Genomic DNA, 120,240 nt, shown 5'->3' with positions numbered 1-120,240 from the left:
CGGCAGGAGGGGAAGATGTGGGGTGGATATGGTCTTAGGACAAGAGCTGTTTCCACCACTGGATGGTTTTCTTTGACTTTAGAAGAAGCTGTGCAATTAAGGGAAACCAGGATGTCTCCTTTGCCTTAAAAACACCACCACAAAATCTAATGGAAAGATCAAACCCCAAAACATGCCAACCCTGCCTTAGTACATGTGGTCATGTTTCCATCCAGAGGCAGCACCCAGAAAGGACAATGCCGAGCAGTAGCTAGCAGCTGGTCCTTTAGATAATGGATTGGGAGCTTGTAGGTCTACAGGGCTGGGCAGGACCTCCAGCCAAGGCCTTTGCTTTGGAGGGCAAGCAGACTGTGGTATTCCCAAGCAGGGCAGGGGGGGATCCTGGCTCTCAGCCATCATGTCTGCAGTCACCACAGCTTTTCCCCTTCCATGTAACCTGGTTTTAGGCCAGAGGAGCAGCCCAGATGTGTACGCTGATGCCAAAGGGTGTGCGGGTCTCTCTTCTCAAAGTCCAACCTGTGATGCATTTCTCATTTCACTTTCCAGTGAAACACTTTCAACCCACCTTGCTTTAGCGCACATACCTCTGTGATACGGAGAGAAAGCAACTCCTTTTGGTGTCAGCCATCCCCGGCCTTTTTCTCTCCCCTTCTTGCTCTTTTTTACTTGCTGTCTCTCTCAAACAACACGTAATAAAGATGTATCCTAGGGGCTTCGCTCAGGTCCATACTCAACCTGCGCTGTGGCTCAGGAAAGGTGGGATGGTTGAGTTTGGGGCCCGTTTCTACTACCCATAGAATCAAAGCTAAACCGGAGCTGACGTGCAGATGGAGCTCCCTCGTGTAGATGCATCTTCTCCCCAGCCAGGGTCACGCTCATGACTTTTCTCCCAAGTGGCTTCCCACATGCCTGATACATCAAAGCCTTTGGTGGCTATCAACAATTGCCCTTGGTTATGTCCGCTAGCATGGTAAAGCAATGTTGATAAAGGAGTTTTTTGCTCTTCTCACAGCCCCAGAGTGTGAGCTCCCCTCAGGAGGGCACCATGGTCTCCTCTGAGGACCGCAGGGAGGTTGGAGCCATGTCAGGCCCACCTCAGCCAGGCTCACACACCCTGTGCTTTGCAACTCGGAAAAATGGTTGCCCAAACTCTGCTTGGCCATGTATTTCAGGCACTGGTTTTATCTAATTTCAGACAGGCAATGAGCCACAAAGAGACATCATTAGATTAATCTGTGGGCAGAGGCACGAGACACGTAGGCGATGGAGGCAAAGTCTGGATCTGAGGTGCAGTGTCTCAAGCCAGGTGAGTAAAGAACAGGAACATGAAGTCAAGGGGTGGAGACAAGACACTGAACGTGTCCTGGATGCAAACTCATGCACATCAGCACTGTCTCCCAAACCCATTAGGAGTCTTTCATGAATGTACCTACAGCACATCTAGCTAATCCTCTTAAGGGTGGCTATCGAAGGAGATGAAAGAGCATAGCAAAGAGAATGTCACCTTTCTTTCTGCTGTTCATTTGCTTTAATGGAAATTGAAACAGAGGAGAAGTTGGACTTTTTTTATTTTTTACTATTTTGTACAGTGCATACTGGGACATGATATTTGGAGCTGGCCCTGTCTCAACACCCTTAACACCCTTCTGCCCTTTACTCAATGCAAGACTCCGAACTGGACAAATTACTGCACAAAAACCTGCAGATTTTGTTCAAATATTTTCCTCCCAGCAGCAAATCCCACCAAGGCACATGGGCACTATCGCACTTACACTGAACCCAAACTCATTACTGCCTGCATGTTTGCCAGCGTCTGCAAAACCAGCCAGAAGTTGCCAGCTTGAGAGGTTCAACCCTACCAAAGCAAAGGCCCAAAACCCCATGGGAACCTCTCTGGGGAAATGCATCTTTTTTTTCCCTGTTTCTTTGGCCTTCAAGGGAAGTAAGACCCTACAGTGATGATGAGGTGACACAGAAAGTCATTTTGCAGTGTAAGGACTGCAGCTGCCACTGGTTTCCTGCGTGTGTTTGGCATCCTGGTAGGAGGTAGCAGAGAAGGCACCAGGGAGAAGGCAGTTGCTGAAGAGCAGAGATGCCTGGAAGGTCAAGGCGAAAGCATTACTCCTCCTGCCTTCCACCCACCTCTTGGGATGCATGTGCACACATGCCACTGCTGGAGGGAGTAAATGCACCCAGACCTGCATTTTTGGCCCCTGGTGACACTGTTTTGCAGGTCTAACACATGCAAGTGCATAATGTAAGCAATTTGGGGGCACAGTTTAGGACGAGCTGATACACATATCATCAGAAGTGAAAGTCTAGTCAAGGGGGAAGACGGACATTTGCCATTAAATGCTCCCTGATGCTCAGGAGCAGATTTTTCTGGTGTGTCTCCACAGCCAGACACTCATAGCACATGGTAACGTGTGAATCCATGACCATAGAATCATAGAATCATTTAGGTTGAAAAAGACCTTTAAAATCATCAAGTCCAACCGTTAACCTAGCACCGCCCAGTCCACCACTAAACCATGTCCCTGAGCACCACATCTACACGTCTTTTAAATACCTCTAGGGATGGTGACTCCACCACTTCCCTGGGCAGCCTCTTCCAATACTTGACAACCCTTTCGCTGAAGATTTTTTCCTAATGTCCAATCTAAACCTCCCCTGGCGCAACTTGAGACCATTTCCTCTTGTATCATACAGATACACATACACACTTTACTACATTTCTATATATAAATGTCATCTCCAGAATGGCAGACATTCTCCTATAAATGGAGACTTTGCAGGGGCTTTTAGCAATTGCTGGCAAGCAGTTCATTCTCAAGAATGAGTTGAAATTATTGCTTACACTTCTCTCTGATCTTTTAAATATACTTCTTTCTTTTTTTTTCCAATTTTGAAATATTTACATTTACAACCTCCAGTCTCTTGAAAGCATCCAGAAGAGAAAGAAAAGTTAGTCTGGGGGTTTACTGCCTCTGCATCCCAATTCTTTACAGACCTACAAGGGAGAAAATGAGGATAAAGTCTGTTTAAGTACATATATGCATACACAGACATAAATACCCAAACTCTGGCTCATTTACTTTCCTCCATTGCAGCTGTGCCTGCGTTTGATCAGGCCCTGAGAGATACCCTAGAAGGTGCTGTAGGAAAGTCTTGAGCTCTGCTGTGCTGCATTCAGGCAAAATACTTGTTTCTCACCTGAGCCAGGGTCCCCCATTTCATTTAGCAGCTTGCATCAGAAGAGGCAATGCCAGGACTGGACTCTGAGGCTCTACATGTAGAGCTTCGTTTAAAGTAGACAGGGCTGCCGTTGCTGGCAGGGGAGGAAGGACAATGTTGTATGAAATACGACCTGAGTGTCTATAATTATGCATTTCTCTTTGATTCCCTTAATCTCCAAGCTCTCCCAAGTTTGGAAAAATGGCCTTCAGGAGGTAAATTTGGTCTGATCCCACTGACTTCTCTGGACCCACAAGGGTGTGACCAGCTGAGGGTATGGTCCCGTTTCTCCAGATTTGCCAAGCAGGCCATTTCCCAAAGCACCCGTACCTTGGTTATCCAGCAGTTCTCACCTCATCGCACTGGCTTCGTGTCACTATTGCATCATCAGCCCTTGCTGCTTCGACAAACCAAGCGTGCAGGATGGTGAACAGCAGCTTTTACATCAGTAGGCTCTCACGAGTCCTATTTAAGGGGGAAGGAAGGTTCCCGTCAGCCTGAGCTGGACTGCAGTTGGGTTGCGTTACTATTGTTTACAATGTGTATATAAGTGTACATTTTCTTTAGCAGACATTGGAATTTTTTATGTATAGATTTTTATTTTTCATCCCCAGATGTATTTATTAGCCAGAGTATTCCTGTTTTGTGATTCAAGTTCTGTCAGATTGATGTAAGCTCTATGAAACAGAATGCACATATTTTTGTTTGTTTGTACCAAATACATGCACAAACCTGTCTAAAACGTTGCTGTGAATTGTTGCTGTGTCTGTTTTTTAAAACAGGGGTTGTAGGAGATGAGGGAGGGAGGAAGAAAAACCTGCAAATTATCCGCCATTGTTCTTTTCTCAAAGACTTTTTTTGTCATTTCACAAGGATAATTGCTGCCACATGCAAGAATTTATGATAAAAACAAGTTAGAAGAGGACTCCCTCAGCTTTGTGCCAGGCAGGGATGAAGGGGTCACACCAGCCACGTCTTCTCGGAGATGCTCCCTGCAGCAGGAGGAGTCTGGATGCAACCATGTCCCATGGGAGTGGAGGAGCGCAGGAGGAGGGAAGACTGTTGTGCAGTTGGTGGTCAGGAACAAGCTCTGGTGAAAGAATTTCCATCAGAGTAGGGTTTTTTAATGAAAACTGAAATTTCAGCTCATTGAAGATTTCTCTGGAAAATTTTCATTTTTCTTCTAAAGTTAAAATTCCAGCATCACTCACAAAACCACTACCTGTGGTGAAATGGAAATAGCATTTCTTATGCTCCCGTCTCACTCTAGGTACTCCGTTTCACAAAATGCAACCTGATGGCACCTCTAGATACTGGGCAGTGGTGTCTCAGGGCTGGGTATCATGGGAAGGACTCTGAGCTGGAAAGCCCAATGGGGAGAACGGCAAAAGAAGACAAAACACCTGTCTCAACTGTAGAACGCTAGAGCAATATCATATAGCAGAGTCTGAAATGCTGTGAGGGGAGAAACAGAGCCCTGAAAACATCCAACAACAAGTATCCCAGAAATATTTCGTTGCAAAACAAGTGATCAAACACGGCCCAAAGCTGGCTGCCCTTCAGGGATGGCTCCAGGCGGAGGCAAAGCGAGCAGCCACCAAATGCAACTCAACAGCTCCAGGGAAAGATTGTCATGACTTCGCCGTGCATTTTGCTAATGCTCGGGTGTGGTTGAGTCAGGCTGATGCTGGGGAAGGGGGGTGGGTGCTGCGTTCCCTGGCGAGCCCGCAGCAAAGGATGCTCTTGACTGATGCTGCTCACGTTTTTTAAAAGGATTTCTTTCCCTTCTGTATGACTGTCAAGCCAGGCTGATGCCCTGCTTGGATGCCAGGGAGAAAGTATTAGGTGCTTTGCTGTTGACTTCCCCAAGGGTATGATAAGAAAGACTCATGCCATGGCCACGAGGGCTGAATGAGCCTTCGGAGCCACAGGCTGGGCTGGGCATGTTGCTTTCGGCATCCTTCCTCGCCCCAAGTTTAATCCACTGAGAACATTGTGTGGCCTGAGCTACACAGACAAGGTCAGGGGCCAGGGCTATGCAGTCCTGCTGTCTGTCAGAGCCTGGGCTGGTGCTCGTCTGGCTCATCTCACAGCAGCCCATAGAAGACCATGCATCTATTAATGCAGCCTCGCAGGGATCGTAGGTGACCCGTGCAACTACCAGTGCCTCCTTCTCTTCCTTGACCCATGCATCCCCAAATCTGTTCCTCATGCCCACGAAAATCCACACTATGACTTCTCACACGTTCCATGTGCTGGCTGGACATTGCCCAGGCAGAGGAGCAGGTCCACTCAGAGGGGGAAGAGTGCTGGGGCATCTTGATCCTGGGAGGAGTTTGGTTTCCTTGTCTCACCCGAGGCCTTGGGGTCCCTTACCCATGGCATGGCCCTTACAGACAACCTCTAGTGGCAGAAGAGGCTTTCTTCTGCTCTGGTGGGCAACCAGTGGGTGGGTGATTTGCAAAGCACCTTCCTACTGCTGGCCATGACCCAAAGCGCAGTCAGTTATGAGGAGCATGTGCTCTTTGATTGCCAGTGAGATAAGGTGCACTCCTAAAAGCCTGGTGGTAACTGTCTGACTAAGTTCATTACTATTTTTTTCTTTTTTTTCATTTTTATTCAGGTTTGAGGGAAGTCACCACTTGGTATTTCAGTTGCTCTTGGCTCCATGATGGACTTGTCAGCATTTGAGACTCAGCATTCGCTGAGCTGCTGTATTTGGGTCCCAGCGCGCTGGAGCTAAACCTGGGCAGAGCCTGCACACTGCCTTGGGGATGGGAGCACCAGCATACTTTTGGGGATGGCTCCTTCATTTAGCACCCTTTTTGAAGCCAGAGAAGGCAATCGAGCACTGTGCCTGGCCACCCAGGTTGCCCAAAAAGTTAAGTATACTTTCTTCAGGATCCCACTCCAGGCTAACGAATAGCCCGGGTTTTGCCTTGCCAGTGACACACGGTAGCTAAAGAAGATACTGCAAAAGCCAATCACTCCTTTAGAAAACAAAGGACATTGGTAGCACTTGGATGTATTTGGCTATTCTGTTTCTGCATCCCCATTTTGGGGGATGTCTGGACACCCCTAGGCAGCTTCTGCTTTCTCATCTCACCTTATCTTATTCTCTCTTTGCTTCCTCCAGTAGTTGTCTTTGGACCTGGCTAGCCTCACAGTCAACATGTCATCTCACCCTACAAAGTCTGCCCTTCCTTTCCTCTATCTGCCCAGCTGTTTTGCCTATTTAAGTCCCACAGATCTGTTCCCCTGACCCCATCTAGAAAGCTTTTACCCCAGGGTTGCCACATTGCTGGTCAAATTCAGGTGATCCTGCCCCAATACCCTCCTATGGGGTTTTCTGCAAACCCTGAGCCTGGCACATCACAAGATGGGAACTTCACCAGGAAAACCTGCCAGGGACAGCACAGCACTTGCAAGAACTTACCAAAAATGCTGCCGAGGCTTTGTGGAGGATCACCTGTTCAGATATATGAGACATAAATATAAATATATATATATGTTGTATATCTGAGACAGGAAATGGAAGGGCAAAAGGGAAAATGAAAAGGGGATATAATATGAAAACATTGGATCAAAATTTGGCAGCAGTCTTGGGGAAAACTACATGTTAGAGAATTTTGGGAAGAGATGGAGAATGAAAAGATGGAGAATAATCTTGAAAATATGTTTGCATCTCTGAATAAATCTATGATGTACCTGTAATTTGACTACTGTTTCTTTTCTGATTAGCCCAGCTCAAAAAGGATAGAATGGACTTAGAAAGGGTTCAGAAAAGGCTGACAAAGATGACCAAAGTTACGGGATAGTTTCCATCCAAAGAAAAATTAAATCAAAGGGCACTTTCCTGGAAAACAAAGATGACCGAGTAGGAATGCAATGGAGGTCTATAAAATCAGGAATGTCAGGGGGAAGATGAATAGTGGATGATTGTTCACTCTTTCTCATAATACAAGAACTAAATGACATCAAACCTAATTATCAAAATGAACAAAGCGAGGTAATTCTTCACATGGCGCATACTTAAATGGTGGAACTCATCACTATGAGATATTGCATCTGCCAAAAGTCTGTAGGGTTTAGAAAAGCAATTAGGTGCCTTCATGACAGAAAAGTCCATCAAGGACTGTTGGAAACATGTATATAATCTGTGAGCTGAGAAGTCCCTGAGGCAGCGATTGTTGGCAGCTGGGAGAATATTTCAAGGGATATTTCACTGTAGGCTTTTTCTTTCTCTCTATCCCTCCCAAAGTTTCCGTTGTCAGAGGGCAGGGACGCAGCTAGAAGGACCTAAGCTCCAAACCGGTACAGCCGTTTGTATGTCCCCTTCATCTGATTATTAGGTAGCCCATCAGTGCCACAGTTACATCGTTCATTCCTCTGCTCATAGGCTTAAATGATTATATTTATATATATATAAAAGTCAAGGTTAGTCTGCAACGCACATTAGATGAACAAGGTCATACCATTTTGCCATCGTTGTGTCCCAATTCCCACCAGGAAATTTCTGCTACTGAACACCACTCAGAAATTGAAAACCATCTCCTGACTTTTAAGATCTTTCCACAGAGGACAGGCTTGTAGCTGGGGCCGGGAGTTTCCCCGAGATTTCCCAAGAAACTTCAGCCATCTTGTGCAAAGGTTTCAATTTCTTTTCCATGTTCAGACCTCTGAATATCCCTCCATACACAGATCATGCATGGTGGCATTAAGGCCACTGACAAGTAGGTTTGCTTTTCCTGGGTACCTTCAGTGGGATTCAGCTGACAGATTAAGACATCTCCACTCCAACAAGGTGCCCACATATGAGCCAGATGTTTAAACACCATTATGGAGATATAGGCCAAAAAAAATGTTGCCTGAATATAGGTGTTTCATGCCATTTGAGCCATCCTAGGCTATCCAAGACATCTGTACATGGCCAAGAAATAGGACATAAAACCTGTTGTGCAAAATTGACTCAGGAACATGGCAGAAGGACCTGATCTGTAAGCTGGGAGAAGAAGTAAATGTTGGGCAAAGAACAGGCAGAAATTGAAGTTCTGATCCCCACTTTTTCCCCAGGGAAATAGAATATTTACTGTGGTTTAACATATCATGAAAAGTCAGTTCGATGCTTGACTTGCAGGATGGACCACACCACCCAGTCCCTGCGGCATCCTGGGAGACAAAGTCCTGCCAAGAGGGTGGGAAGGACAAGTCAGACATAGTAACCTATCTTGAAGTCCCATGAGGTCAGAAAAAAAGGGTTTAGAGCAAAATGTTCGGTTCTGTTCAGTTCAATAAACCAAACTTATCTAACTTTAAAGACTTCCTGTGTGCAATGCTGGTGGATAATAGATGTCTTGGGGTTTGGAGAGTAGGGTGTAGACATCAAAAATAATTTTTATGCATTTTCTGGAAACATTATCTTCCATTTATTATGCCCAGCTCTCCAATTTCATTTTCACAACACAGCCTCAAGCAGGACATTTCACAGAGTCTGGAAATTCTGCACTTCTTTGCCTTACCTTCAAAAAGACTGAAGTAAGGCAGGGACTTTGCCCATGATAGGTCCAGCTGATCAATGCTAAAAAATCTCACTAAGACCTTAAAGAAAACATTTGGGTATTAAAAAAAAAAAAAAAATCAAGGCCCAAGCCAGCTCCAGGGATGAATATGTACTATTCCTTCCTCCACAGCTGCTACCTTCTAGATGGAAAAAAAAAATTCCTAAGAGCCACGGTTGATTCTGAAATCTCATTGAAATCTGAGTGTAATTAAGTAGCAGCATCACTGCTCAGAAACACAGCATTGCCTGTTCAAACCCCACTGCTGCCTCCTAGAAGATCTGTGGTTGCTGTAAAGCCTGATAGAGTAACACGTGGATCAGAAATTTGAGTTCTGTGGTGGCAGGAAGGTGTTTTTGGAAAGAGAAGGTTGCAAAGCCTAGCCCTGTCCATGGCCAGGAGGCTTCAGGTGGCACGGTCGGAAGAGGAATACCATTGCAAGAGCCTTTCTCCTTGTGAAATGGAGAGTTTCCATTCCCAGAGTTTCGCAGAAGGTGTTTGAAATACAGAAACCTGACAGGAACACGAGACAAGACCCCAAAAAGCCCAAAGCCCAGCATGCATGGATTAGAACATGCAAGGCAAAACTATACTTACATTGAGTTATCCCAAAAGCTCTTTGTTATTTACCAGTTGCCTCGACACAGATTGGAATTTCTCAACAAATTGTGGGAAAAAGGGAATGCCCTTGGGTAATCCTGTTTTTATCACAGCAAGATAGTTTTATGGGTTTAAAAGGCTTGCTACCTTGCCAGCACTAATGTTAATCTGTGAGTAAAGTGCCATTGTTTTATGTACGTTTATTACTACAGTCTTCAACAGATGACTCACAGTACAAATCCAATTTAACTTCGATTGCTGTGGCACTTTCATTTCTCACCTCTTTTAGGCTTGGAAGTTTAAATGTTACTTCTCAAAGCTTTTGACAGTGTATAAACACGTTTTTATATAGGGATATATTCATATATGTGTATAAATAGATATGTCTACATAGATATACAGGGATACACATACAAATATGTATAGATTTGATCCTTCAAATACTTTCTTGTGCTTTCTTGGCAAAAGCACTCTTCTGAATGTGGCTAACTTCAAACCCAGGCTGTGCCCCATGTCCTCCTACTACCCAAAAGTCAGCACGTAGAGTGTAGCTGCTGAATCACCATGTGGGTGACGCAGAAATCAATAATGAGTTTTCTAATATTCCATTACTGACATCAGTTGCCCAGAAAGGATGTGGATTCTCCATCACTGGAGCTCAGGCAAATATTTGTCTTAGGTAGCATTTTAGATAGGACGGATCCTGCTGCAGGTGATGGGGTAATTTAAGCCTTCTGAGGTTCCTATGAGCCATATCATTCCATATTCTATACTGTTCCATAAGTTCTCCTCCCTACCCTACCCCTGAGGAATCAGAAGAAGTTTTTTTTCATGTTTTGTGAATTGGCCACCTATAGCTGATTGCACTACAGGTATTACCCCCACCTCCAGCTTTTAAAAGTGAGCAAGGATGAATGACTGTGCTAACAAACTGCCTGTAAACAGGAATAAACATTCCCCCACTGATTAATTTACTAGTAGACATGGCTTAGCTTTCCTTTCCAGTCTCCACTTTCTCCTGTTAGCCTCTGAATGATCATCCTTCCTCCGGCACAGTCCTGTTCCTGAGAGTCATACGTGCTTCAGCCGAGCTCCTCTTGCTGCGGACCACATCTAGAGCAGTGACCTCTTGGGATCTGGGTAAGCAGGATGCTTTCATTTGACAGGCAAAGGATTAGTAAATCCACTGGCAGGCAGCTGAGGTTAGGCAAATTAAAATTAAAAACAAAGTGATCACGGGGAGTAATTAACAACCGGAGCATATTTTCTCAAAAATGTGAGGGGTTCTTGAAATGCAAAGCTTAGGAGAGAAGAAAAGAGAGAATTATTTTATAGTGCATGCTCTGGCTCAGGGAGAAGTAATGGGCTTGATGTAAAAATTTGCTCTCCTGCCCTGCTTATACAGGAGGTCAGGTTAAATTATCAAAATATGCTGTCTGGCCTTAAAAATAAATGTTTTTCTGCCTGACTTGGCAAGTCCTGCTGAGCTCAAAATATTGCCCAAAGATTGCACCTGTTTTGCTGAAGGGAGAAAATACACCGTGCTGAGGCATCTGCCGCTGACCCAAAGGAACCTGGATGGAGAGGTCTCCTCCCCTCCCCTTCCTTCTCCTTCCCTCCCCTCCCCTCCCCTCTTCTCTCTTCTCCTCCTCTCCCCTCTCCTCTCCTCCCTTCCCCTCCCCTCTCCTCCCCTCTCCTCCCCTCTCCTCTTTTCTGGCTGAATAATTTGTTTATTTCTTACTTTATTTTTAGCATCCATTTTCTTTGCATTACATTTTTCTATCAAGGGCCCCTGCAGCTATTTTTAGCTGGTGGAAATTGGCCAGACAAGTTATTTTTTTACTCTTTTCATTTAGGTATTTATTTTGGAGGGATTTATTAGCAGAGGAAGGAACCTGACTGACAGCCTGAGAGATCTCTCTCTCTCTGTCCTCTCTTTAAGCCAAGGAATTGGATTTTGGCACTCAGGGCATGTAAAGAGTTGGTCATTGGGCCTCAGATCAGCGAATTTTTCTAATCCCCTTTTTATCCCACCTCTACGTTCAGTGTCCAAGTTACCCTCTGGCAATAACTTCTCTCCATTGTAGATGAGCTGCCCAGCGTTTCCCCTTTTTGAACTCTGACATGAGACGAATAACTGATCCCTACCTGCTCTCTGTAGATGGGTGTAATTAATTCATGGTTTATAGACCATCATGCCCATCCTCATCATCTCTTTTCCAATGAAGGAGTCTTATTCTAGTTAACGTATCTGAATATGAAGTTTTTCCAGACTTCTTAATGCTTCCCTTGACCTTTTCTGGGTCTATTATATCCTTTTTCAGAGTGTGTGGCCAAAGTTAACCTGACTATTTCAGTTGTAGTTCCACCAGGGATATCATTAAGTTCATAACATCATCATGTGCATGGCATAATGATATTTTTCTTTATTCTCAATTCTTTTCCTAGTAATTCCTAACATTTTATTGGCCTTTTTGACCACTGGTGAGCACAGAGCTGACGTTCCCATTTCAGCTATTCACAAAGATTCAGCATCTCTTTCCTGAATGATAATGACTACTTTGGAGTGCATGACATGCATAGATCTTTCCTCATCTACATTATTTTGCATTCATCAGTATTAAATTCACCACCTGCTAATCCAATATCATGACATCTCTTCCACAAATATTCACATTTAGCATTAGCTTTGACTACCCTGAATAATGAAGGATTGTCAGCAAACTGTCACCAACCTATCTACACCTTTCCCCAGATCTTTTTGGAATGCAGTGACTGTTACGGGACCCAGCACTACCTTAAGAAAATTTCTAATAGCCTTCCTCCACTGCGAGAAATGACTGTTTAGTCATACTTTTTTTTGCTGCTTCTCTGTTTATTCCACCAGTTCTTAAACCAGAAGACCTTTTACCTTATCCCATGACAGCTTAGAGAGACAGGAAGTTTTTCAGGATAGACTGAATATTAGGTACAAGATTGTAAACGCTACGAAACCTTCATAAAAGAAGGCAATATTGACTACACGGGAAAGAGAAGAGGAAGACTAATGGATGATATCACTGGAGAGGAATTTGCAAAGGCCATTAGTGTATGGATACTGTGTACAGTACGCGTCACATGCCAACTTCGCTAGATCAAATACTTTTTTCCATGGGAGCAATGGACAGTCTAATAACAAAAGTCAATGTGACAGGCAACTGCAAAGTAAAATAAATGTATTTATTTTAAACAAGAAAATGGCGCTTGTGCCAATGTATTCCTAAAAATACTGTTAGCAGCACAGAAAAAAGAAGTCATGGGCAGTGAACAGATACAACTGAGGCTTTGCATTAATTAGCTTATTCCTATTAATAATTCAGATAAATACAAAAAACAAAATCCATAACTGCACTAGGTTAGAAATACCTAATGTAGCTTAAAAATATTCCAACCCCTAGGTCTCTTCAAGAGGTAATATCTAATGGAGGGATCAGGTACCAAAATAACTGAAAAAAGGATTTGGAAATATCTTCAAATGAAATTGGAATGTCTCAGCTGAATGCAGAACAAAGGAGAAAAATGCTTCCTGCTCTGCAGCTCACTGTGAGAGAGGTTGAAAGGGGAGCTGGATGAACCTCTTGTTTTGAGAGTCCTAGATCAAACACAGCAGCCAGAATATCATCACTAGTTGAAAAGAAAAGGGAAAAAAAAACAAAAAGAAAAAAAAATTTATCTTTGCATTTGCATAGGCCATAAATAATTAATCAAGGAAAAGAAAAGCTAAACAAGTATTCTGCTTCCCCATCCAGGGCAGACATCTGGGCATTGATCCTGATGCATCAGCAGATCTCTAGGAGATGTGCCTGGGATCCACCAGTTTGGGGGGGGTGGTCAATTCACTGGAAGGGTGGACTGCCGTGCAAAGGGACCTGGACAAGCGAGTCCAGAGGAGGCCATGGTGGTCAGGAGTTTGGAGCATGCACACAAGGAGATGCTGAAGGAGCTGGCTTCATCCAGCCTAGAGAAAAGAAGGTTTTAGGTGGGCATCTGGTTGCACTGTTCTAATGGGGTTGCAAAGAAGACAGATCCAGGATCCAGGCTCCCCTCGGAGGTGATGGGCTCAACGTTCAGCAAGGGAAATTCCCATCAGATACAAAGAAAAAAATATTTCCTCTGAGTACAGTGCAGTCCTGGACCAGGGGTCCAGAAAGGTTGTGCAGCCTCCATCCTTGGAGATACTTGAAACTAGACTGAACAAGACCCTGAGCAACCTTGAGGTTGGCCCAATGTTGAGCAAGGGGCTGAAATAAGACCTCCAACCTCGTTTATTCCTCAAGCCTATGATTCCGTGGAAAATAGATCACATATGTGTAAGGTTTCCAGCTCTCCCCTTTAGGAGATGCTTTTATTGTAGGCTACCATTTGTGTTAGGCTAAATTCCTCTGAGGCTCCAGTGAGAAATGTCATCCTTTTCTCCATGACATGCAGAGCGCAGAGCTTTCCAGCAGTCATTTTGTTCTGGAGAGAAGCAACAGGAGGGCGTGATTAGAGGCTCTGAATGGCCTTAGAAGAAACAGCTCTTATCAGGCTGCAGAGCAGCCGTATGTACACCCCTCAAACAGCCTCAGAGTTGGCTGGGCACATTTTTTAAAGACACTTCATTGAGAAACATTGGCCGTTGTCCAGAACATTAAAAACATAATAGAAAAGTAAAAATACTCATCTTCCCTGCTGGTTTTGATTTGTTTCTATCAAGGGGAAAACACAGTCCCTGTTGTTTCATTTCAGATGTGCTCTTAAGGTCGGCACACCCTGCACCCCGACGTTGCTTATAAATCATTAATGACCTAAGTTTTCATCACTCGACTTTGTTCTGACCGGTTATAGCTCTTCATTACATCTGTCCGGTCGTCAGAAGAGCCAGCGAAAAAAAGGGCACCGAGGTCAAGCAACTTCCAAGGGAAAGACCTTCCCACCCAGACACCCCAGTATTTACCGTCGGAGTCTCATCAAGGCAGGAACCAGGAGAGAAGAGAGGAGTCAGCGGTGCACAGCAGGAGCTGGTTGCCACCCGTTTCTCCAGTTCACCCCATATGGCTGACAGCCAACATCTCCCAGAGCTCGTGTTTCTGAGCTCAGTAGGGTCTGGGAGTCATTTGGGGGCACAAAGAGCATTTGCCCAGGTAACGGAAAAAGTTAACCAAAAATGCCAGTCTCGTTTGGGTTTTTTTCAACTCACTCCAAAACAAAAGTTATGTAAATATCATCAGCTAGAAAAAAATTGCTGATAACTGAAAGTGAAATTTGTCATTAAAAGTGGAAAATAAATGGGGTGTACTCAGAAGAATCTAGACTCAAGACTGAGTCACTTTTATGCTAATACATCTTCTCCAGACCTCCCCAGTGAATACGTAAAACAGCCTTATTTATTGTAATTGAAGTTTATGACAAAAGCGCTTTCATATTCTCTACGTATGTACAGAGCTATTCAGAAAAACTTATTTTTCTCTCCCTTTTTGTTCTCCATAACGTCTCCCCGTTCTTTTCTCGTTGGAAAGTCTTGCTTTCAAGCAAAGCAAGCAGAGATATCTGCTCAGCTGTATAAAGGCAGAGGTTGGCTCACGTGGGTACCGCATCTCCATCTTCTTTGTCCCTGTGACTGGTGTGACACGGATTGCCTCTCGCTGCTGAGGCGCACAGCTTCATTTCTCATGGCCTTCTCCTTCTCTTTATCCTCCTCCTTAATGACTCTGAGCTAAGAAGAAAATTGATGGAATTACTGAAGGGCTGTTGCTCTGATCTAAAATAGTTGTAGTTCAATAAAGGCCCAGAATGCAGCACTTAACTGCAAAGCTCCCTGATCTAGGGTGGTAAAATCAGCTCCGAAGGAAATAAATATAAATCTTACAGTTGTTCTCATCTGCCGGGAGGGTTGCCCGTGAGCATTGCCATATTAAAGTCCACTGATCCTGCCGCTGATCTCTCCTGCTGCTCTGCATGTCTCAGTTGTGTCTGGCTCAGATCTCTTTCTAACCAGGAGTGTTATGAACCACATCAGCATCTCTCCTCCTCTCTCTGCCCCTTTAAAAATCTTGGTTGTGGTCAGAATACCTTCATTCATATAGGGATTGGGAAAACCTCCCCACTCCCAAACCCCCTTCCCCAGCATGCAATTTAACCCTCACCTCCACCATAGCAAGGACGTCTGCTCTAGGCCACCATCCCTCCACCATACCCACACTAATGACCTGGAATTCATTAACCTTTACAAGATTTACACCATAGCCTTGCACCATAGCCTTGCACCATAGCCTTGCACCATAGCCCAGGTAACCCACAGGCACCTAGGGTGAGCAACCATGGAGACAACCACCTTACCAAATCCCAAGAAGGATGTGTGACCCCCTGACAGGGGTGATCACACTGGGACTAGTAGGGCCAGTGAGCCCTCCTGCCTAATCGGGGCCTTTCATAACATGGGCATTGCCCTTGGTGATGCACTCCCCAGCCCTTCCTCCCCATCATCTCCCATGCTACGCATCTCTCCAGCTCAAGAGCAAAGGTGACAGAGCACCTCTGGCCTTGCCCTGGCACAGAGATGGGATGAGGCCAGAAGATACAGCAGTGCCAGGATCTGGAAAGCTGTCTTGTGTCTTTACTGGGCAGACATGGCACTCAAGGACCTGCTGAAGACCTAATGTGACATGGACATCACAAAAGCCTACCAGATTAAGCCAGAGACATCCCAGTGGGTTGAGTTCCCTGCCGAGTACATGAGAGGGATTTCAACATTTTGATCGTATCCCTATAGAATCATAGAATCATAGAATCATTTAGGTTGGAAAGGACCTTTAAGACCAGCGAGTCCAACCGTTAACCTAGCACTGCCAAGTCCACCACTAAACCATGTCCCTAAGCACCACTTCTACATGTCTTTTAAATACCTCCAGGGATGGTGACTCCACCACTTCCCTGGGCAGCCTGTTCCAATGCTTGACAACCCTTTCGGTGAAGACATTTTTCCCGATAACCAATCTAAACCTCCCCTGGTGCAACTTGAGGCCATTTCCTTTCATCCTATCACTTGTTACCTGGGAGAAGAGACCAACCCCCACCTGAAACCACCGACAACCTCCTTTCAGGTAGTTGTAGAGCGCGATGAGGTCTCCCCTCAGCCTCCTCTTCTCCAATCTAAACACCCCCAGTTCCCTCAGCCGCTCCTCATCAGACTTGTGCTCCAGACCCTTCACCAGCTTCGCTGCCCTTCTCTGGACACGCTCCAGCACCTCCATGTCCTTCTTGTAGTGAGGGGCCCAAAACTGAACACAGGATTCGAGGTGCGGCCTCACCAGTGCCGAGTACAGGGGCACGATCACCTCCCTGCTCCTGCTGGCCACACCATTTCTGATACAGGCCAGGATGCCGTTGGCCTTCTTGGCCACCTGGGCACACTGCCGGCTCACGTTCAGCCGGCTGTTGACCAGCACCCCAGGTCCTTTTCCTCTGGGCAGCTTTCCAGCCACTCTTCCCCAAGCCTGTAGCGTTGCCTGGGGTTGTTGTGACCCAAGTGCAGGACCCGGCACTTGGCCTTGTTGAACCTCATACAGTTGGCCTCAGCCCATCGATCCAGCCTGTCCAGGTCCCTCTGCAGAGCCTTCCCACCCTCCAGCAGATCAACACTCCTGCCCAGCTTGGTGTCGTCTGCAAACTTACTGAGGGAGCACTCGATCCCCTCGTCCAGATCGTTGATAAAGATATTGAACAGGACTGGCCCCAGTACTGAGCCCTGGGGAACACCGCTCGTGACCGGCTGCCAACTGGATTTAACTCCGTTCACCACAACTCTCTGGGCTCGGCCGTCCAGGCAGTTTTTACCCAGCAAAGAGTACGCCCATCCAAGCCATGAGCAGCTGGTTTCATAGAATCATAGAATCATAGAATATCTCAAGTTGGAAGGGACCCACTCCCTGCCCAAACTCATCAGTGAAGCAAGTTAAATAATCATACATGAAGGGACAAAACTGAGAGCAGATCCACCAGTAAGTGCCTACATCAGAAAAAAGAAAGAGCCAGCAAAGTGTATCTTTGCCCCTCTGTGAATGACTCAAAATATGCAGAGACGCTGTCAAGTTTTTCATACGGCTGTTGCTACCAGAGGTTTTGACTTTCTGGAAAAGGGCCAGTGCTTATGAACAAGCATCTAAAAATTGCATTTGGTCAGAGCAGCAGCACTTCTATGGCTTTGCGGCTCTCAGAAGCAAACAGCCTGTACCAGGGAGATGCAGGACTCCAGAGGGATTGCCACCGTCAATGTCCATCTGATGTTTTTAGATGACAAGCACTGAGAGGAAGGGATCTGTGATAAAAAAAACCCACCTCTTCTTGACAGTGGAAGGAGAGCTGGCCAGATCACCTAATCCCAGGAGTTGTTTTCATTTTGAATCTGCAGGAGAGTAAGACCCAGCACACCCATGGTCTTCTGCATCCTGTGACATCAAACAGTCTATATTATTTCATATGTTTTTGCAAAATATCCCCCTTATTTGTGTTGTAAATAAGGCAAATGTTTTTTAGTCTCTCCCAGTAAACTCAGCTGTCTCTAGGTCCTGGATCCCAGTTACCACCATATGAGTGACTTTGCCAATATTTTTTTGAGGACTACACATTGATTTTTATGTGAAGGCACTATCAGTATTAGTCAGCATCCCAGTATTTATAAACATACTGTTGTGTTTGCTTTCTTGACTGCAATTATAAAGTGAAAAGAGGTTTGTATTGAACTGTCTGTCCTGATACAGAGATGTCACTGTCAACCAGGCATGGGTTATCTGAGAATCCTCTCCAGCTCAGGATTTGCTTAATTTCTTCTCTCTTCTGTGTTAGTTTACATTTTATCAGTGCTTAATTTCCTCTGCTATGGTGATGCTAATTCCTTCGCTTGTTTAGGTGTCTCTGAAGTTCCTCCTTGCTTTTGACTACCTAAATTAGTTCTGTGTCATCAGCGGATTCATCTGCCTCTATTTCCAAGCCACATATCAGGACTTCAACCAGCACGGCATGCCTGGGACTAAGCACAGAGCTGTGACCTTCTGCTGTAATTGACCATTTAATCCTTCTCTTTGCTTTCTCCTCGGACAGCTATAGAACCACAACGACAGTTTCCCACTCATCCTGTGACCCCTTAGCTCTTTACTCTGACCTTGTTAAAGACCTTCTGGGTATCCGAATGCGCCGTGTCTACCAAGTCTTCTTCATCCATTGTTTTCCTGGCACGGTCATTGAGTCGCAATCCCTCTGTGAGACCTTTCTTCTTCGCAAGCTGCTGGGTCCATGCTCTCCTGTTGTGAGCTATCTCCCTGAAACTTTATTATCCGGCTTTTAAATATAATTTGAAACTAATTTCCTCAGGACACATGTAAAGAGGGATGACCTGTAATTTCCCCAATCTCACCTTAAGGCTTTTTGAATATAAATGTAACCTTCCCCATATCCCAGTCCTTGCTTCTTTTCCTTAGTAAGTCAATCAAGTCCTATTTAAATTGCTTAAAAATGCCTGCCCAGACGATCCGGACCCCTGGGAAAGACCTCCTGAGACAAGCTGCGAATGCGGTTCATGGCTGGGTTTTCTCTGACAGTCTGCAGGCAGGTCTACATGGCAGATACCTGACATGCCCACCCCATCCACATTTAACCCCAAAAGTAAAACTGCAAGGTCTATCAAGCAGAGAGACCCAACTGTGAGCCAGCTCATCTCTGGAAACCATGCTGAAATATTAGGATGGGGTGATGCTTCAGCTAATAATGCCTCAAGAGGGGAGACCAAAATGGGACTGCAAGCACCATTTTGAGAGTTGTCTTCCTTCTCAGCCTCCTTCCTTTACATTAAAGCCCAAGAAGGGTCAGAGGAGTCACAGTTTTATACCCCTTCCACCTCCAGCACACACCCCGCTCACACATTTATTTGGATTTAAGACATACATGTTCTCCAGTTATTCTTCTCAGTTTCCACAGAGGGACTCCCAGCATCAGAGGAACCTCTCAGTTTATATATGGTCCATGTGTTCCACCTTCCATATGGAAACAGGATCAGGTGCTTTACTGTGAGCTTCTGTAATGAACCAATTCCTGTATCTGGGGCTTTACAGCACTCAGGTTTGATAGTTCTATTTAAAAAAAAAAAAAAAAAAAAAAAAAGAAAAGATAAGCAGGAAAAACTTGATATTTTACACTGGGATTGTCATAGTTTAACTCCAGCCAGCAACTAAGCCCCACCCAGCCACTCGCTCGCTCCCCCCTGGTGGGATGGGTGAGACAATCGGAAGGGTAAAAGTGCTGTGCCACCAGGTCCTGATCCCAAAGGAAAAATCCTTGAATCCAGATACTGTTTCAATATATTTAGCAACCCTAATGGGTTTCTCTCTTCCTTGTGACTGCCACACTTGTAGACTTGGTATTTTCCTGCTCAGATAAATATTCCTGTGCATTTCGAGTACGGTTAGGCTCTGCCTTAGTCACAGCCCAGGAGACAAAAGCCACATGGATATTCATTCACAGTAGCTCCATGCCATCCCCTGCTCCTCGGAGGTCTGCCTGATACTCAGGTCAGCTCTGCTCTCAGGTCCCTGATAGAAAGAGAAGACGGGACTGAAGGCAATGAAGGCATCCTACCTGCACAGCCCTGCCCCCAGCGTGCAGCCCTCCACAGCATTTGCCTGATCCAGTTCCCCTTCAGATGACTGGAAGCCGTCAAGGTACATCGGGATGCAGCAGCAGGACAAAGATGGACACGCACACGTATTTTTTTAGCAAAATCGCAAGGCAGCTTTGGGTACCTCCCACCATCCCACTTTTTGATAAACAACTGCCTCCACGGGCTGATCTTTCTAAGCTAAAGGGCTAATCTGCATCCAGCGCGGGGTCAGGAACATGCCACAAAAGACAAATTTTCAGAAGACATGGCCATCTACCTTCAGGTCAAAGGAAGAGGTTGAAAATTTCTCACTGAAATGCAGTGCCAAACCATCTGCCCTTGTAGCAAACACTTTCAGAGTGATGAAACATTGCATTTCTTCCTGGTGTTATTTACATCCAGCAACTAGCGTGTTTGGGATTGTCTTCAGAGCACCTGTCTCTTGGAGATCTCTCTTCCAAAATCACATCCTTTCCCCTTTCTCTCTACATTATCTTGTTACTTGCTCTCTCTTTCTCGTAACCCACAGAGGAACTCCTTTCCGTGTCCCCTGGAAGGACTGGTCAGTGGATCGGCTGCATCCATCCTGACCCAAATCCTCCAGCAAAAGTAAACCTACCCCAACCCAGGATTAATTGAGGTGGGTCGCTTTATGTCGAGAAGAATGAGTCTCAGCTGTCCTCAGAGCAGGGATGAGCGGCGATGAGCCTCGCTTGGCTCAGCAAAGCTCCTTCTCTCCCACTCTTGCATTTCCCAGTGGAAGTATTTGTCCTGGAGCAACAGGCGTGGCCGCAGTGACGCTACCGCATAGCAAGGACATTACACGGTGCACAGGGTGAAGGGAATAGGAAGGAGGGTGGAGAGGGCAGGGCTAGAGCTAGCTTTGGGAAGGGATCCTGCTGGAAAAGGAGTTCAGAGCTAGTCTGAGGGGTTCAAGGTCACGCAGCTGCCTTACAAAGTCCGCTGCGTGGGCAGCCTCTGCTTAGGAGAGTCCTGGGAGTGAGGGTCATTGCAATTTCATATATATATTTATATATAAATATATAAATATATATATAAATATATAAATATATATAAATAAATATATGAATATATAGGGGTTTATATATATATATATGTATTTTTAGCAAGAGTTTTCAGTTCAAGCAAATAAAACTGTGACTCAGCTGCAGTGACGACTGCATACAGGTCCGGATAATTTAAGGGGCATTTTATCCAAATCCACCCTTCCCACCCACCTCTGACCTGTCGTTATCTATTCCAGCTCTCTCCCTACCCCACTGCTTCTCATTTGCGTGCAGATTATCTGAGAGGACAAGTTATCTGAAAGCGGGGATACCTTAGCACTTCTTTTCATGAAGTGGGGCTTTGTGCACTATTTCAAATACAGTTTTTCCACCTGAAAATGCGGTCCAATGAGGCGCAGGACAGAAGTGGGTTTGACCAGAAGATCCATCCCTTGTTAAGAGGACCACACACAATACACCGACTGCATCATCTCCAGACGTGATTCAGGCAGCAGAGACGGTCGGCCTAAAATTAATCCTCGTCTGAAAAGGTATTATGGGAAAAAGCTGTCGTTCCTCTGTCCTGATTGTGCTGAAAGCCCATTTAGAGCCGATTGTGTCGGCAGGCAGCTTGATATTCCTATTCTTTGAGGATGGGAAGGTTTTTTGCTGTTTAAAAGTCACAGCAGAATGGTTTCCTTGGGCTCAGCATCATGAAATGGCTGTGGAGAATCACCTAGCCCTTCCCAGCAGTCCCATCGGAAGGCTACTACACGGGAATTAAATTGATGTTTTAATTGAAAGGGCAACAGAAATGAGAGGAGCAAAGATTAGTTTGTTTGTTGGGGGGGGGGCGCATTTTTAAGATCCAAAAGGGATGCTCTGCTTGGGAGGGGGGAGATGGTGCACTAAATGTTCCTGTTTGTGTACAGATGAGCCCCAGAGCCCTCCCTTAACAAAGGTGATGGACAAACACACCCTCAGCAGAGGAGCTGTTGAGGTTTTAGATGAAATGAGGCAAAAAGGGGCGCAGCGGTAGGTTTCTTTTCAAAACACAAGGTAGCTGAGCCTTTCCAGCATGTTGTCCCTAAGCCTGGGTAGGGACAGGTCTCTGACAGAGACCCGATGTGTGATGGAAGAGCAGGATGGGGTGCAACCAGCCCCACGCACAGGGGCCAACACGCATGAGGTGTGCCCAGCACGTGACAATGGCAGTCACGTGTCACATGCAGACAGGTGATGGGACATTTCTGAAAGACAGGACCTGAAAGACAGGCTGCCCAGGGAAGTGGTAGAGTCACCATCCCTGGAAGTATTTAAAAGATGTGTAGATGTGGTGCTTAGGGACATGGTGTAGTGGGCATGGTGGTGTTGGGTTGACGGTTGGACTCAATCTTAGAGGTCTTTTCCAACCTTAATGGTTCTATGATTCTATGATTCTGAGTACAACTCATGTAGGCTACAACCCCTTCCCTTTCTACACCAGAGGGTCCTCAGGAGAGATGGTGCCAGGGAATGAGGTGTGCACTGGGTCATTGCTCTGACAGGCCAAATTCAGCCTCTGGGGTGGCCACCTCAAAATAGACATCCTCAAAACAGGGGCCTGGGTCTATCCTTATGCAAACAGCTCAAGTTCAGACTGTGGCTCTGCTTGGAAAGAGATCCAAGGGTCCATGGACCACCTCAGGGACACATCAGCAGAAATCCACTGCTAAGCCAAGGACCACCCCCAGCCCGTGGCCCTTCAGCAGAAACTTCACTGAGAGCAGAAAGTGATCCAGGAGCAGAGATCCCATGACGAGATGGATTCTCCTGCTCAGCCGTGAGTGGTGGCACCCAACAAAGGGGTGCAAACTGATGATAAAGAAGGACACCCCAAAACAAGGTCCTGGCTGAAGGTCCTTTTTCTGACTGCAGATTGCACCGAGACCCAGTGCAGCCATATCTCTGCAGAGAGGCCCTTGTGCGATCCCACATGACAGCTGTAGGGGTCAACTGCTGTCTTCCCCATGAGCACTGCAGTGTCCAGAAACATGAGCAAGGTGGCACAAGGTCACTGACTCAACTAGCAGACATCCCTCTATGACTGCTGGAGGTTCATATATGCTCAGGTTAGCAAGGAGCGGGTAGGTATAGTCCAGATCAGAGAGGGTGGCAGTGTGGGACTGGACAGGAGCACAGCTCCTGGCTTGTGCAGGTCTCGTCTCTTCCCACCATGCAGGAGCACAATGGTTGTCATCACCAAGGCGGGTAAAAATTCAACCCATTCACCTGGGAAACAGCAGCATGACCAGGAATAAGCAAAGATTGCTGTGCATATTTATGAGCACGAGCAAGTCCAGGTGTTATCAAGACGGTCTGAACATCCCCAAGTCAGGGAGAAAGCACCGGTTTGGACTTTGAAGTGTGCTTACCTGTAAGCAGGTGAATTTAGGGCTTCCAGCTTTGTTTTAAATGACGTGAGCCGGGGCAGGGAAGGAGAGGTTTTGCACTGATGTCCCTGTACCAAAGTTTCCTGGAGATTTAAGGCCCTCAGCTGGTGAGTCTTAGCACAGCACTTCTGCAGACTGGCACATCCACGTTCCCATCGGCAGGACGGTTGTGTGCCCTCTCTCCTTGCTAAGCTGTCATCTCCTGCACCCAACCATGCCACCCATGACAGCCACAAATCCACCCTTGAGCATCCGCCAACTCCTCCCACGTTCCTGGCGTCCCACCAGCTCAGCCTTCACCCGCTGCCCAGCCAAACGCGACATATTTAGCTCTGCTAATTTTTTTTTTTTTTTTAATCTCTCCCCTTATAAATCAACTTCTCCAGCCCCTGAATCACTGCCTGTGCTGTTGCCTTTCCATTAAGCAATGCTCATTTGCCAAATGCCTTACAAATTGCCCTCTGGCAGCCACCCTGGCTGGGGCCATGCTGTCCGTGAGAAAACCGACGCTGTTCCTTCTCCTCCGGACATAATTGCTTGTTTTATTGCTGCTCTCACACTCGCGTCACTTATCTTACAGATACCCAAAGCAAACCACCCTGCTGTGAAGCCGCCAGGTTAACTGGGGTTAGGAAATCTCTCCCCGGGCTTCACGAAGGATGATTTTTTTTTTTTGCATTGGACAAAGTTTGCGTTGCTGAGATCAGAGTCCTTTGCTTGGACCGATTTCATACCAGTTGCTCACCCCTTGTGGTTTGTCCCTCTAATGAGATGTCACCAGTACCTGCCCGTGAGAAGGGAGGCCAGTCCACATGTGGCCATGTCCACGTGTGACCAACGTTCCTTGTAGGCCAGGGAGGGACTATAGTAGGGGAAGAGGGTGAGAGAAGAGAATGAGATCCTGGAAAGTGCTGAGCTCTCACATGTCCCTGCAACTCATGGAAATCATAGAATCATAGAATCATTAAGGTTGGAAAAGACCTCTAAGATCATCAAGTCCAACCGTCAACCCAACACCACCATGCCCACTAAACCATGTCCCTAAGCGCCTCATCCACACGTCTTTTAAATACCTCCAGGGATGGTGACTCCACCACTTCCCTGGGCAGCCTGTTCCAAGGCCTGACCACTCTTTCAGTAAAGAAATTTCTCCTAATGTCCAATCTAAACCTCCCTTGGCGCAACTTGAGGCCATTTCCTCTCGTCCTATTGCTTGTTACTTGGCAGAAGAGACCAACCCCCACCTCGCTACAACCTCCCTTCAGGTAGTTGTAGAGCGCGATGAGGTCTCCCTTCAGCCTCCTCTTCTCCAGGCTAAACACCCCCAGTTCCCTCAGCCACTCCCCATCAGACTTGTGCTCCAGGCCCTTCACCAGCTTCGCTGCCCTTCTCTGGACACGCTCCAGCACCTCCATGTCCTTCTTGTAGTGAGGGGCCCAAAACTCAACACAGGATTCGAGGTGCGGCCTCACCAGTGCTGAGTACAGGGGCACGATCACCTCCCTGCTCCTGCTGGCCACACTATTTCTGATACAGGCCAGGATGCCGCTGGCCTTCTTGGCCACCTGAGCACACTGCCGGCTCATGTTCAGCCGGCTGTCGACCAGCACCCCCAGGTCCTTTTCCTCTGGGCAGCTTTCCAGCCACTCTTCCCCAAGCCTGTAGCGTTGCCTGGGGTTGTTGTGGCCCAAGTGCAGGACCCGGCACTTGGCCTTGTTGAACCTCATACATTGGCCTCGGCCCATCGATCCAGCCTGTCCAGGTCCCTCTGCAGAGCCTTCCTACCCTCGAGCAGATCAACACTCCTGCCCAACTTGGTGTCATCCTCCATATTCAGCACATCACTCTTGGACCCTCATGCAGGACCTGATTAATCACTGTTATTTCTACAAGGGGAGACCCAAACCCCCTGGGGCAGTGGAGGCTCACGAGCCAGCTGCATGCCAGCTGCTACAGGCGTACAATGATGCTGACCTTGAAGGTCGTGTGGGCCAAGAAGATATGGAGCAAGTGGACTTCCATTACCCTAGACACCAAGTAATTGGCACTAGGTCTCCCAGGGAGCCAGCAGCATGGCCAAAATCTCACACATACCCACATACTCATGGGCTTTGAAAGATGGGAGATCATCCAGCTTCTTCCATCTACCTCCCACAGCTCCTGCCAGCCCCCCGGGGATGTCTCAGACACCCCAGGGCATCTCAGGTTATTAAGCTCTTCAACCCCGTTGACTGGAAACAAAACTCACTGATAAAGGAGACCTTTTCCCTGGACCGTGTCTGTGATCTCCCCTCTGGGCGTCCACCTCTTTTACTCGCTCACATATATGTGTGTATGTATGCACATATTTCATGTAATTTTTAATATTTCTAGACAAGATTTTTAATGCCACAAGATGGCAGCATAAAATCACCTTTCCCCGGTTTGTGTTCAGTTTGCAGGAGGTCCCCCAGACCTCGAGACGTGAAGTCAACGGTCTTACCCCAGGGACGGCCACAGAAGCAGAAATATCCAACCCCACCAAATGCAGAGCCAGGACCCACTTTTTTCATCACTTAACCATCTGCAATTTCAGCATCCACTCCTTGCAAGCACTTCTGTTTTGCTGAGTTTGTCCATCTTTCAGGCACTCACGTAATCACTTGGAGGTGACAGCTGAGCCTAGTTTGGACAGCCAGAGCTCCTCTTCTTCATCCCACAGCACTGAGGTGCTGGAGAAGCTAGTTTGATGTGCTCAGGGGTGCTAGTCACTGCGGATGAGGCAAACAAAGCCCGTGGGCATTAATGTGCTGAACTTTGGGTGGACCAGTCCTGAAGGCACCCAGCAGAAAGCTGCAACTCTTACCTTTTGGGTTTTTTTTCCTTCTTTTTTCCAGTTTTGCATCTCCATGCAGGAAAAAGCCTCTGGAAGAGGGGATGTTTGGGCTGTGAAAGAGGAGATGAAGGCTGCAGCGGGCCCTGAGCAGCACAAAAGCACAAGCCAAGGTAGTGACATAGTCAGACGTAGAGGTGCACGTAGCCCTACACCCCAAGCTGCTACCGTACCTTCCCGTCTCCTCTCCCAATTCCAGCTACGTGTCCTCGGTATCTACCAGGGAGTCACAGTCTCCTTTTCTGCTTTGGGTCTGTGTTTGCTAGTGCAAATAAATCAGCAGCAGGGAAATTTCCTGGGCACCAAACTCCATCGTTTGCACTACTGTATAATTAGCATCCCCTGGTACAGCCTGGCTTGTGCCCACTTGCACAGTTTGGAGACCAGCATGAGTCCTGGACCATTCCCACAGAGCAAGAGGGAAAGGGGTAAATACCGCAAACAAAGAACCATAGAATCATAGAATTGTTTAGGTTAGAAAGAAGGAAAGAACCTTTAAGATCAAGTCCAACCGTTAACCTAGCACCGCCCAGTCCACCACTAAACCATGTCCCTAAGCACCACATCTAAACATCTTCTAAATACCTCCAGGGAAGGCGACTCCACCACTTCCCTGGGCAGCCTGTTCCAAGGCTTGACAACCCTTTTGGTAAAGACATTTTTCCTAATGTCCGATCTAAATCTCCCCTGGCACAACTTGAGGCCATTTCCTCTTGTCCTATCGCTGTTACTTGGGAGAAGAGACCAACCCCCACCTCGCTACAACCTCCTTTCAGGTAGTTGTAGAGTGCGATGAGGTCTCCCCTCAGCCTCCTCTTCTCCAGGCTGAACACCCCCAGTTCCCTCAGCCGCTCCCCATCAGACTTGTGCTCCAGGCCCTTCACCAGCTTCGTTGCCCTTCTCTGGACACGCTCCAGCACCTCCATGTCCTTCTTGGAGTGAGGGGCCCAAAACTCAACACAGGATTCGAGGTGCGGCCTCACCAGTGCTGAGTACAGGGGCACGATCACCTCCCTGCTCCTGCTGGCCACACCAGTTCTGATACAGGCCAGGATGCCGTTGGCCTTCTTGGCCACCTGGGCACACTGCCGGCTCATGTTCAGCCGGCTGTCAACCAGCACCCCCAGGTCCTTTTCCTCTGGGCACTTTCCAGCCACTCTTCCCCAAGCCTGTAGCGTTGCCTGGGGTTGTTGTGGCCCAAGTGCAGGACCCGGCACTTGGCCTTGTTGAACCTCATACATTGGCCTCGGCCCATCGATCCAGCCTGTCCAGGTCCCTCTGCAGAGCCTTCCTACCCTCCAGCAGATCAACACTCCCGCCCAGCTTGGTGTTGTCTGCAAACTTACTGAGGGAGCACTCGATCCCCTCGTCCAGATCGTTGATAAAGATATTGAACAGGACCGGCCCCAAAACTGAGCCCTGGGGAACACCGCTCGTGACCGGCCGCCAACTGGATTTGGCTTCACCACAGCTCTCTGGGCTCGGCCGTCCAGGCAGTTTTTACCCAGCGAAGAGTGCTCCTGTCTAAGCCGTGAGCAGCCATTTTCTCCAGGAGAATGCTGTAGGAAATGGTGTCAAAGGCTTTACTAAAGTCTAGGTAGACAACAGAGCCTTTCTCTCATCCACCAAGCAGGTCACCCTGTCCTAGAAGGAGATCAGGTTGCTCAAGCAGGACTTGCCTTTCATAAACGCGTGCTGGCTGGGCCTGATCACCTGGTTGTCATCCACAGCCCTGTTCAAGGATCAGCCATGGAACAGGCAGCCAGGGACATGCACATTCCCCTGTGGCACCATCACCCGTGGGGCTTCGGAGACTCACCTCTGCCAGCATCCTGCCTTTCTGACCTATGGCTTTCCCAACCCAGCTGGCCAGGAGGAGATCTAATTACTTCTGGGTAATTAGGTGCCTTTTACTGTCACAGCACCTGTGTCTGCTTTCTACCAACCTTCATCCTACTGATGAGTTCCTGGTGGACACAGCTGGAGAGAGGATGCTGCAGCTTTTGGAGAAGGGAGACCAGGGTGGGGGGGCCACACAAGTGGTCACAGAGCCCCGTGGTGATACCACCTCTCCTCATCACGTGCTCACGGTGGCCTTCGCTGCTAATTTTAAGTACCTCTTAGTAAACAATTGCTAAATTTAGTGCCTCTGAGAGAAACACGAGCCTCATTTTAAAGGCTGGATTGCTGGTGACGGAGGCAGAGGAGTGAAGGGGTGAAGTGGGATTGCTCTGCAAGGTTTTTCTGGTGGGGAAGGGAGACATTAATTTGAAGCCCCCGTATGAAGGGAGCATGAAAACCACCACCAGACCAGGAGGCGTGAAGCTTCAGTCCACCCTTCAGTGCTGCCCCTCACCTCTCCTCCTTCACCGACCTGCCCATGCACAGGTTTCCAGTTCTTAGACAAAGCAAAACGGGGAATGGTGCCCAGACCTGCTGCAGGACCAGCCTTCCCATCCCCTTGAGGGTTCCCAAACTGCTGCCTGCACACCCCTCTTCATCGGGAGCTGTCTGTTTGCACGTCCAGCTGTTTGTGCCCAGCAGTTGTTGGCGCTGCAAGTCCTGCTGGGTTGCAGAAGGGATGGCAACACCGCAGCACGTTGCACTGGCAGGAGGAACACTTTGGGTTTCGCTGAGAAATGCTCAACCTCTCCAGGCAAAGATAGGTCCGTGGAACTGGGTGGCAAGAGCAGGACAACACCTCTTGCTCTTGGGGTGTACACCAGGACCTAAGGCTGAACGGCACACAGAGAAACAAGCCGTGGAGAGAAGACCCTTTATTAAAAGCCAGGGTCCTGGGACATTCGATTCTGAATGTGTCTTGACACGTATCAATTGAGTGAGCGCTGACATAGATCCCTATTTAGCAAAACCAGACACCGTCGTCATATTGCCTGCACAAAGCAGAAGGAGGAGCTTTGAAACCCTGATTACCAGCATAGCAGCTTTTCTTGGATATCCCATGATAAAGAAGCCACAGGAGAAAGCAATCTTTTGGCTTCTCCTGGGTCATAGCCTCATAAGCCCAAAGGATTTGGTTTTCTCCTCTGCTTCCACTTTGCAACAGATCTGGCTGCTGGGAAATCAACTCTGGCTCCTTGAGGTTAAGTTGTGGCAAAAGCCGAGTGATTGAAGCTGGACAGATTTTTTATCTTTTCTTCTCTTCAACTCAAGTGCGTTGCGCTCTCTTCCCACAGCAACAACTCTCTCTCAACTCAGTAACATCATGAAAAGGGCTTTGCTTCCGAGATAAAATGAGAGAAAAACATAATAAAGTCAAGGTACCGCAGTCCTTTCCAGCTTTCCAGCAGCCAGGAAGGCATCCCACCTCCACACAACAGCAGAGAATCAGCACAACTGAGCTGAGGTTGGAGAGAGTCGCGCAAAGATGGTGCCTCCTCTCCAGACATCTATCTTGGGATGCACCGACTCACCCTCTGGAGAGGTTTTCCCCCTCCCTCTCTCTCTTTGTTATCTCTAGAAGGAACCTCTGTAATTCATTTATCAACTGGACATCCTACTTCTCAATAGCTGCAGTGAAGCAACGTGACTCCCACCCCAGATGCTTCGTAGAAAAGCACAAAGAGAGTACGCACGCTGCACGTGGGACAGCAGATGCCAAAACAGACACATTCTTCCCATCTTGCGTGAACCCTTGGCCAGCAGCCAGCCAGATGGATTAACGAAATGCAGAGAGATAAGGCAACAGCTAAACATGCGTCTTCTTCATCCTGAAAACTTTTTTATTTCTGGAAAAACACCGTTTAGACATTTTAAAGCTATGCTGATGTCTACATTTTGTTCATTTGACTTTAAAAAAGAGCAGGATTTATATCTCTAAGGAAAAAAACTGGTTTTTTCTCGTTCCAGAAGGCACCTTTCACAAGGCCAAGACAAAACCTTGCTAGTTACTAACATCTGTGCCTACTGACACACATCTGCACAGTCCGGGGGCTGCTTAGATTGGGGGAGAGTGCTCCTGTTAAGCTGGAGGACATGCAATTAAAGCGTAGGTCAACAAACGGACTCATTAACAAGGGGGCACATTGCATACAAGTCCTCATGGAAGCTGTTAACCCAGGGGAAGAGCAGAGCCAGCCTTTGGGTTAAACACCCACCCCCGCAGGGAGGACAGCCATTTGCCTGAAGGGAGGCTCCAAAAGCAAAAAGCTGAGCTTCAAACCCTCATGCTACAAAGCCTCCTAGAGAAAGCGTCCTTTGAGGATTCAAGCGTCAGCCCCGGTGACACCAAAGCATGAAGCCCCACGCTCAGAAGCGAGCTGTTGGCCCCGACGCACCACGGCTCACAAGGTCCCTGCCCCTGCAGAAGACGCACGTACATACACGTTCTGCGTTTGCTGCAGCGGCACCGGGCACTGCTGAAGTGGGTAAAGGCTCAAAGCCAGAATGAGTTCTCCAAAGCTTCTCTCTAAACCCACACAGTTCAGGAGATCCCGAACCCTGACGATCTGTGAAGCCTGCACGTTTCCTGACTCCGCACCCAACTCCCCTTCAGGACACGCTGGAAGTTGGCGTGGCTGCCATTACGGTTTATCGAAGAAACGTATGTCCTAGCCAATACGTGCCTACACAATCAGAGAACTCTTTGAGGGAAACAAACCGTGCACACAAACACACACACACACGCTTCAGTGACTAAAACTAGAACCCATTTTAAAAATAAACAAGTTTCTTTCCAGGAAGCCTGTTTGGGTCGATGGAGAAGTCTCGCACTAAGCTGAGGGGCAGCTTGAATACGGCACGCGGCGGCTCCTCACTTGCCACAGGCCTGTTAGCTTTGCACTAACCAAACCTCTTGGGTCCAGATTCCATCGCTGGAATAGGGAAACCCCAGTTCTGAGAGATTCTTCCATACAAAGCACCATTTATGTGACGTATTTCTGACACTGTGTAATGAGAATTGTTTATTTCCATACAGACCGCTATAGGGGATTACCTTAAGGCTCCACTGAGAACCAGTTTGTCTCTCCACCCAGAAGGGAACTTTTATCTTGGATGCCTTCCCAAAGGTTTAAGTGGTGCACATTAGGACAGGCTTGTTGCATTATCTTTATTCATTCACCCCAAGTTAATTTTCAAAGCTTTTTCTTGTTAAATTCCCCCTTTTCATCAATTTTATTTGTAGCCATTTTTTCAAGCGCATTTGAATGAATTTTCAAGCAGTTCTACTCGGTCACTGCAAGAGGTGTCACGGCCAGAGGTGCTCTTCAGATGAAGATGTCCTCTCCAGATCACACAAAGAGGAGCTGGCAGGCTCATAACAAACCTTGCCAGCCATTCCTTACCCTTGGCACTGGTGTTCTTGTCGTTCAGCAGCACTGGCCTCTCTGCCCAAAACACGGAGGAGAAACTGCTTCCACTCAAGCAAAGGAAGGAAGGACATCTATTCAATCAACCTTCAAACCCTGGCTGGTCTGGCAGCCGCCTAAAACAGCGTCTCCCAGCCTCTTGCTTTATTGCAGAAATAGTTTAACATGAGAATGAAACTTGTTGATAAACCAAGCACATTTATAGACAACTGGGCCCAATCTGGGCCAATAAAGGAAGGGACGTGGGGATACTCACTGTATCGCAGAGGTTCTGGGGTGCCACCTCCTCTCAGACAAAGTAAAAGTCATTTTAGTGTGAGATGCACCATTGGGAAAATTAAGCTTTCCAAGCTGCATCCTAAGGTCTCAACTCTTCAGAGATAACCCAGGGCTGCCCAGTTTGTGTTTGGGCTAAGCATAAATCTGGGATAATTGCATTTAAGATGTTTTAATTGAAGCCCATGTCAGCTACTACATGTAGACTCCATGGAAAATATATTTTTAATCCAGATGTAACATGACTAAGACAAGTTTTTACATTCCTTCAAAATTCATTATTAGTGGGAATGGCCTTGATCCCCCTGAGAAAACTCTTCAACATCAATGTTGTCATTCAGACTTTTGGACCTTCTTCTCTGGGGGTGGGGGTTGAAAACCTCACCTGTTTTGGGTATTGCTATCCAACAAAAGATGGAGTTTCATCACAGAGGTAGTTCAAGAATGCTGCTTCTCATCATTCTGCTTCTTGCCCCACTCCCACCTAAGTTTGCATGGTGTTTTCCACTTGGATTAGTTGCCCCAATTACAGCCACAGACTACGCTCCTGCTGTATCTGCATTACCAAGATAGTTTGGGGGTTTTACTTTGCACTTTAGTCTGGTATGAACAGGTATGCACAGGTACGAACGCTCCTTCCACAACATGGTTCAAGAATTTTTGACGGACAAGTGATAGGTTAGACTTTGATGTTTTCTTTACAGGCTGCACCATACCTGGGGAGCTCCTGGAGAAACGCTTCTGGTTTAGTTTCCTTAGAAAGAAGCCTAACTTGTACACCTCAAAACCACTTTGTGAACCAAATCAATTTTTGAGAAGTGGGAATGCCTGGGGCATTCCCTTCAAAACCAAGATATTATTCCAGACCAAATGTGTCTCCAATGCTGCTTTCGTCAACGCTGTTTGTCTCTGCGCTTTGCAGCGCTGCGATTCCTTTGCTAACTTCCCACAGACTGGCTGAGTGAACCCAGAGGGAAGACATATTCCCCCACAAAATTATAGGCAGGTTTCCTGAAGCACAAAGGCCCACACAAGCTGACACACGGAGTTAAATATATAGTGATACAGAGCGATTTCTGTGCTAATCTGTACAAGGCAATGACTGTGTCTTTAAGGCACAATTCTTTGAACAAACAGTAAGATCAACCGGTACATTGAGTATCCAGATCTATCTCAAGATCCTCCTACTCCAAATTTTGTAGGAAGGGAGAAAAACCGTATTTTTATAACGTTGAATAAAAGAGTTGAAAGTTACTGAGTGAAGTGTCCAGGAAGTACCAAAGCACTCAGTCTTTTTATTACAACATTTATTTTAGTATAGAAGGCACTTACAATACAGAAAGAAAAAAAAAATATGATAGGCACCAAGAGTGAAGTTAGAATTAAAATGACAAAGAAATAGTTTACCAGACAAAAGGAGCACCCTTCCCTGTTAACAATACAGCACACGGAAATGAAGCTATTGGTAACTAACTTTTTAAACAGTTAGGGCTTTTTTTTTTTAATAGAAAAAGATAAAGGCTGTTCTACTGTGAACTGAAATTAAAAAAAGAACCCCTCCACACACCTGAACAAGGATTTGGGAGTTGGTGGTGTTTGCAAACATGGGGCCTTTCAGCTCTGGCACTGCAGGAGGTCCTGGTACATCTCAATGAGGTGAGCGGCCTCTCTCTGCCCAGAAAGCACAGCACCGTGGGTAGTGGAATAATACTTCCTGTGAGTGGCCTCCCCTGAAAACATCACCTGCATCGGCTGGAGGGAATAAGAAAAGCGGAGAAGCTCAGCAGCGCTTACTGGAAAGCAGACGCAAGGCTAAAAGGAGACAAAACTTTCTGTGCCCTCCCACATCCCCATGAGGTGACACCAGTGTTTTTAGAGTGCTGGTTCTCGAAATCCCAGCGTGGTGCACCACGGGGACAGGCACAGCACATCTCAACGTCAAGCTTGTCCTCGGTGCTGTGCCTGCACGGAGCTGTTTGCGGGACTCAGGCACCACCACAGAGCCAGATACTAGCTCCAGTAACCTCAAACAAATCCGCACGAGTTGCAGAGCACCCTACTTCTCTGCGACTCCTCCCTTTGCTTTCCTAAATTAAACTTTAGCCTCTTAGGCATTAAGGATTATTTTTTTCTGGACAGCAATTTCAGAAGGAAAAATAGTCATGTCTCAAAACCCACAGGCTGAGACACAGTGTCTGATCTCTTACATCAATAGTTAGGTGCTTGCTAAAATTGCTGCCAAGTCAGTTCTGAGGCAGGAATTTCAGCTATCTCTCTTCCCCGGGAACTACACAGAAAGATTCCTAAAGTTCCCGCGATCTTTTTTAATAGATTTCTGTGCTGAACAAAATTACACGGTGGGGTCAGGCTCTGGATGGAGGAGATGGACTGGGCAGGTGCTTGGAGGCTGCATTTTCATCAACCATTGTCTTTAGAGTTGGACATATAACCCTGAATGACGGGATGAGTTTGGCTTAATATGTTACTGCTCGTCAGCTGAGCTGTGGTAACTATCTCCACGTGTGCTCTTGTTCTCCATGCTATATTCAAAAAGCAAAGGCAGTGTCTGAGGAGCAAACTCTTTGTCCCTTGTCAATGCACAAGTCCCCCAGCCAAGGACTGGGCCTCCCTCATCCTCTGTTGCCAACACAGAAAGATTTCCTAATACGCACCTCTGACACATTCAGACCTAGCCATTAGCTGGGGTCGTTGCATTTAATGCTCCGTATTCAGACTATGCTTTAAAACAGAATAATGTGCTTTCCTAGGGAATCTTGAACTGGCCAATAAGGCTAATGGTCTTTAAACACAGAGATCAGAATTCCAAAAGCCACGCAGATGCCCAGCCCTTGATAATTTCAGAGGGAGATGTGCAAATCCCTCAGATGTTGGGATTCCAAACATCAGAGGTAAAATCCTACATACGTTATTTGACCAGAGCGGTATGTATAAAAAAACTGGAAAACACACTACTGAAGGCCCAACCTGTCTTTTTCAACCTCCCCCAGGAAACCCGCTGCCCGGCATCATGTTAGTCTTCTTGCCACAGAACCGATTTGGGCCATACTTACAGCAGTTTTGGAGCTTTCAGCATAAGGCAGTGGTTTAGCGAGTTTCTCTACATCAGCCCCACTAGACCCAACTTGGGTGTAAGAGTAGGATCCACGGAAGTTGGGATTGCTGCCCCAGGAGGACCGCAGGATCCGGCGAGGTTTCGGAATGTTTGGATTCCCTGGGTGGAAAGCAGAAGAAGACAAAAAGTAAGACCGTGTCTGAGAGAAAATATGACAAGGTGTGGAGTGCCGTGTATTCAGTCTGATTTATTGAAAACACATCCTAGCAGAGCCTGTGGGCTACAGGAGAGAGGCCCTAAAACAGATCTCTCTTCTATTACTGAGTTGGAAGTATCTATATAACAGAAATAGCAGCCCTTTTAATCTCAGTTGAATCTTCCATTTTGGGAAAGATCGCTAAAATGTTTATGTTTCTAAAAGATTGGGGAGCTTCAGGGAACCCTGGACACAGCCTGGTTGAAAATACAGAGAATCTCCTGGTCTCATTTGCCATGGGGAGCCCGGTAGTGATCAAGCATATGATTGATCTCATCTCATTTTAGGTATGTAATTGGGTGCCCAGTCTAAACTGGATGTTTAGGTAGTCTTGTGAGAGAGGTGTGCCTCCAAAGAGGAACGGAGGTAAGGATGTTAGAAGGCAAATCCTCATTATGTGGGGGCATAGGAAAACCTATCAGAAAGTTCTCAAAACCTGTATTACTCACTCCAACTGCTACCCAGTTGCCCCCAAAATGAACCTAAAATCCAACAGACCCATTTTGTGGGATGCACGTGGTATGGAAAGAAGGCTTTTCAGGCTGGAAGTAGGATTTCTAGATTGCTGTAAGATTTCCACTGCTAAGAGGATGTAGGACCTAGAGGTGAGGGGCACTTGAGTGCACCAATGATAGGGCCATCATCAGCCACTGTCCCCATCCCAAAGAGCACATGGGGTCCAGGACTGTAGCCAAGGCAGCCCACCAGCTGGTGGCTCAAGAGCCTCAGGTAGAACTGAGACAGGGAGGGTCATACTTTGGAGACCCTCTTGCTAGGCTGGTTTGAGACCACCTCAGTGTCATTGACCGAGATTTTGCTGGCGTCCCGTGATCATATCTGGCTTGACAGGAGAGGAATGGGGAGATGGGACATGGAGAATTGCAATGAAGATAAATTCTCTCTGCAGGAGAGCTGAAACCCACCCTTGAGGCAACCTCACATGTCCAGGCAAGGTTCAGCTACTTGGGTTGAGTCTAAGAGACTGTCAGCACAAGAAGCAAGAGTAATGGGGACACGTTTGTGTCTTACACGGTTCCTGTGCCTGCTTCAGACCCTGACTCTGTAACATTTCAGCATGCTTAGCCTGCTATGAAGACGATCCAAATTCCCCCACTTTCTTCATCAGGGTTTAGAGAGGGAGACATCCAACCGTAAAGACTAGTTCGGTACTACATTACAGTTCTACTAAACAATTATTTAGTCGTGCCTTCAATTCCTTAAAATCAGGAGCAGGTTACTTCCCTGGTTCAGCTACCACTTTTAGCAGAACCGTGTGTCAACCAGAACTATGAAATACAAGGTTGAAACACAGCAAAGCACCTGGATGGCTTGCCAGAGTACCCTGTGAACACTTGCTAACCGCTAACCCCCAGATCAAAATATGGCACAGACCAGCAAATAAATATACCCTACAAACAAAATACATCCTACAACTGAATGTTGTTTCAGGAGTAACAACTTAGCATAACAAAGCCTCTAAAATATGCTCCTCCAAGAATCTTCAAAGCAGGAATGCCTGGGATGGAAGTGCAAAGCCCAAGGGAGTCTGAGAACAGGGAGCTCTCAGATGCGTCAAGGAAATAAGTTATCACGTTTTATTTTTAAGGGCTGTGGGAAAGCCCAGGAGAACACACCATAAAAGCTGTTAGACAACACAACACCAAACAGGGCCAAAGGAGTCATCCATCACATTGCATTACAAAAAACAATCACATCATGTATTTTCAAATGAAAGAAGTCTCTGCAGTGGGCTGGTGGTGCCTCTTCTGTAGTTGGTGCATGTTCTCATGTTCCACTGTCAAGGTACCCAGAAGATTTTCAATACAGGAGTCAACAGGATGTTGATAAAAAGATGATTAACATTAGGAACACACAGTGTTACAAGCAACCAGATGAGGGCTTGTCAGCCTGCAGATAAGGTGACAGATCTGCTAAAAGACTGAAATTTGTTAGCGAAAGGGTTTGTGGAGTCATAAGCCCAATCAACAATTGTATAAATCCAGCAATATTTAATAGCGCAATCGTTAAGACTGGTAAAAGCTCTGTCTCTCTCTAGTGTTTCCCGTGGGTGTATACAAGCAGGTAAACAGCAGCCTTCCCACCGGGGAATTATTCTTCACGTAGCAACTTCATCACAAGGGAAGCTGCAGCACAGCAACATGAAGCATGTGGCATCACGCAGAGATGCCTGAGCCAGCTGCCAGCGTGGAGCAGGGCTAAGGAGCCTTGGTACATTAAAACGCAGCTGTACAGCTCCCAGAACCCAAGCAGTCTCCTTCCCCAGCACCATGTTGTGTGGTGCAGACGTACCAGCTCTCCTGAGCTCCTTTAAGGTTCCTCAACACATCAAGACTGCATGAGCATGATGCAAGTGTCCATTGTGCAACTACTGTGCCCCTGCGCTTCTGCATTTTAATGCACCTTTTAATGTGAGGAGCTGTTTCTAAGAGAAAAATCAGGTGACCTTCATTTCTGCTGCACAGAGAAAGGAGGAGCTTGGTTGAAGGTCACACGGGAGCACTGTCCTGGTTTTGGCTGGGATGGAGTTGATTTTCTTCCTATTAACTGGTATAGTGCTGTGTTTTGGATGTAGTGTGAGAATAATGTTGATGAGACGCTGATGTTTTGGTTGTTGCTAGGTATTGTTTACGCTAGTCAAGGACTTTTCATCTTCCCATGCCCTGCCAGATGTGCAGGGGGCTGGGAGGGAGCGTGGCCAGGACGGCTGGCCCAGCTGGCCAATAGGCTATTCCATACCATATGACATCATGCTCAGCATATAAGGCTGGGTGAAGAAGAAGGAGGGGGGGCGTTCGGAGTGATGGTGTGTGTCTTCCCAAGTAACCGTTATGCGTGATGGAGCCCTGCTTTCCTGGCGATGGCTGAACACCTGCCTGCCGATGGGAAGTGGTGAATGAATTCCTTGTTTTGCTTTGCTTGTGTGCGCGGCTTTTGCTTTCCCTATTAAACTGTCTTTATCTCAACCCACGAGTTTTTCTCACTTTTACCCTTCTGATTCTCTCCCCCATCCCACCCGGCGGGGGGGGTGAGCGAGCGGCTGCGTGGTATTTGGCTGCTGCCAGGTTAAACCACGACAAGCACGTAACACAAGCTCTGATCCTGAACTGTTGTTTGCAAGACAGAAACTACAGAGACTCATTCAAGGAACATATTTAATTGGACTTTCTCAATTTGCTCTTAAATAGATAGGTAAACATGTGCCTTTGCCTACAGGTAAAAGTAACAATTAATACAGATGTGGAAACTTCTACATTTCCACTGTCCAAAGAAAGATAAAATGGCTAAAAAAGGACTTTAGCCTTCGCTAAAATAGGAGGGCACATATTTTTATGCCAGATTCCTTCTTGTGAAGCTACAGAAGATAACTCCATGTGCCTCAAACAATCCCGTCTTTATTCCGCTACTGGGAGGTGTGGCTACATAGATTTATTGGTTATGGGGCTGATTATGAGACACAGGATTATCATAAAATCAACTCACAGATCTAAATTAAGACACCCAAATTTAGTTGCCCACCTGAGAGCAGGGTATCTAAGATCCCATCAAGGCCAACAGAGATCCGTGGTGCTATCCACACATTAGTGTCTACAGCCACCAAAGAGACATTAGGGTATCCCAGGAATCCACATGGGGCTGGCAGATATGATGCAGAACCTAAAAGAGACCCATTCCCCTTTAGAGAAATAGCTGGAGGACAGGGAGAACAACTCAGGGCATCTCCAGCCGCAGCTTGACAAACCAGCGACTCCAGAAGGGAGCAGGTCTGCAATTACTGCCTTCTGGCTTCTGACACTCGGAACTTAGCCAACAAAGACACCAGAGCAAGACTTCTAATTGTTCGAAGGCATCCCATTTAATCTGATTTAGAGGACACGGCTTTTCAGCCGTCCAGTTGTGAAAAGCAGTAATTGTCAATGGTTCTTAGGTTAGAACAATCCTCAGAGCTTTTCACAGCAAAGCCAGATAATCCGCAACACTAACCTGCTTCTGAAATTCAAGGTCACAAGAGGCAGATCACCTCCTCTCAGAGAGAAATTCTCAGTGTGGAATAACACCGAGTCTAAAAGAATAGATTTAACATAGGATTGGTCTAACACCCTCTGAAGCCAAAGCAAAGGCGTCCATGAGCAATGGACTGGGAAAACACAGCTGAAGATGGGAACCCACCTGGCTAATGCATTAATTCTTTAATAGAAGAATAAGGAAGAAGAACGTGGGGGATTTTATACCCGGAACGTGAAAGCTACAAAAGGCAAAGTGAACATTAAAAGACTCATACTACCTACTTTCACTACTGAATATAAGGCGCTCTCTAAACTCAGTAGAGAAAAGCTTCTTCAGAAGATGTCACAGAGCACCAAGTGAGGTATGGAAGATCTGAACTGCCTTATGGAAGAGTCTTTCCTTCCACTGAGCTTAGGATCCTAGGAAGACTAGTTTTCCAACCCAGTTAGCTCACTTACACAAAGCCGAGTGGTGGGAAACGCTTTAAAAGCTGGGTTTAGTGGTGCTAATTGGACCAGAGGAGACCAGTCATTTTCAGAAATGACTACAGTTAGATCACAGACAGAAGGCTGCTTTGTACCCCTGCAACCACCTCCGAGCTGGTCTAACCCACTCTCACACTCCTGATGAAACAGATTAGTGAAGAACATGGTAGGTGCATGGAGAGCTGTGCACCTGGTCCAGATAAGCCTTGAGATAGTGCTGCTTCTGTGAAGCTGCTCGGGAAAATGGGAGCAAGGATAACAGGATAAACACAGCTACTTAGCAAGGCCATCCTGGAAGATCTGTGAAAAGGTTTTCTACAAACTAACAAGTTTTTTGGGCAGAAAGTGGAAGAGGTCATGTTGTGTAACGGGTACCCCAAGGACAGGTTTTCTCCTCGCAGTTTCGAGCAGCTGAGAGATGACCTCTCAGCTTATGCGCAAAATGCTCATTGCAGGGCAAGGCCCTGGTAAATTCAGTCTGAAATTCTCCAGGGTTAGATAACCCAGGATTAGCAGAAGGCTGAGACAGAGCTCACGCTGCTGAAGAGTCTGATGGACAGTGACCAGGTGCAGGATCAGCTGGAACAGCAACTGCAGCACATACCGATGACCCAGTGCCAACATATTTCCATCCCGGGAGGAAGAGAGGAACATCCAACACATGCAAACAATAACAACAGTGAAGGAGCCCAGGAAGGAAGAGGGAGAGTATACTCCCATCTGCCAAACTAAGAAAGACCCGAAGAGCCGAATTCCCTCGATGAATCGAGGTGTTTTAGAAAAAAAAGAGGTCTTAAGCAAGAAGAGCTGCAACAAACAAGGTTGTTTATACGCTCTGGGAGACGTCAGCACTGGAACAACTTGGCCTTAAAGAGAAGAGCTTCTTGCTACGCCTGCGTAGGGCAGCAGTTGGCCTGCTGAGGTCAGGAGGAAAGAAGGCGAGTATGTACTGACGTTGCAAAATAACGTAGGGATAGCCAACACCACTGAAAACAGACAGCTCAGGAGGCAGAAGCTGCCCAGAGTCCAGCATTCACTGATTCATCCTACTTCTCTGCAGTAGCCAGTTATCCAGGTAGTCCTCAGCTTCCCGCACCCTTTCTCTAGATCTCCGCGTTGTTGGTAGCAAATGGTCTGTAAGCACAGGGGAAAGCTACACTCATGAAGGCAAATTTCTTCAGTTAATTGGGGGTCCACGGACAAGAGGTAAGGCTGGAAATCCACTGGAGTTTGAGATTTGGCTAACACGAGCTAGCAGGCAGATATAAATAGCTTAATCACAGGATCCATCTCTAGAATAGCATAAAATACATCTAATTTTGGAGGACACTGCTCTTGTAATTGCTTGTAATTATGTATAAATCCAAAATCCTTGTCTCAATACTGCCAATAAGTCAATCACTATCTCTTCCAGCGTTACTACCTTACGCTTGAACTTACACAGTGTCTCCCATCAGAGGATCTCAAATAACTCCATAGACACAAAAAGCCCTTTCCTTGGGAAGCTCTAGAGTGACTGCAGACAAACTAAGGCCCAGCTTGTTCAAATATTACTACTTTTAGTGATTTCATCTTGGATTTTCTCAGCATAATACACATAAGATCTGTCTTGCTCCAACTGCTGCCTTCAATGTGATGTGTGCTCAGTACACGTGAAACTTGTGAAGTCCAGGAAGGTTTAGGTGAACCACCCAGAAATGGAAACTCTCAACATCACTGCATTCTTGGAAATTTAGGTCAAAGAGATTTCCACATAGATTCATGTTAAATGGAAGTCAGGGATTCATCTCAGCTGATCTAAACAGGTTCGACTCCACTAGCTCTAAAAGAGCTATGCTGCTTTCCACAGCTGAGATCAGTCCTCAGGAGCCCCGAGTCTGACAGTTCCAGCTGCTAAAGAGTTATCTGTGATTAAATAAAGCAGAGGATGTGGAATCCTCAAGCACTTCTACCCACCACTTCCTGAGCTGGTTATCAGCCCCTCTGTATAAATAGCTTTCAGGCACACCCAAGCAGGAGGTATGCTGGAAGCCCACACACAGCCCATTCAAAGGGACATGAAATACCAAAGAACTAAAAATTACTTTAGTGCATTTCCTTCCGAGTGGTTATTCAACACCCCAGCCCCTCTCCCTCTCTTCTCCGCTCACCAAAGGGACCAGAGCATGGCTGACCTGTAAATTTACGTAGCATTTCGGTGCAGGTTTCTGCCACAGTTTCATCATCGCACTTCTCCATAATCAAAGCCTCTTCTCCACAGATCCAGCCACTCAGGACATGGCCGTACCTCTCTGGTGGGTAGAGCACGTCAAAGCTGCAGATCTTCTTGTACCACAGCTCCTCAGGGTAAGTCAAGCTCTCACTTTCTGCCTCGTCTTCCCAGACAAATTGGATGCTGTTGCATTCAGAGCTCCAGAAAGGCTCTTCGAACTCCAGGAAAATCTTGTCAGTTGTATTGATTCCTAGTTTCTCAATGGCCATCACCTTCTCCTCGGGCAAGCGGGGATGAAACAGGCTCTCGTGGCGTTTTTTCAAGACTCCCAGGGACACAGTCACAATGACATGGTCAGCTGGGATGAACTCACAGTCCTCGCACTCTACGAAGACATCGGAGCCCTTGTCCTCCTCGGGGAGGTCACTGTTGTGGTCAGCCACCCTCTCAATCTCCTTGCTGACCGACTGGTTCCAGTGGATGCACTTGACCGGCTTGCGGAGCTGAATGACAGACTCAGGAATGGAGCGGGCCAAAATCTCCACGATTTTAATGAAACCGCAAGGAATGATGTGATGAGCCCCAGGGATTTCGGTCCATTCCCCAAATTCACTGAGCGAGACTTCATCCATGCTGTGGGAGCTGCTCTCACAACTCTCTACCTAAGGAAAAGCAACACAAAAGCAACATTGCCACAAAGCAACTCACTTTGCCACAGCACAACATTGCAAGGACACAGAGGACCTGCACGAGCTGGGAGTCCTGAATCCCCACACTTAAACCACATTATTTTTGCTAGTAAAGAAGTGTTTGGCCACAGGATCTGACAAAATCAATCCTTAGCCTTCCTTCCAACCAGAGAAACTATTTTGTCATGGTAACAAGCTGCATCAGCTTTGGTTGCATCGGCCATGGTTGCATCAGCCAGAGTTCAGAGATGATGTCTCTGCTTCTGCCTGATTCTGGGTTACAGTTCTGACTGTTTTCTATCATTTTAAACCCACTGCACTGGCCAGGGACTGGCTCCTTGGTGCTCCTACAACAGAAGTTGGAGCTATGTTAATCGGATGCTCTTTCCAATGTTAATAAATGTTCCCATGAGGAGCCATGAAAAACTTTTGGCAGCTATTTCTGCTGCCTGCAGCTTTCAACATGCTGTCAAACAGTCAGCAATCAGCAAGCTAACGATCTGCAGGAGGTGAGAGGACCCAACACAGAAGGAACTGAAGGAGACAGAAAAGGGAAATGCCAAGATGTGAGACACTTGCATTTGATTCACTTGACGTGATTATCAAAGCTTTAGATTCGGGACCTGTTGGTTAATGTTTGCAGGAGTATTAGGCATAGCCGTAGCTTCCAACAATCCCTGGAACAAAGGCAGGATGTTCGGTCTGTCTTGTGATAAGCTTCTAATGATAATACTGATGCATGGGACACAGCGATCTTAAAATCTTCAGATCACCGGAGTCACAATGATTCGCACACTGTAATTCTTTAAGCATTTTAGGCAAAGGGAACATTACAATTCCATGCCTCACTTTTGGCCAATTTTCCAGGCTTTTCCACACTTTAATGACTACATTTAGAAGCCTGGCAAGCCCAGACCCTCTCCCTGTGGAGCATCCTGGGGCAGGGCAGGAATTTCTGTGCTGGGCTAAGACACCATGCAAACAAGTCAAAGTTGTACTAGGTAGCTCACAGGCTGCTCCTGTGACTGTATTGACACTCAGGTGGTTGCCCCTTCCTGGTCATTGCCCAATGACTCCAGTGAAGACCGAGCAGGCACAACTGCTGGGCCAGGTCGCCAGCAGCTAGGTCTTGAAGAAGACCCATCCTCTGAGTCTGCTAGGGTGATGGCTGAGCGAGCACTCTCCACCACCCACCCACGGTCAGTTCTGCTGGCCCACAACACAAACCCTGCACCCTGGGTCATGCAACAGGCCACTCATCCTGCCTGGATGCTCCAACAGGACACTCCACACTATGAAAATAACAAACAGTGATGGCTATTCGATTCTTTCAACCATGATGGAAAAATGCCAGGGAGAAAAACAGACAGCTACCAAGACTATACTTTGCCTGAGACACCAGTTAATCCCCACTCTCTCAGCAACCACTCTGATCTGATAGTCTTAAGCATCAGAAGCTTTGTTGTTCTCAGGTATTTACACATGAGAGGGGATTTGCAAGACTTGCGGAAAAGTCTCCGGCTGTGGCAACCTGTAGCAACCACAGAAGCAACCACCAGGAAAACCAGAGCTATACCAAATGACTAACATTGTCTGCATGGGTGATGTTACATGGATAACACAATAAATAACTAGTCTCTACGTGGCAGCTGTGGAGATGCCCCATGATACAAGCTCTTGGGTTAGGACAGTGAGATATCAGAACAGCGCTCAGGACGCCTGGGTTCAAATCTCAACTTTATCACAGATCTCCTGTGAGACTCTTTAGGTCTTTATTTCTCTTTGTTTCAGCTTCCCACCTCTAAATAGTGAATACCATACACTTATCCACATCACAGAGTGCTGCTTGCCTCCCCTGCCTCATTTTATAAGCCTTTAAGTCATTATAATTGAAATAGGAACGGCTGTTACACTTTACTTGTGGAGTGCTTAATGCAGCATTAAGTCCTCATCCCACAGAGATCTCATTTAGGCCGAGGCACCAAGGAGATAAAAAGAACTAGGGAAGCCGTGAGGAAAGATGATTAGGACATGGGTTTATACAATCTACCTTTGATTTTATTGCTTTACCTTCAAAATGCTTTCCAGGGATTTCTTCAGCAAATCACTATTATCAAAGTTACACTTCTTCTGGTCTCTGAGATGTGGACAGAGGCAGAAGGAGGTAAAAGACACTTAGGTGGGACCATGGGGTAAGGCACAAGACAGGACATAACTAAAAGACAATAGAGTAGCTTCAGGTAGTAAGAAAATGTTAAAACACTAGAAAATTTAACAGGGCCTAGGAAATCCTCTTCTAATTTGAAAGCTGGAAGTTGAAGGTAAGGAAAGAAAAAAAAAAAGGCATTATTTCTTGCAGCCCACTGTTTTCAGATACGCCTCACGAGGAAAAATTGTCAATATGAACACAAACTGCCCCAGCTGCAAGAGACCACAGAAAGCAATTCCCCAGTGATGGGCAAGGCTTAGCCAGGTCTCTGAGGTTCAAGATTTGTCTGCTCTTAGATAGAACAAACAACAATGACGTGCACACACACCTTAAGGTACTGCTGGATCATGGCTAGTTTCAGCCTCTTGACGGCCTCTGTGTCATCCGGATCGGCCTTGACGCGTTTGCGCACTACGTCCCGTGTAAAGACGCCCACACTGTTCTGGCTCTCAGCATTGACTGGTTTACCTCGTTGGAAGAACTCCTGAGTCAGGTTATAGACCTGCCAGAGACAGGACAGAAAGATGGACAACGTGATTCGCAGCAGGATCCAAGCCCCAAGCAGGATGCTTTTTCCTCCATCCAAACCCAGCACGTTCAGATCACCTTCTCTTGCCAAGAGATCAGCTTTGGCAGTTTATGGTGCCCTCTGCTGCAACGCCATGTCCAGTCGCACCCACAGCTATGCTGGTTAGAAGGCAGGAAGCAACGCTTCCCTCCAGGCAAAGATAACCACCCTTACTCACCTGCAACAGTCTAGTTACTATTAAGTCATTAAGTTACTATTAACTTACTATTAAGTTATTTTTTAATTTGAGCGTGTCCATTCTATCACCTGCAGAACACCAACTGAGGCGGTCCTGCCATTTTCAGTAGCCAAAGCCTGTTGTTCAACCCGCTGTTCAGATGCTGTAGCTGGATCGGTAAGCCAAGTAAGTGCAGACTGCAGAGCACCTCTGCAGAACAGGTTTGGGTTGGTTATGTGTAATTTCTGGCTCTGCTGAGCAGTGTCACAGCCTGACTTGGCCCCAGTCTCCATCCAAAGTCTACTGGGAGTGAACTCAAGCAGCGGGACCCACGTGCTTCCTGGCATCTGACAATAAAGCACCAGCTCTTCTCCCACCTCGGTGTCTCAGGTGCAATCCCAGGTTGCAGGGCCCATACATTTGACTGCTCTAACCTGGAACCAGCCCTTCCACCCTCTCCATTATTTAGCAATAACGCCCAGGAATCCACCAGAGTGGGGAAATTCAGTTTCATAGTTACTTTTCTGTTGTCCCCTGAAAAATAAGAAGCAACCAACACAGGCTTAGCAAAGGAATTTTGTATGCACACACGTTTTACTTGTTAAGCACAGGACAGGTATAGATCCATGGAAAACAATGACATCTTTAGTAGCCCCCCTATCAGTAGCCAGCCCGAGGAGGACCCACAAGAAAAATCCTCTTCTAACAAATCGTTCGTCTTTGAAGGAGATCTTCCTGACATTTTTTTAAGCCCAGTTTTCTACCATACAAGCTACTTAAAAGCCAGAAAACAAGCATCCACCTTGGCCATCTGCTTGTGGCTGTCTGGAGTAATCAGTACTTCTGTCTGTAATATTGCCAGAAGAGCCTGCCGTTGAATCATGGCCCTTCATTTCCATGGAAAAACTCCGAGGAATCTTTTAACACAGGAAAGCTTCTAACAGATGCCTCCCAGAAGTGCAACTCATCCCATTAACGACTTGTTTGTCCAGAATGAGTCACCTTCTCATTTATATCGTGCCACAGGGGTGCACAGTACTTTTAGAAGCAGAGAGGCAATATCCCTGTTTGGTGAGTTTTTCCTGTCAAAGATGGTTTGATTACAACTTATGATCCTTTTTCGGAGACAGATTATTTGGACATACTGAGCATTTCAACTCAAAAGTAAATGCCTGGTAGGAAGCTGGCAGAACTGTGGCAGCCTCTCCTTCACAGGCTCCTAGAGCTTCCCATTCTCTGCTGATATGGCTAATTCACCATGGTTTACTTTCTTCCCACTCCGATTCTCCCCAGAAGCTTGATTTTCTCTTGGGTTTTAGGAATAAAGTGAATTTGAGGAGGCAAAATTGAGGGATGATGAGGAATGGGAGGTGGTGAGGAAAAATGCACGGCAGTGGGATGAGTGAGAGAGCAGGGCTGTGAGTGAATGGAGGAAGGTGAATACTTAAGGACAAGTAAGGGATGAGGAGGAAATTGAAGAAGAAAATGAGTGCAAGAATGAAAAAAGGGGAGAATAAACTACAAAACCAGAGAAGTAGTAATCACAAGAAAAATGAGTGGAATTGGCACAGACAGAAGAGAATTGCAGAGACTGATTGGGACACAGCCTTTGCGAGGAGATTTCCAGACAAGAAAGGTGGAGACCAATGCCCTACGTGAAATGAAGGCTTCCAACAAAGGAAGGGAAATAGTGCCTTCTCTGTTCCCCAATGCCAAAAGCTCTTTGGCAGTTTCAACATCCCACAGTTCTCAGGTCCACTGATTTCTGAGGCCCAAGCCACTTTTAGCAAGTACAAGCTGCATAGACCTTGTGTCAGCATAATGCAGCTCAGCTTTCATAAGCCGATTGCACACTGTGAGCAGATAACACACTCACAAGACAAGCAAAGCTGTGTTAAAACCCAGCTACCATTTGGCCAAAAGGATAAGTGAGCCATGGGTATGTTTTTATTAACCATTGTATTCTTCATTGCCCAACAGAGAAAAGAGGAGAAATGCACAGTTCTCCGTGCTGTAAACATCAAGTAAAGTCTTTCCTATCTATGTCGTCCCATCGATCAGACAGCAGGTAAGTATAATCACCACCAGGATTTATTATTTTTTCTCAGAATCCCTGTTATTTCTTTGCTTTTCTCTTCTTGGGGGTGCTGAACCATTTGATGAACAACAGAAGGCAAAGCTGTTGTAGGAAAGAAGCAAAGGAGAAACAACAGCAAATCCTACATTAAGAGGTACATTGTCATAATAAAAGAATCAAAAAGATGCTCAACATGTATTCTTTAATGTACACATGCAGTGAACACATCCTGTATAAGAAACTATGGAAAAGGTTCACTAGAAGTCCCATTTAAGGTAGGTTTCTAATGAAGTAGCAGCAGAATTGTACTGTCTGGAGTTGGAGTTACTCGGGCTTTGCTTCCCCAGGTGGGAAACTGCTCATAGTAACAGAAAGCATCATCATACCTACAGGTCCACCTCTGAAGTCATGGGGAATAGGCATCTGTGAGATTTGAAAACACATTCCCCTTCAATCACTTCATCATGATGAAATGGCAGAAGGATTCCTGAGAGAGTTCAGGTGGGCTTTATTTCAAAGAGCTGGTGAAAGGTAGCATCAAGAACGACCCAAAAGATTCTGCTGATTTTCTTGTTAACCCTACAGAATACCCATGCATCCGAACGGATCAGCAAGGAAAGCTACACCATATACAGTCCAGACTCATCTCCCTTTTCTGTTATCACAGATCTGATACAAGCAGGAAGATTAAAAAAAAAAAAAAAAAAAGGACAGACTCCATCAGCTCCCAGCTCCGACCACTGGCAAACTCACATCCCAGCACAATGACCTAATCATTTCTCACTCTAAAGCTCCTCTGGGTTCGGGCAGAACAACTAGCCCTAAAAGCCTGTCTGCAAGAACCATCAGCAGAAGAAAAAGACGCAGAACATCTCAAGCGACTATTCATTCTAAGCAGATTTCCTTCCCTAATTCTGAGGGTTTACATACAATCCTGTGGGGAAATGGGGCTGAAGGTCAGAAATTAAAAGGAGTTAACTGAATGGCCATAACCCTAAAATGGCTCCACTTCGGCTTCGATCTTCTGTCTTCCTGACCAGCTTTTGGGGCATCCCACAACCAGGGTCTTGCGAGAATGTGGGTTCCACCAGGGATGTCCTCTCTGTTACCCCCAGGCTTCCACTTACACGTGTTTACTACATACATGCTCCTCCACCACAGGAAGAGGCAGTCTCTTAGGAAGAACAAATCTAAATAAAGAAGTTTCTCAGCAATGAAGGAGGTCAGGAAAGCACATCCCAAACCACGCTCCTTCCTGTCAGCGCCGGTGACGATCTCTAGCATTGTCTTTTTCTCACTTGGCTTAAAAACTGCAGTGACTTAATCCCCGGTCAGTAAAAAAACCCCGACGGAGATAGGTCCGTGCTGTTACCAGGCCAGACATCTGTCAGTGCAATAGAGGGGCAGGGAGGGAACGGTGACTCTCGGTGGCCCTTTGGTCCTGCTTTCTACGATAACGCAAGGCAAGGCACTGGAGCTTAACTGGGAATGGCACGAAGCCCAGCACAGGGTGGGGGTGAGAAGGGTGGAAAACTTTGTCATTCTTTGGCTGCATCCCTCCCACAGAAGCTGCACAGCACGCAGGAGAAAGCTGACAGATAACAAGGCCATTAATTAGCTGATTGTTAAAGGGAGGGTTCCTGTGAAGCAGGTCTTTAGGGACCACATCCTTACTGAAAAGCCTAAGTAAAAATAGGCACTTTTTTCTAAATCAGGCTGGCCGATGGACTGTGAAATTCTTGGGCAGGCAAAGCAGTGTGATTTTTCACCTGCATTTAACTTGTCAAGCTCACCACCTCCTTCCCACCCTTCACAGATACCTGGGAGTTGGTTTTAAATACCTCTTCGGAGAGGGAAATGAGGATTTAGCAGGGACAGAAGAGCAACTCTGAGATGGCTGTCCCTATTCACGTTTTCCAGCAGTTATACACACACAGAGACGCTGTAGACATTACCCTCAAAGGTCACACTCCTGTCGCATTTCTTTCACGGTCATGCAGACGTGGTATAAGCAGGCAGAGGCCAAAATCCTCCCCCAGCCCCAGGATTCCCCCAATTATCCTAGCAGGAGTGGAGAAGAAGGTGGGAAGATTATGAATACGTTGCATGGACATCACACCCTGGGGAACCTTCCAATGCTGGTGCCCCCTTCCTCCGAGAGACTGACCAAACGGACCGACGATGACCCTGAGCAGTGCCAGCCCCGCGCAGCACACGGTCTAAGAAGGACAGTCTTAAACCAACAGTGGCTGGAAAGCTGTCCTGCCAACGGCAGGCTCAATGCCCTTTCTCACGATGCATCGCCTGGCAGCGCGTGGTTGGAAATCCAGGTAGCTGTTCTGCAGGACTGGAGACCTTCTTACAGGCATCGCTCAGTTTGCTGGGGCTATGACGGAGGAGGATTCGGGTCACCTCGGTCACAAGGTCGTGATAGATCTTGACTGACTTCAATGCAGTGCAACAGACTCTCGGTTAAGACAGCCTCTCATAGGGAACTTTCTGCTACAGAAATGAAGAACTGAGCAGACTTACTGCTCGGCTTCCTCGTAACCAAATAAAGGCTTCTGTGAGGCATCCCTACAGCTATTAAAAATTCAGGCTACTGCAAACAAAAAGAAGCAAAACTTGTATTGAAGTAGAAGAAGCCAGCCAAAAAAGATTGGACAAGTGCCTGGAAAAAGCGTAAGGACTTTCCAAATGAACTAGCGAGGCAAAGCTCTGGAGGTAATGGGGTGCCTTGCCTTTCGCACCAGGAAAATTCAGCACAGAGAGGAGAGACCTCGCCTTGCTGGGCTCCAGCTTCAGTGACTCACATACCCAAAGCGCAGGAGACCCTCTGCACTTTGCATTCACTTGAATTTGGTGCCCAGATGACAAGATAACTGGGGCTGGAGAGATACAGACGGAGAAGCAGAGCTGAAGGCATACGCTCGAGCCCAGGCACACGGCAGCAGCTGCAGCAAAAGAAGGGCCGTGTGTGAGTGCACGGGAAGTGAGCCGGCTGCAGGGGAGGGCAGGCATTTGAAACTGTGACAAATTTAGCCCCGTTCATTCAGGACTACATTTTCCACTGTTAATGCCAGTGCTCCATCCCTGATTAGGCTTTGCATCCATCATGTGGTTGCTGGTTGTTGGTTGTTTTGTTTTTTTTTTTTTCTTTTCAAGTCAGGACAGCGTGTCACAGCCTTTGCTATCTCAGCCTCTTCTAAAGGGGGAGATGCAGCCTGAGAGATGAGATGACTTGATGGAGGGATTGCTAACAGCAGGGTGCTGCAAGACTCGGAGAAGGGTCTGTGAGCTCCTACGAGGCAAGGGAGGAGCCTGACCTCAGGACTTGGTGATCTGTAAGATGGCTTTTTATCCTGGACAACTTCAAGACGTTTTAACAAAACCTCTCAAAAAACCTGCCTCCTCAAAAAAACAGATTCAGAACGGAAGACCAAATTCCCACTGTTCCTCCCCAGCACCCATTTCATCACCATTTAAAGCAAGAAAGTATTGGCCAGCCAAGATGAAAAAAAATGATGGAATAGACTCTAGTGAAAATGCGAAAAAAAACCAAAATGCTGGGGAAGTGGTGGATTCAACAAAACACAAAACAGAAATGCACCAGGCAGACTCAGCATGTGAAAACAAAAACTGCACTTTACGCCAGAGGAAAAGGTCCCCAAAGCCACACGCCTGCTGCACATGCTCCTGACTGCCCACCCACCGGGGCACCTGTATTTCATACAGTGTTTTTTAACTGGAGATTTTCAGGAGATCACGTAGCTCACCCTAATTCCCACTTTTCCTATGCAGCGCAGAGAAGAAACCACAGTCAACTGTCTTAAATCACTAAGGATCGTCCAACCTGACACCCCAAAGAGGCTGGGACAAGAAGCTCAAACAAAACCATGAGCTGCCCCTGCAAGAAATTCCAGCACACTTTGAAGGAAGACAGAGAAAGCACCTCCCCAGCAACAGCAATTAAGAGGTTGGCTGATGTCCTCTTCTTGGCTTAAGCTGTCCCTTACATATTTTTTTATCGCAGAGAGTAGCTGTAGACATTTTTACAATCCATAAATGTGAAAGCCTTTTCTGTCTCCTAGCGATAAAGATATCCTGTGGCAACGACAAGCTAATTATGTGTTGCGTAAAGAAGATTAACTTTTAATGTGTTGTTCTCTCATGTCACTGGCTGCCCCCTTTCTCTTGCTTTAAAAGAAAGGCTAGATTTACCAAATTAAGCATTTTTAAACCACTGGCACCTTGTTATAGCCTTTATCTTATCGGCTGTATCTCAAAGCTAAGTAGCTCTCATCTTTGTACTCTCTTCTCATTTCAGAGTCTACCTGCCTCTGACACCCTCCCTTTGCTGGAGATTTTCCTATCATCTTTGAGACAGGATGATCACCGAGCACTGCATGCAGTTTGGCGGTGTTCCATTTACATAAATAATGCCGCTCACTGCAGTATTTTCACTTACTCCCTCTCTCTTTTCTAGTCCTAGTTGCTGTTAATCTTGCTCCACGCATCTCACCTGCCTTTTTTCCTGGCTGGCTCTGGTTCTGTTTTCAATCCAGTAATATGAAAAAGTTGTTCAGATGAATTATCTCCACCTGCATTTGTCCAAGAAGAATTCCCCTCTCTGCCACAGGTTGCTAAATTCCTTCCATAATGAGATTTCTTTGAAATTCCTACTACCCCTCTCTAAAATGGAAATGATTTTGTGCTATCCCATCACAGATTCCAGTTCAGAGATCCAGGAGAGTGTCAAAAGTCTTTTCAAACAAAAAAATGTCCATTTTTGCTCCCCATTCAATTCTTGATAATTTACAGGCTACAGTGATTTTTCTCTTGGGGCTTTCTAAATGCTCATGGACATATTTTTAAACATGAAGTATGCAAAAGTAACTTGAATCTAGCGTGTGTTTAGCCAAGCATCAAATACTGGTGAAGTTCACTGTCAGATGAAAATCTGAAGGTTTTAGGCATGGCTACAGCCTGATGAAAATAATAATGTTTTGCTCCATTTTATATAACCCACTGAGAGATCACATTACCTGGAGGACTAGACATTCTGCATTGACCCCCCTAAATGTACTTCATAAGTGACATTAAAAAAATGTGAGGAATAATTATAATTAACTTTGGCAAGCCTCCTTCTTTCACTTCACTCTACCTAAGCCCAAATCTTCCTACTGAAAGCAGACAGAACTAATACCAACCTTTCACATGTGTTCAACAGACAAATCAGTAAGAAACCCCATTTTTCCTCTGAAAGAAATACTAGGATGACAGCAACAGGGCCGAGTTACATGAAAGTAAATTTGGCCTTTTTTGTCCAAGTCTAACATTGGCTCATTGGTTTTTTAGCAGAGGTTAATCTTTCCACTAAACACGCGCTTTCATTTCCATCTTGCAGGTTTCTATTTAGTGTTTTTAGGTTTTGCATCTGTAGTTGTTTGTTTGGGGTTTTTTTCTATTTGGTTCTTCTGTCACATACTAAAGAGGATGTCACTGAACACTGATCAAAAGAAGTTAAAATAACGTTAAACTGAAGTCCATGCTGGTCTGAATCTACCAGAAAAGATGTTCCTTTCCTTCTGATGCAAGAAAACTTGCAATTCCTACGATACTACACATTGACTTTGGCATATTACTCAGCACATTATGGTATTTATAACATCAATAAAATGTCACAGGGCTACAATATTTAGCTGGTTGTTGCTAAGGTTTTGCATTCTACTTTGTTTAGTAATTTGATCCCTCTTCTACTTTTTTAATTAAGTAGCAACTTTCTAGAGCAAATGACTGGATCTCCCCAGCAATAGTTGCTGGAAGTGATTAAATAGATGACAAACGTGGAAAGCTTGTTCTTCCTAACAACACTGAGTTAATCCCACACCAGGGACAAATGGGGTATAGTTAAGCAGATGAGAGCAAACTAAGTGTTGATTTTTTGCAAAGAAATTAAAGACATTTCTGGCTTTCTACTTTTGTCCAGTACCCAGAACGTTGTAACTGTCAAGGGGTCTCACTGTTTCAGGCAAATCTACAACCTGACAAAGCAGCTGAATACCAACCTCGTTGTATAAATCACTGAATTCTTCAACCACATCTTTCGGGATCCTTTGCCCATTGTTGGTAAGATGATAAGCCACCCCATTCTTGGAGTAAAGACTGATCCGTCCAACACTTCTCTCACCATCAGTAGTCTCTTCAAGCAAACCATTGTCTTCTGCTAGATGATAGACTGGGTTTCCATGTGAACCATGAATCCACGTAGCTCCCAGTTCAAAAGTGGCGTGACCTGCAGGAAAGTAAACCAAGCAGACTAATTATAGAAGGCCATTTTTCTGAAAGCGTGTCACACTCAAGCCTAACTAAAATGTACATGTGCAAAACCAGAACAATTGCTCAAGGACACCGCATGTTTGAACACCACTTAAGCGAGCTTTCTCTGTTAGACCAGGGCAATGCCAGTGTTCTTCAAACCAGTCCTTCAGGACACGAGTTTAGATAGTGCTAGAAGGATGGGATGTTTCCAATAAAGATACATCACAGTGACACACCTCTGATACTTAAGGCAAAATTCAGAATCTTCTAGGTTCCCAGTTCTTATCATGGTTGTTGCTAGCTGCTCTATCCTTGTTACTTGGCCTTTCTAAATCATCTTCTCTAAACCTCCACTTAAGGACATGACCAGAAAGCAGAGAACATACGGCTCGTGCTGCAGCACAAGCCACGTACTAGTGAAGGGGGTGTGGGAAGGAAAAGAGCTGTAAGAAGCCACACTATTGCAAAAAGGACATATAAAGATACTTACATAAATATTAAAGTCGTAGGGAAAGAATAGAGTACCTAAAGACTTCAAATATCCACTGTATTCGAGAGGAGGGGATGGATACCCAGACACAGGAAGAAAAGCATCTACAGCAGGGAGATACAGGAAAAAATTGGATTGCCCTGGGATAGCAACATTGGCCTGCATACTGAACCTTGTCCTGTGATTAAAAATGCATGTTATTTACAAATATACCTGAGATTAACTACAATATAAAAATGCATTTCATTTCTCAAATGAGTAAATATTTTATTATTTATGCCTTTGAAAATTTAAATCAGGTTCTTTAAAAAGATGCACTGTCAGGTTAAACACCAAACGCATTTAGTCTTCATCACCTATACTGTCTGCCCGCAAAACACAGAGAGTTTAATCAGCCCCTTCCTTCCTTATAACTAAGGGGGTTTGCACCAGGGCTCTGACTCCCCCTGAGCCAGCGCTGCCACGACTGGGCTGATAGCACAGGCAGATGGTCAGCAGCTGAAAGGAGGTGCTAAAAATAAGCTTGGGTCATGTCCTCCACCCACATTTTTACAGATTCTCAGGAGTCCAAAGCTAACCATTTTAAAGTCTGACAAAGCTGTGTTCTCCCAGCATCCCAGCCAACACCACACTGCGCAGCTCGCTCTGCAGAGGTGTGTGAATGCCTGATTAAGTGGGTTAGTTAATAAGACCCTGCTTGATGAAGAAAGAATCGTGCAGTTACCAGTCATCATACGCTGTTTAACATGTAAATATATGCTCAGACAGAAAGACACTGCAGCACTATGCTATAATGCAGTCAAGTTTAACAGGTGAAAGCTCCAAGAAACGCTGCTCTCCAGCTGAGACACTGCCTCCCAAGGGAAGCTCCACGTCTCTTGTTTTTCAAGCGGACAACCACCTCCTCATTAAGGAGCATGCTGACTGCCCTTCAAAACATGCATTACAGGACTCGAGAGCACAAGATTTCTACGTGTGCCTAAAACAAAGCATGTGCTTCAGAGCGTGCAGCATCAAGTCACAAACGTGTGAATATTTAAGGCGCCACAAACTCCAATACACTCCCAGAGCACCCAGCCTAGCGGAAATGACTGCTGTACATTGGCAGCCAAAGGTACAAAGCTCATAAATATTGCATGTGGCAGTCACCTTGTTAATGCAATCCTCCTGCGAGTCATCACATGCCAGACCAGCAGCAGGAATACTGCCTGCTGCTTTATGTCAGGAGCTTGCTCTCTGCTACACTAACAATCCTCCTGCATATAGCTCTTATTTATGGGGCACCTGATCTTTGAAAGAAAAAAATATGCCAGCAGGTCCCACTGTATTCATGCTCGGTAACAACTATGATGTGTTCCAAGGTCTCCTATTTTCAGTAGCTGTGTGGAATATAATCAAATTCCAACAAATTAAAAATAGTCGTTCTTGCCTGTAATACCTAGAAACTCACGATGATCACTACCAAGCAGATAAGCCAGTTGCTACCTAATGTAAGTTACATGATAAATTATTTAAAAGTGTAAAATTAAATAACATATTTTTAAACAGAGATAGCTAATTTACTTTCAGGACCTTAAAAGACTTTAGTTTCAATATTAATCTACTTCAAATGAATCATCCAATACAACAAAAAATAGAAAAAAAATCTGCTTCCTATTCTGTGAATATAATTACTGAGACACAAGCAGCAGTCAAAACAGGCCTATACACAACAATATACCATACCAGCAATTTTCCAAAGGAACGCACAGATTGCGTATCAAGCCTTCTGAACACGCACGGGAACTTTCACATTTCCCTTTGCAGCCCTGACTATTTCTTGGGCATCCTGTCGTGAAATATCTGCAGTGGATACAGATGTTATAGATCATGTACAAGAAACACACTTACAATCCACAAACACACAAACCCTCTGCCTCACCTGTGCTAGAAATGATGAACCAAGCCTCTGAAAATCCGTATTATTCCCCTGTGCTGAGGAGCAACATACTCTATGCAGCTGAGGGAAAAATACTGTCCCCTGCAAGATACAGCATGGCTCAGTGAGAGTAGAAGTATTAGGATAAAACCCTGAGAAGGTGCCACTGTAGCTCTGTTGAAGATTTACATCAGATCTTTAGTCAAGTGTGCAGACAGGGGAGTGGCCAGAGAAGTTTAACATTTAAATGCCATTTAGACAAGCAGATCAAAACGGTCGTATGTTGAAGACCCGGAAGAACCACTTCTATAGCAGTTTTTTGTAAGCTTTAGCCAGTTCTGAGAAATGAGCAGGTCCTGCATGCCCCAGGTGCAATCTTGCTGCTCCAGGCAGTACAGAAGAAGAAAACACAGTCCAGGACCATGCTGCCTTTTTGCCCTCGTACCAGGGAATACGGAGGTTCTGAGTACGTGCTGCTTCTGAAGATTGTACCACCCAACAGAGCTCCAAAATTGTTTGGCTAAGGGGCACGTTAATCTGCAAAGTGCACAAGGGGCCAGAACATGGACCCACCTTGGGAGAGAACTGCAGTCCATACCCACGCAGTGCTAACTTTGATAGTTTGCAGAAGATAAGATGGACAGTTTGTAGTTTTAAGAAAGGTATTAAAAGATCAAGACTTTGGATTCCAGTCCTCTGCTCTGCAAATAACACTTACATCTCCAAACTGCAAGATCTCCACCAGACTGAAAAGCCTGCTCTTGTCTCATATTAGTTAAGCAGTGTTAATGAACAGGAGGTAGATTCCCAGCAAAGGCAAAGATATGAGTAACCGGTGAAGGTGTCCAAAGGTGAGAGAATTGATCTCGATACTAGTAGAACAAAACTATTTCACAGGTGCACTGACAAAATGATATCTTGCTCCCTGAACATTTCAGGTCTTTAACACTTCCCTCCTCTCACAGACACGATCCGGGGTATTTTTAATACCGTGTATTGTGAGTAAAGGACACACTTCCCATTCTAACCTCTATGCCAAGTCTCAGCAGAATGTAAAGTGCCCTATTCAAACCCTGGAGATTAGATTTGTCTGACTGCCTTTTCATTCATTTCCGTTCTGAAAGTTCATAGGACGCTGCTGTTTATTTACTGTGGTGAGTTTATCGAGTAAAATATAGTAAGCGATGTAAGCACCTGACAAATAAAAAGAAAGGAGGGCAGCAAGAGGCCAAAGTTAATAAATACAGAGAGTGGGATCAGAAACAGAACTAGTTAATTGAAATCAGGAAGGCAATTCAGTAAAAGTGAAGAGCTTTTTGCCTCCTGTGGAGAAGAGACGCGGGCAATGCCCTTCTAGATACCAGGGAAAGTTTCATTGACTACTGTGCTGCAAAGGGTAACGTTTGTTCCAGTAGTTTTGCATTTAGAGATTTTACAAGCCCTTCCAATTGACACGGGATTAAAATATCCAGTGTCTGCACCTTTATTACACACTGAGAAAGGAAGCCACAGAGGTAGGAAAGCTGCAAATAAGGATGAAAGGATACATTGAAGAGGTTTTTCCAGCAGCCTGATTCACAGTGGGTAGTGCCCTACACAGTAAATTAGTTCTAGGGAAATGAATGGGGCTATTTGTGAAACAGAATAGCTTGGAGCTTGCCCCTTTGCAAGTGATGTAAGTCACCGAGAAACGGCCGATCACTAGCTAGGAGATTTACTGACTGCTCCTAGTCAAGAGTCAAGCTTGAGAACGTTGGTGGAAACTGTCTCAATACAGTTATTTAATCACAGAACGCTTCTCGCAGACCTGTTACACAGAGCTCTTCCTGTATGAATGAAAACAATTACCGAGGTCTTTGTTTTACAGAAACATGGGTTTGGAGCAGCCCTCCCTCGGAAAAGATGTGCAAGATAGCTCAGATTCACCCACCCACCCTGAAAGGAGCCCAAGGATTTACGTTCCTGACAACATCACACCTCAAATAACCTTTTGCATGCGCACGTTGACGGAAAAAGCACATTTCCAAGGTCAAATTAACCTAATGACCACACAAAGCCTTGCTAGCAGAATAAAGCAAGCCCAACACATTACTCCCAAAATGCTGCTCTTACCAAGTTTCACACTTTGCACGCGGCCTCCAATTCGGTCAGTCGCCTCAAGGATAGTTACATCCGTGAAACCGCTTTCCAAGAGCGCTTTCGCTGCTGACAGGCCTGCAAGCCCAGCACCGATAACTACTATTCGAGGCTGTCGTTTTCTCCGTAGGCCACTACTAAGAGGATCATCCGTGCTGTCTGCAGATATTTCACAACTTTGCATGCCGTCCAAGCTCTCTTTCTAAGGAACCTATGGAAAAAGCAAACAAGCGTGTTCAGGGATCTCGGCTCAAGCTTATCCTCTGCAGTTAAAAATCCTAAGGAAGTCTAAAAAGAAAAAAATTTTCAGCAGAAGAGAAAGAAAACTTGTGAACTAGACCCAGCCTTCAAAATGGGATGCATAGGAGGGATAACTGAGGTCAAATTGGGATGCAACAACTTTTTGGCCTTGAGCACCAGTACTGGAAACTCCAGAAATCTCCACCCTCTTGTACCATGTAGACTATTTCCAGAGAAGTCAAAGGATTTTCAAACTCCCATCTCTTTATGTAACCTCCAAAAGTAGCAATTTTGTGGTAAAGACTTTAAAAAAAAGAAAAAGAAAACCACATGTCCAGTGCCGACAAGCTCCACAACACAGTGATGAAGCCTCACTTTGCCTCTGTGGCAACCACAAAGCATAAGCTTCAGATCATATAACTACGGGAGTAGGTAAAGAGGATTTAGCTCAAAGCATGGAGATCAGATATCAAACCAATCATTACAGAAATGGTACAGACGGAAAAATGTTTCAACTGATGAAAGCCATCAAGGGCCAGTTGAAAAATTCACAGCCACGTGATGCAGCCCCTGGAGTCAATGCTGTCCTGCCACATCAGGATCAGCCGCAGGCTTTGATGAAGAGAGGTTCAAACCCGAACCAGTCCTGACTAGTCCAATTCTACCTCCAACTACCCAATGCATGCCACTGCTCCTCCAAGCAGTATCCTATTTTTCTTTGCAAACTCCTAGAAGCCATCTTTTTAACTGTGTATACCCTTAGTTCTCGGGTCCCATCACCTTATTTTAGTACACAGCCTGAGACCATGGTTAAGGTTAAACCTTAATAAGGGATCACCAATGTAGGATATCCCTACGGACAAATGTCAATTTGTCATCTGGTTCTGGATAGGTTCACACCTATCCTCAAGAGCACGAAGGAACAGGGTACAGAGACCCGTACTCCACCAGGCCTAAGAAGACATCAGTCCCAACTTGCGAAGGATAAACACACAGCCCAGGATTCATCAGCCCTTGAATCCGCTGGTGCCCAGTGATATGGATAAAGCGCACAGGATTCCTAGCCTTACCGTCCTCCCTACCCAACGCTTGCCGAACGCAGAGAAATCCAAGGAGCTAGTATGCTGCCTCTACCTGTTGCCAAGCTGCTGGATACTCCTTCTGAGCTCTTCCCCAAATTTCCCAACACTTGGCCAGTGTCAAAGACTCCTGTTTCTCTCTTGCATCACCAGAAGAAGAATCAAACCTTTGTGCTTAAGACACTGCTGGACTATTGCAGTATATGATCATGTGTACTAATGAAGTACAAAGCAACAGCGGTTTCATTTGGACAGTACCTTTTTCCCCAGGTTCTTAAAGCATTTATATATGCTGACCAAGCATCTCCTGCTCTCTGTAACAGAGGTGACACCAGACTGCAGTCAGTAGTGATTTAAGCAGCAGTATAAAAAGTAAAGTGGTCCTACTGGAGCTCTTAACAACTATTTCGAAAATGTTTAGTTTCAACTGGAACAACTTCAGTTCAATCCACCCTATCTGGGCTCACCTGCAAGAGAGATTAGCACGGCGCCTGTGACAAACTCTGCTTCTGCCAATACAGCCTGTTCCAACTGCCACTGAACAACGGAAGAGGTGACATTGAGCCAGCTCTGGCCGCAGCCGTGCTCAGAACTTCTACCTGCAATTACATCAGTCGTCCCACTGTTACCATCTCCTGACCAACAGATCTCAGCTAACAGATATTTGTCATAGGGAGCCAGACGTTGGTGTTGGGAGAGTTATTTCCAAGCTAAAGTCAAACACGTCAAGCATCCGATGCTTTCTAGTCCGTGGTGAAAGAGTCACGAATCATGGGCATTTGACAAGCGGAAAAGCTTGAGCAGCCAAAACCAGGCACTGAACTTACTTCTGAGCAAGCTGGATTGAAAAGCAGTGAAGAAGTTTGAAGAAGTAGCAGTGAACAATTTCTTCCCTGGTTCCACAGCAAACAGTAAAGATCTGGAGCAGGCGGGGGGGGATGCAAAGCTCCTTCCCTACAGCAGCTGGTGAGATGGGTCAAGTTTCCAGTTGCAGACACCTTAGGACTTGTCTCTACTTGGCTTTGATGCTGATTCATTTCTCCTGTGGCCTTTTCTCACCTGGGAGAGGAGTGGTTTTTTTACCTTTTTATCTTAATCCACTCTGAAAGTGGATTTTCAGAATGGGTTAAGATAAACAGGAACATGGCACTCCAGGTACAGAGGGCCGCCCTCGGGAGTTAGTCGGGAACTGCTCCATGATGTGCAAGTTAAATCCTCACCAGTCAGAGGCTGATAGGAAAGCAAGACCACTCCTCAACAGACTCACACAAACAAACACCACAGAGACGAGGGACAACATTCTAGTTAAAAACCCAACCAAAAAAAGGAAGTGTCACTTTTCTCTATTTACCAGTTCAGGACAATGGGAAAGAGCTGGGCTTCCTACAAAGAAATGTTTTTTCCACCATCTTCTCTTGAGGTTGAGTGAAGTCACTACATTTCTTGGGCCCTGTCAATCACTGGTCCTTTACCTCCCCTCCCAAGCATGCCAATTTTTTGACTTTTAATTTAGCAAGATAAGTAGTGAAATTTCTCTGGGTTCTTTTAAGATCTTTAAGGTGGGCCCCGAACATTGGGATCTCTGTATTCAGAGCTTCAGGGAAGTCCACCACTGGGATACAAAGGGCAAAGCAGTACGGTCAATAAAGGGTACATAAGAACCACCACAGCAGGTCATATTGAAGAGTCTGGGGTTGGTACAAAGAGGAATGACCCTCTTCTGGCAGCACCCAGCTGCCAGCAGTAAGTCCAATAAGGACCTTGTAAGGTAGAGCTAATGTCCAAACCTCTGAGCGTAACAACCCCGAGGACTTCTCCCCCTTGCATTTGCCAACTTCTTTTTGAACACCTCTATACTTCTGGCCTTCACAACGATTTTGTGGTGAGGAGCTCCACAGTCTATTAACCTTATGCAAATATTAATGTCCTTTTGGTGGACTGAAAACCTCTACCCAATGAGAATTGAGGACATCTCCAAAACCATGTTATAAGAAACACTGAACAGTCATTCCTGTTCACATTCTCCTCGGTGCTAAGGACCCTCATATATGATCCTAGTCATGTCTTCTTCAGGAAAAAAATAAATTTTAATCTGGCTAGTCCTTCCTCATTTGTGAGCTATTATAAACCCACAGCTGAAATAATTCTTACTAGAAATGTCTGCAGGATTTATTACAACCCACTGACATTCTACAACACTCTCCACTTCTCATCCAGTCTCCAGATAACACTTCGATGCATGTATTTTAATTGCCACAGTAAAGAAACACCTTTTCTGCCACCTACATCCTATAGAAATTGAATCGTTTTAGCTCAGTTTTTTTAAGTACAGCTTTCCTAATCCTGGCTTCAGCGAACTGATGTGAATTCTTCACATGAAAGCGTCAAGAAAATGTTTTCCCCTCCTGTTTCGGCACTTTAATACTGGATTAGGTGACCTGTCTAGACAGATGAGAAAATAACAGGGTATTTTGTGTGTACAGAATCTTGATTTAGAAACCACCCTTAATTAGCCAACAACCTTTACCATATGATCGGCAGGGGAAGGCAATTAAAATTTAGCAAGAGCTTGGGCTTTCCAACCAGGATACATGCTCCCTTGTGAAATGAACAGACAATATAAATATATGAATCCCCACTACATTTTATTTCAGTATCAATTATACACTCTGTTAGGCTCATAGGCAAGACAAGCACATAAAATACGGTCTAGTGTGTGCAATGCTCTACCTTCAGTACTTGCCAAGCCACCAGCCAGGGCTTGAGCCAGTGAATATTACGAGGTTCTGACACAAAGATAGTTTGGCTTTTTACTTTTTCTTGATTGCCAAAAAGGGTGGTTTCTTTTTTCTTTTTTTTTTTTTAATCACAGAGTAAGAAGTGTGTTAGCTGTTGTACTGTGAATCTCTCTGAGGCTGTAATTTAACTTTGTGTCTGTCTAAGAGCAAGGGTAGTACTAAATCATAGCTTCACTAAAAGTAAAATTCCCCCTGCTTTGTCTTGCTTATAGCTTTCCTGTGAGACAGCTAACAGGCACTGGTTACCCACAATAAAAAAAAAAAAAAATCCAAATATACATCTTTCTTCTGTCTTAAAAATATAGCTTTGATCTTCTTACCTCTTGTGCATGCAAGTGTCTCAACTCATGGTATTTTAATCACTTCTTCTTCCAGACCAGCTCCCTTTTCTCAGTCCCTACTGCCATTCTGTCCTTGCCTCTCTAGGTGCCACTACCCTTCATTCATCCGTTCTCACTACTATCTATCTCCTTCATCCAAAAAAATACCTCAAAAAAATCCCTGAAAACAGCCCCCCTCCAAAAAAAAAAAAAACAACCCTGGAGTTCAACTGCTGTTTCCCAGCAGGCAAATCTTTGTAAAAATATATTTTTTAAGATGGGCATCATTCTACCAACCCAGAATCATGGGTTTCCTGGCATTTGTACCCTTCAATCCTATGAGCTCCCCATCCTTTCATCTCTGCTGATCTTCGTTACGCACCCAGCCCACTGACTGCTCCCAGGGAAATGACTCTTTTCATCTGCACAGAGGAGCCCTGTTAGCTTTCAGCAGGACTTCACCCCAGAGCTACCCCAGCAATAACTTAGAAATAATTTTGAACAGATTCTCGTGTTTCGTCCTTTTAATAAAGATATATTCTGGATATATTCCCTTTAACACAGAGTGCCTTCTACTTATTTAAGTTACAATGGCCCCACTGACAATGGCAACCTCGAAATAGCATGAATGCAAATGTCACGCTAGCCTGCTCTACCTTTAATCCAGCAGCAATAGCAACAAAGTTCAGAGGTATGTCCACTTCATGGTTTGTTTTCTCATTTTGCCAGTAAAACCTTGCAGGTCACAAGGAAGAAGCCAGAGAATTAAGGCAGTACACAACTGCCCTCCTTATTACAACAATACTCTCTGATCAGGCTATTCTTCCAGGACCCTTAAGAAAAAGGTCACCAAGGCTCCGACAATTTAAAAATACAAAACCAAAATAAACAAAAACATTTCTCAAGGAAATCTGCTATTCTTAGCTCACCCAAATACTCTCGTGGTAGCACTGTCTTAGCTGTGATGACACAAAGACTCAGGCAAGGCAACGTACTGAAAACAAGGCTTGCACGCTGAAAGCCTTGTCTGGTGGTTGGTTGGGTTTTTTTGGTTTGTTTGTTTTTTCCACTAGGATTGGATAGTCTTAAAAAAAGCGACCTTCCTCTCCCTTGAGACTTCGTATCACATAGCAGTTTGTCTTATACCTACAAGCCATAGCTTGTAGCATACCATAGACCACAGCATACCATAGACCACAATCACAGTCATCCCAAGTGGGACTTTCTCACCCCATTTCATTACTTGGGTCTGCTGTCTGCAGCCTTTCAGGTGATACAATCATAGAATAATTTGGGGTGGAAGGGACCTTTAAAGGCCATCTAGTCCAACCCCCCTGCCATGGGCAGGGACATCTTCAACCAGATCAGGTTGCTCAGAGCCCCGTCCAACCTGACCTTGAAGGTTTCCAGGGATGGGGCATCTACCACTTCTCTGGGCAACCTGGGCCAGTGTCTCACCACCCTCAGCGTAAAAAATTTCTTCCTTATATCTAGTCTGAATCTCCCCTCTTTTAGTTTAAAACCATTCCCCCTTGTCCTGTCACAACAGGCCCTGCTAAAAAGTTTGCCGCCGTCGTTCTTATAAGCCCCCGTTAAGCACTGAAAGGCCGCAATAAGGTCTCCCTGGAGCCTTCTCTTCTCCAGGCTGAACAACCCCAACTCTCTCAGCCTTTCTTCATAGGAGAGCTGTTCCATCCCCTGATCATTTTCGTGGCCTCCTCTGGACCCGCTCCAACAAGTCCATGTCTGTCCTGTGCTGATGGAGAGGAGGAGTAATCCATCCTGCTGATCTTTGGCAAACCTATCTTAGGATGGACAAGCTGAAAGGAAGCTTACAGACCAGTTCAAAACAATCACCTAACCTTTCTGAGTCCTCTTACGCTAGAAGTTTAGCTAGGATCAGGAGTTTGCTTTGGAGTGACCTCAACGCCTCCACTTCCCATGCTTTCATCCATGCAGTGGTATCGAAGCAGCCAAATGGCTTCGCTCCTTGTGGATGAAACTAAACTAGAAGATGCACTCCAGGAGAGCCAAAATGCATCCCAGCCACCCTGGGGCATTCATGGGACCAGAGCGCAGCAAGTCCAACCTGAAGCCTCCAGGGACACACACTCTGTCAGGGACAGACATGGGGACCTCAGCACTGACTCTTTCACTCAACATATCACCTCATATTACCATGACGTACTCACTGATCCAGAAATAGCTTTCGACAGCAAAAGGGAGGTTGAGAGGAACTGCACCTCCACAAGAGGTAGCCAGTGGCGACACTTCCACATGCTATTCTGAGACTCCTGCACGAGGACCTGGTTTTCTTTCCTAACCACACTATTTGCCTGCATTTTTTAGTCTTTCTGTAGAGTGTTGAATTTACAGTCTTCACATCAACAAGTGTAACAGCCAGTCTGGACGGTGAGAAATGCATCATCAACACAAACAAACTCCCTGCTGACCGCACAGACCAAGCAGCTTCAGCATAAACCGACCAAAATTTACAAGAATCACTTTATTCCCTCCAGGTTTTTAATTGATGGAAATTAAGCATCATCCTTAATCAGAAACCTAAACAATATTGTGTGTTTGAAAGGGACTCAGATAAAAAGAACAAGACTTCATTTCAGTTGAAAGACTAAATGGAAGCACAAGAAATAAACAAACTACTATTTTATTATTATTTTAAGTGCAACTATTCAAGATACTATCAACACATGAAGGGGCACTACATACACATGTGTTTATAATGCAGGTTTGTCATCACAGTCTGAAAGTGTTTACAAACAGAGAATACTTGACACCAAAGGATTAATTCAATCTAAGCAGAGACAAAGCGAGATTGAGCAACCAAGAGCAGAAGCTAGAAAAATTCAAAACAGAAATAAGATGTCTATTTTTAACAGTGACACTAATCAGCTGTTGAAACACTTTTCACTAAAGACAGAGAGGATATTGCTTGAAGCTTTTAAATCAGGGTCCAATCTCTCATAGACTTTTACACTCCAGTCCCACCAGAAGACAGGGTTGTGGTGCTGGGAATGCTCCTGCCTATATGATGGAGATGGCCAGGGCAGATGTTCAAGACAAAACCTTCTGGCCTTTGCACCTCAGGAATCTACCGTCATGTATGTCGGTATGTGACATACCGTCACAACCGTATGTCTGTGAGGACATGCATCGTTAGCACGGTGTTGTAGAGACAGAGCGCACACGCAGGTGGTTTCCAGTGATGCCTAAGGAATGACAATCAGTCACACAGGCCTCCCAGTGCAGGGCATCTCCTGGGCCTCAGAAAACAATTAAAAAAAAAAAGCAAACTTTTTCATACAGAGTTTCAAAAGCTTTTTTCAATAGATGTAATAATCTCTATTATTTCATCAACTGCATACGGAAGAGTGGTTATCTGAAAGCATTATTAGCAGAGTCCACGTGCAAAAGCTCTACAACGGAAACAGAAAGGCAACTTACTTAGCAGGTGTAAAGACACTCCAGCATTTAGGCCGTTAACTCATTACGCAGTCCAGCACTACTTGTACTGAGCAACTGCATGGCTGTAATGAGTAATCTTTATCTAAGTAACTGCGATAACAAAATTTTCAACTATCATCTCTAATGCACCTTTTTTTCTAAGCTGAGGGAGAAGCGCTTGGAAGGATTATTCTAGTCAGAGCAATTTTATCTCCTTTAACACCTTTCCAGGCTTCAGACTCAGGCTGTCCACTGAGCATAGGTCAGGATAGAGCAGATCATATCTCTGAGTAGACACAAAAATGAAGCGGAAGGAGATTTCTGCTGGCCCCAGCACTGCCTGTCGCCAGTGCCTCCCGTCGCTGTTAGCTGTGGTTCTCTCTGCGGCTCCTGGCACAACAAACAAGCATTTTGTAACTTCTCCCTCTTTTCCTCTTTCATCAGCCTTCTCAGAAGCAAGGACATTAATCCTTGCTGCCTGTTATTTCAAGATGCTCTTTCCAAGCTCTCCAGGCTGTAAACATGTCAAACTGGAAGATATGTCTCTTTTCTCCCTCTCCACACACCCCGCCCCCCCTTTTTAATCCAGCAGGTTGTACGCCAAACTCGCTCACAAGCCTTTTCAGAATCACCATTTACACCAGCACGGGTTAAGAACGGACACTCTTTCAACAGAAGGCATTATCAATTGAACTTAAGTACTCCATGTCAGCCAGATTCGTGAGTGAAACAAGCCTGCTGTTATAAACTGCCTTTGTACCGTAGTTGTGCAAACACCAACCCGGCCAGGTTGCGTCTGCAGCACAACGGGAGGTTTATTGCATCGGAAGCAGACACACCTCGTTTACTCAGCTACCTGGAGAGCTGCAGGAGCAGGATAATGGTCCACAGCCATCTACGTACATGCCAGGGCCCTTCCCAAGCTCATAAACCTGTGTCACTGACAGCATATGCACCAGTGAGATCAAGGTTAACTTGTGTTATGCCTGCACACGCTGGAAAGCCACCTCCAGCTGGGCTGAAACCACCTGGACAGTGGTGTTTCATCGTCATCCTCATGCTCAGGCTTTATCCAATTTGGTATTTTAGTCTAAACAGGTTTGCCAGCTGGATGTGGTCAGCTGGAATAAGTCACTCAGCCCCAGACCAGTCCTGCTGCCCTCTTTTGCAGGCAGCTGCCAGGCGTGGGCAGGCAGCAGGTCTTGGCAGAGGAGACCTGTTCTGACAGCTCACAGAAACTGGAAGTGTTGGTCAGAAGCAGCCCCTGAAAGGCTCCAACCTCCTGCTCCAAGTAAGACCATCACCAGCATGGCCTCCTTGAATGCAGTGTTTTCCAGTGCTGGAAACAAGAAGGATCCAAAATCCCTGCTTTTCCCATCAGCTCCTTGCTCCTTCATCACTTCTTCAAGTCTGACCGAAGCCAGGAGCCTTGCAGATGCCACAGGGGGACATGTAAACCTGAGTGAGCAATTCTCCCTGGACCCAAGCAGGTTTTGAGTGGAGCACCTCCATCATCTCTGCGGGACCCTCCCCACTGCATCCCACACCATCAATACACTCCATTTATCCCGTGTGCCTCACCTTTGCCCGCTAGCCCTGGTGATGAAGGGCTGACTATGCTCAACTTTCTCACCACGCTGGCACAAGGAAGCCAGACAGCTTTTCACAAAAACAAGGCAGCACTCCTGCCGCAGACAAGCAACCCATGCCCTGCCTTATGTTTCTGCAGGCAGAAGCAGAGACAAAGTGGTTCCATTTCCAGAGAGCTGCTGGAATTTATAGGGGCGGCTGTGAGAGAAAAACAAGTTTGAGGACAAATGCTACCATCTACTAAAATTTGCCCACGTAAAAGCCCAAGCCATCAAATGTGGCTTGAGGCACTAAAAAGGCTGCAGTTCAGTAGCGTTGATCTTACACTAGCATCTACAAGCCCCATTTACAAATTACTGACCCACCCCAATGACTGACACGCAGTGAGCGCAGAGCTGGATCAAACATCAAGGAAACACATTAATAACACACCACCTGTACTCTTAGACAGCAACATGAACAAAACGCTTCCTGTTTTACACATATGCCAAACCTGCAGCCTTGTGCCCAAAAACCTCCTTGGCATCGTTTTCTTGAAGGCAGCAGAGACCTTCAGGCTGACTCTGCACTCTTCTTCCTCTCGACACATCCCAAAAGAGACAGAGAGAAATCACAGCATTAACTTTTGCCTGTCCAAGCTCAGGTCTCCTCCAGCCTGAGAAGATGACCTTAGCTGCACTGCCTAGCCCCTACTCTTATAACAAAACACTGCAAGCCTTATCTTCATTTCCCCCCTCACTTCCAGAAATATCACCTCCCCACATCTCAGGAGAGACAGAGATGGGGCCATACTAAGTTTTTTCCTCTTCCCAAGATGGGAAGAAGCTGTGCTTCTTCGATACACACGCAACAAACAATGGACTCCTACTCCTAGTGTGACCACTGATGGTCTGTGGGACCTTGGGCAAGCCTTTTCGCCTATCTGTGTCTTATAAGGATGACCACCCGGAGCCACCTCTGTAAAACTACTCCACTGCTTATGAATGAGAAGCAGCCCAAAGCTGCTAGATCTTAGGGGTTGGGGCCATCAGACCTTATGCAGGCTACAGGCTTCAACCACAGCACCACTCCGTGGTCCTACACTGCTAGCCTAGAAAAGGAAGCAGAAATGTTTAAGTTCTTCAACAACAACAAAATGTTCTGAGAAACAATATTTTTTGTAAGTATGATCCAAGACAGCTGTCCCCTTTGCCTCTTTCCACAACACCATCATCCAGGAAAAATGCGGGGGAGACAGAGAGAATAAACCGTCAATCTGACATTTAATAATTATGTCTGAATCAGCAAAGATGGTGGAAAAGGCTCCATGATAAGATCTCCTGCTAGCTCAGAGGCACTGGGCACCTCCTTTGCCACCTGATTTTCTGAGCAGCTTATCTGAAGCTGCGTTGCAAGAAAAGACATAGGTAGCCAGTGTCCAAATCTCTGAATGATCAGACCAGCAGCCCACGGAGAGTGGGAAATGTGGACAAAACAGCATCTGTGATAATTCAGTCTTCAAGACAAGGAGGGCCGGGAAGCATTGCAACACGCCACCGGCTCCCGTACCCATCACACGCGGACTAGCCTCCCCGCTGAGAGACGACCTGCAGAGCTGGCAGGGGAGCGGGCCGGGCAGGCAATTTCAGACAACAAGCTAACAAAGACGGAGCAGGCAGGGAGCAGATCTCACTTTGTAGATGAGTGCCACAGTTCTGACTTTACAAAGGAACCTGTTGAGGAGCACACAAGCATCACACGTGATTTACACACCAGTGAGGAATCTGCTGCTGCAGCCAGTGAACCCCATTGAATAATATTGACTTCAAGCAAAGAAGAAGTGTCAGGATGTTTTGTTTTGTTACACCCATACCCCTGCACACCGACGTTCAGTTTGCATCGGCTGCAGCAAGTGTTCCAGTAACACACCGAGCGGCTCCCAGAAACACTCGCCCCAGTAAGCCTCTCCAAAGTCACCAAAAATTTGGTAACTGGGAAAATCTCTGTACTTTTGAATGTTTAGAGGAGATTAAAACAAAAAAAAAAAGGGTCACTGGATGGTGCTTTTGATCAGGAAACCATGGTACATTTTTACCACCATGATCCAACTTGTTTTAATGCCTGCAAATATCCCTCAAGTCAAATGAACTTGTTCAAAGCTGATTCACACCAAGGCTACTTTTTAAATTGGGTAGTTGTTGACAAGTAGAATATATTTAACAAGCCCCAAGCATCTTGGCATGCAGTATAAAGACTTCCTATTATGAGTTGTTTTTTTTTAAAGCTAACATATGGGCAGAGCAGGTTGTCTGCCACAGGGCACTTCCATACAGTGCCTGGCACTACCAGAACTGCAATGATATCCAAAAAATAAACCAAAGAACGTCATGCCAAGAACATAGGGGACGAATCATGCCATTTAAAACTCACTGATAAAATGGACCATTATGTGTTTTTCAAACCTCTCTTATCTGAGGGAAAAGAAAAGAAAATAAATCAAAATAATTGGCTGGCCTATGGCCGATTGTCAAGTGCGTTCCTCTGGCTGAAGGGCACTGTGAGAACGCAGCAGGTTCAGCCAGCTCCGAGATGCTGGGAAGGGAGCAGGCTATCTTGAACTACTCTTCAAAGCCCGCTCTGAAAGCCTGCTGGAATACACCTCGGTCAGCATCTTGATTTGGGGATAAAATTAAGGACTAGATGATTTCCTCCACCATCAGAAGCTCCCATGGAAATGCTAGGAGGCGGTCACCATCCCCAAGAGATTCCCACAGAAATGGGCTGAGAACAAAGTCAAAGGCCTTTCAGCAACACACAGCAAGGGCACCCTGTGATGGCAAGATGGGTCAGCTATGGTCAGACTGGCTGAGCTTTTGGGACAGTCTTGGAGGCATAAGTCTCTTCCTTCTCCTTTTTATTGCAGCTTTTCTGGTCACACAAAGCTGGCTAGCTCGTCTGCAGCTGAGACAATGACTTCCCTGCGCCATGTGGTCTGGGCTGTGGAGCTTCTCCTGCCCACGCAGCTAGTAAGATCAGAACACTGTAATGCTGTGGTTCATGTGCCAGAGGCGACAGTATTACACAGGACACAGTTAAAAGGAGTTTCACAGCAGCAACAAAAAGCACAGCTTCGGCGTGTTCCTTGCACAACAGAGAAGCAAATCCAGTAAATCCTCTGCTCTACAAATCCCCCGAAGACAGAACAAGTATATGCTGTAGCTGGCGTATCAGAATCCCCTTTATTTTGGGAGGCTGCAAAGATAGGTACAAGGGCCCACCTACCTAGAAGGCATCCCACAACATCTACTCCATCACCAGGGACAGCTTATACTGCCAGAACACACTTCTACTGCATCAGGAGAAACTGGAGAAAATAGGAACACCAGGGTGGTATTCAACCTGCTGCAGTGAGTGGGATATTCCTCTCTTAACCCCAGCAATATAAATCATGATCTAGGCAAAAATTCCAACACCTTTGGTTTCCACATCCTATTGACCATCAGGGACCTATCAACACCATGAGCTGGCCAGAACCTAAACCAGTACAGCAAGATGCAGTTTGGCTATGTTAGTCTCAGATATTACAGAACGTTAATAGCTGAGGAACAGAGATGTTGAGCTAACCAGGACAAGCAACAACCAGACCCAAACTAGCCTGTCTTTTCCCGTGTCTTTGCAAGCTTGCCAAGCCTTGGTCGACCCCGTGGTGGGAATCTTCCCCTTATTTCCAGCTCCTTGATCACGTTCATTATTAGGAAGTATCTGCCACTGCTAAGCTTCTCATGAAAGCAAAGCTTGGTGTTTCAGGACTGTAAAAGGAAGGAGAGACAGACAGTAAACTATAGAAGAAAAGAGGTTACAAACTAAAAACATTGGCATAATGGATCAGAACAATGCGGCAAACAAGTTTCCTGCAGAACTTATATTCTGACTGCCAAAAAGAGCTGTACTCTATCCCGTCTGCATAACTGTGCGATCTTATCTTCACTACCCTCCCTTCTCTCTCCAATTGTTTGGGAATCTTAATTGATAAAACCAGCCTTAATTAAATAGGAAACTTGCCCGTGTTTGCACAACTCAGAACACAATGGGGTCTCAGTCAAATAAACACTGGTGTCCGTATTACATTTGGGAATTCTCTGTGGTTTGGGGTTTTAAATTCATTGCAGCAAGCTTGGGAGCAAAATTTCAACAGGAATCTTTTCTTCTTCTCCCATCCTCTGTAATAGGAGGGTAAGACAGGGAATGAATCTGCATGCAGAGAGGCTCAGTACTGGTTCCAACTCAACGTGTACATGAGGATCATTTCAGGACACACCATATGAGACACGCTAGCCCAAAAGCAATTATTTTTTCTCACCACTTCTCAGAACCCAGACCTAACAAACTGCCCTGAAATAGCAGCACAGCTCTCTAAATAGCATCATTTCTTCTCTATTTGAAAGCAACACCCACACTGAATCTTTGATTTTAAGCCATCCCTGAGCAGTTACCACATCTTTACCATTCAAGCCACAGGGAAAATCATTAAATGCAACAGAAACACCAGGGGATGAGAACCAAAATTAGAAAAGCCGAACACTGCACAGATTTACTCCCACAGTAACTGGATTGACTTCAGCCTGGAACAGACTAGACGTGACTCCAGGAAAAGCGTGTCTCTCCAGGTGGAGCTGTATTGAGGTGACTTCTCCTGGGCTCGTGCTTTGCTGGAATGTTAAATGCAAACCACATGCTCCGGCTTTAAGACAGCAGCACATAACCAGGGCTGGCTTTAGCAGGCTGCGATACACACAGCTTTCTCCATCCTGTTGTCTGCACAAACATGCTCACATATCAGATGAGAGCCCAAGGCAGGGGAATTCAGGTCGGGAAGCATGTCCTTAGATCTTGATGAAGTCTGGGTCATGGCTGGCAGACTGGCTTTCTGAGATTTTTACCCACAAGAGGTTTTCCTTGAAGAAGATAGGTGTTTTCCCTGTGCTGCTTGAGGTGTGGGGTTTTGCATACGACAGCAAGAAATGTTTCAATACAAAAGCACAGACTTTCTCCTAATTAAACACTGTCTGCATGCAGGTCATCTAGAGATACCCGGAGGAAATTGGTGACTGCGACAAAAGACATCTCATACAGGAATGCATCCCTGCTGTAATGCAACAGAAGCAATTCACCTTGCTGAGTGATTTTCCTCCTGAGTGCTAGGCACACTGAAACAGAGCAGAGAGCAGAAACAGCTCACGGAAGACAAGGAAAAGAAGGGTGGGAGAAGAAAGAGATGAAAACACAACAGTGACACCTTCGGCTTTGTTTCCACCTTGTTGGAAACTTCAAAACAAAGCCCGAGGATCAAATTTTGTCTGGAGATTCCAACAGAAAACCTCCACCAGTTGACTTCTTGTGCTTTGAGGTTACTAAGCGGTCTGCAGGCGGCTGCAGCCTGGGGTGCCATGGGATGCACACGAATGATGGATTATCACTTCTGCAAAGTGCCTTTCATTCCTCCTGACACACCAGAACCTGAAAACATTTCTTCTCTGCGACGATCAAGACATTTACTGAAACAAAGGGAAGTTTACTTTGCATGACTCCTCTACAGTAAACTGCGTCTCAAACAGCCTCACAGAATTAAGATAAAACATTGCTCAGAAAGAGAAAAATTAAATAGCACAGTCTGAGGGAAAAAAAGAGAGATTTTAGATCTAAGGGATTTTTCACAGAGCAGGAAGACTTGTCATGTGGTAAACAGTAGAAACTGGGAACTGGGACACTTGTGATTTATCTGTTCTTCCACAGCCTTCCCATGTGACTGGGGGTAAAAGAATGACAATCCTATCCATAAGTTGCTATAAATATAGCACAATTTCAATGTGTTTAGATGGGAGCTCATTTTATTCAGCACGTCACGCTTTACCCTTTCGACAATTCAGCTTTACTGTATGTAAAACAGCATTAGCACCTAGCTGTGCCAAAAAATGCATTTCAATCAATGCCCTCAAGTGAAAAGGAATCGGTGTAAAGTATTAGATACCCACCAGGGCCGAGCTATGTGGAAGTCAGAAGAGATAACAAGCCAGTAAATTTGAAATCACTGTTTGCATCCATCCCATAACTACACGCTGAAATCCATACAGCCTACAGATAGGCTGGCACATTGGCAAGAAAAATTTGTCATTTCTAAATTTAGTAGACACTGCAATTATTGTGCAACAGATATAAAGTGGAGTTTGTAGGAAGACCATTTAAACTTAAATGAGAGCTCTGCTCACTAAGCAAAGTCTTTTCTTAATTCCCTTCCTGTTTGGACAATTTGATCCACTTCTTTTTTTCCACCGCAACCGCAAGGGTCTGTCCTGCAGTGAATGGATGGGCTTTTTTCTGGGATAACTTCCAGGTTAAAGAGAAAGGATTTACACTTGAATGAAACATAGGCTCTGTATTTGGAAAATTTGTTTTGAAAACTTGGGAAGGAAGCAAAGCCTCCTTCATTTAAAAAGGGACTCAATTAACATTCTCCAACAAGTCTTCCTATCGAAAGAACAGTACTTGCTGGAGGACATGTGATTTGAAACTTGTTCTCCTCGCTCACAATGTCCCTTTCTGAAATACAGGCCACTGTTTTTGAGAGACACGAGGATCTTTGCACAGCTTTCCAAAGGACTGCCCGTCACAGTCAAGGCCTTGACTCCGGACGTAAGATGTTCTATGACTTAGGCTCAGGGAACTTAAAACAGTGCCTAAAGACCCCGATGAAGACCTAGAGTGACACGTTCACTCCATGAGCACTGTGGATCCCTCTACATGGACACCTCATCCACGCCTAGCCACAACCGCAAGATGAATCCTCCCCAAGAGCTAAGAAGCACCACAAATCTCACCACCTTGTCTCCTTGAAAACATACAGCATTGCACGTCTGGTTTTGGTTTTAAAATGTTTTGTAAAGAAGACGCTAATGACCAACCAAGCAGGTGTTCTGCTTTTGATTCACAAGTTACTGGGTGTGAGTTTGATCTGTAGCAGGCAGAGGCCAGACAGGACCAACATAATGGTTATCTTGGTTTTGATAAACAAGCCTGAAAGTGCTGGGCATGTCTAGATATTGCCCACACAGGAGGAGGAAAACAACCTATGCCATTATTTTTTCCAGCTAAAGCTAAAGGGAAAAAAAGGTCACTGACAACTTAATCTCCACTTTTATTTTTGAATTCCCTTATCAAATGCATACGACAGAGCATTCTTCAGCCTTTCATAAGTATAGGTCGAAGTCTAGCCCAACTCAAAGTTGATGATGGATTGAGTATGGGTGTTTACTTCAATACACAGCAGACTGGGATGGGAGATAAAGGCATTATTAGTGTATATTGTTACAGAAAGCACGCAACCTTCACCTCATTTAACACTTTGGGGAGACCATCTGTAATAGACCACTCTAATTCATTTCTTCTGGATGCCTCAAATTGAAATCTGACCGAGGGATGCAGCAACAGTTACCTGTAGCTACCCAGTGTCAGTGCCTCAGCTGGGAGCGTAGGCTTTCTGTGCAGTGAAAACAAGGACACAGACTCTCTCCAGAGCCTGTCCCAGTAATTTAGATGCTGAGATGTGAAACACCCTTTGGAAAAAATACGCTTTTCCCTGCTGACTACGCTTTTAGTCCAGGCACTAAATCAGGTGTGGATAACTATAAAAACTCTTCTGCATTCAACAGCTATTCTCTAGCTCATCCAAAATAAATTGGTGGTTTGGGAGTTTGTCTGCACTGAAATGGACCAAAACAGTTACCCTGCAATCTTTTCCTTTCATCCAAAATAAAAGTGATTTAGGGGTTTTGTTACTTAATAAGACTTTCCATGGGAAAGTCAGCATGCTTTAAATTCACACCCCACTTTACAGTGGAATAGTTTCCTCACATGGACAAGTGCCTAAATCTTAACCCTTGCTGGCCACAAAAACACAGATGTCAAGACAGAAAGCATCAGCGAATCCTCCAAACTTCCCATATAAATGAATTACAAGGTACTTTGCACAGCTGGTAAATGAGCCGCTTGGTGATAAACGCACTTAACGGAGTTTACATTTGCTTAAGACACTTAAAGATTAAGAGGTCTACTACTGTCTTTTCTGCCTACTACAGACAGATGTTGGACATAATGACAAGCTGAAGATACTTTTTAGACGAGGTAAGCAGGCTATAAATGAAAAACCCTAGGCACCTCACCCAAGATACAGGGCCAAAAGTTGGGCTCAACTTGAGCCTTGTGTCAAAACCCTCCATCGATCCCAAGGGACTCCACAAAACATTTGGACAGGACATGTTTCACATAGTCACTTTCCCATTACCTTGACTAAAGATCCCCTTGGCAGATGCATCTTTTGTACCCAGAAAAGTCCCTTGCAGATACCTTCTCCTGAGAATATAATAGGTGGTGACAACTAGTGAAATATGCTGATATCCACATGTCTTTCAATAAATAAGATAGGTGCTGGGAAAATATAAACACACATCTCCCACAAGAGTCTGACTTTGTTTTCGTTACGCCTTTGAAAAGAGTCAGTCCACTCCAAAAGCTTTAAAATGGGTAAATGCAGTAACTGCACTTTCCCAGGAAAAAAAAAAAAAAGGAAGAGTATTTCCATAACCAAATAGCCTCTCTCTTCCATGTATGGAACTGGTCATGCCACCCCGCATGCAAGCCTTCTGGTCGTGTCCGCTCTGCATCTTCTTCACATGCTGGAAACAAGCTTTAGGACCAGGAGCCTGCTGCAAAATCCAGATGTCCCCCACACACAGGATGCACCTCTCTCATATCACGTTGGATTTAAAACCAGGGATGAAGTTATCCTGCACGTTTTATTAAAAGACACTTCTGAAAGGTATTTAACCGCTAGAAGAACTGTGCTTTTAAAAGTGAAATTGCTCAGCTAACATGGGCAAAGTCTGAAAGTGTTGCAACTCTATGCTCTGGGACTCAAATATTAATGTAAATGCTACAGACATACAGAGCCTCTGCCGCAGAAAGTTCCCGGAAATGAAGTGATGGGGACACAGGACCATATTTACACTGCTGCTCCACCGTGCAGCTTCTCGTGTCCATTTTCACCAAGCGCATCTCCCCCTCCCTGCTCCAAAGCAGATTAAGCTTAATATACTTATGTAGTTGTGAAGCGTACTGCCTATTATCCAATTAGACTGCTAACGAGATCTGAGTAACAGCACGTAGGCACAGATAACTGTTGGCTGATATCTGGTACAGATTAGACACGTTCTTTATTTTTGCAGCCCTTGCAGAAAAAGGGTTGGGATTCGTTCAAAGGCTGCTCTGAAGACTGGATTCAGGTAATTGTTTAATTTTGTTTGGGACTCATAAACACATCACATTTGTTTCCTCTTGATCTCCTGGAGCTGTCATATGGCAACTGTCCCGTTACAAAAGTCTTGATAAATCTGGCATGGCTTGCACATTTAAACTTTCAGCGTGAACAGGGGCAGATCTCATCACTTTTAAGGTCCCTCCTAGCTTCAAAAATCTATGGAACAATAAAGGACCTATGCATCAGCAGGAAAAAAAGTCTGTCTGTGCAAAAGTGATAAGAATATTCAGAAATGCAATCTTTATTAGCTCTGACACTGTTCCACATGACATTCCCATAAGATCCAGCTAAGAAAACATGAACTAGATGTAATCACCACAAAATGGCTGCTTGACAACATAGTTCTCAGAGTATAATTATCAAAGGTTTGCTATCTAATTGGGAGGGCACTGGAAAGCGGGTCCAGCCAGGCATAAGAGCTGTGCAATATTTTCATTACCAATTTGGATGATAGACTGGAATGTATGGCCATAAACCCAACAGATGATTCAGCTGGGAGGATTTGCAAGCACTATGGTGTACAGGTTTAGATTTCCAAATGATCTTGACACAATGGTCCAACATCAACAAGAGAAAATACTTAACAAAGAGAAATCACAGGTACAAATGCAAAAATGGGGAGCAACTTCCTATACAGCAAGACTCCAGAAAAGGCTCTGGCATTTTAGAGGGTCATGGTACAATTGTGAGGTTCAACAATGTCCCACAGCTGCATAAAGGCGAACCTCAGCCTGCAGTGATGATCCACGGAAAGCACTTAGCTATACCTTGCAAAGTTTTGCCCTTAGCTGCTCACTGCTGTGCAGCTAATACGCTTTTTATAAAAGCAGACTGGAGAGAATCTTGTGGAGAACAACAAAATTAAAAACCACCAAGTATAAGATTAAGCTGGATCCATTTAAGCCAGACATGTTGCTAAGAACAGACTAGCCCAGGCAAGCAGGCAGGCCACAGCCTGAAGGAAGCCTCCTTCTTCCTACACCCAGCAGGAAAAATTCAGAGTTTAGCTCTTCTGAGTTTAACACTCTGGCTTTAATCTCTGTTTAAAAACAAGCTAATGGCCGTCAATGCGGATGGAAAGAACAAGAGTCCGTGGGCTTATCAACACAGAAAAAGAGAAACGACTTTTTAAATTCCCATGTGCTTCACCCCCCCTCTTCTTCCAGCACACTTCCCCCATAGAAAAGCCCCACATAGGTCAGTCTGAACTCAACTTTTTCACTGATTTGAAGCAACTCCCTCATTCACAGGTCTTGAAAAGAGTGACCATCCTACAGACACTTAACCTGATGCTACAAATGGGGAGACACAGATTGGATGGGTGGAACACAAGGTAGTTAAAATTTGGTTGGATCGTTGAGTTCAAAGGGTAGCAGCCAACAGACTGAAGTCTTAACTGGCAGCCCTATATGCATGGTGTTCCTCAACCAACAGCCAGTACTGACGCTGACACTGTTCAACATCTCAATTAATGCCCTGGATGACAGGATGGAGAGCTCCCTCAGCAAGTTCAGAGACAACACCATGCTGGGGTGAGCGGTTGTTACACCGGAGGGCAGGACCGCCCAGCAAGCTGGAAGAACAGGCTGAAGGAAGCCTCATGAAGTTGAGAAATACAAAAAAGAGTCCTGCACCTGAGACAAAAAAACACTCGTTGTCAGCACAAACTGGGGACTGACTGGCTAGGCAGAAGCGCTTCAGAAAAGCACCTGGGGGTCCTGGTGGGCAATAAGGTGAACAGGAATCGGCAGTATGCCCCAGCAGCAACAAAAGCCAGCCACGTACTGGGCTGTATTGGGAAGGACAATAGCCAAGAGCTCAAGGAGATGGCTCTTCTTCTCCTCTTGGCACCAAGGAGGCTGCGTCTGGAGCACCATCTAATTTAACTGCGCTCCCCAGAAAAGACATTGACAAACTCGACAGAGTTCAGTGGAGCAGCACTAAGATGGTCTCGTCACTGGAATACATGATGTAAGAGAAGAGAATGAGGGAACAGGGTTTGTGTAACTTGGAGAAGAAATGGTGGTTAGTGGGAGACCTAATTTCTATCTTCAACTACCTAACTGGGGGGTTACAGAGAAGATGGAGCCAGACTCTTCTCAATGAGTAGGAACAAAAGGACAAGAAACAAGGGGCATAACTTGCAGCAAGGGAAATTCTGATCAGACAAGAGGAAAATATTCCTCACCATGAGAGTACTAAGCATGGCATCAACCTGCCACGCTTGACTGGAAAAGGTCCGAAACTTGATCAGAAAAGTTCACAAGAAACCTACCTTTGATCCTGGCCCTGCTTGAAGCAGGAGGTTGCACAAGAAAGCTCCAGGTGTCCTATGCAACCTAAATTACTCTTCAGTTCTAAGAAATCTAAGAAACACTGAACAAGGGATTTTGCCCAGTAGCCTACAGCTACAAGCTACGCTTGTTCAGTGATAAGAAGTACTTTAGACTCAAAAGCTGTCAATAAAATACCTTCCACATGACTAAAGATCCCTGTATCTGTAATTAAGGGAGAAAAAGAGTAAGAAAGAAAACACTAGAGCTTTCACTGCTATTTGAAACAGAACAAGAGAAACTGGAGACTCACATTATACAAGTTACCATACAAAAGCTCTGCAAGAAAACCGTGAGGAATTCAAAGAAGATGTGTACTGATAGTTCAAACAAACAAAATCAAGACTGCTCCTCCCTACCTGCTTTTCCCACCGCAATAAACATGAGTCGATGCCAAGAAGTGTTTCAGACCTGTCCAGACCAGCCTTCATTTTGGTGTTAGCTTCTTCAGTTGTCTTAGGACAAAGGCACTCTGTACATAGACATACCTTTCATACATACTTCTGCTCTCTCCCACTGAAAGGTATAAAAGGTGTTAATAAATCTAGAGAAAATGCCTGCAGACAAGTCTTTTCAATTTTTTCCCCAAAAATAGTGATGCACTCCACAAAGTGAAGCACTTAGATACAGTTAAAATGAAACTGCCACCTTCCTATGAGTATCCTGTAAAATGAACCCTCTAAAACCTGAAAAAATAGATACAACTGTGGTGTACAAGAAGGTCAATGAATGCAAACTACAGTGTTTTGTGTAATGCGGACATCTGTCCACCTGGAAGCAGCAAGACCCAAAGTCACTTCACCCAGATGGACAACAGCCCTCAGGTATCTGTCTCTGCCACATGACAGCCATTTTCCTAAAATTATAACAATCAAACAACAATCACCTTCAAGCAAATGGCTAATTGTTCCTTTAATGCTGGCTGGCATGTTACCCAGTTTACCTTTGTAAGTAGCGTTTCTAATGCTTATCTACTGCATTTTCTCTCATGCCTTATGTTTGAGTGCTACCTCTCCTCTCAGCATAATCTTCACAGCCACATTTTACCAGCTTTAGAAATGCGTGAATAACTGTATCCTTCACAGAAACGAAGAGATAGTACGTACAAAATCCGATGCACGGAGCGTAACCACCGCAGGGAGGGAGAATAGAAGGTCACTCGTGAGCTACAGCTGGGAGGTCAGATCAGGAAAGCACAATTGCCCAAGTTGCAATCGAGCTAGCCATGGGGAAAGCCTTGGTGAGAGCAGCTGGCAAGGACCTTCACCTTACAACGGAGAGGCACTATTCTGGAACAGTTGGTGAAGATCAATAGTACATTCCTGTGGAAAAGATGGCACTTGAGGTAGAAGAGCATGTGCCCTGTTTTTATAGCGGGTAGAGAGACATAAAGCCATAATGAAACCTTCCATGACAAAACACTTTATCTGTACTGCTGCCAGAAAGAAAGAGAAACGCATCCAGCATACCCCAACGCCTACATATGAGAGTCATACAATTGTGCCTGTGGGCTCAGTACAGGTGGGTGCCAGAGGGAGCACTCCAGGCAAGTTTTGGGCCCTGCAGCTCAAGAAAGACATGGTCCAGATGTTCCCAAAGTGTGCTGCAGAGGACTGAACAGCTCTCTCTCTGTACAGTAACAAAAGGGCAAGAGGTCAGCAATTTTCAACTGCAACACAAGAAATCGAAGTCAGAAACTAGGAAAATCTTGGTAATGGTAAGAACAATGAAGGACTTTAAAAGATCACCCAGGGAGGATGGGGAAAGTCCATCACTGGAGGCTTTTAACAACTGTGTTGGACAAACATCTGCTGGGAAAGTTTAGATAGATTTGACCCAGTCTTGGGGCAGGAGGTCAGATTAGACAACTTATTAAGGTCCCTTCCGGCCCTGCTCTTCTTTGCTTATAACAGAAACATGACAACAGAACATATCAGCAGCAGCCCCAGAGCACACTAGCTTCCCTAGGATTTCCATAATACATCGGAGAAGTGTTGTGAGATCCTGTGTGCAGCAGTTGCCCATTCCCACATGGTAATTTCTCCCTCCGTTCCTGGAGGAGCAATGCAGAGATAACACAAACAATTGGTCTTACAGAACAGGCGTGTGAACAGGAGCTCCCCAGCACAGCCTTCCCAACGAGACATCTCTCACACCCCACAGCACGGGGACGGTTGTTAACAGGAGCCCATCGGCACTTTTTCTCCCATTTTGCCTCCTTCACATCTCACCCTGCAGTCAGAAGAGCTCTCTCTTTTTTCTCTTTAGGCCTTTCTTCTGTTCCTCCCTGGAATATTTTCATGTGTCAGATCTTCAGGACTGGATCCCTTTCATGTTTTGGGGAAGCCTTGAGCAAAATGTCTGTGCTTCTAACAATAAAAAAGCTTGCAGATCGGCTGCTTAGCATTACAGACTCCCATCTCCCCTCCAGCACTGCCTGTCCCTCTGCTCGGCTGGGAGCCGGGCATGAGAAATCCCACCTGCATGAACTCTTCATGCAGAAACGCCTAGTTAGTGCTGACCTTTCGGTCATCCCCAAGATCTGCAACCTTCACTGCTTCCTACCGGCTTGCCCGTGGCAGCCAGCTATTGAGAGCGAAGCTGACTTTATGGAGCGCTCTCATCAAAACTTTGGATCCCCTCCTAACGCTCGGCTGTGCCGCGCAGGGAGCCCACCACACAGTCCTGGATCCCACCCCAAGGGAATCGGGGGACAAAAAGGGTAATGACCCAGTGCTTAACTCTAAAGCCTGTGGTCACATTCAGCCCTTTGTCAAGTTCTCTTCAAAGCCCAAACAGAGGCATCAGATGCCATTGTATAACTGGAGCAATGGTGTGAGCTCCCCATGACTATAAAGGGGACATTTAATTTAGTCTACTACATTACTGGAAGCACTGTGCTTTTGCAAGCATTAATTAACGGCACATAGTGTTCTGTGAGATCAGACCATCCAAGCAGCAGAGTGTAAACCACAAGCCCCAAAATACTAACCTTTATCTCAGGATTAAAGCTTGACCTATCAACTTCAGCAGCGCGGGGGTTTTAGGAGTTTTTGCTTCCTTGCGTGCCCCCCACAACTCCTCCCGGCTCATTCTTGTAAACGCAAAGCCAGCCTCCAAGCTCTCAGTCGTGTCTGTCCATGGAAGCACACAGTGAGCGAGATGACAGAAGTGGTCCGAGGCAGGAATACCCACTCGTGGGTGGGTGGGTGTGTGTGTGAGTATAGCCCAGCACATCTGAGGGCACAGTTTTGCAATCCCAGGAAACTTAGATCTAAGTTTTCACTGTCCTTAAGAAGGACAGTCCTGACTGACTGTATGGTGCTGACAGCAGCAGTCATGGGATGGGCCAGGGATTGGATCCAACTGAAAAATAACCCTATGAAAATAAGTAATAACCTGCTGCCAGGTGTGTGGGCTCCCTGATCAAGATCTCTCGCCCACAGTGACACCAGAACATACACAAGAATAGGACGAACCCTTTCACTAGAAGTAACGCCTTAAATTTGTATAAATCACCCATAAGACTATGCCCTGATGGGGGTGGAGAACAGTTATGCAAGAGGGGAAACAAGCAGTCGGAGATAGGACAGCATAGGGAAAATATCTTAATGCAGTTTCACTGCTGAAGCCAGTGTCTTGCAAAACGACGCTCCTTCCAGCAACCCAGACTTTCCGAAAGGGTCTGTGATTTTTAGGAGTTCAACCAAAGGATTACCAGAGACGCTAATGATGCACGTCTTCCTGGCAGAGTCCTCTGGGATCACAGCTGTGACTGACTCCAAAAAAGAAAATCCTGTTAGAAAAAGATCGGAGATCAAAGCAGGAGGTTACACCTACATCCTGGAACACGCGTACCCATGGGACAGAAGAATTTTAAATTCAGTTTCAGACTAAATGTCTGTCTGTCCAACAGAATCATTAGGTTAGCGTACTTGAATGTTACACCTGTACAATCTCTTCGGGAGAAAAACCATTCCCCACCTGCCCTGCAAAATGAATTAAACTGAACAGAGCTGTTATAAAGGAAAAGAAACTGCTCCTTTCCTATGCAATTCCCAGCTCAAGGATAGGCCAGGACTACTTGCTTAGCATAGCACAAGTTATTTTCTGGATACATTAGCTAAAAGGTAGCTTGAGTAGGTATTTCACAACGGAAATGATTCAAACCAAAGTGCTTTATTTCTTTTTTTTTCTCTCCTCAAAGTGTGCAAACATCATCATATCCTGCCCAATGTTTCAGTCATTCCAAGCATGCCAGCAACCTACGCTGTTAAATGCCACTCAGTTAAATCTAGAGGACAGACTTAACAAAAACATTGGGCATTACGCAGAATAATGAACGATGAAGAAATTAATAAATAACTATCCATTCTACAGAAATTATCTACCTCCATTTAGTTCTCTACTTCGTCAGCCAGGAAAACAAATATTTTATTTCTTAAAAGGTAGTTCCTGCCTTTGAACTCAGTAGGTACAAAAAAAAAAAAAGAAAAAAAAAGAAAAAATGGATTTTAATGAAATTTTCAAGCCATTATAAAGATTCTGCAGTCCTTTAAAGACCTACTGGATAAAAGAAACGCAAGGGACCAAAACCGAAGATTCCCCACAAGCTGAAATCATCTTTATTTACATCAGTTCAGCTCTGTGAGCTCCCCATAGCTGAGAACCTGCCTCGCTTACTGTGACCTCCATTCTGTCACTGATCTGCTCCGTGGCCTCCAGCTTTCTCCCTCCATCCTCCTCTTCTCAGAAGCGAGAAAAACGTGGTCTCAGAGGAGGATGTGGAAAACGACTCTGAAGAAGGAATGTGTGACAACCAAAGCTCTGTGTAAATCACTACTCCAGGGCTGCAAAATCCGTTTCCCTCAGACCCAGCAAGCTCCCAGCCACCATCATTTTGAGTTATCTGAGAGCACTAACAATAGCCATCTTGTTTTACCATGACTTGCAGAAAACCTTAAAGGATGGCCTGGTAGCAGAGAACTACCCTGAAATAGCTCAGGGATCAAACTCCAGCGTGACCCCTCTTGCACTACATTCCTGCGGATGAGCTTATCTCACTACCTTCAGAGCAACCCAGGCCTTCCTCAGTGCCGAAACACTCCCTGCTGCATCCATCCTTACAACCTCATGTCCCTGGCCCCAAGATGTCACAAAACAAAAACTCCAGTGGCCGCAAAAAAAACCCAAAACAGCACTTAAAACCAAGGACATGATTAAAATTCACCAAAAAAGCACAACTTTTTACAAATCCACTGCATTTCGAGATCTCCAAAGGAAAAAGTCACCAATATGTACAGTGCCTCTCCCAAAGCAAAGGTCTGTGTCATGCTGCTGTCAGGTTCAGCCTGCAAATAGGTTGTTATAAAAATCCTGCGTGCTGTTATCCGCAGCCGGGGTGGGCAGCGTAGGCCTGCCGGTTGAACCCCCACCACCTGCACCGTTCCTCCAGCCCGCAGTCCAATCCCTACCCCAGAGTCCCTCAAGGGTGCTGGCTCAGGTACCCAAAGCCTTTTCTTCCCATACGAGGAAAAAGAACATGTACCACGGTGGCACAGCTGTATATTCTGGTGATGGGACGGACACACTCTGGTCAGGTGAAGGTAAAGGACAGTGCCATCAACTCCATAAAGAGCATGCACCCTGCACAGCCAAAGAGCGCAACCACTAAAACACCAATTGATGACATCCTACTTCAGAAAAGACAGTTGCACGTGTCGAGTTTAACCTCAAGAGGCTTTATTACAGTGGTTGCAGTGGACTCTCAGAAGGTACAGGGAGGAGCTGAACCCCACAGGCTCCCCAAAATACGTTCACAACTGTACACAGACACAAACACGGGACCTCAAACACAGGTTCTTACAAAGCCACTTTCCAGAGCAAAGAGCCGCACCGCATCAACACGCTCTCCAGGTGCCACGATGCACATGGTGCTCACTGGAGTCCCCACGAAGTTTTATTTTCCAAGTAGTTCATATTCCCACCCATGGTATTTCTGGAATTTATTCTTAAAATAAAAAGAAACCACAGAAACATTAGATTTCAAAAGCAGCAAAGATTTGTAACTAATTTCCATGGTAACTACTATAAACTCAAGTGATATTACTGTGCATACACCCATGTGCCCTCTACACGGAGCACGGAATACCTGGACACATCAAAGCCAACACATCAACAATAGGTGATGAAAACGGGAGACATCATCAAGGTGGCTGAACATTTTCACGTTCCCTCAACAGGAACACAACAAGGGTGACAACATGTTCTGGAAACACCACAATGTTTTGTGATGCCATTTGTTAAACGGTTCACTTATTAGGAGTTCATAATACAAGGAATTGTTTTGCATTTATGCTTCTATTCCCTTGTCACAGACCTCTTGGTGTGCAAGAGGATTCAAACCCCAGCTCCCACCAGCCAGGAGGGAGCACCCTGCTCACCAGCCATGGTGGGTTACTATCACTCTCCCACATTACTGCTCTGCTAAAGATTAGTTTTTGCACCCAAGCAGAGCAGGACAGATCCTTAAGCCAGGTGGCTTAGACAGTCTCTTGAGAAGGAAGAGTTCAAATCCATTCTTCACTCACTTCATTTCCAAGAGGTAATCTTTATACGTCTTTAATTTATTATTTACCACTCTCACACAATATTTTAGCTCACCAACAGAGCTAAAAAAACCCCAGTTATTTAATTTCCATAGACTTGACTTCATTAACTTCTGGAGAGGACTAATGTTTGTGGCCACTGGGAAAGGATATTTCTACATTTTTCCATTTTCTGGTCTGTTAATTACGGTTACTGAGAGAAGGAGACAGCAGTTAGGTCTGTGAAATACAACAGGCTGTATTTTAATATTTGTCAAAGGCACAGAGAAAATAATTTCTATTTCTTCTTTATATAACCCAATCATACGAAGTAAGTAAATCCACATACTTCAGAAGTCAGCATCCCCATCCTCCCTAGACCCTCATTTGGGCCAGCAGGAAATTAGTTGGGAGAGTCTTAGATGTCATTAGAAGGGATCATTTTTTTGTGGGGTGACAGTCACAGAAAACATGAAGCAATATAACTGGGCTTGAGAGGACAGGCGGCTACACTTTGGTGGTAGGCAGCAGGAGTACACTACAGGCAGGAATACCCCTCCAAGCTTCTGAGGCAGAAGCTACTTGCAAATCCCCTGCAAAAGGGGACAGTCCCCTACCTTTTGCAGATGCAGGATTGTGAAAAACCCAAATCATACTACTTGGCTATGGAGGAGACCAGTCAAAAAGCACCATCAGATCCTTTAGACCAAAGGGTCCTGTAGGGAGCCCATGAACCATAGGTATCCTGCTAGTGAGGCATGTTAGCAATTTCACAGAGCTTTCCAAACACTACCTCAACCTCTCCATCCCCACCAAGTCAACTGAGATTCCCCCATCCCTGGAAAAGACTGTGTTTCAGAGACATCACAGTTAACTTGTGACAGCACTCGGATACATTTTGGTGGAAAAGACACAACAGAGAGAAAGCCCTTCAGGTGAAAACCAGAGAGGGCTATCCAGGAGTGCTTTCAGCAACAGCAGAGATGGGGACAGGGCTCCCAGGACATGTGCGGTGTGTTCGTGGTGTTCCAGCCACACACTCTGCCGTTGCAAGAAAGGGTGGCACAAAACGGTACAGCTCGAGAGCAGCTGCTCCACCGAGCCAAAGGATTGAGAAGGATAAACGACCACAGCACCCAACATCAGCTGGCATTTTCAGGACTTAAGGACCAGACCTCCACGCCTATTTCCACATATAGTTTGGCCATAATACCAGCTAGTTGCCCCTCTAAACCCAAAGATGCCCAGGTAAACATTTGAGCAGCTGATGATTTGAATCCAGGAACTGAGTCAGACCTAAGACCATCAGGTTTTTGCCAGCTCAGTAGCCATCCGAATCTATTTCCCAGTCCAGCTCCCCACTCCACAACAGGGGTAGGAGGGAAAGACAGTACTGTCTTTTTCAGAGGCAAAGCCAGCTGAAACTACGGACCTTGCTACTCACTGAAAAACACCGTACATCTGTTCCGCAGCAGTGCCATAAAAGATTTGTAAGTGCTGGGCTAACAATCTGGAAAGGGAAAAGGACCTAGGAGAGCAAAATGTTATCGCTAAGTCAATAAAACAACATTTGTAAAAGACTGAAAACATACAGCATTCTTGCACAATGCGCAGAAATGCTCCTAGGCTGATTTCTCGTTCTCCACTAAACCTGTCTGGTAACTCTGGGAACAGGACTGTGTCGTACAGGCTAAGGAAAAGTGGATCAACAGGGTGAGCTAAGGACAGAGCTCTGGACTCGACCCTATTTGTGAGGGATCACAGAGTGGACGCGCATTAGCCGATACATATGGTTTCACTTTTACGTAAAGCTTGTGTTTACATCTAATGTATCAGGGCAATTACAGCTGGCCTCAGCACTGGATTTGAAACAGAATGCCTACACAGCACGTGAAGGATTTTTAGGGGTGATGAGAGAGCAAGGATGAAGTGGAGCAGCTGCATTTCTAGGGCTGAGGATGAAAATTGCTAAAAAGCTTTGTTTTGAGGTCAGGTTCGGTAACCGACAATTGGCTTAGTGCATTTCGCTACCGCGCGTCCGGGACTAATCCCTCATCCACCGCAGCGATTTAAAAGACGAAGCAATTCTGCAGAAGTCAATGGATTTGACTGAAAACACGAGATCGGCATGAACTGCCAAGCCCCCAGTTATTGTAACAGCTTTGTGTAAACAAGAAACACCAAAACGCAAATGAACTGCAAGTCTTCACAGCTCATAATTTACATCCCGCCTCACACATCAGATTATGGTGACTTTCCCACTTAACCTTTATTCTTCATGTCATCGCCTGAAACGCTGAGGCAGAGAAAGCGGAGGCGGATGCACACGCGCCGATATAAACACAGAGGGGGGGAAAAAAAAAAAAAAACAACACCAAAACACCCCAAAACCCCAACGCACCCGCACACATCAGCGGGTGCTCTGCCCTCGGCCGAGCCCCGCAGCGCGGCGGTGGTCCTTTCCCCCACCCCTCCCCAAAAACATCGGTAGGGATAAAACCGCCACCCGCAGCCTCCCGCTCTCCACCCGGGCTCGGTGCGGGGCTTTTCTCCGAGGGTCGAGCACGTTTTTGAGGCGATTTTGTGAAGTCGGTCGCAGGGGACGGACGGGACGCCGGGGCAGGCCCCCTGCTCTGCCCCATGGCAGCCACCCTCTCCCACCGCAGGCTGGAACTCCTCCTTGGCCGTGTTATGAGGAGGAGGGAGCCGGGCTGGCCGCCGCTCAGGTGGGCGCTGCCCTTCCCGCCAGCCCCTCGACGCCGGCGGCGCTGACAGCCGCAGGTGGCAACGCCGGGGCGCGGCAGGTGCCTGCCGAGGGGAGGACGAGGGGGCCGGGGAGCTGAGGGGGGCCCCTCGCCCGCCGTGCCCTCTGAGGGGGGGGACCCCCGGCAGGCGGGGAGGGGGCGGCCGCCGCCGCCTCCCCCTCCCCGCCTCGTACCTCTCTCTGCGGTGGCCGGAGGGGACGGGGTCTCGCCGCCCGCCCGGCTCGCCTCAGCGCCTCGCTCCCCTCCCCGCGTCTGGCGGCTCCCGGCGCGGCTGCGGCGGCGGCGGCGGCTGCTGGCACTGCGAGGCGAGAACCAGCGCCGGCCTGTTTTCCAGCCGCCTCCCCTTCGGCCCGCCCCGGCTCCGCCTCAAGGATCCCCCCGCCTCCTCCACCTCCTCCTCCGCCTCCTCCTCCTCCTCCTCTCCGCCCGCTTCCCCCCGCAAGCACCGGCCCGGCGCGGCCTGCGGGGCCCGCGGGGCAGCTGGGTGTCTTCCCCCGCGGGCAGCCGGCAGCCTGCCCGGGACAAGGAAACCTCAAACCCAACCCACCGAAACAGCAAAGCCTCGGGGTTAATTAATCCTCGTCTCCTCCTTTAGGACAGGCCTGGGAGAGGACAGCGCCGGGGATCCCAGCATGAGCCCGAAGTGCCCCTCAGGCACACCACCCAGGCTGATACGGGGTATATACTCTTAAATGCCTCTGGGCATAAAGCCTCTGCCGTGCGGACCTCTCCCGAAGGTAGGGGAAAGCAAAAAACCTCATTACGGTGTGACAAGCCAGGAGACGGCGTTCAGAGCCCTAAAGCGGAGGGGACAGGGCTCTCCCGCCTTCTGAATTTGATGCCTTTCATGCAGCTGAAGGGTAAAAGTCTTGTCTCCAAGCAGCAGCCCTGTAAACAGCACATTTTATTAAATTATAGTCTCTTTCCAAGAAAAGTTTGCAACCAGGAACGAGTCGTGTAAGATGCAGATGAGGATCCACCAGTGGAGCTGAAACACTGAGACGACCCCGAGCCTTACCATTAAACGCTGGCTGAAATTGCTTTTGGATGTCTGGAGAAAAAGTCTGGAATAAAGGCTGCGCCTTGGATAGACATAGTCGTGTCTGCAAATTGCCTTCAAGCGTTTTAAGGTTTTATAAAACATGTTGAGCTGCCTGCCGGAGGTTTGCACCTGCACGACTGGGGTGAGGTTGCTTAGCCAGCCGAAACATCTGGAGAAAACAGCAAGAATAACGTGGGGCTCGGGTTTCCCAGGTTCAACCAGATATTAAATAAGAACTGTGCAAACTTTTCCATTTCATATATACAGTGTTTGCAGGCCATTTTCTTCCAGAGCTTGCGTTCTTCTGACTGCCCTTTACTGCTGCTGTCATCGCTGCAATCGCTACCTTCAAATCACCTCAAAGTACCCAGGTGCTGTAGTATTTGACAACCAGTATAGGACAACAGGCATCTCATGGCCACACGCTGTGTTTGAAACATGGTTTCTGAGCCCGCAAGCCATAAGGATGACTGTCCCTGTCCAGAACACCGCAGGAGCCAGCCAGCGCTGCTGGGCTGGGCTGGGCATGGTGGGGAGAAGAGGCAGCAGCTCTGCCCTCACACACATGCCCCGCAACCTCAGCAGAGGGTCTCCGCGGCACCTACAGATGGAAGCAGAGCTTTGCAAATTAAAGGACTTCAAGGAAAAGAGCCATATCCCTGTTTTAACCAGCTATATCTGGAAAGAGGAATTGGCAACGAGGTTGGTTATGTTGGCTGGAAGGAGCAGCCTTTCCCACCGAACCGGACAGAGTCTGCGATGATGAGGAAATAGGGTCAGTTTGATGGCGCAGCTTGGAGCTACCTATCTGGAGGGGACAGAGAGGAAGCCGGGATTTCCTGCCTGTAGTCCTCAGCATCTCACAGAGCAATACCTGCCCCCGGGGCTGCCTCTAATTGAGGCCGCGTCTGTTCGTAGCCAAAGAGGAGCCACGGTGAAGAACAGACTGATGCTCCCTGCTCCCACAGAGAAGCTGACCCATGAGAGATGCTAGTCATCCAGCAGCTGGGAAAGCTGGTGAGCCAATTCCTACTGAATGGCACTTCTATTTCCTCCATAGCAAATAAACAACTCCTCCAGGACTGCACTAGCTCTCAGCTCGCTTGGCTGCAATTTGAAGGATTTGAACTAAATCTAGAAAGCTCTGAGTAGCTGGGGTCCCCTGGGCTCTACCCTCTTTCTCCAGTTTAAATTTGGCAACAGAGCCCAGCCAGCTCAAAAGCCCTAGGCATGCTTGCAAGACGTTTTGAGGGTACATAGAAATGCAATTACCTGTGGGAGAATAAAGCTAAAATGCATTGCAAGCACATGTTTAATACAGTGTTTGATGCATTAAGAAAGAGGAATTGACAGATATGGCTGATGTTGATGCCATACTCGGACAGTAGTTCCAAAGAAATTTGATGAAATCTAAAATAAGCACTTTTTGTGCCTCTGACATTTGTTTTCTTAGCTTGTGGTCTGTGCACAGCTGGCCTTCAAGGTAAATAGAGCATCTTTCCTGGGAAGAACCCATGAACCACAGATTTATGAATGAAATGCAAAGTGAATGATAAAAGTCCAGAGAGTATAATCCACAAGCTAGGAAGAAAGACCTCCTTGTGCAACACACCTGAGAAGACTGCCAAGAGCTGCAAGCCAGAGACATAATCGGCGTGAAGAAAGAAAAGGGTATTATTGCCTGGAAGGTCTCTTTCTGGGAGAGTTGTTGGGTTTTTTTGCACTACAGCAAGATCTCCCAGGGAGGAACAGAAATAGCTCACGTCTCCTGTCCTTCAACACACACACATTCAAATGGGGAAGGGGGTCTAGCAAACTAATCTGGAGAGCTCATGGTGGGCACGAGGCGGGAGGAAGGGTACCTGGACACTATATTAAGCTGTACTTCTGGGTTTGGGGGTGTTTGAAGTCTTGTCAAGGAGATCTATTGGATGGATTGATCCTTTTTTTTTCTCTGCCAAGCAAAATAATGATTTAAAGCCATTAAGCGATTGTCCTCTAGATTCCTATTGACCAACATAATGCCCCATTCCTAGAACTGTCAGGCAAGATGAGGATCAAGCCTGGCATGAGGCTTTTTTTAGGAAAGTAAAGATCCAGCTGCCTGGAAAAGAGAGCAGGAGTGGAGATGAAAAATAGGCAGCATTCAGTACCCCTCCATGCTCCAAAACACCGCATTCCTGACATGCAATATAAAAAGGCTTTGCCTCTTACCTTTCTCACACAGTGTTTTTCATCCTCAGATTTAAAAAATATTGGTAAAAGAGCCATTACCCACTTGAAGTCAGCAATCTTGCAATGCAAAGCCATCTGATACAAGCCACAGGGCGTGCTATGCTTTAAAGATTGCCCTAATCTTTTGCTAAGATTCGGAGTTGGCATTAAGAGCATGTCTGCAGTCAAAAGGCTTCATTGCATGTGAGAAGTTTGGCACGTGCTCAAATCTTTGGGGGATCCATTCGCACACTGACATCTAGCAGGACACTTGTCAAGTTAAATTATAACTCAAAAGCAAACACGAAATGTGTAGCTTAGAACAGGGGATTCTAACACAGGAATCGTTATCATAAGGGCCCCTGGGCGCTGATTTTGGCTCCTGCTCTGGGCTGGGCGGTGTGCGACAGCAAAGCCGCTTGTGTTCCCCCAAGCAGTACACTAAGTACAGTTTGGAAAATACCCGTGTTAAATAATTACATTACAACAACTCCAAAGAGCCCAGCTGACTTTTCCATCCTCTACACTGTTTGTTTACTAGAGAGAGACTAATCCATTTTACTTGCAAAGCAGACATGGCAAACTTACCATGAGGGCTCAGATATAATGCTTTATTATCTTTCCATCCGTACGTAATACGGAATTTCCATGATTCATTCACCCACTTGAGGAACACTTGAATAGTCAAACAAAAACATACATTCCCAGGAGAAAAAGCAAAACCACGTCCGGTGCAGGAGAGAGAAACATTCTAAAATAAATACAAAATCCCACTAGAAGTTTTATCTGAAGCAAGACTACTGATCATAAACACAACGGGGAAGGGCGAAGATCAAATGGCATCGCCTTTTGTGAATGTTTTTCCCCTTTTCCTCACAATCCCCTGACAATAAGTCAATAAAAGGTTTTACCAAGACTACAAAGGGAATCTGAAAGCCCAGCAGCCTCCCTTTGAAAGTATATTCAGGATACAGGTGGTTTCAAAAGTCACTTCAGAGAGTCTGCCCTTTGCTAAAAAGCCTTGTGACCTTCCAGTCATTCCAGCGTAGCTGCAGTAATTCGTAGGAATGAGTAATAAATGACGTTTGCTATTCAGTCATCATTTGACAAGCTGTCTAAGTGACAAGGTGATCTATCATAAATATTTCTCTGTGATGATAAACAATCTAAGACACAGAACAACCATCCAACTTACCTTTATGGTTAGAAACAAAACAAGCCCAGGTGAGGAGGAGAACTCCTGGAATTCCCCTCGCAGGTTTTTTTCTTCCTTACTCCCTTCTAGGAAGGTGATTTCCAGAATGATACAGCTCAAACAATAATTTCTTCTAATATCCTGCGAGCTTTAACACTTTCTTACATGGATTCCTGGAAGCTGCTGAGAAACGATCTCAACAACAGAAAAAAAAAGAAATCTACATGTGGAAGATCCATTGCAATCCTCAATAAATCATTGTGAATGCTTGAAACGTGTCGCTATTTCTAGCTTGTATCTGTCAAGGTTCAAGTCCCAAATACTTATTCTTACTGCAACCTTCTCTCTGCTAAATTTAAAAATCCTTCATGATTCCATTTCTGTGAGTTCTTGTAGCTAAAGTACCCCTTTGGTTTCATTTGGATTAGGAAAATTGGAAATACTTTCCCTGGAGCAGAGGCAGAAAGCGGGTTAAAAGATGGCACTGTCTCATACACGCACACACCCCCGCACAAACACGCGTCTGCGTGCTGGCCAGCGGCTGCGCTGTCCTGCAGCCGGGATATCTCCCTGTGCCTCGTTCTACACAACATCTGGCTCATTCGGGAAAGAGCTTGGACAACTGCCATGCCTTACGTGGGCTGCGTAAGCGCTGCAGGATTCTCTGGGATATATGGTGGCAACAACCTGAGTCGGTACAGCCAAGGCCGTTGTCTGTCTGTACTGGAGAGAGAAAGCGCCCATGAAGGGTCCTTCCTGGACCTTCAGTCCCCACCATCATCAGGTGAGCAAGGCTGTTAGTGCATAGATCCCGGCTTCGGCATTTCATGCTTTTATTACACGCTCTTTTCCCTTGCACCTTGCTACATCTCTCAAAAATCCTGGAGAAAGTCATTTTCAGGAGACAACAGGAAGGACAGTAGTACCCAAGCCACATCACAAAGCAGATGCCTTTGAAAAAAGGTGAAAAAAATAAAGAGGCAGAAAAATGACGCTGGCAAAGAACAGAACAACTGTCCCGGGTGAGAACAGAGATCTGTCTAGGCCAGTGCGCTGCCTCCACAAGTGGAAGAACAAGACTCACCCCTCTCAGCTCCCAGTTATTTTCTGCTCAGGGACTTGGTGAGATAGACATGGTTTCTCTGTATTTAGAAACCTTCTTTGTTTTCATGAGCCTGTCTGCTCTTCCCATGTAAATATTGACAACCCCAACACCCTGCAACAAGGAGTTCCATCAAGGAACCGTATCAATGACACATCCTTTGATTTGCTTGGAGCTTGCTATCTTCATTTGATGCCCCCATGTTTTTATATTGGAAGAGAGAGCGAACAGCTCACGTCTCTGCAAGTCTCTCACTATTTTGTACACCTCTAGCGTATCCTTCTTAAGTTATCCCCAGGAAAGTCCTAGCTCACCTGGTGTGCTCACCTAGTGAGCAGTTATGGACCTTTGCTCCATTTCGTTGCCAGTTCAGCATAGGTTGCATGAAACTGCAATCGCTTAAACTATTCTGAATACAAAAAATGCAGGAAATGAAAATTTGGCAGGTACAAAGGAACAAGGCTTGAATGTGGAAATCTGGGAGGAGGCTTTGCTGATGATAGCAGCGCAGCTCCTGCCTTATCTCACAGCAGGTAACAGAGGAAAGTGCAAGCAATGGCAACTGCAGTGAGAACAGTGGAAAAATGCAAACTAGTCCTACGAGTCTCGTTTTCGATCTCTAGCACTGGCCAGGTGACAGCAGTACTTCCAGCCAATATATCTCTCTTCCAGCCAATATCTCTCTGTTTCAGATGTTCCCTCTTAAAGGCCAAGGGCTGATACCTGCAAAGGCCAGTGAACGATCCTGAGAGTCCTCCTGCCCCCACCACCATTTCCATCCCGGACTCAGCAGCCCCTGCCTCCCCTCTTCTGCCTTCACTCTGGGCACTGCGATGCCCGCAGATGCCTGCTCGCAGACTGCAGCCGTTCTCGCTCACCAAAACAGCCCTGTTGTTTCGCTGTGCCCCGCTGTCTGTCCGTGCCTGTCTCTCAGCTCCTGACGATGCCGAGTTCGCAAGCCATCCAGTACAGAGGCTGCCTTTGTGTTCTGCACGTGTACGCTGCCAAGTGCTATGAGCCATCCTGGTACTGCGTTTCCTAAAAATAGCTTGCCCCACAGATAACCTGCAGTCTTTAAAAGTCGCAAGTCTTGAAGATAAGCCCTCGTATAACCTGCACAAAATGAGAAGCAAAGGCACTCGAGGGTGAAGAGAAAAACTCTGAAGAAATAGGCTAAGAAGTATAATAGAGAACACGGCCTCGGTACACTCACAAGCAGCAGAGGAAACTAGTGCCAAGGGGCCCAGGGAGCAAGTATTATGTATAACCTGCCCACAGACATAATACAACAACTGCTGAGCCACAAGGTTTTTTTTACAGCCAGCCTCAAAGTTCTGTGCATGAAGATACAGCACTGCTAGCAAAAGTAATCCAAAAGAATAACGATCCATCTAAATTATCTGAAAAAGCACTCGAACATAGCTCCTTCTTTACATAAGGGTATGTATTTTGGATACAAAATATATCCAGATAGCATTTTACCCTTCCACAACTTGCAACATATCCATTTACTCTTTCACATTTTATTTTAATAGCAGGGGAGTCAAGCAAGCTCAATTGACAGTCTGGTTCCCAGGGAAACCTGAGCAACTTATTTCTCTTAAATAGCGGGCACAAATGCTTCCTGTGTTAAACCATGCAGCCTGCTGTGACATTGAGATCTCTAGGATATAATCGCAAAAGGACAGAATGTGTTTGCCTGGCTCTGAGGTGGGGAAGGAGAAAGGTAGTAGCACACTATAGCTGGCACCCAAATCACTTCTGAGGAAACAGGTCCCTTGTCCTAATCCCCAAAGCAAAGGCAAAACCGGACTTTAACAAAAGCTGGTAAAATTAGCCAGTGTTGCTGAGAGAGAAACGGAAGAAGGGAATTGGTAATAGCAAGCCATCAAATCTCACTCAAAATGCTAGGCTGGCTGCCCGATGTTGTTGGGACGCATTAAGACCGTAAAAACAACCACACTGCTCTGGCCTAGGGTCTATCCAGCTTGGGAAGCTGCTTTGGCAGGTATAGATAAAGGTGGGAAGGGACTTGGAAAAGAAAACAGAAGACAAAGCTGAGCATCCTCATAGGGTGCTCTCTGGTAGCAGTCGGGCATCTCAAAACCTGAGATTACCTACACAGAGACCTGTGGAGAACACGTTCCTGCTGCACGTGACCATGGATGCTGTTCCCAACTCCGATCACACGCCGTGAGGTGCGGTGGCTTTGGTGGCTAAGCTCATTTTGCTTCCTGCTGTTTCAAGTTAACAAGATGAAAAAAATAGGTAAAACCAGTGGCCATGAGCAGGCGCTCAAGGATGGGTCAAACACATACAATATTTCTCCCCAAAACTCTCCCTGCCTCCTTTATATTCAGCTCAGGGGATCTCTTGAGTCTGATGGGATTTGTATGCTTAGTAAATCCCAGCGGATCTCTCATCCACGTACTTGCCCATTCACCTCTTGAACCTTCTTGTATCCACAATATCCTTCATCAAGAAGTTTACAGCTCAGCTACCCATTGCATGAGGACCCATCTCCACCGGTTTGCTTGAAGCCCATATCCCACTAAGTTAATTTGCTGGCCCCTAGTTCTTGTTCTGGCCGAGACACTGGACAGCCGTTCCCTTGCCACCCCGTCCCTGGCACACAGGATTCTCCAGACCTCCCTCGTGTGTTCCTTCAGTATCTAGGGCCACATTCTGCTTTCACTTATCCCCTCTGAGTCAATATTCAAGTGGTTTTTAAGTGAGCAGGTGATAATTTGGCCTCAGGACAAGTTTCCCCCCTCGCACAATTTGCTTGTTTGTTAAAAAGAAAAAAAAAAAATATTTAAACTTTTTTTTTCCTCAGTTGCTTTAGGATTCAGAAGAAAAGAAAAAAGATAATAAAATACAAGTTTTGCATGCCAAAGTTTCCAGGTGCCCAATGTCCTGTTATTGGGACGCTGAACAAACAGCCTGCAAACACGATCCCCTGCCTTTGTTCTGCCAGCTGGAAACCGCAGGTCACTCTGCACCCGGACACCACCACGGACCAGAGCCTCAGAAGGAGGTGATATTCAACTGAGCAAAACGCTGCTTTCATCGGACAAAGGATACCGAAGAGACCTGGATTTTTTTACTGAATTGGTGAGTTTTTTGTTGACCGAGGAACATTTTCTGTGAAAAGGTCTCTGTCCATGCAAGTGACTCAGCTCAACAAACAGCATCGGTGATTCATTACTCCTGAGTGTGCCCGCAGTGGCTGGTGACCTGTGTGGTTCTGAGTCTCTTCCTCACCAGGAAACAGCCTTAATAAATTACATCAGGAGCGTGATTCAGTCGGTAAGACCATGGACTGCAAGTCTCCCATTCGGGTGCTCGCTCCAGATTTCCCTTCCCCAGCCAGCTTTTTCTCCCCTGTTTCCTTCAGCTGTGAGCTCCCCGTGCAAGGACTGGCTCTTGCTGCACATCTAAATGATGCCCAGCATGGTGGAAACTCTTAAGCTGGGCTGTAATGCAAACACCGAAGTGACTGCATGGTGAATTCACTCAAAGGACAGAATTCAAACCATTTCCCTGAACTTTCCATGAATACACACAAAAAAAAGGTTACCGAAAGGAAATTAAATGGGCCAACCATCAAAGGTAAAAGATGATCCTTCATGGAATTACTTGCTCACAGATACACATCCCGGGTAATACGTCCCAGTCCACCTCCAACTGGAAACTTCTTATCAGGTCATTAAAACAAATCAAAATAGGAGATGAGGCAGATTTCTAATGTGGTCTGAGAAACGGTGAGAGTGCATTAAAAAAGTCATTCCTCTTCTCTGCATTCAGGCCAAATATCCAAATACCCAGCAGCTCTCCGAGTCCTGATGTTTCAGGTTTGTCTGAATATTGCAGAAAATTTCTGCACAAACAGAGAAAAGTTGTCTCAAATAAAATAACTGTCATCCTACACAACTTAAACATAAGTCTTCAAAAATAAGAACACTGTTTGATGAAACAAGCACATTAAGCCCAGTTGTCTTCCTAAATACGAAGCGTCTTTTTCACCTTTTGCAATTGCCGCTGTACTTCAAGGCTGCTGTGATATTCCTGCTACCGCGGCGTTGTACAAACCACACAACAGACCCAACGTGGAAAGGCGCTTAATACATGTACAATTTTTTCCTATTCCTGTGCAGATAATGAAATTAATCTCATTAGAGTCCATCTCACAACTAAAGCCCAGCCTGTGGACCAGAAGACCACAGCCCACCACAATCCTATCCAAACACTGTCAGGTTTTCTTATCTCCCGGCGTCTGTTTTCCCCCTCTGCCACTCAGTCATATCAGTGTTTATGCAGTTGCACAAGGCAGTGTGATATACAGAAGAAAAATGCTATATAAACGCAAAAATAGGCGTAGCTTTAAACTTTTTTCTGCTTGAAGACCCCTAAAAGCTAGTGGAGGATCAGCTCCCTCTTGTGCATAGTTCAGCCTACAGACCACAGTCCTACTTGTCTTAGTTACCTTCTGCTGAAACTTGCTGGTGGTGTAGGTGGATCGAAGAAGGTCCCTTTAAATCCTTTGTTGTGCTTGCACAAGTGGAAAACAGCTCCTATAAAAAAAAAAAAATCCCCTCTGTTTGCCAAGCCCTGTGTAGAGATTATGAATCACTAAATGGCAGCCACGTGTCAGCAAAAGTAGCAGGAAGTGTCTTGCGTTTGACCTTTATTTATAGTAGCAAGAGCATTTCGCAGCATATAGTTGCGACGATCTAATTATCCTTGCTCACCAAGAAACATCGGATCAATTGTTTGCGTAATATGTTTTTTCCATTAAAAAAAAGAATAATATCTGGCTAATAGTTATCCGTCTGGAGGAACTCTGCGAAAGCCTGTTCGGTCTGTTGCCTTTGTGTGTTTGGAAGGCAGAGGAGTTCTTTGGAGGTTTTCCTCTGGGATCCTAATGGAATGGGGGACTCGAAATCAAGTCCACCTGACAAGCCTGTTGACCGATCTTTTGGCACGCCTCTCTTGTTCAATATACGCCCTTGTTTCACAGAATCGAGCTGCGAGTTTGGGAAACAGTAAAGTGCCAAACCCTCTCCTTGCTGTACACAGGTAATTTGATACATATGCTTATTTTTTAGTAAATCCCACACACCAGAGAGTGTAACTGAATCAAGACAAATTACCTCCGAGCTGCTATCCGGTGGGGAGCCTGGAGATGTGTTTGAATTATGCAAGGGTGTAAGTGGCATGGCTGGTTCTTCCTTGTATGCAAGAGAGCATTTTGGTACCTTTTCAGATTAAGGGCCAAGTCTAGCAGATGTGGTGAGTTAAATTAACGGCTCCCTGCGTGAGAACGGGGGTCTTTATTTCCCCCTGTCCTCTTTGCCCCCGGACAGTGGGATAGCGTTCTGCCAGATTAGGGAGTTAAATCTGCTCTCAGAAGGGTCTGCTGCAGTGGAGGGAGGAGACCTGCATGGCCATGGGTAAGGGTGAAGGTGAGAAACAAGGCTGAGATGATCTCCACGTAAGGTCAACAAAGCCTAAGCAATGGTTATTTTTTATAGCGTGGGCATCCGAGAGCCACACGCTGGGTCACACAATGAGGTAAGTGAGAGGTGCATGTTGGGACACATTAGGAGCACCCCAGCACATCCAGCCATGTGACAGAAAAGGGATCTGTTGCCCAGAAGGGATCCCATGAGCATAGATCCCTGCTAATAATGGGGCCACAGCACCACTGCCTCCCTCCCACTTTGGGTCTAGTGACCAAGGCAACCTCCCGTGTCTGGCATATGGGAAGAGAGCAGGAAGGCAACCAGGGTGATGTAGGAGCAAAGAGAGTGAGATGAGGGCCTGAAACATAAAGATTAGTCCCTTGGGCTTGCCAGACTCCTGCCCTGATGAGGAAGGGCAGTGATCACCTTCTTACTGCCAGCCTGAGCCAACACAGAGCCAAGACTGAGCCAGGCTTTGTTCTGTATGACCAACTGAGCCCTGCAACCAGGTCCCCACAGGTCCCAGTAGCAGCACTTAGTAGAACGAAAACCAAGCCAAACAGCCCTTGTGAGCTCTGTCAGTCATGGCAATACAACACACTGCTTTTCTGCAGACCTGTTGCTGAGGAATCCAGCGAGGAGATCCCAGAGGACGGTCTAACCACGCTATCGATCACCTTGCGCTGGCTTCCCCATGACCACCACGCTCTACACCTGAAAGTTCAAACCTGCCAGGAGAAGAGAGCACCATGGTCTCTCTCTGCCCTCCCAGCTGGGATCCTCTCCATTAGCCCCAAGACAGAGATAAGCCAGCATCCCTCACCCCTTCAGAGCCTAGGGTCCATCCTGTGGTGAGCTGCTGCAACCCCACTAACCAGTTCAATGACACCACGCTGGGCAACCCTGCTTCTCCTTCAACTTTTTTTAATTAAAGCTCTTCTAATCAGATAGAAGTCTCCATTCTGCTTCGGACATGGGTCAGGGATGCAAGAGCAGCCTGTTGCCTTTCGTCCACCATTGGGTCTCCCTGTCCGGTCAAACTAACTCAGCAAGAAACTGAATGCTTGATGGTCAAATGCCACTGACACCTAGGTTAGTTGGTGACCACTCCCAGAGATGGCATGTATCAGCAGGATCAGGCCTTTAATCATACTGTCCTTCATGGATTCCCATTGTCCCCCTCAAATTCCTTGTGGTTCTTTCCTACACTTCTCCCCCTGCTTTGTCTGGTTTAAAATTGTGCTGATCCCCATGCTTCATTCTCCAGGACAAGGCTGGGCCATTGGATGCAGTCACTACCCAGCACGCTCCGTTCTTCTCTGGAAATCCTTTCCTCCTGTCCACAGCAGTGCACCGGAGGGAGTCACCTCAGTGACTGTCTCCAAACAGCCCCAGCACCACCTGGATCTCACCCAGCTCGTCCGAGGACTCCAGCTCTGACTCCATGTCAGGTCTGCACCACAACCGCATTCTTGGAAAGGGTGCACGCACCCTGATGTTGGGTTGCTGCAGCAACCACGCTTGACATCATCACCCTTCCCCACGTCCACCGCTGTCATGCAAGAGGTTGTGAAAGCCTCTTTGGCACTGTCAGGCAGCTGCATGTTTTGATGTTGGGGAGGGAACTCCTATTCAAAACCAGGAGCGCGAGGAGCAGATGTGTCGTGTCTCCAGAAGAGCAGGGTCAGAGGGCAGTACAATCTGCTTAGCACAGCGTCGAACGTGGAGCCGCAAAGCAAAACAAAGAAGCAAACGAAAGCACGGTCCCACGGGGCTGGAGTCTGCTGCCTCCAGCAGCAAAAAGGAGCAGGTGCAAGCTGCCTTGGCAGCACCAGGATGTTCTCCAAAGATATCCCTGGCTGCCTGCACAGGGGCTTGCTACTCCGTTACAAAATCCCTCTTTCCTGCAGTACTCCAGGGACGCAGAGTCACCATTCAGCCCACATACTCCCAGCAGAGTGGAGCCACTGTATGGACTCCATCCTCAAATGACTTTGGCATCCTTGTGGGAGGTGAGTCCTGGAGCTTGTTCCAGACCTCCTGCACAGGTGGCTCTTACTTTTGGTGGTTACTGTGGCCATTTTACAACCAGGGAGAATCTGGATGCCAGAAATCAAAGTTTTTTATCAGATGCCAGAAAACATGTCATTTCTGTGTTGACGCCTTTTATCCACCTGAGATGCTTCTAGGACAAGGGACATTGCCAGCTCACACCTTGTCATCAGGAGTGTCCTGATCTTCGGCGTCCTTCCTAAAGCCCATCCTCGCAGTTGCTCAATTAGAGAAACCCAGGTTTTATGATGTCACACACACATCAGAATCCCTTGAATCTCCTAGCCTCCAGTTTGGTGCTTTATGCGGAAAAGGCAGATAAGCCTAAAACTTCAGTTAAATGCCGTGTTCGTGGGAAAGAGAAGGAGGAAGGACTGACTTATGACTTTCAAATGTGTGAGCTGGTTACTCCTGGAGCATCCCTGCAATCCCTTGAGGAGCACGTGAATTTTCAAGCAGGAATGTTTGTTTCCACAGCATAGGCTTCTGGCTAGCTAAGCCAGGAGTGCTTCATTAACATGAAACATTAACATCTCCTCCTTTTGTAAAGCTGTAGACCCTCAGAGGGCTTTGGAGGCCAACACGGGATCTAGAGGGCAGCTTCATGGGCAGTTATCACCAGGTTTCTTCTCTGCTCTGCTGAGCAATATCCAGAGGGGAAAGAGAAGGGACCCAGCCTGACTCTCAGTCGGCAACCCCACACAGGAGGCAGAGAGACAACCTCTAGCTTCCTTCTTCCAGCCATGATAAAGACTGTGCACCTTCCCTAGCCCCTTCAGACTCACCCTGCAGGGACAGAAAGAGAAGGGGAGCAAGAACAAGTAGTTTGATATGCAACAGAGCTGATAATGCCCAATGACTCCATGCGGATTTGTGCTTTGTGGTCCCTCTCTGGTACAAGTTGACTGCAAACCTGTAGAAGCTTTATATCTATGACTCTTCTGCCATTAAATCTGGTGGAAGTTGATCAAACACTTCAAGAGAAGTTGAAGTAGAGAAGGTCACACATGAAGCCAGTCCTCTCTTCCATACATATGCAAAATGTGCTCACAGAAGTTATGTTTCCTTCAGAGACCAAGATAAAGCTGCCCATGGCAGACATCCATGGAAACAAGCTCAGTAGAGACAGGGGAGCCAGGAGCAGGGGCAGAAAGCCAGAGCCTTTAGCCAAGAGCGACAGGTTAGTCAGGTCTGGCATGAGGTTACACCCAAGAGACGGGATGGACAGCATGACAGTCGTGTTTCTCAAAACCACCCCAGTCCCAGGCCTGCTTGACACCATGCAGACCCAGTCAAGCTGCTTGGGAATTTTCTAGACAAACATTTTTTCCCATCAGAACATGCAGATTTGTGGAACACTGAACATTTCACAGAAAACACGTTGCTCTGGTGGAGCACAGGCAGGGAGATGTTTCCACTGGACAAGACAAATTTCCATTGGGAACCTGATTGCCAGTTCATGTCATGGTGTGAGGAACTCCTTACGAACCAAATTGTCCATACTTCCAGGGAACCAGACTTGTAGATTTGCAATTAGGATCCCAGGTTATCCAGGCAGAGGACTTGATGAGCTCAAGGCTTCCACAAAAGTGTCTCTGATAGCTCCTAGTCAAATACTGGGATAAGCTTGGCAGTTCCTGGCTCTGGGGCAGCTCATTACAGGTGCAATCCCAATTCACATTACCTCCAGGCTGTTGGACTGTCCTTTGGTGAGCTTCACTGCGCCATCAGCCAGGCAGCCCAAGGATCCATCCAACCAAATGGCCTAGGTAGACCTAAATCTATTTGGACCACCTGAGATCATTGCTCCTTCTTTTACCCCTAGAGATCCCTGCAGCCCCCATCTGAAACCAGCACAGTTCTTGTCAGCTTGGAATAGCAGCTTTAAAACTGGCAAGAATCACACCAGCTCCAGTCTGCACTGCTGGGTCCTGGGGTCCACATCTGAGTCTGGAAGCACTCAGATTTGGCATGGCCTCAGACGAAAACGTTATGAGATTTCCCTTTGGAAGGGAAAATACATATTTCTGTAGCCAGTGAGGACATAAATGAAATTTACCCTTCCAAGAAATTTCTAGTGCTGACTACACGCATGCTCTGACAGCCCAGAACCCTTCAAAATCATCTGCTAGCCATGCCTTTCTATGAGATATATGGTCCCACCAAGCTACATTTCTAACATGGTAGGGGAAGTCCACTTTTTCCTGATCTCAGGGCCAAGGATTAGCAAGTCCAGCCAACAATTTCATGGATACAGATGAAGGAGAGGTGAGAGGACAGTGACCCACACCCATCAGCTGTGTGAAGCCTGGGAAGTAACACATTCAGGGTGGTCCACGCACAGAGTCTTTCTCTCCTGCAGAACTCCTGCACCATTTATTGGCCTTGATAGCCCTGATGTGCGGAATGGAAAAATTTTTACTCTAGATCCTCACCTCGTTTGTTGCAGGTGTTGGCAGATATAGTGACCAAGGCAGAAAAAGACAGGTTATTCTCACAGTTAGAAGTCTTTAATAACATTATCGGTGATAAAATAATAGTGACATTCCTGAGAAGTCTGCAATCTCAGCTTGCCATTTTTCTTATGCTTATAATTTCCTTTGCATTGGGGAAAGTGTTCAATAGCACTGTCCTGCAGCGTTTTGACTGCAGACCCCACAAGGAAGCGCAGCCAGGCATATCAAGAAAACCAACAGAATAATTATGGAGAGACACCTCAGTTATGTCTGATAACCCCATGAACCATCCCACAGCCGGAGCCAGGCTCTGGCAAAGGAGTGAGCATGAGTCCAGGAGAGCCAGGCTTGCTCCTCCTGCTGCTGCTGCTGCTGGAGGGGACAGAGGAGCCGAGGGAGACGGCGGTCACTTCCCCTCTCACCCCACCTCCAAATCCCTTAGCCATGGTGCCAGATAAGAACTCATGCTTGAATAGGCTGGTGACCCAATTAAAGGGGCCCAGGAGGGACACAAAAACATTTCAGATTTTAGGTTAGTCAGAACAAGGGAATAATGAAAAACTGTAAAGGAGCATTAAGGGAGCAGTGACACAAGAAGTGAAATCCACTGTTTGTTTTGGGATGCCGTCCCAGAAGCCGTTACTACAGTGGTTTATTCACTCCCTCATACCCTGCATTCTCTAATGGATCAGGGAACACTGCACAGCGATGGTGTAATGGATAACTCCAGCAGGCATCTCAGATCACATAGTAATCACTTCTGAGGTGTCTGTCTACACATACTGTCTATATATACATATATTCACGTCTTAGAATCATTGAACATTTTAGCTTGGAAGGTACCTCTGGAGGTCTCTGGTCCAACATGCTCAAAGCAGGGTTACTTAGCTTAGGTTGCTCAGGGCCTTCTCCGGTTGAGTTTTGAATACTTCCAAGGGTGGAGATTCCCCCACCTCTCGGTGCCCTGGTTCCGTGTTTGACCATCTTCATGGGGAAGAATTTTTTCCTTGTATGTGATTGGAATTTCCCATGTTCCAGCTTGTGCCCACTGCATGTTGCCCTTCCACTGTCCACTTCCAAGACAAGTCTTCTCTGTCTTCTCTACACCTTCCCATTAGGTAGCCCTAAACAGCAATAAGCTACCATCTTGCCCTACCTTTCTGCTGGCTGAACAAACCCTGCTTTCTCAGTCTCTCCTTGTATCTCATGTACTCTAGCCCCCGACCATCTCAACAGCCTCCACTGGGTTTGTTCCACTATGTCAATGTCTGTCTTTTACCAGGGAGACCAAAATAGGACACAGTAGCTGGCTGTGTCTCACAAGTGTTGAACAGAAGGAAATAATCACTTCCCTCAACCTGCACTCTCGTTAATACAGTGTTATTTGTGGCTCATCCCTGCAAGAGCACACTGCTGGCTAATGGCCAACTTGCTGTCCACCAAGATCCCCAGGACCTTTTGTGCAAGGTTTGGGGTTTTTTTATCCGGGACGCTCATGGCCAGCTGTACATTTATATCCACATATACTGTCTATATCCACATCTAAATCAAAAAGCCAGGGTCGTTGTGGCTGCTCCCTGGAGAGGGAGCCAGGGACCCTTCCCATTGTCCTGCTGGGAAATGCCCTTCCCACTGTCACTGCTCCCACTGCTCCCATTGCAAGGCAACACACAGAAACCCCCAAACAAAACCAGGCCAGAACAGCCAATTGTCCTGTTTCAACCTCTCTTTGCAAATGAGGACCTTACAGGTCAGCTATCCATATGCCCAGTCACATTTGTTGAGCATAAATACTTTCTCAAGGGCTTAGACCTTCCCATTTTACTCTGTAAAACAAGGCTGTGGACTTTTTCGTTACAAAAGGTCAAATAGCTCCTTCACGCCCCTTGAACAAGCTACAAATGATCTAATTAACTCCGATCTAATATCTCCGTACTGCCAAAGTCACCCTCTCCAGGAAGCAGTTTTTGTCTCCAGGCTAAATGCTGTGGGTTCTTGTCTTTACTATTTGCCTGGAATAGACTAACCGTGTCCACTCTGAACTGTGCTTGCTACAAGTTTCTTTTGGGTCCCGTGGTCCTTTTGTGCACAAAATGAAATTATTCTTTTTTTTTTTCAGTTCAAAGACCTTGTGAGGGCTGTGTTGCAACCCACCATAGTGGTGTCCAGGATATGTGTTGAGTGCCTTTGGACAAAACTGTGGGCATATGGGCATGGCAGATGGTGCAAGATATGCTGGGATAGTGCTGGAGGAGACCCTGTTGGTTGGCCAGAGCCAGTCTACAACTTGAATGCTTTTAGCCATGATGTCCTAACGAGGCAGCAAGGCAAACGGAATGAAGTCACAGGCTGCATGCAGTCCCCAACCACAGGTTCCTCAGCCCCAGCTGACAAACATGGGCCAGGACAGCACTTCCCCATGATCAGGTTTTTCTGTCAGTGCCCATTATAAGCTGCAGCTCACACAGTCATCGCCATGTTCAGTGGGTTGCTGGTCTCACTTCTGGGACCAGTTCCCTACCCCCAGAACAACCTCAGTAGCTACATCTACTGCTGGGAGATCAACCCCCAGCCTGGCTATCCCAGAGGTCCTGGCAATGAACACATGGGTCACATACATGCCCTGCAGGGCACCTACACGGCATTACTTGTCCTGTCACCATGTGGAGTGGAGACAGCCTGGTCTTCTAGGCAGCTGGGCATCTGCCCCTCTCGTCTTCTGCAAGCCAAACCGTTCCCTCCTGCAATTGCCTTCCTATCCCCAAACATGGCATTTACCTTTCTCTTAAAGTTGGCAAGCCCGGGTTACTCAAGGTCAGGCTATTTAAACACCAGCTGCAGTGTTTGTCTTGCTTTTTTGTCAAGGAGACAGTTTCAGCATGTACAGCACTTCCTCTTCTGAGGACAGTTTGAGGACTGAGACTGTGACCTTTGGCTGCTGTTTGGGTTCAGCAGCACAGGCAGCAATCCCAGGGCTGAGCGGGTTGAAAGAGAAAAGCCCTTTTCCTCCCCCTCCATCTCTTTATGGACAAACTCAGACCAAAGCAAGCAGCCAGCTGCGGGTGAAACATACGGCTTGGACGCTGCAAGAAAGATCTTCTCCATGAAGCCCATGGCTGAAGCAGTAAAGTGGCCCAGCACTGGCTCAAGCACAGGGGTAAAGCCTCAGCCCATCCTCTGAGCCTGGGCAACATTTATATCCCATACCTGACTTTTGTATGGCTAAAAGTAAGGGAAATTAATCCCAATGGAAAGTCTTTACACATAAGTATGAAATAGTACCTACCACAAAGTACAATTTCTACCAAAGTTTTCATGTGTTTTCATCTGTTGCTGAAGCCTTTCTGCTGCCTTCTGTAGTAGGAGTTGTTAAACTTTATATCAGGGCACCATAAGCCCAAAGGTTCAGGAAAAGACTGGAAAGATCAGGAGGGAAAGCCCCACATTTCAACTGACTTTGGCTAGTTGGATCAGTAGCTGGGAGGTCAAACACTTCCAAAGACCTTCTGGGTCAGCAGAAGGAGCAGAATACACAGCCTGACAGACTCATCCCCGTCCTGCAACAGAGCCCACCATAGACAAGAGAGCAGTCATGTAGTGTAGGACTGTCTCCGGGAGACTTTTCTTGGCCGGTATCATAAAATGAAGCAAGATTATGTCCTTTTGCCCAAAGACGTTTATAAAGTTGCTGATGAAAGTGGAAGTGACTGCAGAAGGCCAAATAGCACCATCTGCCTCGGCAGAGCCTGGCAGGACTTGGGGTGGTGCAGTCTTCTGGCTGCACAGGAGACTCTGAAAACAAATCCTTCTCTGGTCTTTTGAAAGAAGACAAGAGAAAATTACCATCTTGAGAGGCATGACTGTCTTTCAGCTCCACCTCACTTCAGCTGAATTTGTGAGGACTCAACATTTTTGCAACCCTGGCCAAATGCGTGCGCACACATGAGATCACACACAGATGTCCACATCGTCCAAAGAGTTCAGATCTCACTTAGGCACCAAAGCAAAGCACAGATTTTGAGCACAGTGTGTAGAAGAGGTGAAAACTGCAAACCACGACAGCCTTTGGACCACATTTTCAGAGCATATCAGAGTCCTTCCCACCCTACACAGATCTCTGTTGACAATCTGGCTTCTTTATTTTGATACCTAATAAGAAAATGTGGCCTCAGCAGAGGAAGTGGAATTTTTTTCAAATATTCAGACCAAGATGTCCTGCCTGAGCATTGACCAAGCAGCACATCTAAAACAAAGTGAACTCAAGCGATGGTTTAATTCATTATAAGCAAATGCATTAAACCAGCCTCAGGTGCCTCCTTAGTGCAACTTGGCAGGACACGTTATACATGCTCGCAAGAAGAGAAGCCAAGTTATGACCAGAGTGCTGGATCCTGGACTCCCAAGGACTCCCAAGTCCTCTGTTCACGGTGTCCCTCTCCTGATAAAGCAGAAAAACCTCCAATGTAAGAGTATTTTATGCTACCTGGTGAAACTTGCACTTGGGCACATAGAAACCCACAGCTCTGCACACTGGGTCAGCCCTCCTCCTACAAAGGCTCCTGATATCTCAACTTTAAAATACATTACATGCAGCACCGTTTGTTGCAGTCTGCAGCTATTCCAAATTTCCATCTGTTATTAGACAGCTCAGTACGTGGCCTATGAACTTCACGCCTCTGAATCCCAATAATGTCCTTTAGCTCATAACAGGCTAATTGAGGCTGCATTTGCAGCGAGCAGCTCCCACACTAGCCCTGCCTCAAAGGTTAATGGGTTGGAAACTTGCAGGGGTTTCTGATCTGAGCAGTGGAAGAGAGATCTTAGAGTTTGGGACAGAAATGTTTCCTTTTAGCTCTTGGGAAGGTAACCACTGAATGAAAGTGTTTCATTGTCAGCCCAAGGGACAGGAGGTCTCCGCTGATCTGAAGCTGGTGTGTCCCAGTGGGATATTTGGGACTGGCCTCTAGATGTAAGAGACACCACCTTCAGTGCTGCTCAGTTGTGGCTTCCCTGATGATGCTCAGAGGCAGCACAGAGACTCATTGCCCCCGATGGGATGATGTTGCCCAGCGTGTGGACACCAAGGACTGAGAAAAATTCTTCTTCCTCTTCAAACTTCAGCCTGTCTTTCATACTCTCACCTCCAGGCTTCAGACCCTCCAGCTGCAAATCAGCAAGAGCTGTCACAAGAAAAACTTACCAGCCTCGTGTCTTACCTTGTGGACAAAGTCCTCTCTCACTTCTGGCTCTGAACAGGGCAGGAGTTGTCAGCCAGGTGCATGCCTCAGCTTATCCTGGGCTACCTCTGGCACGAAATGTCCCTGCAGAGGGAAGCCAGATGGGGAAGCTGATGTTAATTTGCAGCTGCAGCAAAGCAGAGACTCGTAGCCGTCAAAACAGTGAGTGCCGGCATCGTGACTTCCCTCTTCCCTTGTGATCTGTGGGAAACGGGAGGAGAGCCAGGCTCTGCATGGGGACACGCGACAGCGTGGGGCTTCCCAGCCACAGGCACCTCTTTCTTTGCCTTGATAGGTCACCCACTGGTAGCTGAAGGGAACGTGCTAAGCCTTTAAAGGTCACCAAGTTGAGCTGGGCTAGCATGGACCACAGACAGCACACAGCACAGTTCATGGCCCAGCTTGCTTTGGTCACATCCTTAAATTAGGGTGGCAATTTCCATCCTCACTGATTCCCCTGTTTTGCCTGCTGGGAAGCCAGTTTCACAAGGAAACGAAGACCTACCTCAAGCCCCCATTCTCTTGGCCGAAGCACAAGTCCTATTTAAAGACACCTGAAGCCAGAGATCACAACAACCTGTCTTAAAAACCAGCACGCTTGCTAATGGCGTGCAAACACCAACATGCATTAAGTCTGTGGCTTCACAGCACCAAGTCTTTGCAGAAAAACCTGCTGAAGGTATTGCTGCCTGCTTCATCCTTCCCCACCCATCATCACATACTGCAACTGCCTTGTCCTCTCAGTTGCAACCAGCACAGCTGTTCAAAACAACCACACTTGCTGTTTACCTATTTTTCAGGTGGATTAGCTCCCATAACTGCATGTCTGCCCGACTGTACAGTCAATAGACAGAGAAGAGATGGCATGGATGAAACGGTGGATGGGCACTGGGACGGGGGTGCATACTGAGGCACTCAGGCTAAGCAGACGCAAGGGCAGGCAAGTGCTTTCAGGTCCCAAAGGTGCTGCATGGTCTGCCTGATGCTTCTGTTCCACACAAGGCTGGGGAAGAAGGCAACAGCATCTTCTCTTATGTGCCTCAGCTGTAAAACAAGTACTTGCTCAAGACTGCAAACAAATAACAAAGCTTAGTCTAAGCCTTGCTGAGATTACTCTTGTGGATTAGGATCAAGAAAACAATGAGATGTTCATCACAACCAGCCTTGTTGCAGGTGTTCAAACTCTAATATAGATGCTGTTAGACGTATCACCTACACTGTGCCAGTTCCCATTGAATCCAGAAAGTCCCACTGTAAAGGATCCGCAGCTGACCTGCAGATGCTGATTAAACAAGCACTTTGACTTGGTATTAGAAGGTTTGGAGAGCATGATGAAGATGGAATTTTAAGCACACATGGATGGCACAAACAGTTTCTAAGCCATTTTATATATGGGCTCTGTGGAGGTGACTTACCCCCTACCTGCACAAAGCCTCTGGCTAGTAATTAATCTTAGCATCACATCCACCAGAAGACAGGAGAAACTCCCACAGCACACCACCAAAACTCCTGCAGCATCCTCACAAGTCCTGAGACCTAAAAAGTAATGGGGGCCCTAACCTACCATCAGGTATTCAGGTAGAAAAATGTGGGACCATCAGAACAGCCATCAAGGTCCATTCATCTCAGTGACTTGTCTTTGGCCATGGCCAAGAGCGGATGTCTAGAGAACAGTGTCAGAATACAGCAAATAGTTTGAGATGCTTCCCCAAAATATCCAGTCAGCTTCCAACAATTTGTGGCTTCCTGTGCCACAGAGAGTGTTTTCATATTTAATTACCCATAGTGAATTTTTCTTCCATGAATTTATCTAGTTGCTTTATGAACCCCCATTGATTTTCTACATCCGCAACATCCTGTTGCAAGGAGTTCCACAGCTTAATTATACACTGGGAGAAGAACCACCTCCTTTTGTTTGTTTTGGACTTGCAATTTCTGGTTGCATCTGATGTCCTGTAATTCTTGTACAGATAGAGATGGTGAACATACTCTCCCTGTCCACCCTTCCCATACCACTCAGTGATCTGTCATAACCTTTCTCATATGTCTCCCTTCCAGCCTGATGAGTCCTCATCTACTTAGTGATATGGCAGCCACCACAGAGTTTTGAGCATCTTGATGTCCTGAGTCTTTTCTAACTTCACTTTGCATTCACTTGCCTTTTAAGGCCAGGAAACCATCTTTCAGATGCTCCCTAAAAGAGACCACGAGCAGCTGAGGCCCCTTCCCATGAGGGTGTGTGTATCCCATACGGGCTCAGAACAAAGGAGCTGCCAAACACGTGAACATGAAAGTCCATCAGGCCAAAGCAGCTCTAACAACTCTAGTAACACATTCCTTCTTGCGTCACTGAGAAGAAAGGAGTCAACTCTTAGTGTTTGCAAATGGTCTTGGAGGGCTGCATTTTTTGAAAGAGGACAAAGATGCCAATATTTTTGTATTAGACTCCAGGGATACTGGAGGAGAGAAAAACAGCAAAGGAGATTTGAGTTTCTCCTGGGTGACTTCCCTGAATGAAAGCCTGGAGCATGGCTGACATGACCATGCAGAGATCTCTGACCAGTGGTATCCTCCATGAACCTCTCCCTATTCCCTTTCTATCTACGTTAGCACAGATGCTGGGCAAACCATCTCCAGCACCCACGTTGCTGAGGAAGCAATGTCTTCACTGCTCAGAGCAGGGCAGAGCAGATCTCACACGTGCTTCACTGTGTCTGCCTGATGTCTGCAAAGTCAGCAGAGATAGCAACCAGCCCCAGAGGGCCAGGCTCACGTTACGAACACTGACACATGAGGAATCTCTAACACCCAAGGCAGGAGGCCCCTGGGAAGCGCTGCTGAGCGTGTTGATCCCAATCCACAGCCTGGGAAGGTGGGAAGTGTAAGAGGACTTGTCGAGTGTTTTCTGCCCCTGATCACAGAAATCACAAACTTGCAGAGCTGGTGTGAGACCGTTTCACCCCTCTCCCTGCTTCTTTGTTGTTATCAGAGCATCTAAAGATGTGATCAGAGCACAGGACTGCAATGTGTTCAGGGGCGTACAAACACGGACAGCCCTTCCTATGAACACAGCTAAGCCTTTAAGAGGCTCAAACTGAACTACAAAATCACCAGCAGATCCTGTTTGAGACCAGCTGGTGTGGCTGGCAATAACAGCCTGCCTGCCATGCAAACATCCATCTGTCTCCCCAGCACCTACGTGTCCTTTCTAGGCAGCGTCCCACAGCTTTGTCTGTCTGGGATACCCCGGGGAACCAGACTTATTTCTGTTGATGTCACAACTCCAGCAAAAGAGATGCTTAAATTAGAGACACTTCATAATTCCAGGTTCATTCAAATTCCTGTTCATTCAAAACCCCATAAGCCCAGGACTCAAGTACTTAATGGTCAGAGACCATCAGTAGACAGCAATATGAATGAAAGTGAGTACAAAGAAGAAAAAAATACAACGCTAGGTATACCCAAACCTTCCATTTTGTAGCCACAGCACTGTGGTGTTTTAAGAAGATACTTGAAGGAGAACAAGGATGTTTGAAAGAAATTCTCCCCACCTGTGCTTGAAGGGACAGTGCAGGAGAGAGCACAGAGGCACACATCTGAAAACAGAGCAAGAAGGCTGCAGACACCATGGGCTGAACAGCAGCAGGGGTCAGCCATTCAGTACAGTCGTCAGAAGGGCAGTCATCAGCCACAGAGCATCCATGTGGTGACGAAGGTACCAGATGCCAAGGGCTGTGGATGAGACCCGCAGCTGAGCAGAGGGGTAGGAAGGACACAGCGCAGAAAGCATCAGCAAAATTTTGACATAACACAATTTTCAGAGGCTGCGATAAGATGTGTGTAAGCAAGAGGGGACAAATTCACTGTGTCAGCAGACACAGTGGTGTCCTCAGGCTTCAAGAAAAGACACCAAGGCAGCACAGGAGGAACGAATTAACTATGCTGGGCACAACCCAAAATCCATGAGGTCTTCTTAGACACGGGCCAAGGTTTTAGTGAAGACATGAGCTGGGTCTTGGCGTAGTGTGTGCACAGAAGTGGCAATCAGATCGAGCTGGAGAGGAAATCAGAGCCGAGGGAGAGTTATTTCAGATGGGAAAGATTAAAATGTGTTTGGGCTGTGAGGAGGAGAACCAGAAGCCAATGGAAGGTTAAGCAAAAAGAGAGCCAAAGCAGAAGGGAGCATCAGGTGACGGAGCGAGGAGGATGGCGGGGACAGGTCTGGGGCAGGAAAGGGGCTGCTGAAGGGAAAGGAAGAAATGTGCTCTTTTGCCAAAGTCTCCTTGGAAGAAAACAGAGAGCTCCTGTTCAGAGCCAAAACGGGGGAGGGGGAATGAACGAGGAAATCAGCTTTATCACGAGATATCCCGCAGCAGGAGAGCAGAGGAGGGGAAGTGGATGCTGGAAGGCAGCCATGGCTGGCGGGATGGCCTGGGAGACCTGCGGTGAGCTGCAAAGAGCCAGGCACTGAGGAGAGAATTTATTTTGTCCCTTTTCAGCAATAGTCCATACCATGCCTTAGCCTAGGGCCACTTCCAGCCAAGGAACTCTGTCCTTAAGGTTATGCAATATATTCGCAGGAAGCAGCCGTACAAGTCCTACCACCGGCACCTGCAATAATGTGAGGGGTGGAGGACTCATTTTTTTCTCTGACAGTATTGTGGCTTTCAAGCAATAACCCAGAAAACAGTGTTTGCATTGGCTTGGATGTGAAGTCAGGTCATAATGCGAGCAGATAAAAACTGGAGCTTAGAAAATTGGCATTGCAGTTCTGAGCCGACAGAAATGTTGCATTGGTACCCTGAACTTGAGAGGATCAGGAGACTCATGGTGAGTAGCCATGACGTTACTCATGGTCCTGCCTGGACAACTACCCAACTCTCACACCTTTCCTCTTCTTCCTTCCCAGAAGTCCAAACACCTCTGCTCCTTCTCTGACACATGATATGAAAACTACTTGCCTGTCCATCAGGCATCAGAGTGTACAAAACATCGTTCAGATCAGAAATGTTGTACCTGGGCAGGTCATGTACCCAAAGCCAGGTCACATACCCAGCCTCATTTTACCCTGATGAGGTTCCCAATGTGGAGAGCTGCCCCAGGAAGGCACTGTCCCCAAGGCCAGCACCAGCTATGACATGGCCACCCTCTGGTGGCCACCACTCCTCTCACAGAGACTCCCCCATCTTCTACGTGAACTTCCATTGCTTACTCCTCCTTGGTAAGAGGTTAACTCAGGCGCACAAAGAAACCATTGTGGAAAATCTTGCTCCCCCCTGCCAGCCATTTGCAGCAGCACTGCGTAGGCTCACAGTGCAACAGTTCACCAACTGTGCATTAAAAATGTAGAGGAAACCATAGATATTAAGGTGCCCGCAACCATCACATCAGTTCTTTCCAGCAGAATATTTACCCTCGTCAGCCCATATAGCACCAGCATCAACAAGAGACCAGGCAGAGATCAAATGCTATTAGTAGGGGAAAAAAATACAAGTTTTGTTTGGGTGCACATTCTTTCCGTTTGTTTGGATTTTTTTAAATGGAATATTCTGATCCTCCAACATTTTTTTTCTGTTCTCTACATAGGTCAACCCATCTATATCTATATGGTGGTGTGTCAAATTAGGTGGGCATGAACACCCAGGGGAGAGTTTGCTGGGGTGGAAGGCACAATGCAGCTACTCAGGGATAAGAGCTCATGTCCTTCACTTCCTCAAGACAGTGACCAGAGGAAACATTACACTGCTGAGAACAACATTTCTCCCCCTAGGGTCTGTGAGGGCATCTTGGGCAGCCCATGAAACCATACCCATGGTTGCTGTGTCCACTTAAAAGCCTTCCCCCGCAACGCATGGTGTTCCCCAGGACACTGTGAAGGTTGCCCAGCGGGGTGCAATTTGAGAACTGCTGGGTTGGGACCAAAACTAAAGCTGTACCCAATCAACCAGGAAAAGAAGTGTAAATGTTTTTAAACAAAATATCCTGCGGTGATGCTAAAAAACAAACACATGCTGCTTCTGTGCAAACAGGCAAAGGAGAACTGGAACCAAGCCGGAAGGCGAAAAGGAAGTCAGCAACCCAACGGGTGACAAGTAACTCAGATTTCTTGCATCACGCAGGATCCAGTCCTGTTGCAAAACCCAGTTTGATCCTTCCCTCACCAGCAGTCTCATCAGCCATGAGTCAATTCAGAGCGTGGGAAGAGACTCTGGACTCACGGAGCCCCACTCCAAGCTCGTACTGAGGGAGACAACTGAGGAGGAATGACTTATGGCAGTGTACTGACAACCAAGTCCTCTCCAGCCACCCTTGAGAGCAGCATTAAAGCTGTATTTGCCACTGGGAAGTGCACTTCCACATCAGGTGGATGTTGTAGGGGATGCCTGTCGACCGTCTCACCAAACACAACCAAAGTGAGCAAGGTGAAGGAATCATCTCTGGGGTTTCCTGAGATTGAAACCATTTGTCCTGCCAGCTTCATCTGATGACCCCTAGTTCTTGAGCTGTATGAGACAGAGACTAGCTAGTCCTTGTTCACACTCTCCGGATCACTCATGAGTTTCTAGACCACTCTCGTGTCCTCCCACAGTCATCTCTTCAAAGCCGAGACGTACCTACCTGGCTATTCCTTGTGGGAATATCACTCCATGCTTCTACCCACCTCACTGCCCTTCTCTGGACCTTTCCCAGCTCCAGCTCCTCTGGGATGGTGAGCACCGTATCCACGGCACAGCACAGAGCTATTGTGATGTTTCCCCTATGTTCTTAATTCCTATGTGGGAGTTCCTCGCACCTCACCCGTGCTGGAGACGGCTTCACTCAAGAGTTAACGTATCTGAGCAGGAAAGGCACGGAGAAAGGGACTTAGCGGCAGGGAACGTGCCTCTGATGAGGATGGGGATGGAGAGGCTTGAATTATCCTCCCTCCTGCCCCCACAACCTGCATGGGAAGGAGTCAACGAGCACGGTTACACCTCTGTTCCAATGAAACAGGCCTAAAGCAAGATCTCAAGAATGCAAGTCAGGAGCCTGGAGAGCTACTGATAGTGCAGGGGAGGGCAGGAAAGTGCTTGGGCTCACACAGAGGTGCTCAGGGACACGTGCGTGACCCCCCCGTGCTCTCCCAACTACATGAGCTGTGGTGAGCATCCAGTGTGAGCTTACAGCAACGGGGAGAGGTGGCTTACTTATGTCAGAGGAACAGAAAAGCAAGAAAGGTCAATTCCTGTGTTGTTCTTCCTCAGGAAAACCCCTCTGGGTATCAGCTAGCTCTGCACTGACGTTGTTGTGCCGCTGGCTTTTGCAGACTGTCTGTCTGTCTCTCTCCCCAAGCCAACGTCACATTTGTGGCGGCTCACGGGCCAGAGATGATAACACCAGAGCTCGAGCCAGTGAGGAGGACAGGGGCCAGTACTGCCCACGGCAGGGGATTGCTCGGTACCGGTCACTGTGGAGGCCAGCCCTGCACTTCTCCGTGATGCTACCCTTGGGACAAGCGCAACCGCAGCCAGTCCTTGGCTCTGCCCCTGTTACCGCAATGGGGGCATTGGGATGGGCTTGTCCCCAGGGTGGCTGGGGCTGTTTCTGTCCTCCATCCTCTTACCAGGTGTTTTCTGTTGATCTTCCCTGCTCAGATCCCTTTTGTCTTTTCCTCCCCCCAGGGCTGGGCTGATGAAGCTGATTCGGGATCACGTGTTGCTTAGCAACATTTATTATCCCTGACAACATCCAAGTTTACTCCGGCTGCCAAAGGGAACCAGAATGAAACAAGCCTCCCCCACCTCTGGCATAGAGAGCTTTTAACTAAATTTGCATTTATTGCTACCCTCTCTGCATGCAGACATTACAAGGGCACCCGGTGGTGCTTGTGTTTCCTCTCCATCGCGGTCCGAAGCCCTTTTGTGGGAGCATGTCTCTACCAGGGCAGGTCCCAAATCTCTATTCTGGTTCAGCAAAACTAACAGAGATGTAACCAACACCAAGCTCACCCGATGGGTGAAATGAGGCCTTGGGCCAGAGAGCAGCATCTCTCTTCTGGGCTGTTTCTTACACACGGCTGTGGGATGGTTACAGCTACTGATTCGAACAAGAATCGTACAAGAACCCATCCCATAGGGAGGACATTACCTGGCATTACCTTCTGTTGCCAGTTGTTGCACCATTGAGAGTCAAAATTGCATTCAGCTATTGGCATCACCTGGGACGACACAGGTTACCAAAGCGATGCAGCTTGTGAATGAGCTGGAAGATCCTCTGCAAGGCGATGACAATATGGATGTGTCACCCGCACCACGATAGGGAGGAAAGAGCCTCTTGCTGAAGTGGCAGCATGCCCTGTGAAACGCTTCCTCTCTTTAAAGGCTTGGAGTGGTCAACGTCCTTTTGAGTCAGCAGGAATGGGGTTCAGTTCACAGATGAAAAGCCCACTAGCATTAGGTGTCTACGTGGACTCAGCTACCTAAACGTAGGTATCCATTCCCACTGGGGACATCCTTGGGTATCCCACTCACTTCTCTGGAAATTCATGGGTGTGCATCCTGTGGCATACCTGCCAACCCTTGCAGATGTCCTGGGCATGGTACGGCATATCTCAAGAGGCCTGAAACATCTACATTGAGGCAACTGAATTTAGCCAGAGGTGTCCAAGGGCTTGTTACGGTTCACACAGATTTAATCAAGGGACTCTAGAGAGCTATCCACCTCTACAGAAAGTACCTGTGTGTGGTCAGATGAATTACCCTCCTGACATTATTGCCTGTACTGGCAAGATACTCGATGTGGTTGCCAAAACATAGATGTGTAGTTATCTGAGACCTGCTGTGGTGTCTGGAACATCCTCTTGGGGATGTGGCACAGGCTCTACAAGGATGGAGGTATGCCCACTGAACCAGCAGTTGGAGAGAGGAACGTGCCAGGCAGGAGACCCAGCACTGGAAACCTGTATTTAGGCAACTGAATCATTGCCCAAGTGTATCTTCCCAGTCCAGGGGTGCGTTCATCCCATAGAGAGCACAAAACAACTGGATAATGAGAAGCTTGGGCTGTGCTAGTTCTGGGCCAAGAAAGCATTGGCATCCAGGATGCCAATTCAGCAGGTTTCTGAAAATGCCAGCTTCCCTTCCAAAATAACAAACTTCACCCACGAAGGAAAGGAACGATGGTAGCTCTGTTCTCCAGCAGCTGCAACAAACAAAAGCTGTGTCAGAGCCCATTCCAGCAAGGAGGCACAGGGTAACAAATTGCCCAAGAAAATGCAAGGAATTTCCTGGCATAGCCAGCCCTCCTAGCATGATCCATGCTCACAAGCTAGAAACCCGAATCCCTGCGTTGTTAGCTAAGATGGGATTTAAAATCACATATAAGCAGGACTGGCACCAATTAGCCATCATAATAAGCAGTGCTGTAAGGTGGTGATGCCTGGAAGAGGCAGCAGATCAAACAGAAATGCATTCAGAGGGCAGGAGGGGTTTTTTGAGGGAATTTCCTTGGGATGAGCAGGGGTGATGGAGAAGGGAAGATACTAAAGTTGTGACTGTGGGCTACGAGGAGCTTGCTTTGTAGTAGAGAACAGAGCAAAAGCCACAGTGCTGGGAGAAACACTGCTTTGGATGATAGCATTTCTACATGGAAATGCGCCTCTGAGAACATCACAGGCTTTCAGGGAGGTAAAATGAGTGTTGAAACCTCCGTTTCGTAACAGAAGGGAAAGCACAGAGACTTCAGAGACAAGCGAGAGGAGAAGCATGGATTACAACCTGACACTTTCTCCTTGACCTAGCCATGAGGACAAGCTGTTTCTCTTGCTGATGTTCTTTGGGCTAAAAATCAAAGCATTCAAGGAGGATTTCTGGAGGTGCATCCAGGACTTCCTGAAGGCGGCCACAAAACATGGAGAAGGGCCAAAATCTTCTTCTGAGCAGAAAAGCAAATGCAGACAATGCCTAAAATCCCTTTCTTTTGTCTCTTGTGGCCCCAGATGTCCCAGGGGACATGGCTTTGTCCCTGCAGGGGACTCAGACAGCACAACCTTCCCAGGGCATGGAGGTGAGCTGAGAACCTCACGTGGTTTTGGAGCACACCAGCACAGGGCTGGTGAGCCTTTGCCACCCTTCCAGCCCCTTGGGGCTGCTGTGTCCTTCATCCGAGCTCCACCAACTAACATCTACCTCCTGGTCCTAAAGGTTTGCTGACCTGATTTTACTGTTGGTTGCAGACTGGCACAGATAAGCAGCCTGGGGTGGGTTTGCTGGATGCACTTAAGGAAGGGCTGATTGCACAGGGTCTCCCTGGCACTCAGCACCTCTCTGGACCACGATTTGGATCAGGGCATCAGCTGCA

The 120,240-nt window shown here is 46.5% G+C and overlaps 1 protein-coding gene across 2 annotated transcripts; it reads right to left on the bottom strand.

Moving 5' to 3' along the window:
- Positions 1 to 33,265: 33,265 nt before the first annotated feature.
- Positions 33,266 to 89,475, bottom strand: SMOX (spermine oxidase). Of its 2 annotated transcripts, XM_075148427.1 has the most exons (7): positions 89,313 to 89,475; positions 58,593 to 58,827; positions 53,820 to 54,046; positions 45,257 to 45,430; positions 41,993 to 42,692; positions 35,050 to 35,210; positions 33,266 to 33,730 (listed from the first exon to the last, which is right to left on the bottom strand). In XM_075148427.1, exons 2-7 carry the CDS (start codon positions 58,798 to 58,800, stop codon positions 33,593 to 33,595), a joined length of 1,608 nt encoding a protein of 535 aa, XP_075004528.1. In that variant the 5' UTR covers positions 58,801 to 58,827; positions 89,313 to 89,475; the 3' UTR covers positions 33,266 to 33,592. The 2 variants fall into 2 exon arrangements, with proteins under 2 accessions (XP_075004528.1, XP_075004529.1); XM_075148428.1 differs by lacking the exon at positions 89,313 to 89,475 and having other exon boundaries at positions 33,276 to 33,730; positions 58,593 to 58,912.
- Between the last annotated feature and the right edge of the window lie 30,765 nt (positions 89,476 to 120,240).

The sequence above is a fragment of the Calonectris borealis genome, chromosome 4 (assembly GCF_964195595.1).
Source record: "Calonectris borealis chromosome 4, bCalBor7.hap1.2, whole genome shotgun sequence".
Classification (NCBI taxonomy): domain Eukaryota; kingdom Metazoa; phylum Chordata; class Aves; order Procellariiformes; family Procellariidae; genus Calonectris; species Calonectris borealis.
This window is presented reverse-complemented; position numbering and strand designations above follow the sequence as displayed.

Bases quoted from the DNA above. Each gene is read 5' to 3' on its own strand.
- SMOX (XM_075148427.1), bottom strand. From the start codon at position 58,800: ATGCAAAGTTGTGAAATATCTGCAGACAGCACGGATGATCCTCTTAGT. The intron at 54,047-58,592 runs GTAAGAGCAGCA...ACTTTCCTGCAG, and splicing joins CGTGCAAAGTGTGAAACTTG to GTCACGCCACTTTTGAACTG. The intron at 33,731-35,049 runs GTAAGTATGGCC...TATTCCCTCCAG, and splicing joins CTGAAAGCTCCAAAACTGCT to CCGATGCAGGTGATGTTTTC.